Source organism: Rhipicephalus sanguineus, chromosome 6 (genome assembly GCF_013339695.2).
Source record: "Rhipicephalus sanguineus isolate Rsan-2018 chromosome 6, BIME_Rsan_1.4, whole genome shotgun sequence".
Classification (NCBI taxonomy): domain Eukaryota; kingdom Metazoa; phylum Arthropoda; class Arachnida; order Ixodida; family Ixodidae; genus Rhipicephalus; species Rhipicephalus sanguineus.
The window spans coordinates 58,413,429-58,557,607 of NC_051181.1; the positions used below are offsets into that span (position 1 = coordinate 58,413,429).

The following is a 144,179-nucleotide window of genomic DNA, read 5'->3' on the forward strand; positions in this document are numbered from 1 at the left end:
TTTAGGAATGGTACTACGTCTGCCACCAGCATCAGGATTTTGACATCGGCATCATCGTAATTTATGATAGTATTTTCATCCCTCCTTTGTTAGCTATTGATAGCTTTTTACAGAGCTGTGTATGCGAGAGAAAGAGAGAGAGAAATGTTTTAATGAAATGCTGGAAATGTCAGCCTGGCTATTCGCCTGACATGCTTTTAATTTTTAATATGCGTAATGTTCACATTAGCAGCGAAAAAGTGCTTACGGTTATAACGGAAACCATCTTGTACGACTCTCTTGCACAGATGAATGGCAGGTACGCCGCACTTCTGGGGGGCGGAGCTTGTGCTTATTCTTAGGTAGTAACCGACTATAGTGTAGTCGTTGCCATCCTTTGCCAACCAAACACACGCGCTCACGCGTGCGAACTTCCTATATACGCTTCGCTCTATTCAATATCCGTTCAGCTCCTTCAACTCCCTGGGCACTCTGAATCGTGGCAAGGCCACTCAACGTGTGTTCTTATTGATCGTTCGTGATCATGGTGCGTACCTAAGCGAGATTTGAGACATGCTCGAAAAAAAAGAACAAAGTGGGAAGCACTGGGAGATTCGATCCTTCCTGTCACAGGTTGCACCCCTTCTTCCCAGTTCCTTCCTTCTCGCAGAAGCCTTTTACGATCCGATGGCCATAAATCGCGACGCACAGAAGCATCTCACACCTACGTAGTCACATACAGCTGGTATTGGAGGAGAAGCATCGAGGATGGATGAACCGCAGTACCCGCTTGTTGCGAGTGGATGCACCGCACATAAGCAGTGGTCGGCACAGACCATTACATAGCCTGCTTGTGGCAGAGGCACGTATACCGCGTCTGTCATATAGTTGTATGCAGTGTTGCCGATTAAAATGGGTTTGAAAGCAGATGCTGAGTTTTTCGAAACACTGGCGAGTGTTCGCCGTATTGACGGCCTTGAATAGTACAAATCAAATACGCTATGTCGGGCTAGCTGGTGCATAGCTACTTGCAAGGCGTGGCTTGTTTGTAACCTTGCACCAAGTCTTTCAAGTAGTTTGAATAGCACCTCAGGTGTCCGGCGATAAGTGACTCCAAACTTTCGGATCCCGTGTTCATGAAAACCTTACACACTGGAACTCCTCGCATAAAGCAAGTGTCAGCCAGTCATGATAACGGGCATCTTATCAGTGAATACGGCTAGGCCGTTGGCAAAGGGCACTTCGAAACGAAACGCATCATTAATTCACCTTCGGTACTTGAATTCTGCTACTGCACTAGTTTGAGATTTTTTTCAATGCACAGCTTAGCAAAGAAGGATGGGCTGTCCTTCCATGTGTTCCTAAATTCCGCCCTTTAACTACTAAGCGGAGTGCAATAGCGCTTTAAAATAACTAGAAGATTTCGTACGAAGTGTACAAAAGCAACCATACTCTCTCAATGACGCTCAAAAGCAAATGCGGCTTTTTTCCGCGCAGTCATGAGTCTACATTGACCCCCGACGCCTACAGGGATTGATGCTTGACGTCACGCGTGCGCACAAGGCGCGCAGCTATGTATGACAAATATTTTGAATAAGAAATGAATCGCTTATCGCAACAGGCAACCGAGAACTCTAGGGTCGAGTTCAAAAACATTTCGCTTACGTACGAGGTTCTTCCCAACGAGGTCTCGTATTGAGGAAAAAGTACAATAGCAGATGTGTACATTTCACTTTCTTGACCCAATCGAGGGCAAGGAGAAACCACGAAAGGCGATTAATGCACAAGGAAAGAAGGTGTAGTATAGGATAGCAAGGCAGCTTACACCGCGTCTCAAATCCTGATTAGCCTAATACATCTAGCATTTCAAACCAAACTACGTGCGTGCGTACGCGTGCAATGCTGGTATACGTCATCAGAAACAAGAAAAAAATGCTCGATCAAGAAGATGAAGGCGACGAATACAATGAGGCTCGAGTAGTTAGCTCGCACCTCCACCAAAATGTCACGGGATGAGAGTATCAGTTATTTTATTTCCTCTAGATAAATTCGTACCGCAGTAGGATTAGTACGATTATCCTGTGAAGTTTTCCGCCGTAAACGGCTCGCTCGGACAACCAGTTCTAGCGTTGGTTGAACAACGTACCAGCTTGCATTCGTCAATACTTTTTCGAAGCGTATCCATTCGTCACTAATAAGATGTCACGCCGCTCAACGCAGCGAGCAGTCAAGCCTTCTAAACGTATTCGCGAGCAGATTGCAAGTGACATTTCTATTACGTCAGACTTTGGTATAAATTCAGTGCTAGATGATACAACCTTTCTACGACGTCTTCAAGAGTTTGTGAGCTACATGAGTCAATATTGACACAAGCGCTTCTTTTTGTATTATACGTCTGTTAGACGTATAACCACTAACTTGTACAAATGGCGCCCGAATGTCAAGGAACCTTCCGTTAAAACTGTGCGCCGTACGCGAACGGCAGAGTTTCTTCTGAAAATAACTCGGCCACTAACAATAACGCTGGAAGCGTCGATGCCACTTGTATAAAAGGCCCATGCGCTTTACTGCACATTAGAATACTCGACGGCTGACGACTGCTCTCGCCGCTATAAGAGTACAGCGTGAAATGCTTGAACCTTGAATTTTCAGTTTCGGGGCACAAGTTTGACCAAACAAACCGTTCCATATTTCACAGTCTTGCCGCAGTCTTCTTCACCCGCACAACCACATGACAACTGGTGGAGGTGCTCATTCCTTAATGTTCGGACGCTGTCAAAAAGCAGCGATCCAATCACAAGCCAACAAGACACCAAAGGCATGGTGCATTATCGAGCTGGCCTCAGACAACAAATAATGCCACCAGAGTACGGACATCTACCCAACAAAACCAGGAATACCCCAACAATGAACCCGAACAATGAACAATGAACATCAGCGACGATGACAGCTCGCATTACAACTGCATCTATTCTGCTACAACAACCAAGGGAGCCACCAACTTTTAGTAGATCACCATGTGAAGACCTGGAAAGTTTTTGGAAGGGTCACCACGTTCACCACGGTCACCACAGGGTCACCACGTTCAACAGGTGGGATTGTGATGAAACGTTGCGCCACGTCTATTTTTTCCTTCAAGGCTCTGCCACGACGTGGTTTGAGAATGAAGAGGCCACGCTGACGGCTTGGGACCATTTTCGTGCTGCGTTCCTCGACACCTTTACGAGTACAAGTGTCGTTCGGAACGAAAGGGCCGGAAATCCAGCTGAAAACTCGCATACAGCTTCCGAACGAAAACATCAGCATGTAAGCCAAAGAAATGACTCGCCTATTCCGTTACGCCGACCCAGCTATGTCCGAGGAAGAGAAGGCTTGCTTTCTGCTGCGGAGAGTGAAGGAAGCACTTTTTGCCGAGCTTGCGCTCAACCCGCCTTACACGGTCTTGCAATTCGTTTCTGAGGCCACAACAATAAAAAAGGCGCTAGAAATCCGCACTAGGCCACACAACTGCCCCATGCCCACGACGAGCTACGGGGATGTTCAAGCGCTGATAGCTGACGACATTTGCGAGACCATCAGAGTCATCGTGCAGGAGCAGCTGTGAAAATCCTTACCTTCATCGCAGCGTGAAGTTGACTGCAATAATGAAGTCGTGCGCCAAGGGATCCAGCAACCAGTGAGTGCTACCCAATCGGCATAGCCGCCGCCTCAAGCTATGCGCAATGCTGCTGCAGTCCGCCGTCACACTCCTCCTACACGCCCACGTCAAGACGCCGCACCGCCACAGTACCATCACCAGACACCGCCGCCACCACCGACACCACACCTTCCGCCTTTTGGCCAGCACTCCCGGCCAACGAAAACCGGTGTTTGGCACACCCTTGACAATCGCCCGCTCTGCTACCACTGTGGGGAAGCCGGTCACACCTACCACTGCCGCCAGTTCGGCCAGAGGGGACTACGCGGCTTCGCCGTCAACGCACCACGGCCGCAGAGCGGTGAGCGGCAGCGCGACATTGCCTGCTACCTGGCCGACACTGAATAGACACCTCGACATCCGTCGCGTTCACCGTCGCCAGGGCACTACCGGTCTCCTCAGCGACGCCCGCAGTACCGCGGCCTTACCGGGGCCGTTCCGCGAGCCCATATTCGGAAAACTAAGGGCAGCAACCGATGGAGGTGGGGTTGCTGTACGGCGAAATAGCTTAGTTACTCCGCCGCCGATGACGATGCCGCGACGAAATTTTAAGAACACGTTGCAAGCCGAACGGAGCCCTTGTCGAGACGCTCTGCTGGCAAGGGCAATGCCTTAGAACGCGCCGTCAGCGCAGCACTTCGCAAGAGACACCATATGCACGAGAGTCTTAAAAAAAGCCCCACTTCATAATCCACCACTCCTAACATACGCATGAGGGCGCGATCAGTCAGTTATTATTTTCTACGCGCCCTCTACATCCCCCCTTCCGGAGCATGAATGTATTATGTTTGAGAACACCCCACAGTCAGAACAAAAACATGCACACAACAAGGTCACAACCTCAGTCTGCGTGGATTTATCAGACGTCTTCCATAACGTGAATATCGAGCACTGGGAAACCCAGGAACTCGTCCACTTTAATTTTGCAGGTTGTCCGTCACCGACTGGCCAGTTGCACCATCCTGGCTACAGTCACCGTCTACTGGAGTATCCGACTCCAGGCCTGGAGGTTCAGTAGTATGTTCATGAACATTCGCACCGTCTGTAGACTGTTGCAAGACCTGGATGAATTTCTCGAAGAAGTATATGGTAGAGTGCATAAAGTAGACGGGGAACTGAGGCTTGGGACAAGATGACGACGATTCCTGACGAGGACACTGTTGGGTGTCTGGATCACATAACACCGCGGCCTTTGAGCAGGACTCAGACCTGTAGCCCACACTTTAACGTCTTGCACCCACACTTCTTCCCCATCTTTCAGGACAGAGAGTTCATTAGAAGCCTGGTAGGCGTCGTAACTTCTTGCCTTATCTTGTCGTTGCCTTCTGTCCCTGTCTTTGGAGTCTTCAGTCCACGGACAGTCAGGCCTGAGCTTCGATCATGGAACTAGGATACGCGTCCGAAGGGAGTGTCCTGTGAGCAGCCCAGATGTACGATTACCGGATATGCCTGGGGCGTTGCGCCGGGACCAACTTCGTTGACGCCGATAGTGAATGACGCCGAGACCAACCAACGCCTCTTAACCAAGTGAGATGTGTCGATGCCATCCACGACGTAGAGTTTCTGTTGTATGGAGCGCGTACGTCAGGTCAAAGTTGCGGAAAGCGTACCGATGAGGTTTAGTGTGTTGCGTCCCGGCCCAAGAAGTTGCTCGCCCTTTAACGGGTCAAGCGAAGCTGGGGACAACAGACACATCGGCACCCGAGTCCACTTTGAAGCGAAGAGCACGTCCATTGACATCCACGCTGACGAAACGGCCACATTCGCAGGAGGCGTTTAGCACGAGCAGCTGAATATGACTGAGATGCTTCTTCCTAGAACGGCAAACTGCAGCGAAGTGTCCTCTCTTGTGGCAGAAGTTGCATGTAGCATTCTTCGCCGGGCAATAATGGCGAGAGTGCGCCGAGTAACCACAGTAGTCGCACGAAGCGTTCGATGAGGTGCGATGCTGGTTATCCGCTGGACTATAGCAGCGTTGAGACGCGTCTGAGCTGCCGGCACATGCTTGCTTCTTTCCAAGAGAGTCTTTGTTGAAGGGATCTGCTTGGGAATTTCGAGCTTGTTTCTCCTTTTCAGCGCCTTCGTGCTGGCAAACTTGAGTCAGCGCATCTTGAAGAGTGAGCTTCGACACGCGGCAAAGATGGTCCGAGAGGCGAGAATACAGTAGACCCACAACAATGCGGTCGCGCACGAGACGATCTTCTACTGTGAGAGGGTAGTTGTGGTAGTTGCAAGAAAGAACGCGCGGAGCGCTCGACGGCGACGGACGCGCTCCGCATCTGCTCCGTCATTGATCACCGATTATTGCGGTCCTTAACCCCTCTGGCACAAACTCCTACTCATCGTCACCGCTACGTTTTCTGCTTCAACCAGATACCACCCGCGTCCAGGTGGGCCCACTTTTCGGCCACGCCGCGCTAGACCTCGTACCGTTAGGCCTAGCCCCGCAATGCCCGGGTTTTCCCGGTGCGATGACGGTTGCCACCACGACCCGTCCTCACTTCAAGTTGTGACCATGGAGACCACCTCCTCGGACCAAGCAATGGCCTCGGAGAACGAGTATTTTGCTGACATGGTGAAACTCTGAGAACAGAAGCAATCCCCGGCCGCGGCTCCGCCCAAGGGGAAAAGGTCGCGCGCCGTCGTCCAGCAAAAGGCGCCTGCCTCCGGCTTGTCCTCGCGGCCCTCTACAGATGGTGCGCGCACTGCAGCTCTCTCCTCGCCAATGCGTGAAGTCAAGAGGTGAACCCGCCATACACCTCGTCTCTCCCGCGATGACAACATCGTCGAGCTCAAGCCTCGCGCTCCTTTCGAGCTCAAATCCGTCCTCCCGTGCGATCGTGCCGGCGGCGCGACTCGTACATACCTGGGAGAACACTCGCCTAGAACTCTCTACGTGTGGCCAGTGTGGGACCAAAACGTTCTCGTGTGCAGTATCACCTCGTTATCTATGGCGCAGCACCTACTTAGGGATTCAAAGTTGTAGGTGGGAGACCAGCAGGGCCATGCCAAAGCGTCCGGGGAAATCTGCCTGGGTGTCATCACCGTCAATCCGGCTGAAACCCCACAGCGCATCAAATCGGAACTCGAATGGTGGCAAGGCACTATCCTGGCGGTCCTCAAACTCGCAGACTCTACTGCAGCGGTGGTGACCTTCGAGGGCACGAAGCTCCCCCGCTTCATCATCTACCACAGTGTCGTGGCCTACGTGCGGCATACAAGAAGACGATCCCGGCCTGGTCTCTCTGCGGCACCATTGGGCATCGACCCTCGGTCTGCCCGCGACCCACTCCCGGACGCTGTACCCGCTGTTGAAAATAGAAGAAAACGACGGCCGCATCTGGGGCATACATATCACCATCATGGGATTAGGGTGTTCCATTAAAGGGGAAGAAGACGGGGCAGCCATGGCGTCAGTCTCATTTCTTTACACCCGCTGTGGCACTCAAGTCCAAGTGACTCCGGAAGGCCTAGCTCAACATGAATGTAATCCGACATGCCTCCTCTGATCCGGCCCGCATAAAACCGGTGCTCGGGCATGCCCAGGGAAATACCGGAAACCTACACCACCATCGGTCCCAAAGCCGACTGCACCCTCGTCGACGGGCGTGCAAGCGGCTTCCCAAGCGAAGCCTGGATCACCTCTCAACACCCCGGCAACCACACCGCCGGTTCCCCAGTGCACTACTCGCCGCTTGTCTGGGCATCACCTCGGGTAAGCAGCTGGGCAGGGATGACTGCTCCTCAGCCTCTCCTTCCCTACCCTCCTCCTCCTTCCCCAGAGCTCTCCGCTCTACGAAAACAGAACGCTCTTCTTCAGCGGCAAATCGCAGCTCTCACTAAGCAGGTCGCAGCACTCGAACTCCAACAACAGAAACGGGCAGGACCTCCCCTGCTACCCCATCAGTTGAACCCGCCGCCCTTAATCTTAGCCCTCCTGCTACGCCCGACCCGCGCACTCATCCCGCTACCCCGATCACAGCGCCGGCTGCTCCTACAGCTCAGGGGGCACCTCAGAACCTTCCTCCTATAGACCAAACCCTACCGTTGTAGGACCGCATAAGTCACCTTGAAAATGCTGTCCTCTGCCACATGTGTACCATTAATGTACAACACATTGTAGCTGAGGTGGTTCAGGCGGTTAAGGCATGGGCTCTCACCCAGTTTCGCACCAAATCAACTCGCTCGCGCTCGGCCTCTACGGCCAGCAGTTCTGCCCCGCGTCGACGCAAGGTTGCCGGTTCCTCTTCCCCGGCCCTCAACCCGGCTTCCGTCCCCCTTCCCGCTCCGCCAGGCCAGGGGCAGGGCATGGAGGATGACCCATAAAACTTTTGATTTTGGCGACTTCATCATCGACACCTTTACAATCATCTCAATTCGAAATCATACAGTGGAACTCCAGGGGCTTCGGGAACAGGCGAAAGCACGCACATCTTCTCCTCTTTCTTCAATCTCGGGGCTCACTTCCGGCCGTCATTGCCCTCCAGGAATCCGGTCCAAACCCTACCCTTTCGAGCTATTGCTCCTATATTGGCGGCACCACCACCAGTGCACTTGTTCATAAATCATATACGGCTGTTCAGGTCGATCTAGACCTTAACCTTCCTTACGATTACTGCATGATCTCCGTTCTTCCCCAGAAGCACTGGGCTCCATCAATTCATATTCTTAACGTGTACTGCCCCCCGCATCTTCTGCGGGTGACTTTCGCGGAACTTTTCTATCGGGCTCTCCAGGCGGCGGCTCGCCAACCTATAGTGGTGGTTGGAGATTTCAACACTCCTAGCCCGCACTGGGGATACCACTTTGAAGAGCCTCGGGGCCGCAAGCTTAAGGAACTTATCTCCACTCTTGGTTTCACATTTCTCACCGGCCCAGCGCATCCCACACATCTGGGCAATTCGGTGACACGCGATACATGCACAGATCTCGCACTCACACGTAACATTCGACAGACCACGTGGGAGAACCTCGAATTATTTTCTGCTTAAGATCGCCTTCCCGACGCGGAAAATGCGCCAAATCTGGGGCCCATCCCGCATCACGGACTGGTCAGCTTTCCGCACTAAGCCTTTTCCACTGATCTCATCACCGCAAGACTACCGGGCATGGGCATCATACGCCCTCCATACACTGCAATTGTTCACCCGAAGAATTTCCACCTCCACATCAGCCCCTGCAGTGGATCCCCACCTTCTCCACCTTTGGGAGGCACGCCATAGCCTTACCCGCCGGTGGCGACGATCCAAGCTAAATGGTAAGCTTCGCTCCCGTATAGACGTGCTTACCACAGAAGCAGCTGCCTATTCAGCCCATCTTGCGGACACAAATTTGGTCGATACCTGCATGAAGGCTGCAGGCCAGATGAGCTCTGAGAATACGTGGCGACTCTTCCGGAGCCTTCTGGATCCCTCCACTACCCGTGGAGAAACCCAACGTCAGCTTCGCCGCGCCTACTATGCCTACCAGGGCCCGACGAGCCAACTCGCGAACGACCTATGCGACCGCTATCTTAGTCGTATCGTCGACCCCATGGGCCCTGAGTGCATCTACTAGGGGCTCCCCAACACCGAACTCGACGCCCCCTTCACGCTTCCCGATCTTAGGGCGGCGTTAGGTAAAATGAAGCGTGGTACTGCACCAGGCAGGGATGGCATTTCAGTCACTCTCTTGGCCAACCTTCCTGACTCAGCACACCTCTCGCTCTTAGACTTGATCAACGCACTATGGAAGGGCGCACCCCTACACACGGAATGAACCACTTCGGTGGTCATATTCATTCCCAAACCCGGTAAGCCCATCAGCATAGAGGCGTTGCGCCCCATATCGCTCACCTCTTGCACGGGCAAACTCATAGAGACCATGGTCCGACCATCGGACCAGGCGTCTTTGCTGACTCAATGTTCGTGTTTCGCCTCCATCTCTCCGCACAGGACGTCCTTCTCCAAGTCGAGCACGACGTCATTGTACCTAACACTACGCGCCACAATGACAAAGCCATCCTGGCCCTCGATCTCCGAGGTGCCTTCAACAACGTGAAACACAGCAGTAATCTTACTAATCTTAGCACCACGAACTCCGCCTCCAGGGCTTTCGGGTTTTAACACCACACCGCTTTCATCCGCATCGACTGTGCCGAACACGGTCCGTATACATTAGGCACCCGCGCTACATCCCAGGGCGCGGTGCTCTCACCGCTCATCTTCAATCTAGCCATGCTCCAACTTCCTACTCTCCTCGCCCAGGTCGAGGGCATACACTGCGCTCTATACGCGGATGACATTACCATCTGGACCAGTTCAGGCTCGCCCGCGGAAATTGATGACCGCATAAAGCGTGCGGCGCTTATTGTGGACACCTACGCCTCATTATGCGGCCTGGAGTGTTCCCCTACCAAATCATCCTTGCTCTCGGTCTCATCTCTACGGCCACGTCAGATATATCTGCCATCTGGCGCGATATAGGTTGTTCCAGAGCTCCGCGTATTGGGATGCCACATCTTCTCTACTCTCAACCCTGGCTCCGCCATTGCGCGTCTTCGGCGCACTGTGGGCAGGTTAGCCGTATGATTCGCAGGTCTCCACCAAACGTGGCGGCCTTCGCGGTCAGCATTGCCTCCGCTTGGCTCACGCGTTTGTGGCCAACCGAGTCCTCTCGCGTTTGTGACCAACGAGAACCAGCTGGACGCAGTGCTCCGTTCGGTTTAGAAGCGACCATTGGACCTTCCTATTGCTACCTCTAATCGCCGCTTTGGGGCCTTGGGAGTGTACAACTTGTTTGCCGAGTTGAGGGAGGCCCATCGCATGAATCAAACAAATCGCCTGTCCCAGACGGCTCCTGGGTGCCGCCTTCTGGATAAGCTCTCACTGAACTCGATCTCTACCCCACCTCCCCCTGCCTCCGTTCCGGAGCTGTGGCGGCAGAAACTTTGGGTCGAGCCTCTTCCTCGCATCAAGGATACCAGTCAACACACAGGCAGGCGCCTAGCCTGAACACACTTTCTTCGCACTCGGTACTCGAACACTTCAGGCGTCTTCTATGTAGATGTCGCACGACCAGCTCCCTCCGGAAACTTTACGGCTGCAGTGATTACCGAGGGTCACCACATTGATGGCCTCTCTTTCTATTCGACTGACGCAATTCAGGCTGAAGAGGTGGTCATCGCTTTAACCGCCTCTCATCGCACAGCAAGGGTCGTCATCACGGACTCGCGCTTCGCCTTTCCCGATACCTGAATGGTACCATAGCCGCTCTGGCCGCCCACCTCCTAGGCGGCCTCATGGCGCTTTCAACCTCACTTCATCCGCAACATCTGTTCTCCTGGCCACGCGGGTCTCCCCGGTAACGAAGTGGCTCATGCCGCTGCCTGCGTCTCTCTCTCCCGGGCCGTTACCCTCTCCGACTCCGCGTCTCCCCCAGGCACCTCAGCCTTTACGCAGTGAACAAAGTATTTGTTGAACTTTTCTTTCACTGCGACGTATGAGGCGTAAGCTTCTATGTCAGTCATGAGAGACGACAAAATAACACGAGCATGAGGACCAATGCAGTAGAGCAAGGTACGGACTTTTTTTCTTCGGCAGCAGACGCTAGGCCTGACGCGAACGAGAAGTCTGCGAACTGTTGAATGCATTTGCATTTTCGAAGGAGGCGAAAATGCTTGAAGCCCGTGTACATAGAATTAGGTGCATGTTAAAGAACCCCGGGTGGTCGAAATTTCCGGAGCCCTCCACTACCGCGTCCCTCATAATAATGTCACGTAGTCGTGACGTCGACGAAGGCAGCAATCCGCACGTCAGAGATGAAACTCTTTATTTGGACGAAATTATGGCCGGGAAACCGGAAGTCAAACTACGGTAATACACTGATAGCGGCGAACAGAGCGTCGACCGTCGATCAACTGACAAGCGGTCAAGCGCGTCGGCTTTTATACAGGCGCTATCAAAATTTCCATCAATATCGCTGGTGGCAGCGTTATCTCTAGACAAAGCTGGAACATTCGCGTGCGGGGCGCAATCTTGACAAAACGATCTACTACAATCGCGAAGTCTCTCGAACACTGCTTCGCGGGCAGAGTCAAGCGTTGATAACCGTCCCTGCCGGTCAAACCCGATTGCATCAAAACAAGACAAGAAGTGGGCGTGGCAATAATATCCTTGTTTTGGGATGTAAACCCCAGATTTTATTATTACATCGGTCACGGAGGGCGGTGTCCCATGCTTCTCGCGTGGGGGGATGGGCAAGGGGGAAGAGAGGGGTTTTGGGTGCATGCCCACACATGTGAAAGACGTCTGATGTCTACCCACAGTGCGGGCATTTCCCGTCTGAGTTAGAGTCCCAGAAACGAATTATTGAGGGGCAGAGCAGAGTGTTGTTCTGTAGCCTGCGGAGATTCCGCTGATCTGCTCCACTCAGATATCACCACGTTAAACATGCGGTCCCATGCAGCAGCGAGGGCGATGTATACTCGCTAGCGGCCTACTGCTGCGGCAAATCTGTCAGGCAGGCTCGGTATGTACTACCTCGGAGTGCTGTTCAGTTCATACGTCAATTTTAGTTCATGCGGTTTTCTGTAGGACGCGCATGATTTCGCAAAGCATTGTTGATGCACGGTAACGTACAGCGCTGAAATATAACCTTTCGCACCGCAGCAAATAATAGGTGGCGAGCACTTAGCACTTTTCATGGTTCGGGAAAGTATTTTGGTCTCATGTCCATTTCATTGCAGTTCATGACTTCATCCGGTGAAAGTGGCACGGGCCGTATGTCCGCACGTTCTAACTTCTCCTATGCTAACAAACGTGTTGACCCTCCTCCTGGCGCCATCTTGAACCGCACGGCGCGCCACCTATAGTTCTTGGGCATTGCGAATAATGCACTTTCGGAGGACAAGAAGAAGGCCCTGCAGGAATTATTATTGAAATTCAGGGCTTGCTTTGCTCGACCATCTAGAGTCACACATCAATGTCGCAGCACACGATAGTCACTTATAACAACGCAAGGCCTATCAGCAGCCATATTGTGTCTCGCAGAAAAAACGTGAATCAATAACGCGCAAGTGAAGGAGACAATTCTTAATGGCGTTATCTAGCATTTAAACAGTCCGTGGTCATCACCGGTCGTTCTGGTCAAGAAAGTGGATTGAGCGCTTCGCTTCTGCATTGGTTACAAAAAACTTAATGGCGGCAAAAAAGACGTTTATTCGTAGCCACTCATGGGTAGCCCTCTTGACCAGCTATGGTGAGGAAATTATTTTTCCACCCTTGATTTGACGCGTGGCTATTGGGAGGTCGAAGTTGATGAGCATGACCATGAGAAAACAGCCTTTGTCAAACCTTATGGTCTTTACGAGCTTCCAGTGCTTCCGTTTGGTCTCCCCTCTGCCCCCGCTACCTTCCAACGCATGCGGAAACCGTATTCGCCAACCTAAAGAGGCAAAACTACGTTGTCTAATTAGATGATTTGGTTGTATTTTCAGCTAGCTTTCAAACGTGACAATATGTATGTCCGGATAACTGTGGAAGGTATTTCTTCTTTGTAACACGGAAGCGCACGTAGTAAGTTCAATTACGATGTTGTACAGCAAGCGGACGTTTGGTTCTGTGCGCACATAAGCGATTACATCACTAGATTCGCTTCATGACGACAAATAGAAGGCTTCGAATGTCAAGAGTTACATCGCTTTTGTAAAGTTTGTTTGACCTATCGCTAATACCAGAAATAGATTGCAAAAGCCGTCTAGAGAAAAGACGAGATCCGTCACCTAGGTCCTTGGGATGTCACTGCGAAAATTTCGTAACACGCACTTTACGACGGAGTGAAAGCAATGAACGAGGCATTGCGCCTACGGAAGGTTTGGGGGCAACCAATACTTGCAGTTCACGTGCAGCTGTATGTAGTACTTTTATTACGGCACCATGCTGTGGCGCCGTGTCATAAACGCGCCACACCAAAGGGTACGTAGCTCTTGTTTAACAGATCAGTATTATCAAGATTGGACTCTTAGGATACAAGGAAAATGACACGCTGTGAGGACGCGCTAACAGGTACCCCATCTACATCGAGTCTGGCCGCATTGGAACGCCTCAGTACGTCCCCCTACCCCCCACCCCCACCGAAAAAAAAACAGATCAAAAAGACTTCCTCAGCGTCTCCTTCAACAGTGGAACGCGATGGCCTTTCGGGCCACGTTCGCATCGCCTTTTAATCCATTTCCCATGTTTCGCTCCACGGTGGACTCCTCAACCGTGCCTCAAGGAAACGAACGTCTTAGCGCGTGAGATTAGTTGTCATAAACACTTCAGGGTGAGTACTACAAGTACAGTTGGAGGGCTGTTTCAAGCATTAACATGGCTCTTTGGTAAAACACGTCACTCAACGAGCAACACCTGAGTTCGATTGTGCCTTCAACCCCCGAATTTTGTAATTTGCATTAATCGCGGTTTTTCGCTCATGCACATCGTCGCCCACGCCGATGCCGGAATTTCAGTGGTTAAAGATGCCGGATGGGTGTTCCCCACCTGCCATGTGGCTATGGTCTCTCCAAATCATGCACGATCTGTGACCTCTGCGACGTCGCGGAGGCCCCATGCGGTCTATAGTCTATTTCACAACCTTGTTGCAGCAGGGTGGAAGCCAAGACATGTAAGCGAGCTAGTTGATTGCACAGCAAAAGATCAGGGATAGTTCCGTTTTTAGTTCCGTTTGCAATTTTATTGTAACTAGCAAGGCTAAGACAACTGCGCTAGTTTGGCACGTGCTATGTCTAAGTGATGCGTGATATGCCAATCACGATGTGTATGTGCTACGTCATACGCCTTGAATTATTATATTGGTAACCGCCGCTAATTGTGGTGACGAAGCATCATGGCTGCGCCCACGCAGACGCGACCGCGCAGTTCGAGACGAACTCGCGCTTGCTGCTTGCCCACTGCCATGACAGCAGCATATGAAAGGTGGAATCGACCATCGCTTTGTGTCATCTCACGTTGAGGAAAAATTATCAAGTATGTTCTTGTCACTATAACTGAGATCAGCTTTACATCGATGTTTAGCCATGTCTGTTAAGCTCTATACCGAAGCATTTCAGATGGAATGTTAAAAACAGTGCAAAATAGTCTCTAATACGTTGCTGTTGAAACGCCAGCGCGAAAAAATAACGCAAACACAAGCGTAGGTTGAGAACTAATGGTCCAACCTGCACACGATGTCGACTATAAATTCGAGGTGGAAGGAACCAACTTATACTCGTGCCGCCATGTACTTTTTAGATGCGAAGCATCTTATAACGGAGTTAAAACCGGTGGTGGTGGTGGTGGTGGTGTGCGGCGTGACCACCCTTACTGCGCATGCGCATACCCTCTCCACACACACCTCTCCACTCTCCCTCACCGCTTCTACTCTCCACCTCCCCTCTCCCGTCCTCCTCTCCACTTCACCTCCCCTCTCCAATTTCTCTCTCCAATTTTTCCTCTCCACCTTCTCACTCCCCTCCCCCTCTCCCCTACACCACTCCACTCTTCCTCTGAAACGCGGGCTAGACATGCCGAAATTCTCTCCTGCGCAACGCCGCGGTGAGCTCGAGCGCAAGCGCGTCCCCTCCCCATCTCTCTCTTCTACGCTGCCCCCCTCTCGCGCGCCTGTCGACCGCGTTCCCCGCTCGCCCTGTGAGAATTAACGGCCAGGCTAGAGGGAAGACAAGACGCGCGTAGCGTTCCTCTTCGCGTTCCACGACGCGAGGTCGGTAGCATGCCCAACGAGCGCTGACGGAACGCGATCGTGCAAGTGCTCCGGTTTCGCATCGCCTCATGGTCCCCTTTAGCGGGAAATGGTGTAAGTTTTACCATCACTGCCTTTGCGGCCCATCGCTAAAGCGTTGGTTGCTGCAGCCTGCTCGATTTATTCACCCTACAGGGGAGCGGCGACGATATGGGCACGCTAACATTGCTAACAGACGTGGCGCATACATTGCGAGGGATCTTCGATCTTCCTTTTTATTAGGCATCCCCAGAGTCTCAACAGTGTTGCAACCAGCTTGCGAGATAGACTGTAGAAAATTGGCCGCGTATCTGCGTGCTTCGCTGCAAATGTCGTCTAAAGACGATAAAAGAGGCGCGGCGTGAGATATGGACGCCATCTGGCAATACGTCGGGAAACATGAGTGCTGTGTTGCGGGCTGGTAGTCCCGGCGTAGCAGCAGGCGAAGACCGGCGGTGACCAACGCGACCGGCGGGGACGCCAGCCAGCCCGAACACGCGGTTTGGCGCGAAGCGCCGAAGCAGAAGAAACGTCCGCACTCAACGAGAACTCTCCACACACTTTTATTTACATGTCGCCTGGGTAAAACAGGAATGCGAGAGCGGCGCCCCATGGCATTCGTACAGTGCAATACTGAACCGAAACCGAAACACGACAATGAGCTCGTGCAGAGGGCATGGAGGAAGGCAAGTTTCAGCGCAGTCACATTTTCAGCGCAGCTTAAGAAACTGGGCTCTCTAGAATTACGTATCTATGTATTTTCTATAAAAGGAACACACCACCTAATACTTACCTAGTGATGTTGCGCCTCAGATATGCGTAATGTTTGCTTTTTGATCAATAATGTACACAAGTATGAACCTAGTCGGCCGTTCAAGATGGCTGGCCCTTGGGCAAGTGGTTCAACTTTGGCCGGGTGGCTGAATCGAGTGACGTGCCGACAAACAGAAAGACAGACCAAAATTTCTGCGTTTAAGTTCCCCAAGAAAGACTATCGTTTTTAATAATGTTAGATGCCCATCCCGTTTCTTACGAAGGTGTCTTTTCCTCACCACAACCTCAGCTCCGGGCCCTATACTACTATCGCTGTTTCAGTTCACCATCCTATGGGTTCTGACGCTGCTCTCGCATCTGGAAAAATCGATCCATTGCAGGTCACCCAATGCTCCTTGTTTTTAATCTCATTGGCGGCTTTTGTAATTAGTTTCCTCTAAATGAGTATCACCATCGTCTGTTTCTATGTGTTATCGTAAGCCTCATATGTGCGACCAGACAAAGAGTGTGAACGAAGGGTATTTAAAGCATAACGACATCTGTTTAAAAAACCCCTGTTGTTGAAATTGTAGATGATTGGTTCAGCTACATGGTGCCATTTTGCCTTTCTTGAGCATAGTAATCTTTGCTGCATTGTGAAAAAGAACAACAACCCAGAACAGTCGAGAGTTTTAATTCAGACGGAGCTTCGCAATAAATAAATTAAGTTGATCTTTATGTTAAACCGATAGAAATGTGGGTCATCCCTACTCGAATCCCATTGGCAGGTTTTTGCCTTCCTCAAAACACATATATATGGGCGGATCAACTCTATTCAAAACGCGGCAACGGCAGTTCGGCGAGCACCAGCCGCCCGGGTTGTTTTCGCCGCACTGAAAAAAAAAAGAAAATGAGTGCAGAAATGCAGAACGAACGTTATTGTTCACCACACAAGCCAAATCAACATACGATCACAAAATACAAATCGATATTACTCAGCTCTATTTTCCTCTGTAAGATACATGATATTATTAATCACTCATAATAAATACGCACATAGCGAAGCATTTGCGCGGTCAACTTTAGTCTTATTTTTTACCAAACTCCTTGTTGAATGTGGCGGTTTTACATAAATGTGTTTTATGCCTTAGTACTCTAGTTTTAACTGACGTCATTTCCGTCACGGATAGGACTTCAGTGAAAATACACGCGAACATATCACAGAAATCAAACGAACACTTTTGCTGAGGTTCATGGTCGCACAACCGAACGTCCAAAATCTAGGTCCCTGAAGATAGGTGCCGGGCACTCCAATCTCTGTGCTGCCAACACAAGCGCCCACATAGGCACGAACGCGCCTAATGTGCTGTCTTAATGACACTGTTTTCTAAGTACACTATAGGTAAGAGTGCTACCGCCATCCATGAACCGTGAAGCGAAATATGGCATCATCACGTGATTGAGCGCCGACATTTGAGTTGTCTCTGTGCAGCCGAAGCTTCCAGTGCAACGCCACGTAATCCTTCTTTTCTGTATAGCTGCGTAAACACAACGCGTAACACTACCGATACGCTTTCTCATCGAGGTTAGTCGAGAGACTCCAATATTCATAATACACATGAGGGGAGTTCTACTCTGGCAAGAGTGTTCTCTACTCTAGATATGATACAAATGTGCGTCTGTAAGAAACATTTTCATTCATCATGTGAGTTAAAAAGGTAGAAATATCAGTTAAGTACTGTTCTGCCTCATTTCATTTTCTCTCAGCATTGCGACGTCCCCCTTTCTAAGTGTAACTGTGGAGTCTTCGGCCAAATTTAAATCCGCATGAATGACGTGCTTTGCGTCGATCCGAAGTGCGTCAATTTATGGCAGCAAAAGTGTTCCGCCCATAGCGCTCCTACACATAATTTTTCAAACAGCGCTCTGCGAAAAAATATGTGTACGTAGCAGGGCTGGGCAGTATCGCGATAGGATTTCACAGATACTTTTGTGTATCTGTATTTCTGTATCGAGATACATTTGAAAAATGTATTTGTATCTCAGTAGTGATATACATTTACAATGTATCATTTGTATCGCGATACTATGCAGGACAGGAGCATCTCGTTACATTTTTTTTGTCGGAAATGAGTTGAGGCGTGTTTGAAAGAGGGTATTTTTTGTTTGTTTCTGTGCCAAGACAAGCAAAGGCGCGCCGCCGGTCGCCGACAGAAAGGGCGGCGATGGTTTCCCCTCATGCAGAGGATTGCCTATGTGATAAAGCGCGCGACGCCACAGACGGCAGAATCGCGGAGGCAGTGTTGTCGGCCTCTGCCGACGAAAGTCGCTGTCTCTCAAGGCCAGTGCAGAACACCTAATTTTTTTCGCGTGGCAAGCCATTACTTCGAGACCCCCCGCGCGGATACCACCTTGGAACAGAGGCTTTGCAATGCTTCGCGTGCGTTCTGTTCTTAAAGCGGCGGCACTTCAAAAAGCAGTTCACATAGTCGCGGCGAAAGTGACTAGAAGATGGCTATTGTTGTCGCGCTTTCAGCCACCTCTCCAGCGTGTCGGGGTACGTTCCTAATTGATCACAAGCGTGAAACGGTCTTTTCTGGTACCAGGCCCCCCACCGCCGGAGCCGAGTTCGCATGTTGCGGCTTGCTGAAATGGGTGCTTGTAGCGTCGGTGGCCGTGACAGCTTTATCGAAGAGTGACCCTTTGGACCCAGGCGACGAGTGCTTCCTGTAATTTGTGATGGGGCGCTCTGAGCAGCTGTCTCTGTTTCCACGCCTCTTTAGAGAGGTGGCAGGAGCGACTTGGGAGGACTTGAACCCTCTCACCCCCAAACAACGTGATTTTAGGAAGCCAATGTTTGAATTGTGCAGTTTTGACGTATTCGGTTTCATTGCGTGTAGGTAATTATGGCCGGCCTATATGGGCAGCGGAATCGTCAGCCGTGACGGCTGAGGATTCCGAAGATGGGGACCGACTTCAGCTCCTGAACGGTGAGAACAACCCACATGAGGGCGAACGTGTTTCGTTATCTAGATGACCCGAGAAGAGATATCGCCACGCTGCACGGCTGCCCGGCTGTGATGCGGTATTGATTCACTATAACACGAATTTGTGCTCATCTGCAGGGGTATAGAGAGACTTTTTTTCTTTCGCAAGTCTTGTGCTGAGGCCGAACCGACACTGCCTAGAAGGCAGCCTATTTGAGATGCTCACACAGCAATCTTCTCAGCAACGAAGATCTTATGTGGAAAAGAAATTTATACTGTTTTCCAATTCACTGGTGTTCATTGGTGTTTCCGGTGATTTGCTTAAACTGTGCTGCTATTAGCATAGCTCATTTTGTTGTCACCAAGTATGTCGATTTCGGTGTCTAATGCTTGTTACTCTGGCTGTGAAATAGTGCACTTTTTATAGCAGCTAATACGTGTAATTATGTCATTATTACTCATTATGTACTTTGCAACCCCCCCCCCGTTTAATGTCCTAATGGCACTGAGGGTACTGTAATCAATAAATAAATGAACTGAAAGTATCACTGCGCTGCAACTTTACTGACATCAATATGCTGTACTTATAAATGCCTTTACAGAGTACGAGCATCTTTGAATTAAAAAAGAAGTATTCTAGTATCTGTATTGCAGTATCCGTATTCCGGAATACTTTTTTAGTCTTATTGCGAAAGTACCCCCGAAATATCCCGTTACGTTAAAGGAAAATGTATCTCAGTATCTGTATTTTAGGCGTCCAGTCCATGTAATTCGATATCTGTATTCCGGAATACTTTTCGGAGTATCTCTGCCCAGCCCTGGTACGTACCAACAAGCGCGCTTAACCACCATTTCGAAGCTCCTACACCTGCTCAAAACTCGTTGCAGCGGCTTGCCGGTGGTGGCGCCGAGCAGACGCAACGCGCTCCGGCGTTCCACTTAACAGTGACCCGCAGTAGGCGTCAGCTTGCATTCTATACGCGTTTTCACTGATGTTCTTCATGATTAGACCGCTATGAAAGCGTGGTACAAATTGGAAATCTCGTGCCTGCGGGCTATAGCACCTGCTATGCTGTTACAACAGTCTTTTAACCAACTGTGCTTCATGGCGATAATATCTTGCTTTACTGCCTCACCTCGCACCATGGTGCACTAGTCAACTGTTCATTTATGTCGGATGAGGCACTGTTTTCAATGTAATTCAGCAGTACCTTCAGTCAGGTGGAACTCGTCGGATGCTTCCGAAAGCCAAACGTCTCCAAACTATTTGTCTAACTGAAAGCCTTAACTGGACAATAGCTGATGCGTTTGCAATATGCGGGTCATGTGATCATGATATCACCGATATCATCGTGCGATCATGGATACATTTGTGAGCTTACTCTAGAGTTTCTTGCGAAACACATAGCTGGCTTCTCAGCCTCCTACCTTTTATCTGGCCCTAAGCCCACCCAGTTTTTTCAGACGTGGTCACCTGCTGAATCGGATCTGCCCGCGGAATGCGTTGGCGACGTCTCAGCCCCAGCGGCCAAACGACGCCAGACTTGCCACCTCAGTCGGTCCGCTTCGCAGATACGCCAAACGTAGTGGAGGCAGTGCCACGAAGGCGTGCATTAGGAGCCCGACGCACTTATTTTCGTGTGCTACACCACGTCGCATTCTAATTTTCGCGACATTGGTGTTGTCATCATAGGCAAGCCCAGGGTTCCCCTTCAGGGGAGGCGGAGGTTCATCGCGGTGCCCCGCCTCCCTATTAAGTCCACGTATGGGGCAGACTCTGCGCCCCACTCTGCTTAGGTGACTAGGGGGGCGCCCGCCCCCCTCCCCCCCCTCTGCGCACGCCTATGGTTGTCATACGCCGGCCGCTACAGAAGCACCTTCTGGCGACTCTTGTCGCTAGTGAAAAGTCTCATTCCATTGTTGCTGCACCCTCATCTTCAGCTCACGTCGGTCACGTTAAATGCCTGAAATGATACTTTTACAAGATTACGAATCACCCTCTCTGCCGAAGGTAATTTTCAAGTGCGTGTTTTATGGACTTATGGCACACTACTCATTGCTTAAGACAGGTGACGAAGGTATAGAGATTGTCTGATATAACTGCTTAAGTAGCCTTTAAAACATGCCGTGAATAATTCTACCCTTTTTCCATCATATTCGTTAACAAGCCACAAACAAAAAAAAAACAAAAATTGTAAAAGAAGAACGGCTCCAATTTGCAGCTAAAACAATCGAAGAGTACACTAGAGAAAGGGGACTTCAGTGCTCAGCAGACAAATCGGAACTCATTCGATTCTCCAAAAGTAAAAAACAAAGGACAGACCCGAGCCTTCGCCTTGAGGTCAAGTTAGAAGGCAATATTATTCCAGAGAAAACGACCGTTCGAATCCTAGGGATGTGGCTACAGTCCAATCAGCGATGTCTCCACACACTGAACATGATTAAACGAACAGCTCAACAAATTGTTCGTATGATAGTCCGAATAACGAACAATCGTGCTGGACTGAAAGAGCAAGACGCGCTTCGTTTGGTAAAGAGCTTAGTCATCAGCAGACTAACGTACTCGCTACCCTACCACAACATGAACAAAGAGGAGAAAGAAAAAGCCGACAAAATAATAAGGATGGCGTATAAAGCGGCTCTGCGACTACCACAAAGCACTTCAACTGCGAAGCTGTTAGCGCTTGGACTCCACAATACCTTTGATGAGTTGGCTGAAGCGCAAGTGACCACACAGATTAACCGCCTGCTACAGACGCCAACCGGCAGAGAACTTCTTCAGAGGATCGGTCTCGGTGGACAAGTACAGGCACATGGAAGAGCTAAGGAATTGTCATGCTTAGTTAGAGCCTGGTACAAGATATGTCCCCTACCGAAGAACATGGATCCAATTCTACATGCTGGAAGGCGTAAAGCAAGAGCAGCTTACATAGATAAAAAGACAAAATATTTGAATACGGCAAGATTTACAGACGCAGCACCATATCAGACTAATGCAAAAAATATGGTGGCTGTGGTCACAGACCGAAAAGGAAACATTACAAGTTGTGCCTCCATAGCCCAAGCCTCCATTACAGAAGCGGAGGAGATAGCGCTAGCACTGGCAATCAAGGAGGGCAGGGAGCGAAAAGCCCCACTGACAATAATCACGGATTCGAAGGCTGCATGTAGGAACTACGAAAGGGGTAGAATATGTACGAAGGCCTTCCAAATTCTAACCAAAGCTCCTAGAGATTTTCCAATTGAATACACCCAAACGATTATCTGGGCGCCAGGGCATGCGGGCGTCACCGGGAACCAGTTTGCGGATGAGGCGGCTCGAGGCTTCACAAATCACCGAGCTTCCTTGCACACTGCAATAGAGGACCCAACGCCCCTAGACCCTAATTTTGCTACAATTCTTCAGTATTACAGGGAGAATAGAAAACTCTATCCAGCACCGCATAAGAACCTCACAGCAATGGAATCTGCGGCGTTACGCAGACTCCAGACAAACACATACACGAACTTACACAGGCTACATGTATTCTACCCCACAGCATACAGAGATATATGTCCGTGGTGCGGGGCCCCACCAACTCTGTTTCACATTACATGGGAGTGTACACTTCACAACGAAGAACACCACAACATGAATAACACAGAGGAAAAATGGGAGGCACTGCTGTCCAGCTCGGCCTTTGATGATCAGCTTTGTCTGATCCAACGGGCAGAGAAGATGGCAAGGGCCAGCGGAGCCCTGGAATAGGGGCCCGACCATTTGCTTTGCTCCGCGTTATACGCAAATAAAGTTTCTCTCTCTCTCTCTCTCTCTGTACTTACGTAACCAGGGCAAGGTTCCGCAAAATGTACAGGGCGGGGCCCTGGTTTCGACATCGCAAGCCTAAAAAAGGTGGAAAAGGCAACTAAATTGAGTGAAAATTATTAACAATAGTGTAATACATGCCACCTTGAAGCAAAATGCTGTACAAACAGGTTTCGTCAGTAAGCGCTCTACCTAAAGGTTGCAAAGGAAGAAACACGCAATTGAATACAGAGACAAACCTATTCTCTCCAATTTCGAGCATGTGGCATACATTTTTTTTTCAGACTGCAATGTGGCGCGATAAACACTAGTGATTCTTAATGTGTAAGGTAGCATCTTACTTGTTGCCGTCCGAAAGTGTAGGCAGCAAGTATTCGAAGGCGACTTAAGATGGTGGCAACTTATGCCGGGGCTCTCGATAGCCGTGCCACCTAGCGGGGCTATGACAACGTTTCCAAGGCCTTTGAACTGACAAGTACCCGCTTACACAAACAAGGCTCCAGTAAAATATTTTGTAAGAGAATTTTCTGCGAATCTCAATGCGGGACATAACATAGCAAAGCCGACTCAACAATAGGAAAACGCACTTACGAAAGAAAAGTTTTCTGAAATCGGCTCTAGCTCAGTGTAACGTACTCATAGCTCACTCTAACGTACTCATATTATGTTCTATAGGGTCTGACGGCGCATTTTTGGACGCTCTCATGTCATTCAGAATCGGCCAGGCGTGTGTCTATGTCTGTACTGACTCGCAATAAAATGATGCGGTTTTTTTTTTTTGCTGAGAGAGCATTGTGTATATTACAGCATAAAACAATCACCTTGGATATTTGTTTTTGTTATAATTCTGCCTTTTCGAAAAACGCGCTCAAAATTTGTCACATTTTTTAGCGAGTGTGTTCTGCTTTGCTGTTTAGCACGGCGTAGTGTAACTTATCACTACAATGTTGCGACGTACCCTCCCCGTAGGTGCGCTTGACTGGGGTACTACACAGTAAGCAAACATCAACCGAGATGGGAGTTTCATCAGCTTCTCAGCGCGTCAAAATCCCATAGCCGAATGATTTACTCCATTATAGCGGAGTGAGCACGCCATGTGGCCTCATTCTGCTCCCGTTGCTAATTGACGGAGCATATAAACGGCACAATCTTACTATACTTCCCAAGGGGTCTCTAGTTACGTGATTACAAACTGCCCATGGGAGATCCGGAAACCACTTTTGGCACCGATGCGCGTGCGTCTCTCTGCGTGCCTGCAGTCGTTTAGCGCTTCCGTGCGAAGCTCCAGTTCACCGAGCTGCTGAAGCGCATGGTAAATTAGAGTTTTGTGGGTACCTGTAGAGTTATTTGCAATGCTGAACCGCGCTAGACGCAGGCAAGTTCAACTCGTGCCAGCGTCCGACCGTGAGCACATCGAGCTGGCTCTCCCGTTTTTATTCTACCATAGCGAGCTGTGATGCGCCCAATATATTGCTACCTGAGTACAGGTGTTCCTTTCCGAGAGGAAATAATTTTTTTGTCACGAGGGGACTACGTCTGACTAATATAAGCAATCAAGAGGTGTTCCTGAAGGATTGGTTCCTTCCCCGCTTTTATTTATTATTTTATTATCATTCATCCCAGTTTCGACATAATAGGAAGCGATAAGGATGCTGGACAACAACACCCAGCAAATCATTAGACTGATTCCAAGAATCCACAAGAACTACGGCATGAAAGAACACAACTCATTGGAGTTCATGCAAGCCTTCGCCGTCAGCCGCAGTGTATGTGATCCCGTACGTTACGTTGCAAGTGGAGAAAAAAACAGAAGATAGAATGCATCATCAAAAAGGCATATAAGAAAGTCCTTAGATTACCGATCACCACGTCTAACGAAAAGTTCGAAGCGTTAGGAATGCACGACACGTTAGACTAACATATTGAGACTCTTATCATAGCGCAATATGAACGACTCGCGTAAAGGAACAGGGGTAGACACATTCTGCACAAACTTGCAATAATGTTCGCTGCCCAAAGCGGCAATAAATACCATATCCCAAAAGAAACCAGAGAGCGCATTATAATACCCTTGTTATCCAGAAACATGCACCCCGAACATCACCGGAAGCCGAGGAATGCAAGAGCGAGGGCACTACACAAGACATTTTAACACGGCGCGGACGTGGTCTATCTTGATTCAGCCGAATATGCAGACGGCCGACACATGGAAATAGTCGCTTCAAATCCAGTGGGCCACTTGCTTGGCAGCAGCATCATTAAAGCAGAAAATTCGAAAATATTTGAGGAAGCGGCCATAGCGCTGACGTTTGTGTCCACAACGGCCAGCGTCATAATCAGCGACTCTAAAACCCCGATTCATAACGTCGCTAACGAAAGAGCCTCGAAAGAGGCATTAAAGGGGTGGTGCCACCAAACTTGTGGCTCGCGCATTCTTTGCTGTAAGCGTTTCCTATAGCTCCAGGAAGCATGATGCACACACCAAGATTCATGTATTCTCGCTAAATAACTTAATATCACCTTTTGATTTGGACAACTTTCGGTTTCCGTTTCTGGGCACCGAGGTTGGGCAGTGACGTAGAAGTGTAGGAGGCGTGGTCACGTGACCACACAAGGCTGTTACGCACATAGCCAGGAAGCGATCGAAACTCGGGGAGTGATGTAGCAACCGATGCTTTGCCGGTACTACAGTGAACTAGAATGTATTCTAGTTCATTACAGCCGGTACGTACGTTGCGGAAGTGGCGGAGGTCCGAAGGTCACTCACGGTACTACAGCAGATTTGAAGTGACGTCACTGCAACTTTCGTTGCCCATCCTACAGATCTACGTCACGTTTGGCGCGCTAGCGATGGGTTTCGATCGGGAGAATGGGCATTTATGTACACTTTGGAAGTGAATGAAAAAATATATTCTAAAACCCCCGCCACGGTGGTCTAGTGGTTACGGCGCTCGACTGCTGACCCGAAGGTCGCGGGATCGGCGGCTGCATTTTCGATGGAGGCGAAAATGTTTGAGGCCCATGTACTTAGATTAAGGTGCACGTTAAAGAACCCCAGGGGGTCGAAATTTCCGGAGCCCTCCACTACGGCGTCTCTCATAATCATATCGCGGTTTTGGGACGTTAAACCCCAGATATTATTATTATTAAAATATATTCTAAACGTTTGCTGTGTGCGACCCTTCGTGTGGAATGTCCTTGCATACGGAGGAAACCCACAACAGCCTTGTTATAGCCTCGAAATTTGAATGCACCACCCCTTTAAGCATCTTGACTACTCTACTAACTTTCGCGGAGAGCGCAACGTTTATGCTATATATGCACGCCCTCCCAGTCCTCCCTCCCGGGCAATAGAACCATACACACCCTAGCTCGAGTTAGCGAGCCGAACAGGGGCAGAAATGACACGGGGCCCGCATTGTCAGATACAACGAAATCACCAAGCACTACTGATTAGGGAGAAAGCATCACCCGTCACCACACTCAAAATGTTTGCGGACGGTACACCACGTGCACACGATTTATGGCTGCATTTCAAGCATACGGTCCATAAGTGTATAATGCCATATATTCCTCTTAAACCTAGGGAAGTGAGCAACCATAATCCATGGATTACCCGCGAGATTTTTCAACTAAAACGTCGCGTCAAAAGCTTGTCAATCGCCCGTAAAAAGCAGAACTTGCAGCATCTTCGAGAAGAATTGCGCGAAAAGATCAGGTCATTAAAATATCAGTTTTTAACTATCCGAATACACAACTTCCTTATAAGCGATCCACAAAAGTTCTGGAGGTATCTAACAGATCAGAAAGACCCTGTGAGCAAACTTTGCCTGAACGACTCTGATGTTACGACTACAAGTATAATAGCGCAAGCTTTTAGTCACCAATTTTCCAGCGTATTTCTACGGAGAACAGGTGCGGCTGCCGAATTCAGTTGCAAATGTCTAGATATACCTTACCTTGTTTTAAGCGAACAGGGCATTTTTTTCAGCACTTCTTAGCCTCGACACAAAGAAGTCATCTGGACCGGATGATATTCCAAACTGCTTTCTCTACAGATACCCTGAATGGTGCGCGAAATATGTTTTCATTATCTTCAGTGCAAGTCTCGATAAAAGTGAAGTTCCGAAAGATTGGAAAACGACACGGCTGATACCAATCCACAAGTCTGGTGATAAGCATTCTGTGATAAACTATAGGTTGATTTCTCTTTTATGTACTACCAGCAAGGTTATTGAACACTTTATTTTTGGGCACGTGAGCTCGTTTTTGGATAAGGAGAACTTTTTTGCGAGTAGCCAGCCTGGTTTTCGGCGGGGCCTCTCGATGGTGACGCAACTACTTCATATTACGAAAGAATTTATCGCAACGCTGGACAAAAGTGGTCAAACAGTTGTAATCTTTCTCGACTTCCAAAAAGCCTTCGACTGTGTGTCCCATTCTAGCTTAATGACAAAACTTAGGAGCCTTTCAAACAACCATCAACTAGTAAAGTGGCTTGCCTTTTATCTCTCTCACCGCCATCAATACGTCCAAATAGCAAAATAGAAGTCTAAAACAGCACCAGTGCTTTCTGGGGGGGGGGGGTTACTCAAGGTTCGGTCCTTGGGCCACTTCTTTTTCCTATTTCTCTGAATGATTCGGCCATCGACTCTCTCGTCCAGAGCCGTTTTTTCGCAGACGACTGCATTGTCTATCACGATATTGAGACAATCGAGGATCAAGCCGTACTAAACAACTATTTAATGGCTATAACTAATTGGTTTCGTACGTGAGACATGACCTTGAACTCTGCAAAATGCGCTCAGATGTTATTAACACCTCAAAAAACACCACTTCTCTATGCATACAATGTGAACAATACCTAATCACACGTGTTGATCAGTTTAAGTACTTGGGGTTAACTATTGACTGTATATTAAGCTGGAACACGCATATTAAAAATATTCTCTCTTCAGCCTCAACACGGCTATGGTTGCTCAGGCACCACTTAAAACACTGCAACAGCAGTACAAAATTTGTTGCATATACATCCCTCATACGACCATTACTTGTGTACGCAGATGTAGTTTGGGATCCATACGCTAAAACAGCGATTAATCGCATAGAACGTATACAGAGAAAAGAGCTTCGTTTTGTTTAAAATATGTATAGTAGGCACGCGTCAGTATCAGGTCTTTATATGCAGTCTGTGTTTTCACACTTGAATCTCGGCAGAAATTGCACCGTCTGATGACGTTCAACATCATTAACAGTTAGAGTAAGCTAGACTTCTAGGCATACCTGTAATTTAACAGTTCACAACCTACCCGGACGAAACACAAGGCCATCATGGTACCTCAATGCAGGACAAATGCGTACAAGGGTTCGTTTTTTCCGAGGACCATAGTAGAGTGGAACAGGCTGCCAAACAAGTTGGTGAACATGTCAACGCCTGATTCTTTTTTATTGGCAACTGTTTGCTACTTGTGATTACTGGGTGTGCTTTGATACTTGAAAGCGATTTGCTTGTAATTGATTGTTAATTGTATTGTTCTTGTAATACGACAGGTGTGCTTTGCTTTTTGACAACAGTAACTAAGGATTGATTATTCATTGCATTACTGTTGTTTGTGTTTATGTATTTCAGTGTTATTTTGTCGTTGTACACGACATTAACTTGAAACAAGGGTAACCTTCTGCAATGTAACCACTCCTGCCTTGGCAACCAAAAGATCGCTTACCAACAATCGAGAAGGGCTGCGAAGGGTGTCATGACCCACGTAACGGCTGCAAGTCTCACAGTACTGCGCACCGAAGAGACAGCAAATCGTTCTTTTTGTTCACAGGCCGACAGTATCCGTCGGGTATGTAGGTGACTGCTTCTGCACCATGAAGTAGGCGCTGAACAGTTTTGTTTCAAATCTCAACTCCACCTTTGATGCTGCAGAGTTTATGGTGGAACAAGGATAAGACGAGACGCTTGCGGTCTTGGATGCTTCAACAGAGTCCCACGAAATGGACATTATTTGCGACTCCAAGCCAGCACTTAAACTGATCAGCAATTACATGAAGCAAGAAACCACATACAGTCATCTGGTATGCGACATAATGTATATGTTAACTGGGGCGTCTCAATACAGGCACTGTGGCATAGCTGGGAACGAGCAAGCTGACGCAGAATCAAAAATGGCGCACACTAACGGCGAAGTCATGGTATTTCAATTTTCCCGATATGACATCAACGGCTTGCTGTCTGAGTCTATGAAAAGATCTATGACACGCTTATGGAATGACCCTAATTATCACCAAGAGCGTCTTTACAGACTTGACTCTGGTCGTGCTTTTCGGCTTCCATTCCGGTTAAGAAGGGACCAAAAAACATTGCTACATAGATTGCGGCTGGGTGTTGCATATAAACGAAGATACCTTTAGAAGATTGGGCAGGAGCGAAACCCTAACTGCAATGTGTTACACTTCTGAGACTATTCGGCACATTCTGTGCGTGTGCCCTCAATACGCGACCAAAAGGCAATCACTTAAGTGCGTCGTAGGTCATCTGGACTCCCGATCTTTTTCGGAGGAGAAGTTTTTGGGCGCTTGGGAACATGCAGACAAGGCCCAACGAAGTTTAAAGTGCGTCTTGAGATTTCTCAGCGATACAGCTTTAGATGGTCATCTTTGGAGCACGTGCGCTCTAAAGACTTTCGCGCGTGTCCTGTCCCCGTGCAAGACAGTGTGCACAGTGAGTCATTGTGCCATACCATAGTCACCATCTTCATACCTCCCTCTTTTTCCCCTTTCCCCTTACCCCCGTGAGGAGTATCAGGCTAGAAACTCGCTTTCCAGGCCGACCTCCCCTCCTTCTTGTCAATAAACATCTTCTGCTTCAGTGGAAAGGCAAGGGGTGCGCAATACCTCACTCGTGTAGAAAACTCCATGGTCACCGGTAGAATTTTACTATCCAGTTTAGTTGACTGTAGTTTGGAATGTTGCGAACTGTATGCACGGGGTATTCCGGATGCAACGGCAAGGGGAAACCGAGATGTTGAGGGAGGGGGAATTTCGCTTTCATGGCCAAGCAGTCCACTCATCACAAAGGGACCGAGCAGGTCGCAAGCCACACGGCTATTTAAGACTCCGCAGTTTCTTGTGTTGCATTACTTCACCGCGCTTACATGTGAAAAAATTGTCGCTTTGCATCACGAGGACAACACCCAATGGAGATACTGTGTGGAATTGGCGTCATATTTTAGTTCGTTTATACCATGTGTACGCTACAGAACACTCCACACGTTGTCTGCTTAAGTGGGGTTATTTATAAGTTGAGCAAAACAATAAGCGTAGCTGTGGGTCATAAATCTTTCTTCCATCTGTTCAAAATTTCTCATGTGTGGCAGCAATGACACTCACCTTTAGCGAAGCTATACGACAGCCTCAAGGCAGTTCTTCGAGTGCATCTAGACGTTATTTTCTTTCTTGCTATAACCCAATATAGACGCGTGAGGGCATAACAGTGCCATAGAAAACGCAATTGTGAAATTTTACAATAACTCACCTGATTGATGCGTTGTGAAGTTCCATGATAAGTTTTGAAAGTGATCTACTGTCGTGCTGCAAAAATGAAGGACCGTTGTGAGAAATGGCACTGCCCTGTATAGCAAAATTTTTATTACGCACTTCAAGGCCACGGCGTTTTGTTCCGCTGTAGGGGCATTCCAGAACGATCGATACAATTTTGCGTGGCTACGCACATGCTGCAGAGATGTTACGATCGGGGTTTGCCGTGTGCCATAGACAGAAAATGATCATCATCGCGAACAGGTACACGCTCTCTTCATCATCACCTTCCTCTTCTGCTTCACTCCTCGAACACGTGCTCCAATTTTGTCTGGCGTGGTGTGCATAACTCTGATCGGCGAGAGAACGAGTACAGCTAGATAGAGCAAGAAAGAGATAAAGAGAAAAGGAGAGAGAAAGAAGGGGATACGAAGAAAGAAATTCTTGGCGAAAAATGTTTCTTGGCGTGGCGAGATTCGAACCCACGTACCCACGATTCGAAGGCGAGCGTCGTACCTACTCGGCTATTCAGGCACGCTAGCAGATCGTAGCATAGCCTTGTATAGTACAGTATACCAAGGGGATGGGAAAGGGGATTCAGGGTGAGGAGGAGAGATGCGAGGAGGAGGATGAAGGAACGGAGGGGGCAATGAGCAAAGCATTGCACATAAAGACTGAGAAAGAAATGGAAGAAAGATGAAAAGAAATGGAAGAGAAACAGAGAGCGAGAAAACGAAAGAAATAGATTGAGAGAGAAACAAAGAAACAGAAATAAACAGAGACAAAACATGGCGAACCTTGCACTGAGTCGCGCAAGGCTTGAAAGAGAGAAGCTGGACTATTCTGAAGTAGGTCTGCTTGCAGGTTGTTGCTAGGCTTTAGCTAGCTAATGCTAGGCAGTTTCTATTTTGCTTCTAGGTTGCTGCTAGCCTTTAGCTGGGATTTGTTAGGTTGTTTCTAGGTTGCTCCTAGGTGCTGCTAGGCTTTAGCTAGGTGATGCTGGGTTGTTTCTATGTTGCTTCTACGTTGTTGCTCGGCTTTTGTTTGGTATGCTAACTTGTTTGTAGGCTTTAGCTAGATGTTTAAACTTGGCAAAAAATAGCGCAAAATCGAGACAGAACACAAGACGAAGGCATGACAACAGCGCTGACTTTGTTTAACTGTTAAGGTATATCAAATATGTATATATCAAAAAGGTATATAAACTAAGGCATATAAAATAGGTATATCAAATATCAAATGTGGTATGTATATATATATATATATATATATATATATATATATATATATATATATATATATATATATATATATATATATATATATATATATATGCGCACATGTCAAAATAACATCAGTTGTAAATCAGCGCTGTTGTCGTGCCTTCTTTGTCTTGTGTCCTGTCTCAATTTTGCGCTGTGTTTTACGAAGTTTAACCATGAACCAACTAGCCCAAGCCTCGACCATAGTAAGCTACATGATGCTAGGTTGTTTCTATGTTGATTCCAGGCTTTAGCTAGGTGTTGCTAGGTTGCTGCTAGCCTCTACCTAGGTGATGTCAGATGGTTTCTAGGATTTAGCTAGGTGATGCTTGGTTGTTTCAAGGATACTTCTAGATTTTTTCCAGGCTGTAGCTATGTGATGCTTGGTTGCTTCTATGTAGATGCTAGGCTCTTATCTATGTTGTTCTCTAGGTTCGCTTTATGTCGTCGCTAGGCCTCAGGTAGCTGTTGTTAGGTTGTTTTTAGGTTATTCGCTGTTTTTTTAAACTTAACAATTGTGCAGCTTCGCTGTTGAAAGTCTTGCGCAAATTTGTGCAAGCTTCGTCATTTTTGCTCTTTCTCTTTCCTTCTATCACTTTCTCTCTCTCTCTTTATTTTGTCCCTCTCTCTTTATTTCTAACACTTTCTTTCTCTCTCAGGATATTCAGGTGACCCACTTCACGGGGCAGAATTTTTCTTTACGCTCTCACCTGCTGCCTAATTCTTATGGCGCATACGCAAAACTTAAGAATATCTGAAGTACAACTTAACGACATCTTAAGCAGTGTTGCTGTTAAGAGAATGAAGAGAGTGCGTGCCGGTTCATGATGATGATAGTTTATGTACACATTTTAGCCATCAATGCTTTTACGGCTGGCTCAACCAGCTTAGCTGTTAAGAAAAAAAAAGAGAGAAGGCACAGCTATATATTGCTGAAGGTGAGGAGGTCGGAAAGGGAGAGGATCGAGGGTAAAGCAAAGCCCAGCTATCTAGGGCTTTACGCAGGCAAAGCCGTGCCTAGCATAGACATGTAGAGCCGCGCCATATTATAGTATACTTTGCAGAAGTGTAGATAGCTGGGCCAGTTGGTATGGATCCATGGAAGTAACCAGCGCTTGCTCTTGTCATTCCTCCCAGTGTGCGTTGTTTTGCCTTTCGCGGTGCTTATTTTCACATATATATTATAGCAAGGGGATGGGAGAGGGAAGCGAGGGTGAGGAGAAGAGAAAGGGGAGCATAACACATAGCACAGCCGTGCACGGTATAATATGGTGGTGGAAATGGAAGTGAAGGTAAGGAGGAAGGAAACAAGGACGGGGAGTGTAAAGAATAACATAGCCGTGCGTAGTATAGTATATCAAGAGGTTGAAACAGGGAAGTGATGATGACGAGGCAATATGTGAGCGGGAGGGGAAGGAAATGAAGGAAGTGTCATATCAGTGTATAGTACATCAGGGGGTGCGAAAATGAAGTGAAGATCAGGAAGAATAATGTGAGGAGGAGGAAATTCAGGATGGGAGAGGGTGCCACTGCATCACGAGTGGAGTTTTCTTTTGCCGCCATGGACTCCGAGCAGACTGCTCCTTTGGAACTCCAGCGCGCTTGCCCGTGAACGTCAGCGTCGCCGAAGGGCGCGTGAATCACTGCTCCGCACTTCTTACAGTTGTCACGTTGTGTCGAACTGAATACATTTTTTGATATGAGGAATACTTCGTTTTCTTCCACATCTTTGATGCACAAAAATTGAGCGTACCTTATTATTTTTCAAATATGGGTGCTTTCAAATTAATGGTTGGAATGTGTCTTGATGCATGCACGACCAACAAAATTGGGTGGTTCTCCAACTCCGGTTTGCCCAGATGGCCGAAGACGCTGGCAGTTCAGAAGTCCTGACAGCCGCCTGAGGCAGAGGATGGCCCCTCCAGCTCCCAACCTCTAAGTACCTTATTTTGAAAAAAAATAACGTTTACTGCTTGGTCTACTACTGCAGTAAAGCCGAACTGTCATAGTTGCAACGACAACTTATGCGTATATTCAGTTTTATTACTACTAATGTAATACAGTCCAACCAGTATATATCAAACTCAGGTAAATCGACATATACGCTATGGAATTATTTTCGAACAGGACAAGGCTTCAACATCAACACATATGAACATTTACAGCTCCATCGAACTAAAATAGCCCAAACACTTCATATATTGAACATTGGGCAGTGTATGAAGTGTCCCAAGCTAGCTTTCCATCACGAGACCATGACTTTTTCTCGCAGAAAGGGGCTTTCTGCCATGCCTTTGAGAGGGCTGGGCAGCGTGGAGCGAATAGAAACCACCGCTTGCTATCGCGTGCTTTCTCTCAGGATTCCTCGTCGTTGCACACGGCCGTCAGCCTGTAGCACGCAGTCACCGATCGCGTCGCGAAAAAACCATGTGATCGAAGACTATTTTCCGTTCTGATATATTGATACATGCCCGTGGTGCATGCATTTAGAAAATGATCAACAGTGTATTATTATGCGCGCTGGTTAAATTGCTAGTGCATTTTACCAGGTATAAGCATTCCCTCAACAGGACACCGCGACTACAAACCGTGCAAGAAAAGTTACAAAAAATTATCTCCGCCTGCTACTGTGAAGCCTAAACCAGTGGCGTGAGGTTGCATTGCGCGCCGAAGACACGGCAACTTCTTTCAACAGATTTACATCGAATTATGAGATATAGAAATCATTCTTCTTTTGTTTTGGCGAGTTCGATATATGCGGGTTTGACTGTACTTCAAATACAGCTTCGACTACATTTTCTCGTAGTAATCCAACATATCCGCGGTTGCAGAGGGCTGCTCCTTTCCTACCCTACGAAACAACGGCAGCAAAACAACCTCTGTTCCGTGATTTCTCTCAAAGCTTCAAACATTTCTTATGTTCGCAGCATCACACCGGCGGTCACTCCTTACTGATGGGGGGTACAATTTCTGCCGGAGCTTGGAAAATGTAGAGGTTTGATGTATAGCCCACAATTTCACACAAAGGAAAAATATCTCCCTACATCTATATAATGTGTCCTCACCACGCAATTGCCTCTTCGTAGCGATACATCCGCTACGAATGTTCTCAGCTGGCAGAGTCCGTCGAAAGATCTTATAAGCTCTGAATATAATTGCTCAATGGCAATGTCACACCTTCAAGTGACGTTTTTGCACCTTGACAACATCGCTTGATACCTAGCTTTCGTACCAGACGAACTGTAAGTGGAGGTTCAAAAGCACGCGTGGATATCTGGGAAAGCTTGTCATCGCAAATGCATGTAGATTGCCCTGTATACGAGATCACTAAGTGGCGCCGAAGGAAGAAATAAGCTGAATCATCTTTGTCTGAGACACTTTGGCGTTCACTGCCATGTTACCGAGTAGCTATTCAGCTTCTTAAAATGTAAGCTCCTGTAACGCGATCGTTACAACATCCATTGCCTGCCGGAACTGAACCAAGCAAATCAATGGTAGTTTTGGTAATCAGTCACCTACCGAGAGAGCCACGCTAATGTTTGATACTGCGCAGAAAAAAATATCCTATAATGGTGCCATGTCGAATGAGCACTCAAGTTAGCAGTTATCCAAGCATTGTTCGTCGAAAGTGTAGGATATCACTAAACACCATCCAGTCTCAATCGCGTAACGAGTGGGTGATTAAAGCCGGCAACATATTACAAAGGGCTCGGCCATAACGACCAGCCTAGACTACGCACAGCATAAATAAAGTGCGCAGCAACGTAGATGCCCCGCATCACCTTGCAGACGAGTCGTGGGTACTTCAAAAAAATAATGTTTAGGTATGGCATAGTAGATTCTATGCAACAGCACCTGCACTTGCAGGAGGAAAAGCCGCCTTGTGCACTTTGAGGAGGCAGCCTAAAAGCGAGTTCACAGGTGGCTCGAAAAAGCCCTCTATTCCATCTTACGCTGCTGCCGTTCCGCGCAACTCTGGTACTTTTTCCTTTTTCTAATGTTGCGTAGAATGCGAAATTGCGCAACTTGCGACAAGTGACGGAGCGCAATGGAAAAGCACAGCAATTTGGGCTGTTGGTATAGTGGTATGGTGCAACATTTGAGAACACTTATTGGAACATTTAAGAAACACGTGGTTCTCATTGCAAATCTCATTATTCACGATGCACCTGCAAAGCTTGAAATCTGCCACGATTAACTAGTCTGAGAATTTGTAGCAGCTGACGTCTTGAGCAGCAACGGCCGAAAAAAAAAACAGCGAAACATATGACGGCCCAAGACACTTCAGCCACATGAACTCTTACTGAAGATGACGTTGAGCTTACTTGCCTAAATGGTAGTTGTAGTACTTGTGATGGCTACCACCATGTTTTCCGACTAGATTACCCCACGAAAAGATATAAACCATTATTCCACTGTCACTTCTACATTCACTTACCTCGCAATAACTGGCATAAACGTTCCGGCTGGGGAAATCTCCAGACCACAGACTCCTGTAACCAAAAATTATCTTGACTACACCTGCTAGCAGTCCATTTTCTTATCAGATGGAAACTACAATAAGTAATCACCATTTTACCGCAAGGACGAAGCAATTAATGCAATAGTGACATATTGAGATGTTATCCGATGTAGGGCTAGGAGCTAATTCTTTTAGATCTGATCTGGCGTAACTAGACAAAGCGCTGGTTTAAAAGAATATGACCGGTGCCAGTAACGAAGCTGTTTATGTACTGTCAGTCCTCTAAACGCGTTGAGAGCCCAGCAAGTTTACGAGCCGTCCCTGATGTCTGTCGATATGTAAACTACATAAACATGTGAGCAAAATGCACAGTTGCTCCTCGAGTGATGCAGCTCCCACCCTCCCACGCCGACGCTACTGCGCGCGACGAGAGAAAGTCGGGTCATTTGCTCTCTGCTGGAGGAGCAATCGAGTGCAGTCCTCGCAGACGGGGCGATGCTATCGCATACACCCTTCGTGTGAAAAAGATGGCCGGCTCGTTTCGTCTCTTCTTCAGCCGCGTGCGCTCGCAGCTCGCGCGTAGTGCACACGATGCGCAAGGCGATGTTATAGATTTGGACTTTATACGGAACATGACGGCATCGGCGATAGATTCACTTATACAGAATGCCAACAATAATCTCGTCTTTCAAAAGAAAGGAGTTTTAATTTTAGAGATTGCCGCATATTTTGTTTAGACTGGACCTTTCGTGGTGGCGGCTCAGCAGTATGTGAGCCGCCACCACGAACCCATGTGAGTGGCAAGAGCTTGCGGGTTTGGGCTGCCAAGCGTTGTTTGTCATATATAAACATAAGAACAGCCGCCCCACTTTTCTTTGTAACCAGTCTCTTTCCGCGATTGACATGCCTTTCTGTTGCCCTAGCCTCTATCTCTCTACATGGTATAATTTAGCTCGGGTACAAGTAATGAACATTTTACATATTGTTTGAAACTGTATGCTTGTCGAATGTAGTAAGCAGACACTCGATGACTCATGCAAAGTTTAGTAGATTTGAGAAGCTCTTAAGTGTGGCTTTGACGAACTGGATTGATGAAAATGAACATCTAGATGCCATGAATATACCATAATATAAAGGCTCGTTTAGTCAATCTAAGTTTGCCGTAAAGGGAAATAAAGAATATTGTAACGAGCAAATACAGCGCCTGCTGCTAAAATAACTATTTATTTAGGGCGAACCTGTGCCCGTCAACTCAAGACACACAACTTTTTGCAGAGATGTCCGCCGCTACCTAGTCCGAACCTCGTCTACTTCTTCTTCACACATGTAGTCGCGTGCCGCTCATTCCATCAGCCGCCAGTCTTCTTCAGCCCGTGGTGTCGTGGCACGCGCAATCCGGCGTTGTATCGCGCGCTTTGCGCGCCAGTTCTGTGGCGGAGTTTATAAAAGGAGGAAGCGCCGTGCTTCTTCAAAGGGTGTCGAATAACTTGTGGCAATAATCCCCCTCCTGAAACGCAACGTCCTGATGCCTGCAGACTGCCAACAGCCTTGCTAGTATACATTTGATCTGGTGTTTGAGCACACGTACCAGTTTCGCTCAGTACCTTTCGTAGTACGGTTTCATTCGTGCTACATGTACGACTTCTTGGTGATTCCTTCTGGGTGATTCCTTCTGGGTAGAATGATGCGGTGCCTTGCCAACTGTCGTGCCTCTTCTGCCCTTTCTATGTATTCGCTGATGTCAGGGTCATCCTCATTCGAACTGTTGACATGTAACATCGCGTCTAAGGTCGTTGTTACCGTCCGACCGTAGACAAGTTGAAATGGTGTGAAGTGTGTCGTCTCTTGTAGCACGGTATTGTATGCAAATGTAGCATACGGCAAAATACTGTCCCATGTCCGATGTTCGATGTCCACATACATGGCAATCATGTCAGCGAGCGTTCTATTGAGTCTTTCAGTTAAGCCGTTTGTTTGCGGATGGTATGCCGTAGTTCTTCTGTGGTCGGTATGCGTTAGTTTCATTACAGACTGCATCAAGCGGGCAGTAAACGCTGTTCCTTTGTCAGTTACGACAACCTTAGGTGCGCCATGTCGTAGTACTATCTGAGTGACGAAAAACTGCGCTACCTCATTCGCGGTTCCTTTTGCGAGAGTCGACGTCTCAGCATATCGGGTCATGTAGTCTGTTGCTACAATGATCCATCGCTTTCCCGAATTTATTCAAACCTGCTCAAATGGCCCTTTCGGTGGCTCTATCGGTTTCAACAGACCAGCCGGTTTCAGTGGTGGTATTTTGCGTCTTTGGCAATCTCGGCATGACTTGACATAACGCTGTACAGAATCTATTAATTTCGGCCAATAATATCTTTGGCGGATTCTTGCCAAAGTCCGACTTATACCCAAATGGCCAGCCGATGGGTCATCATGAGACGCTTCTAAGATTTCTGCTCGCAGTAATTATGGTACAAGAAGCAGAAACGTCTCACCGCTGTGTTCGAAGTTTCTCTTGTAGAGGACGCTATCCCGGAGAACATAGGAACACAATCCACGGACGAAAACTCGCGGTTCCTGAATTTGCTGACCCTCCAAGTAATGGATAAGCTGGAGTAGTTCCGGGTCCTTTCGCTGATGACGAGCCATCTCGGACACGTTCAGAGCTCCAAGAAATGGGAAATCTTGTTCTTGATCGGAGGATGAAGACTCTACTGGTACACGTGACAGGCAATCCGCGTCGTTGTGCTTGTGACCAGACTTGTAGACGACGGTGATGTCATATTCCTGCAGACGCAGGCTCCATCTAGCAAGTCTTCCTGAAGGGTCCTTGATTATTCGCCAGCCAACACAATGAATAATGATCGCTGATCGCTCGAAATGGTCTGCCGTATAGGTATGGGCGGAACTTACTGATGGCCCATATAACTGCGAGACATTCTTTCTCTGTCGGTGAGTAATTGGACTCAGCATTCGATATAGTGTGGCTTGCGTAAGCAATAACTTTTTCTTCTCCATTCTGCCACTGTATTAGGATGGCGCCGAGACCAACGTTGCTCGCGTCGGTATGAATGTCTGTTTCGGCGTCTTCATCAAAATGAGCAAGTATAGGAGGTGAATGCAAACGTCGCCGCAACTCTGCGAAAGCATCTTCTTGTTCTTCTTGCTAAACGAATGGTACACTCTCTTTTGTAAGGCGCGTCAATGGTTCAGCGATTTTGGCAAAGTTTTCAACAAAGCGTCTGTAGTAGGCAGAGTCCCAGGAATCGTCTCATGGCCTTTTTGTCTCGTGGCTTCGGAAAGTTTTCGACTGCAGTAATCTTGTCAGGATCTGGACGGACACTTTCAGCACTCACAATGTGCCCGAGGAACCGAAGCTCACGAAATCCGAAGTGGCATATTTCCGGTTTGATAGTCAGTGCTGCCGCTCGAATGGCATCCAGTACTGTTCTCACTCGGTGCACGTGCTGCTCGAAGGCAGAAGAAAAAACTACTACATCATCGAGATAGACGAGGCACGATTGCCATTTTAGCCCGGAGAGGACAGTGGCCCGAGGCACGATTGCCATTTTAGCCCTCCCTTGGCTACGCCCCTGAAAAGGGAGTACTTTGAACTCATAGAGTCCGTCGCGTGTCACAAATGCCGTCTTATCGCGATCTCGTTCGTCCACTTCGATTTGCCAGTATCCGCTCTTTAAATCCAATGATTATCAACTGGCCAGGCGTAGCTTTCCACTCCCGCACCCGCAACTCTCGAGCACCCAGTCAGTCACATTAAGAATGCTGCAAACGGGTACTTACCCGTCGCCTTTAGTGTACAGCAAATTTATTGACAGCATAAAGCCGCACTGCCCTCATTGCGATGAGAGACGATGCACGTTAGCCCACATGCTCTGGCAATGCACGGCGCTGCGCGATTGCGAGAATCTCAGCACAGAGGACGCCTGGAGGACGGCAATCACCAGCTCGGACCGGGAGGTCCAAATCTGGGCTGTCCAGAGGGCCTGCAATTTGGCGGAGGGGCTCGCTCTTCCTGTCCCCACGTGGGCGCGGCCCGCAGCCGACCCTCCCTCTTGAGGGGAATCGGCTCCTCAGGACAATTTATAAATAAAGTTCATTGACTGACTGACTGACGAAAAGAAGTGCGCGTTCCGTAACTTATCCAAGGTGTCGTCAATTCGTGGTAGTGGATGAACATCCCGCTTCGTTACGAGGTTCAGTTTTATGTAGTCAACACAAAACCACAGTGTGTTGTCCTTCTTTTTGACCAGTACCACCGGTGATGCCCACGGACTATTGGATGGCTGTATTACGTCGTCCTTCAACATTTCTTCTACTTGTTTGTTTATGGCTTCCCGTTCCTTTGGAGCCACTTGGTATGGACGTTCATGCACTGGTCTAACATTTTCTTCAACTACGATGCGGTGCTTTGCTACGGGAGTGCGTCCCACTTTCGAAGAAATGGAAAAACACTCCGCGAATTCTTTGATCAAATTCACAAGCTGCTCTTTCTGTGGTGATGAGAGCTCTCTGTCGATTTCTATTGATTGAAGGACGCTGTCCACTGACGCTGAAGCTGGCGGAGCTTTCTCAAGAGTGCAAACATCCGCGACTTGCACATATTCATGCAGGGATGCTATGGCTGTTCCCCTCGCCACATGCTGCACCTCATTGCCAAAGTTGGTCAATAGGACATCCGCACATCCATCCCGAATGTTCACTAGCCCTCTTGCGACGCATATTCCCTTTTCGATTAACAGTCCGATGTTTCTATCCACTAGTCCATCATAATCACTGAAAACGTCACTTCTCAAAAGAACTGTAACACTGCAACATGACGGCACGGTCACATCTTCGTCTACAATACGGAGAGGTGAGGCGACTAGTTGCTCCGTATGACACATGGCAACAGCGTTCTCCGTAGAAAAAGAAACTTTAGATTCTTGCAAGTCGATGATTGCGCTGTTTTCTTGCAAGAAGTCCATACCTCTAATGAGCTCACGGGAACACTCGGAGAGAACAATAATGCTGCCGGCGTACACGAATCCTCTTATCCCTATTCTCGCTGTGCACACTCCCACGGGGCTGACTAAGTGCCCTCCGGCCGTACGTATCTGAGGTCCGGTCCATTGAGTCAGCACCTTTTTCAACTTCTTTGCAAGGACGCTACTGACCACGGAGTAGTCCGCCCCAGTGTCCATTAGCGCACTAGCCTCAAGGTCGTCGATGGTGACTGGCAGTTCGGATGTAACGTCACCATTACTCCACTTGTCCGTCGTTGCGTAACTGCCGTCGTCCGGATGTCGTTCACCTTGCCCGCGGGCAAGGTGAACGACGTCTCGGGAGCATTGACGATGGACGAGGACTCGGCGACCGATAGCGCATTGGTGCTGTTGACCGCGACTCCCGTTGCTGGGTGTCCTGAAGCGTATGGCGCGAAGACAAAACTCTTCGATTTCGTACGGGCGCTCACCGTTCCGAGGGCAGGATGCATTGACTAGGAAACCACGCAGTCCCACTCGACGATATTGACAAGCCCGGTAAAGGTGACCTGGCTCTCCACAGTGGTAGCAGAGAGGCCGCCGGTCTGCAGTGCGCCATACGTCGCTCTTACATGGTCTTACTTCCGGCATGGGTGGTGGTGTACTCGGAGGAAACGTCGGGGGCATAACGGCTGCCGGTGCTGTCCGGATGGTGCATCCGAGGTCCTGTCGTACAACTTGTGCGTACGATAACTGAGGCTGAGGTTCTGGTTGTACACGGTGCAGTGCCTGAGGCTGCGGTTGAGGGATTGCTTGACGCACGTCTTCACGTACAACGTCCGCAAGCGAAGGCATCGATGGAGTACCTTGAGCCAGTTGCATTTTCTGTAGCTTTTCTCTCACGACAGCGCTCACCACTTCCCGCAAGAGGTCGATGTTGCTCGTGAGGGTTGTTGACACCGTGCTAACTGATGAGACGCCTACGTCCCTGTTGTACTGGCGCGCGCGCTGCTGCAGTGTCTTCTCTATCATCGTTGCCTCTGATCTAAACTCAGCCACAGAGAGGGGCGGATTACGCACTAGGGCTGCGAAAAGCTCCTCCTTCACTCCACGCATCAGGTGCCGCAACTTCTTCTCCTCAGCCATGTTTGGGTCGGCTCGGCGGAAGAGTCGGGACATGCCTTCAATGTACATGGCCACGCTCTCGTTTTAGGGGCGAAGCTCCTTAAGGCGGCACCCGTTCGTCCCTCGTAGTCGTAGTCGTAGTAGTCGTAGTGCGTAACCAGTCTTAAGCTTTGACCTCCAAGGTGGTGCCGGTGGGAGATTTTTCTTGTGCGTTGTTGAACAATAAAAAATTCGCAGCGTGCGTGTTAACTAAAAGCCGAATTCTTCTGTCTCTCATTCCCCATTAGCAGCCATTGGCATGTTCCAGTAGGAAACGTTAGTAGAAGTAGAAGTGTAAGTGTTAGCTAAAAGCCGACTTCTTCTGTCTCTCATTCCCATTAGGAGCCATTGTTTACCTCGAAGGTAGTACCTGGTGAGATTTCTCCTGTGCGTGATTAAACAATAAAAATTTTGTTCAAAACGCCGTTGATTGATGAAATAAACCAACGAAAGACGCCAGATGTTTTCTAAAAGCAAAACGAAAGAACGCCAGATGTTTCTAAAGCAAAACGAAAAGACGCCAGCTGCTTAACGAAAGACGCCAGATGTTTTCTAAAGCAATGGTTTTCTAAACAATGAAAATTCACAGCGTACATGTATAATTAAAGTGAGCTGCAAGTCGTCATAACTCATCGAACCTTTAGTATAAACGCGCCCGATCTCACGTCGGTGATGATGTACTGGGCAGAAGTCATGGAAGATTCACGGTTTACCGATGAACCTCCGCAGCTTCGCCCACACATCATCATTCACTCCGTGGATATGCTGTGATTTTTTTCGTTGGTTTCTCATCTGAAGAGCGGCCTCTGCCTTCTCTCTGCGGTCCGTGTTTGGGTATTGTCCCAGCACCTCCACCAGTTTGTAACGAACAAATACAGCGCCTGCTGCTAAAATAACTATTTATTTAGGGCGAACCTGTGCCCGTCAACTCAAGACACACAACTTTTTGCAGAGATGTCCGCCGCTAGCTAGTCCGAACCTCGTCTACTTCTTCTTCACACATGTAGTCGCGTGCCGCTCATTCCATCAGCCGCCAGTCTTCTTCAGCCCATGGTGTCGTGGCACGCGCAATCCGGCATTGTATTGCGCGCTTTGCGCGCCAGTTCTGTGGCGGAGTTTATAAAAGGAGGAAGCGGCGTGCTTCTTCAAAGGGTGTCAAATAACTTGTGGCAATATTCTTTTAATCATTATTGGAACTCGGGTAGCTCACGCGATTATTGGCTAAGAAAAGCTGCGCGGCGAAAACTACTCTACAAACAATGCCCTGGAATTCGGAGTGATTATAATATGCGGCTGTCACCACTGCAAAGGGCAGTTATGGTAGTCAATGTTCTGATTTCATTTCAAAATCTGGCAAGAGGAAACTGCATTTTAATTTCCTGAGAACAACAAGAACATTCCCTTACTCTACACGTCGAATCAGAGGTTTCAATGCCAGGATAACTATCCAGTTTTCTCGAAAAATTGTTAAGGGCTTGAAAGTCGCTTGATGACTGTCTTCCCATTAAAGAGGTCACAGTTTCAGAACTAGCACAAGTCGTAAGAATGTCGCCCAATTCTGCGCCGGGTCCCAATGGCATAACACATCGGCAATAAAAACTATACATAAGGTTCCGGGCCATGACCTACTTGGTTAGTGACATCTTTTAGCCGCGAAAGAGCACATACACAAAGCAAAGAAACACACAACGACAGGACGGGCGGCACTTCCAACTGAATTAGACTCAGCGCAAACCCAAAAATAAATATACAACATACACACATGCGCAGTCTCAACACAACCTTAGGCTATCCAGCTATCAAACAATCTCTTTTCTGATCCATACAACGTCACCCACGTATCACTGATACACCTTTCTGCTTTCTTTCTTATGTAATAGGCTTCCATCAACTCACGCGCATTTTGATTCTTGCTTCTGCCTATAATCTTGATCTCTTTAAAGCGTGGTTGACACTTGCAGGTTTTGCAATGCATAGGCAAATGCGCCACGCCGTCCTTCATTAAATTCAGTTCATGCTCCCTGGCTCGTTCTGGCAGCGCCCGAAGCGTCTCCGAAGCGCTTTTACGGAAAGCTAAGAGTGAAGCTACCAGAGCTGCCATGGGGGAACAAGGAACCGAAACCGTACGACCTGCTGTGATTCCTTATGCTCATAAGGTCTCCCATAACCTGAAAACGGTAGCAGGCCGGTATGGGGTGCCCGTTGCCTTTTCCGCGCCCGCTAAACCGGCTCAGTTGTGTCCGAGAACTGCTCGGGAGGAGGCGAGCCGAAAGGGATGCGGCAAGAAACATGGCGCGACGTACGGAAAATGTGCCAAAGGCATGGTGTATGAAATTCCCCTTTCTTGTGGAAACTCCTACATCGGACAGACCGGGCGCTGTATTAATGAACGAGCCAGGGAGCATGAACTGAATTTATTGAAGGACGGCCTGGCGCATTTGCCTATGCATTGCAATACCTGCAAGTGTCAACCACATTTTAAAGAGATCAAGATTATAGACAGAAGCAAGAACGAAACTGCGCGTGAGTTGATGACAATTACATAAGAAAGAAAGCAGAAAGGTGTATCAGTGTTACGTCGGTGACGTTGTATGGATCCGAAAAGAGATTGTTTGATAGCTGGATAGCCTAAGGTTGTGTTGAGACTGGGCATGTGTGTATGTTGTATATTTATTTCTGGGTTTGCGCTCAGTCTAATTCAGTTGGAAGTGCCGCCCGTCCTGTCGTTGTGTGTTTCTTTGCTTTGTGTATGTTATCTTTCGAGGCTAAAAGATGTCACTAAGCAAGTACCAACTAGGCCAACAAACAGTCTTGTTAAGACCTACTTGTCATCGTTAACCCCTCTATTAGAAATTAATCGATTCCACCTTCGGGGAGAATTGCGAAAATAACTGATTTATGAAAAAGCCAAGCGCTCGATATACATTAGATAACTTCAGGTCCACGTAGCTCTGATTTAATCTGGTAAAACTTATCAAATATACCTTGCAGATTCAGCTAGCTAATTGGCTGACACAAAACATGACCTTGGGCACGTGCCAAATTTGATTCAGGCGTGGCTGCTCAATTTGTGTCTTTATGTTGGCTTGGAAAGCACAGTGCAACTCGCTCGGTATTAGAAACAATTCTCCGCTGTAGTAACCTTAAGTATTACAAAAGCTTATGACCGCGTGGAGCATGGTAAACTGATAAATTCACTTACGAACGTAGTAATCGACATAACATATGAACTCGTATGACTCAGCAAGCTATAATCAATTGTTCCTCAGCCCCATTAGAATACGTAAACGAATGCTACGTTTGATATTCATATCACCGCACCATCGCGTGCACTTCCTTTCAATATAACTGACTTCTGGCTCTAATACGAGTGCTGAAGTTACGTCACGCCATAAGTTAACTGTTAAACGCCAGCGTGGTCGACGTGCTTGGTAAATGTATGATATGCACAAAGCTTCTCCATTGCCAAAAACACGTCGATCCACCTTGCATGACACAAACCCGCGATTCACATAATCAAAGCAATTCCCAGAATGTGTGGGATATGCAGATTTTTTGTATGGTGCCATGCGCTAATAAAAAAAAAGCATAAGCAGCCTAGTATATAGAACGGCATTTTTGTGTTTCTTCATGAAAAACCTATGGGTAAATACTTACTGCAAGGCGATACTTAAAAATGAGAAGCGCCATAGAGCATTCATGCTCACTACTTATAGTAGTTTCCACAGGGTTGGCAGTTACTGTGCCTTTCAGATGTCAGTTTAGTTTTACCACCTGCAAAAACATTTGTGGAATGCCACGGAACTGAGTTGGCAAATCTGTATAGTATACGTTTAACGTTTGCGACACAGAAGCTATCGCAGCTATGTTTGTACGAGTGTAAATAAATGAAAGTTGAAATTCGCACAATATATGGTTATTATATTGTGCGAAATGTCAATAAAGTATTATTATTATTATTATTGTTATTATTATTATTATTATTATTATTATTAATAAGCCAATAGAATGCTTGGTCATCTATCCAGTTTTCCCAACAATGCTACGTTTGTGCAACAAGAAGTTGGCTTACGACAAAAAAAAACAGTCGCAAATTAAGCACACATTCGCTAACGTTTTGGGAAACTATCCACTCCTACGTTGCTACAAAAATGATCCACAAATGCAAGAAACCCATTTTTGTGTATTGTGGAGACCACAAGAAAGTCTCGCACAATGTGGGAATCTGCAACGGAAGCACCCTAGCAACGCTGGCAGAACGAAGGCACGACGCGCGGACCATAGCAAAATGAAGCTTGGTTTACACGAGTTATTAGCATCAGCACGAGTTTATGACAATGTCGATACTTCTCGTCTCATAAGGCACGCATAGAACGCGTACAGTTGGCCGTCGAATATCAATATGCATCATTTCAGTTAATTTTCACGTTTCATTGTTCATGCTTTCTAGAGGTAACTGAACTTTCAAACCAGTTAGTCTTTCACTGGAACAACGCTAGCTCGCTCTCCCACATGTGCGCCAGCGAGCGCTTCCGAATTTAATAAGACTCAAAGAGAGTGCGTCCTCTTGATGGAGAAAAACGATAATAAACAATGTATTGAATAGTAACGCTGCTTAGTCTACCCCGCCATAGCCACGAGCGCAATTGGAGGAGTGGGCGCTACAAAATACATCGACTGCAATGACGTACAAATGATCAGTCAAAGAATCCATGAAATGCTGAAACCATGAAATATATTTAGCTCCCATTGTAGGCGCCATTCAAGCGACCTTGAGCTGAAAGCGAAAGCCCTTATCCGGGCATCGTAGCGAGAACGTCCGGACATACAGCCATTCTCTGGTCCCCAACGTGCTGTACAGGAACTCAGTATTTACGCTAGTTACTGCGAAACCATATCACGAAAATACTGCTTCAGAGTTCTAGCACCGAAGCTGCTAAGGCTATCGGTAACTTGGTTCCGCCTCAAAAACGTCACGTGTGGGTATGCGCCACAGGAATTGGGCAAGCCCCACTGCCGAGTCCAGCAGATAGGAGCGTTAAACTCAAGAAAGAGAAAGAAAGAAGCAGAAATAAAGAGACTAAACACAAGAAAAATAGTACAATAAAATAAAGGAAATAAATACATAAAGAGATCGAAAGACATAGAAAACAAAATATACGAAAGGGGACAGTAAAAACAGAGAGCGGCCCCGCCACGGTAGTCTAGTGGTTATGGCGCTCGACTGCTGACCCGAAGGTCGCGGGATCGAATCCCGGCCGCGTCTATATAACGCCAGAGTTTCTGTCGAAACGAACAGCACAGTTAAACACAGGAGTGCAAACCGCAACTGTGCGATAATTGGTACTCTTGTGGGTACTTATTACTGTCCTAACAATTCACGTGCTAATCAGAACCCAAATTGAGCCTAATGGGCATGATGTCATTGGCTCAACGACGAGGACAACTACATATCCCACTATATCAGCACACATTCACAAGCCTGGAGTTCTGACCAGCAAAAATTAAATGGGGCGCACGCAGCACATTGTATCCACGTATTTGGGGGGATCAAGCAAAATGTTGCAACGTGAGCCGTGGGCGTTACCGCAGACCATAGAGTTTCTTACAATAATACCTAGAGGGGAATCTGGCGCTAGTGTCTACGCGGGCTCCTTGAGACGCGCTTCAACCACCATGGGAATGATGGGAAGTACAGGCTTCGGATTTGCTTCGGATGGATTAGGTTCTTGAGATTCGCAACGCTTGTTTGCCGAGTGTAAAACAAAGGGATATGAAGTTAATTCCAATTAAAACTTGCTTCATTCTTTTGTATGTCAAACTTATTGCAAAAAGTTTGCGTGACCGTGAGATGGAACTGAAACCTGGACAAATTTAACCACCAGGGTATGCATTGCTCTGCGATTGTGTTCCAGATTTGGCATCACCAAATAATGAATTATTTTTGTACAACACTTGAAAGGAAACACGCTTGTTTTTCCCTCGAAAGTTTGCATTATCTATTTATGGAAATAACAGTACTGTATTGAGTGAGAAAAACTTAACGTATCGTCTGCTGCGATGCCAGGTGCGTCTGTTCAAGTGGTCTGCCTCCAACGCATCTCTCGTTTTGTTGTGAAGTCGAGTCAAAGGAGCGCGACGGTGCGTCTACTTAGCTTCGCCGTGGTTTTGCAACTGGTTTGAACGAGTTTTGGTAAGACGCGCTTATCAAACAAACGTGAACTCGATGCAGTTTGCTGCACTGACATGGGACGCTACATCTTTGCGCAGCGGTGAGTGCACGACACTTTGCTAAAACTGTCAAATACAACCTGTAAAGCTGCAGCGTCGCAGCAAACCAAGAGATCTAGCGGTCTTCAGCCTCTTTGAACAACAAAGGCGCTGCTTGAATGCTTTGAAACGCACCCCGATACCCACGCCTCGCGAAGAACGAAACTGAAACTGTAGAAAAAGATCTGTAGACAGTTCGCTAGCTAACGCTATCCAATCCGAAGCCTGTAGTTCCCATCATTCCCGTGGTGGTTGAACGATCGCAGCGCCAGTTTCTTCTCTAGGGTATTGTATGGAACTCTATGCCGCAGACAGTGCATGACATGAAGCGAACCATCTCGGCTGGCTGAAGGTTTGGAACAGCCGCGAATTTTTTTTATCACGATATAAGGCACGCGCGCAGCTTTGCGCGAAATATACGCGTCGGGCTCCGAGCAGGTGGCGCTGCGAAAAAAGAAACGCCACCAGTGCGCTCATCGCAGCTCTGGCGCTAACTGGGTAGTGCAAAGCGATCCGCTAGCAAACGAATTACGTAGGCCACAACAGACACCATACTTTCGTTTATGTTAAGGCATGGTCTCCTGAAAATCAAGGACCTGAAAAGCTTCAATCACCTATCCACACTTAAGAAAGCTAGACAGCTCATCAAAGCGAACCACGGGTACGATGCAAAATAAAGTACGATTATTCCAGTGCGCTGCAACTCGCAAGCACAAGCGAGCGTCGCGAGACAACGAGTTGAAGGCAAGCCCTCTGATGTGTGTTCTGTAGCACCTAAATGCGTTATATTTGCTTCTATACATAATGTCGAAACGATGGCGATGACGGCCCAGGCGACTGCATAAATGGGACCCAGAGATCAAGTTTTGTATGCCTCACAAACAAAACAGAAACACCAAATGCACGATTCACCAGATTCGTCTTGGTGTGGCCTTCACAACACTTTATGCCCACTTGATTGGCTGCAGTGACACATGTCCCGATTGTGGTAATTGTCAGTTACCTGAAACTCTTGAACACATATTTTGGGCCTGTGCAGCGAACGCATGAGGAAGTCAGAAATCTAATATCCTTCATTTCACAAATTCAAAGTAGATCTTTAACTCATGAGGTTGTGTTAGGCCCTTGACCTGACGTCAGGAGCACAATTGTGGTTATACGAGCAGTCGTAGCCTTCGTGGAAACAACTGCACTGAATGCACGTCTTTCGGTTTGCCCCAGCGTAGCGGGACTTTATACTCACCTCCATGAATTATAGTCATCATTCATTACTCTTCCCCTCCCCTGTCCCCCTTCCCAAGTGTAGAGCAGCTGGCCAGAGCAAATTATAGCTCAGGCCGACCTCTCCGCTCTTCTGTAAATAAGTTCTCTCTCTCTAGTTAGCGATGAAGGAAAGAAGTGTTAATTTGAAGGGCTCGTTTTCTTTGTTATACATAATATTAATGAGAACTAACATACAATGATGCCAAGGAAAGTATAGGGGATGTTTTTAGTAATAAATGTAAGGTAATTATGAAGAAAGAAAAGTGGACGAAAAGATGGCTTGCCGCGGGCAGGGACCGAACCTGCGACCTTCGAATAACGCGTCCGATGCTCTACCAACTGAGCTACCGCGGCGTCCATCCCCCCGTCCACTTTATGGGGTATATGGAAGAAAGAAAAGTGGACGAAAAGATGGCTTGCCGCGGGCAGGGATCTTTTGCCGCGGGAAGCCATCTTTTCGTCCACTTTTCTTTCTTCACAATTACCTTACATTTATTACTAAAAACATCCCCTATACTTTCCTTGGCATTATTGTCTAGTTAGCGATGTATGTTACGATCAGTGGCACAAAGCTCGCTTTGCCAGGGATGATTGGCCCCGAGGATTTGTGCCTTTTCAGCTGCATTCTCCGTTCAGCTCTCGCCTTCTATGCATTCGGCTGTTTCATTACGCATCCTCAAATGTTCTGCTGATGGTTGCCTTCAGTTTGTATCTACTGCTAACGGGAAAACCCGCGTGTCCGCTTTCGCTGGGTACAACCGAAGGCAAAACAAACCTCAAGGTGGTGACGATCAACATTTTGCTATTTACTTGTATGACGTACGTATTAGCACCCGCTTGTTGAAAGCAGAACACTGAGCCCTGAAAACTTACGGTCGAAATGCTGCGTGGTAAAGTCCAATTCGAACATAAGAGGTCGCGGTGTGCGTGGTGTTTACCGCGAGTGTCCTCAGTGTGTCTATAGCTGCTCGCTCCGTGTTACGCAGCGCGCAGCAGGTCAGAGACTCTCCTGAGCTTCATAGTCAAGGTTGCCACGGGTGTCTTTCCGGGCTAAGCAAAGCTATAAAAGCAGAGTAGCTATTATGGCGAATTGGTAGAACTTCATCACAAAACAGCGCGCACACGCGAAGACAAAAGAAGATGGAAACGAAGAAGGAAATGACCGACGACACGAGCGTTGTTTTTTTCTTCTTATTTCTTTAGCGGCTTCGTGAGCTTTGGCCTATAAAGCCTGGAAACATTGTTTCCTCCAAACTTTATTCGCAGGTCCAAGAATTGCAATTTGTTCTCACTATGAACCTCCGTCGTGAACTTTAACCTCTATCCACATTCTTGGAACACTTTCAGAACTAAACCAGCATTTGTGTAAAAAGTTCACATCTTTTCGTCACTAAGAAGCCATATCTACAAATTAAACCAGCCACATCTCTCAACTTCTCTCGTAGAGCTCCGTCCACAAAGGTAAGAAATGTTTCAACTAATACAAACGCGATAGCCATGAAGAAACAATTTGTTATCTTACCCAACTACCCAACTCGTGTCGTCGGTGCTTTCCATCTTCTTTCGTCTTCGTCTGTGTGCGCTGTTTTACGACGAATAGTAGCAGATCCATGTTACCGCAATTTATCTTGACGCCAGCTGTGGAGAATGCGAGTAATTCGCTTACAAAACAAGTTCAACGGCCCATATCCAGCGCTCTCGCATTTCTGTCTCGTACGACAGCTATGGAAGTCATCAAACTGAACATTGTCATTCTGTCCTTTACGCCCATGACAATTCAGAACACAGCAGTAGCGGGCACTGAGGCGTTTCTTCGTAGCTCGCGGATCTGTCACGTAAGGTTTTGTTTACGCCATCGTTCTGGCGAATGATCCAGCAAGCACTTTATGGCGGTTCGGTGGCGCGTCCGACTAGCAATGAAATTCATAGCTCTTGTTCTGGTTGTTAAAAGCGCAAAACACACGCAAGATTAAGTTAAACAGTTCTTGCGCACTCGCCAGTTGCACCTGGTTCCACAGCAATATTTGCGAGGTAGTCAGACTTTGCACAAACACGGCCGGAGAAGCGCGCGGGCCTTCCTTCTTAAGGCCTTCGCAATGCGGCTGTTTTCACCTCCCGCCGCATCGCCGTGGTGTAGCTGCGACCCTACTGCTGCTGAAGCACCTTGACCTTGAAAGTAGCGGCACTCTCCTGCGCGCGCGCGCTTTTTCCTCGCTGCAGCCGCATTAGAATCATTGCGCGCGCTTGTTTATTCGGCCCCTTGAAGCATTATATAAGAGTCTGTCCCTTAAGAAACAGTCGTGACGAAAGCAGGCTTACGGTAGAACACATTGACAGATATATTTTTTAAGACGCTTCGATAAGCACAAGCGGAAGCGCTTCAAAAAAATGAGTACCAACTAGCGGCTGAGTGGTACACCTCTCCGTCGCCGCTCGGGCTGTCCGAAACGCGGAGGAGTATTACGCGCATATAATGTAGTTGCATATATGATAGGCAAAAATTTCCTTCTTAATTGTGGTCTTGACGAGCTCAACGAATGTAGCGAAGAAGGAATGATGTATTTTAAGTAAAGTGAACTGGCGAAATGAGTGGCCCGAAGCCTTTTTGTACCAATGGCGCTCTGCAAAATTTATGTTGCGTTGGCGAAAAGCCAGCATAGACGTTCACGCACGTGCCTGCATTCCATCACGATGAAAGGACGAGGAATTGTATTCTATTACCTCTGGCACTTACCCCAATCTCTTAAAAAAGCAAAAGCTGACAGCTCACATGCAAGTTTCTATACCAATGGTACATTACAATTAACTTACAGAATTCATAATTTACAATTTATCACATGAAGCGAGATTACGAAAAGCACGTGGATCATCCTTCATGAACATCCACGCATAATACATATACCATACACGTAACTACATACTAGATACCTGATACAACTTGCCGTGTCTAAGAGGACACCGGAAATTGCCATGTCTGCTAGGACACCGGAGACAACCACGAATACTCGCTTCACGGCCAGCTTCAAAGACGCGCCGGCCGGCCTCCCCCGGCCCCTCTCTCGCTTTGTGTAGACAGCCGTCGCTTTGCTCTTCTCCCCCTGTCAGGCTCGGATTGGACTTCGCCGCGCGCGCTCGCGCTGCGCGACGAAACAGCGCCTTCTGTGCAAGCAATAAACCCGTTCTTCTTGTCACGTATGGCTGTATTCCGGTTACCCTAGACATAACAGTGGCGACGAGGCAGTGGAATTCAAGCTCACGGTGATCTTCACCGGTGCTACGTAATGACAACGCATGCATCAGGCAGAATACCGGAGTTTAATGGCTCATCCTGGACATCGTGGTTCGGACGCCTCCAGTTCTACTTCGAGGCCAACAGCATCACGGACTCCAGCAAGAAGAGGGCACACCAGCTGACGCTGTACGGTGAGCAGACGTACGACACTGTCTGAGCATTGGTTCAGCCAAGCAACCCGGCTCAATTGGCCTACGACGACATCGTTACGGCACTTCAGAAGCACTATGACCCCAGGTCATCCGAGGTCTTCAGCCAAGCCCGCTTCCAACGATACAACCAGTTAGAGGGGGAAACGGTAAGCGCCTACGTCGAGGCGCTAAAGACGCTGGCAGCCGACTACAACTTCGGGACGCTGCGCCCAATACAGGCAGCAGAAGCAGAAGCTACCGAACAGCAGTCGACAAGAACGCCACCGTCCAACGCAACGATGCTACCCTTGGACATTATGTTGCGCGATAGGTTCGTGTGTGGACTACGGGACGATCTCCTGCAACAAAGACTCTTTGCTGAGAGTGACCTACCGTTCACGAAAGCTTACGATATCGCTGTTCGAGCAGAAAGCGGTAGCCAACAGCAACGAGACATTCGAGGGACCATCGAGCCGGTTCACCATGCAGCGGCTCACAGAGGTCATCACGACCAGGCAGGTGCAGGAAAATTGTGTAAACCGCAACGCTGCTGGCGTTGCGATGAGCAACACAGCCCACAGACGTGCAAATTCCAAGCAGCTACGTGGAATTTCTGCAAGAAACGCGGTCACATTGACAAGGCATGCATCTCAAAGAAGAATGTCGCGAAGGGGCTACATCAACGACACAAAAGCGGGAATACCACTAGATCGATAACGCAAGTTGAAACGCAGCACAGCCTACCCGTACCAACATCGCTCTACGACGTGCACAACGTCAACCTCGGTACGCGACCAAAGATAATGGTCACCCTTGCTGTGAACCGCCAGCCCATAGAATTTGAGGTTGGCTCGGGAGCAACAGCTGGCTACGCAACGCTCCAACCTTTTTCAATGACGGCTCACACCTGAGAACACGGTCAGGACAAGACCTGCCAATTCTGGGCAGCGCCAACGTAGAAGTAGCATACAACGGCATGTTGCGCCCACACAGCACACAGACTGGGCTACACCTCTGGTTGCAGTGAGGAAGAAGAACGGAAGCCTACGCTTCTGTGGGGACTACCGGTTCACCGTGACCTTGGCGACAAAATCGTCTTCATACCCTCTGCCAACAGCGCAGGAGGTGTTCAGCAGGCTACGGGGCGGGAAAATATTCAGCACCCTGGACCTCACGCAGGCATATCAACAGCTGAAGGTGAGGGACAAAGCTTAATACAACAAGAGGACTGTACAGGGTAAAGCGACTTCCATTCGGGATAGCGGCAGCCCCAGCCATATTTCAAAGGTATATGGAATCGCAGCTTCAAAGAATTTCTGGTGTGTGCGTCTACTTAGACGACGTAATCATAACTGGCGCAAGCAGTGAGGACCATGCTACATGCCTACAACTCGTACTGAAACGGCTCGCAAGTGCAAACCTTCGCTTGGGCATCGATAAGTGCTGCTGCGGTAACTAAAGTGAAGTTTTAAGTCATCTGATCGATGCTGAGGGCAATCGCCCCACCAGCGATAAGGTGCGTGTGCCATCATGGAGGCACGCGCTCCAACCAGAAAGCAAGAGCTCCAATCATTCCTGGGTCTCCGAATGTTCTATGACCGTTTCTATGACCGAGCAACGGTGGCCAACGACCTCTACAACCTGCTCAAAAACGACGTTCCCTGGAGTTGGTCGCCAAGCCAACAGGAAGCACTTGAAGCCCTTAAGGAGCTGCTCTGTGACAGTGTGGTGCTCAGGCACTATGAGGAGACAAAGCCTTTGCTCCTGGCATGTGACGCTTCGCCCTACGGCGTCGGTGCAGTGTTTTCACAAATTGACAATCAAGGCAGAGAAGCAGCGATCACCTTCGCTTCCCGTACGCTATCACCTCCGGAAGGCAATTATTCTCAGCTTGATCGTGAAGGAGTCGCCGTCGTCTATGGTGCCACGTAAATTCATCAGTACATCGCGGGCAGACATGTGACTGTTCTGACAGATCACAGACCACTTCTGGGTATCCTGGAACCCCAAAAGCAGATGCCAGAGACACTCTCACCTCGTATGATCCGATGGTGTATTAATATATCAGCATGTGACTAGGACCTTGTGTACCGTCCCGGAAACAAGCACCAAAACGCCGTTCTTCTTGCGATCTATGCCTGTATTCCGGTCACCGTACACATAACACAATTTATATACGATTTACCAGGTACGTAAAGCACACACATACGTACACGCACGCACATACATGCACATGTGCATAAACAGGCGCAAATACAGATATACAAAAACGCATGCTGGCGCACACCTTCGCAGGTGGACATACGTGCGCACACACGCACACACAGGGGCGGATGCAGACAACACAAACGCACGCAGGTGCACACATACACACATACACATACACACACATACGTTGGCACACGGGTACATATCAGCGTGATTACACACACGCGCACACACACCAGCGCACACATACACAAACGCGCTCACGCTCGCAGATAGACACACACACACAGGTGTGCGCAAACGCACATACACATACACGCGTCAACCCGCAAACACCACAGACGCGCGCACAGTTAAAAAATAGAAGGTGCACATGTTCACTTACAAATTACATACATTTGAGAACTAATGCACGCGCGAAAACACCAACAACGCTTTCTCAAGGCACACAAAATCAACAAAAAATAAATAATAAAAAAATCGGCGACTCATTAGAAAAGACCGCAATCCACATTTAAAAGTGCTCGATCGCTAATATACTGAACGGAGAGTCCGGCTTTGAAAAGATCATTAAAATCTCCACACAACTTCATACAGAAAGATAAGGAAATCTGTAACATCTCACGATACTTACCATATGATCTGGGCCTGCCAACTGAGCCCCAAATTAACCCCAATCCCCAACCTCACGAAACAGAACTGCGAGGCGACCCTGCTCAATAGCTCGGGACTAGAAGAACAGCGAACCCCGGTCCAGCGGGCTCGGGCGGCGGCTTCGACTAATGACGTCCCGGACTAGGAATTTCGACCAGCCCGGCGGCATAAGAGGCATCACCTGCTTCAATAAAGGTTCTCGTCGGGGCACATAAAATAACTTTAGCCTTTTCTCTGGCCTGCTGCTTCACTGACACGCGCAGCAGCAATACATTGCCAGGTAGAACGAAGCTCAGATTCCTACTCAAAGACGGAAACGCTTAGGAAACACGTTCGGAGCGCCACGGTTTGGCTCGCCTGGAAGTCTCATGACGTGCGCGAGGAACTAAAAGCGCACGATGTGGCCGTCGAATTCGGTAAGAGCCAGGTGAGGTTACCCTGCCTCGCAGCAGCCTGGTTGCAGTGGTTTATGCTCTGCTTTCGACGGCAGAACGGGACTGACACGCAGAACAATCCCCAGGTTCCTCATCGCCATTTTGCTCAGGAGTCACTAGTAAGCGGTCACTACGCATAAACACCCAGCTTCATTGACGGCGTCGACGGCATTTGGGAAACGGGCAACGAAGAAAGGAAGATCTCCCGGCAACTATTTTTAAGTTTTCGACAACTATAGAATACCGTGGAAAATCTGGCGACGGACACAACGCACACAACGGACCAGGATCTGACTTGGGTGCCAAGCCGGACGAGCAAGAACGTTCTCTTACGGCACAGCGACAATGTGCCGTGTGGCCAATGTGGATGGACTGCTTCGACGTTTAACAACAGCACGTAACACGAAAGTTGAGCTTGTAATCTAGTGTTAGCATGTTAGGTGAACGGGCTTACTGTGTGTATAGTAGCGTTTTTTGCATGAGTTTTTATAGCTTGAATTTCTGTGCGATATTTGTTTTATGCGATTATCATTGCGCTACTGCCATCTCACGTCTCAGAACCACCAAACGCGAACACTCTCGGCATGCGTGACACATTGAAAGGTAAAAACAGAGCGATAGGCCGAATAAAAAAATAACTGGCAAGAACCAGTGGTCTGCTGTAGTCTTTAGAGGGCCTCGTGCCACCGGTTTTCGGCATTGTTCGTCGTGCATCGCGTCCCTTGTATAAAGCTCAAAGCCGCAGCGCACGATGTGTATTGTTGCTGTGCTTTTCACAGATCACCTCGTGTGCTTGAAGTGCTTCTCTTATTGCAATCGCTATGTAAAAAAAGTCAAACAGGCCGGCACAGATATACCTACAGCCGTAGGACTCGTTGACAACAGACGTCAGTTCTTACATTGTCGCGGTAAGGATGTAGGCGTCAGCGTTCTTTCTTGCTACGCTTTTCCACTACCTTCGCAAAAGAAAGGCATATAACGCAGTTGACGCTCCTTTGATTTGCCAAATTTCAAACAGTTTTAGTCATTAGCCTTTACAAGAGTTGACTGTTGGGCGAGTTGGTGTTTTGACACAAAAGCCATGGTAAGTAGCGCCACTAGGCGGGACACACAGCAAGGAACAGGCGAGCACAGGTGCCTGTGCCCGTCTGTTTCTTGCTGTGGTTCCTGTCTAGTTGCGTTACTTACGATGGTTTCTTAGTCAGCAGTCACGATTTGATGGCCAATTTACTGCTAGTGTCAATATGCCAATTATGTTAATGGAAATTTGTGATTATGGTCGTGGCCTCTATAATGAAATTAAAAGTAAACCTACCTGTCTAGTTACTTGAAGCTGACTTCAATATCACACAAAGAGATGAGCAACCTTTATATTCTCACATCGAAGGCGGAGCTGCTACCTACTTCTGGATATTTGCAGGGCTTCAATTCTGAGAATATCACTAACGCATGAAAGCAGAATTCACAAGCAGAAAAATAATTTATCATTGCCTGCGTCACGTGTAAGTCTACTCTGGTATTTCTGATAGAATGCTATTAAAGTAACAGTCATTGACCTACCGTTGGCAGGCCCCGGCAGATGTGTTTCGACTCGCAACAAAACAACTGCACAAAACTAAAAACAGCATACGTTTCATGATTGATATCTGTGTCGCCCCGACAACCCTCACTACACTCACATAAAGCTGCATGCGTACTGCGTGTCTTTCACGTGTTTACCGCTCCGTGCCTTGAACTTCCAGAAAAACAGGGTGTGCACGTGTCGAGTTCTCAGTAATGAAAAGGCCAGCGAAAACGATTTCGATTATTTTTTTTTTAAAGAGAATGCATTGGAAACGCAGTAAACTCTCGTGAGTGAAATGTACTGTTAGAACAGTTTGACGCCCTACTTTGCGAGTAGTCATTGTCGCCCCGCTCCTCCTCTTCCACTTACGCAAGGAAGAAAAAGGCTAAAAATGTGACCCGCCAAAACGTAGAAGGCGCCTTGCTGCGCTGCCAGTGCTGGCAAGCGATCTTTATCACATCGAAAGCCTGTTATGTGCTGTTATATTTTACTACTGTTCAGCTGTAATCGATAGCGGCATCGAAGATTCCGCACATCTGTTGCAGCGGAGCTATTATACGCTAGGTTCTAGCGGATCCCTCCATCCGCAGCCGGGAATCCCGTAGCGACATAAAGGAACGAGTAGTCATTATTGAAGCATTAAAGAAGAACACCTTGCGCCCTGTATGGAGCGGCTGAAAACACCGATTCATTAGAGAAGAACACCAGCGCAATAAAGAAATGAACACATAAAACAAAAGAAACTTTTTGGGCAGCGCTGCATCAGAACCCTGTCCCCAACGCTCCCAAAGCGAGTGTTAACCACAGGATCAAACACACCTGCGTACAGCAATTCAAAACAAATGAACGAGGCGAATACGTTATACCCGTGGCCCCCCGAAAATGTAAATGTGGGCAGTTTGCACTAAGTTGCGCAAAGCATGATGCAGGAAAGCACGGGCCCGTCGCCGCTCGTACTCCGTGTCGACCGGCACGTCTAGCTTCGAGATGCGCGGCGTCCTTCTCGGGATTGCGCAGCCAGGCTATGCACTATAAGTGCATGTTGCGCGCGATGTCTCTTTCGGTGGACGTGGTTTAGCTACTGTGCATGCGCGGCTTGACCAGGTGGTGCGCTATCTCGCCGCTAGAAGGCACGATGCTTGCTTCCACTTTTTTTCTATATATTTTTAGATGCGAAACATCTTATGGCGGAGTTCAAACGGTGTGCGGCGTGACCACACTTACTGCGCATGCGCACACCCTCTCCACTCACCCTCGTCGTTTAGATAAAAGGCTCGCGTTAGGTTGTACAGACGCTCAGTCACTGCGTCGCTGCGCCGGTGTCATGAGTTCCAACGTCAACGTCGGCGGCAGTTGCAGTATAACCTTAACGCCTGCCGAGATCGCGGAGAAGCGGGTGGAGCAGCGGAAGGCTCGACGCGCCGAAGCGCAAAGTAAACGTCGGCAAGCGGACCCCGAGCTCCGGGCTAGGGAAGCCCAGCGCAAACGGCAACGTCGGCGGGAAACTGCTACGGGTGAAACGCGGGCTCTACAAGGCGATACGCAACGGCAGCGTCGGCAAGCGAACCCCGCCGTACGCAACGCCGACGTCGATGCCAAGCGTCGAACCAATGCGACGGCTGCGAACAGACGACGCGAGTCCAACGCCCGTGCACAATGCCTCGCTCGTTGAAACTTGAACGCCCGGGCTTCGACGGTGCTGACCATCAGGGGCGTAGCCAGAAATTTTTTTCGGGGGGGGGGGGGGGGGGTTCAACCATACATTATGTATGTTCGTGCGTGTGTTTGTATGTGTACATGTATATATATGTAAGCAAAATTGAAAAATTTCGGGGGGAGTTGCACCCCCCCAACCCCCCCCCCCTTGGCTACGCCCCTGCTGACCATAGGCGTGCGCACAGGGGAGGCAGGGGGGGCGGCCGCCCCCCCTAATCACCTAAGAGGGGGGCGCAAAATCTGCCCCGTACATTGACCCTTCTAGTCACCTAAGAGGGGGGGACGCGCAAAATCTGCCCCATACATTGACTTAGTTGGATGGGGGTGCGCTGCGATGAACCTTTGCCCCCCTGATGGGGAACCCTGCGTAAGCCTATGGCGCTGACGCCCGGTTTCAGCGCGAATTCCCCGACCGGAGCTTCGGGCACAGATGCAACGTGCGCGACCGAATTTGGTTTGATAACAATGTGAGCGAGGTCGGTAGCATGCGCAACGAACGCCAACAGAACGCGATCGTGCAAGCGCTGCTGCTTTGCATCGCCTCATAGTCCCCTTTAGTGGGAGATGGTGTAATATTCTCTGCCTGTCTCTCTCTTTTATATGCGAAGCATTTCTCAGCGAACCAAAGGCACTTAAGGCGTTTCTATCTACGTATCTATCCATCTATCTAGCATCCTATGTCTGGGTGCCCTCGTGATCTCCTCCTTAACACAGTGTAGGCCAGAAATGGTATAGGAGGGTAAGATGGTGTAACAAATAAGGCCGTCTGTTCATGGCATGAATAACGTGAAAATCCTGTCATGTACAGTACGTCGCCAAACCCTTTTCTCCAGACTCGTGTGGGTCATACCCTCATACCATGGTCCGTTGTATGCGAAGTTTTTCTTAGCGAACATCAGGCGCTTTGGCCGTTTCTATCTACGTATCCATCTATCTAGCCGCCTACATCTGGGTGCTTTACAGGTCGTCTCCATAACTTGTTATATGCCAAAATTGGCATAGCAGGGGATCAGCGTATAACGAACAGGATCCACTGCCATGACATGAATAACGCAAAATACATGTCACGTACGTCATGAAACCCTTTCTCGCAGTCACGTGTGGCAGATACCCTCATATCAGAGTTCACGTGTTGCGGGTATGTGCCACAGGTGGTACAAAGTCTCCACCAACACATTAAACGCGAACACACACACACACATTGACACTCAAGGAATGTGATAATATTAATTATTGTTGGGTTTTATGTCCCAAAACCACGATATGATTACGAGAGACACCGCAAAAAGGGCTCCGGAAATTTTGACTATCTGGTATTCTTTAACGTGTACCGAGATCGCACTGTACACGGGCATCTAGCATTTTGTCTCCATCAAAATTCGACCACCGCGGCCGGGATCGAACCCACGACCTTCGGGTTAGCAGCACAGCACCTTAACCGCTACACCACCGTGGTGCACGCAATGAAAGTGAGGAAGCGGAAGATAGAACAGCCCTGGAAGGCGCTAAACTACCATCCACTCCTCCACGTGGTCCGCAACCTGGACCACGTGGGTTACGCAAAAACCGGGATCAATGCTTCCTACGATAAGTCTGCCGGGAGAACCAGGCCTCTCATCATTACCGCTGACTTCATTGATTTATCAGGGCCCAACAACGCCTGGTCATTATGCTGCGTGAAAGACAGCTTGGATGTGGACAGTGCATCAAAAGACCTCGCTGCCACGTCCACGACAGGAGGCATCATAGATCATTTCATCGTAAGAGGCATCCAGCATTTCCACCATCTGTACTGTATACCTCGCACTTTACTGCATTTAGACCCCTCGTAGCCGCGATCATGAATGGATCCGAATAGGAAGTCCGGTCCAGCTGCTGGGGATCGCTGATCACAGAGACGATTACCTTGTTCAAGAACTGTCAAGAACCCTTTCCACACATGCACACTAAAGCCCCTTCATCTAGAAAGTAGCGACACTCTCCTCCGCGCCCGCGTTTTCCTCCTCAATTCTCCTCGGATTTCTCCCCTCCTCTGGCCAGCGCGCTGTGCACGGCACGCTGCATCCTCCACTGGCTCGCCGCAGCCGCATTAGAATCACTGCGCGCGCATGTTTAATCGGCCCCTTGAAGCATTAAATGAGAACCTGTCTTTTAGGCGATAGTCATGAAGCAAGTGGGCTTCCGATAGAACAAATTTAGTGACAAATATATTTTTTAAGACGCTTCGATAAATACAAGTGAGCGCTTCGAAAAAAATGAGTATACCAACTGGCGGCTGAGCGGTTTACCTCTCCGTTGCGGCCTCGGTTGTGCGTAACGCGGAGGTGTATTAAGCGCATATAATGTAACCAGCATAAAGGATAGGCGAGAATGTTTTTCATAATTGTGGTCTTGATTAGCCCCAAGGAGGCAGCCAAGAAGGAGTGTGGTGGTTTACATAAATTGAATTGGGCCAAATGAGTGGGCCCGAAGGCTTTTTGTGTTAATGCCGCTATGAGACACGCACGCACGCGCACGATACAAGCACGCAGGCACACAAACACGCTCATACACACGTGACAAAGACACGCACATAGCTACACACGCAATACAGACACACACGCATATAGATACAATCATAGCAGTACGTTACGTTGGGCTAGTTGGTGCATCGTTACTTGAAATAATGGCGCAAGGTTGCAAGTGAGAGACAAAAAGTTGTCAGCTGTGAGACAGAGAGACAGAAAGTTGTGAGCTGGCGTTCTTTCTGTCTCTTCTTGTTTCTTCTCAGTTGCAACCTCGCGCCACGTATTTCAAGGTACAATCATACGCAGGCACATACACACGCGATGTAGATACGCACATACATACACACGCGCGTACACACAGACACACGTGCGTGTACATGCGAACAGCCACGCAGCATTTACGTACACATGCGCATACACACGCGATATAGACACGCACGCACATACATACATATACACGCGCATACAGAAGCGATACAGACGGCCACATAAATAAACACGCGACACGGACACGCAGGCACATACATGCACATGCCATACAGACACACACGCACATACACAGCGATACAGACACGCACACACATACACATGCGATACATGCACACACAGACACACACACACATATATACACAATACAGGCAGGCACGCACATACACGCGCGCGAAAACACGCAAACGCGCGCACGCGCATACATGCACACACATACGTGCGTACACGCACAAACACGAGGGAAGACACCTACACAAACGCACGCAGATGCACTCACACGTTAACACGCGCGCACACGCACATACAGACGCAGGCGCACATATGCACACATACAAGCACGCGTACACCTGCACACACCCGCACACACACGCCTGGAGGGTTGACGCCTGGAGGGTTCATGGCGTGCGTCAGCAACTGAAAGCGCGCGAAGTTTGCTTGCGCTCGCTTCCCGTGACGTCAGGGTCACCTGAGTAGGAGGCATCGTGCGTCGCAGCCATTCAGCGTTGCGGATGCGCCGGCTCCGCGAAAGAGAGGGTGAATAAAGAGGAGGTTGACGGCCCGGTGAGGGTGAGGCGGTGTGGATAAAGGAGCGCCGCTACTTTCCAAAATCAAGGGGCTTTACTGCACATGGGTTCGCGCGTGCGTGCGTGCGTGCGTTCTCCTTCATAACGGACAAGTATAAGCATAATAACTGTAACGACTGCAACTGTGACTGTAACGTACGTGCAGTGCGTCTGCGCTTGCAACTCGGCTGTGTATATATCTAGAGAAACTTTCCTAAATGAAGCTTAGTTGCGAGTAACGCCTGTACTGCGCATTTGTGTTCCCTCTTTGTCTTGTTCGGATTCGCGCTATCCAGTATTGAAGAATATAAGCACTAAAAATCAGCTTACCTCCACTGGTGTTGGTAACACCCATGTTGGCATCGTTACGCAATTGTAAACAACTGGTTATAAAATGCATATGCGACTCTTCAACATATGAAATAAGAGCAGCATTCAACATATGAGTGTACGTATAGCACCCCCCACATTTCTCTAGCCTCATTCCGTAACGTTTCGCTCAATGTGAAAAATTACCCCTCAGTCACTATCCCGCCCATGCCTCGCATAACATCGATTCCCACGGTACGTTGCACCTGCCGAATTTTTTTGTATTGTACACAACTTATCAAACCGAGAGACAATGAAGACAATTAAAAATGCAGTTAAGATGATAAACAGACATTGTTCATTTAAATCCGAGAGCATTAGGAAAAAACGGCATTGGCAGCGCTTACCCGACTAATGCAAAGAATAAAAACCAAGATCCCAGCAAGAATCTTACCCTAGCATTCTGCGTGGCAGTCAGGTATTCTACCACAGAGCCACGCAAGGCCTCGAAACAGCTTTGGAAAAAGACCCTATGCAAGCGTAATTTCATTTCAACATCAATTGTGGCTGCGGTGCTACCTATCTAACTAAACATTCCATATGTAATCCTATGGTACAGGCTTCATGTCGGGTTAACGTCAATCGTGGTTGTAGTGTTGGGTACGATTTTATAGCAGTCTGATAAACATTACATTTGAATTCCGATGAATCAGCAAGCTATATTCAGGCGTTGCTTGACCACGGAGGAATACGCTAACGAAAGTTGCGTAAGATATTGCCACGTACGTTTCTTATCACTTTTGCTGCATTCGCCCACAATGGCTGTCGGCAACGCTCAGCGCAAACCGCGCCTCATTCTTCGAGAAGCTTCACGATTGTTGTAGATGATTTTGTTAAGATTGCGCGCAAGACGCGAACGCTCGAGCTCATTCTAGAGATTGCGCAACCACCAGCGATATCGCTGGAAAGTTCGATAGCGCCGGTATAAAAGCCGACGCGCTTGACCGCTTGTCAGTTGATCGACGGACGACGCCCTGTTCGCCGCTATCATTGTACAGCGTGTATTGCTCTAGTGCTAGTTCTCATTTTCCGGCCACAAGTTCGGCCAAATAAACAGTTTCATCCTTTAAACGCCGACTGCTGTCTTCGTCGACGTCACGACCACGTGACATCTGGTGGAGGTGCTGCTTCTTCCATGATCCGGACGCCCCCGCGAAGCGCTGACCCAAGCCCAAGCCGCGAAGAGGACGGCAGCAAAGAAAACCCGGATCGTCGAACAAGCCGCAGGCAGAAGGGACTGCAGCCAAAACACGGGCTCCTTCCCGAACAAACCAGGCAGCCCCAGGTCACAACACCCACCGCAGCGACAATGACCGACCCCGTGCAGCCTGCGCCGATCCTGCTCCGGCAGCCCAAGGAGCCGCCAACCTTCCGCGGGTCGTCATTCGAAGACCCGGACACCTGGCTCGAGACTTTCGAAAGGGTCTCAACATTCAACACCTGGGACTCCGAGGACAAGCTGCGTCACGTTTACTTTTACCTTGAAGACGCAGCAAGGACCTGGTTCGAGAATCGGGAGTCCACTCTTCAAACTTGGGACGCTTTTCGAAGCGCTTTCCTGCAGACGTTTGCAAGCGTCGTTCGAAAGGAAAGGGCCGCAACCTTGCTGGAGACACGGGTTCAGCTCGCGAACGAAAGCGTGACCATCTTCGCGGAAGAAATGACCCGGCTGTTCCGCCACGCTGACCCCAATATGCCTGAAGAGAAGAAGGTTCGTTTCCTCATGCGAGGAGTAAAGGAACAGCTCTTCGCTGGACTTATGAGGAATCCACCGAATACCGTCCAGGAATTCGTCTCAGAAGCCACGACCATCGAGAAGACGCTAGAAATGCGCACCCGCCAATATAATCGCCGATCAATCCAAGACAGCCCCGCTGTTCATGCGCTCGGCTCCGACGATCGTGCGAGAGGAACTGCGCAAGCTGTTGCCCTCACCCCAGCCTCAAGTGGACTCCATCGCAGACGTCGTTCGAGAAGAAATCCAGCAATCGCTGGGCACCCTTGAACCGCCACAGCCTCAGCCGCAAGCCTTGAGCTACGCCGCTGCCGCCCGACGCTACGCTCCCCCGCCGCGCCCGCGTCAAGACACCGCATCGACGCAGTTCCGTCGCCAGACACCGCCGCAATCATCGACGCCCTACCGCCCACCTGGCGGCCAGCACTACACCCCGAGGAAGACCGACGTTTGGCGCGCCCCTGACAACCGCCCGCTCTGCTACCACTGCGGGGAGGCCGGCCACACGTGCCGCCGCTGCCAGTACCGACAGATGGGACTACGCGGATTCGCTATCAACGCGCCGCGCCCGCAGCCAGGCGAACGGCCGCGCGACATCAACGACTACCTCACCGGAACACAGTGGCAAGAACGACGACCTTCCCGCTCGCCGTCGCCCGGCCGCTACATGTCACCGCACCGCCGGCAGTACACTGGCCCAAACCGGGGTCGGTCGCCTAGCCCGTATCCGGAAAACTAAGGGCAGCAACCGATGGAGGTGCGGTTGCTGAACGACGAAACGTTGAAGATCCTCCGCCGTCGACGACGACGCCGCGATGATGTTCTGAGCCCCCGCCGCACGCCGAACGACGTCCTGAAGACGAAACTTTGCGACCGGAAGCAGACCTGACAACGCAGCGCGGAAGCAGCGGTGCAAACCGACGTAGCCGTGACCCGACGCCGCGACATAACCGCAACGCAAGACGGCGGACTAGCGACCTCGACATTCTGATCAACGGCCACAACGTCACCGCTCTCGTCGATACTGAAGCCAACTATTCCACAACAGAAAAGGAATGCCTTGCCATCATCTGGGCTACGTCAAAGTTTCGCCCCTACCTCTATGGCAGGCCCTTCAAATTTGTCAGTGACCATCACGCCTTATGTTGGCTAGCTAACTTGAAGGACCCTTCAGGTCGTCTCGCACGATGGAGTTTGAGGCTTCAAGAATTCGACATAACCGTCGTGTACAAGTCCGGACTAAAACACTCCGACGCCGACTGCCTGTCTCGTGCCCCCGTCGACGCGCCGCCGCAAGACGACGACGATGACTGTTTCCTCGGAACTATAAGTACCGATGACTTCGCCGAAAGGCAACGAGCCGACGCGGAACTGGGGGGCCTTATGGAGTACCTCGAGTGCAAGACCGCCGTTGTTCCGAAGGTATTCAAGCGAGGACTGCCGTCGTTTTTCTTACGGAACGGCGTTCTCCTGAAGAAGAACTTCTCGCCACTTCGAACCGACTACCTTCTTGTCGTGCCCTCGTCATTGCGACCAGAAGTCCTCCAGGCCCTACACGACGACCCGACGGCTGGACACCTTGGTGTTTCCCGCACACTCGCCAGAATACAGGAAAAATACTACTGGCCACGCCTTGCTGCCGACGTCGCCCACTACGTTAAGACTTGCCGAGACTGCCAGCGACGGAAGACACCGCCGACTAGGCCAGCGGGACTTCTGCAGCCAATCGAACCACCTCACCGGCCGTTCCAGCAAATCGGGATGGACCTACTGGGGCCGTTCCCGACGTCGACTTCCGGCAATAAGTGGATCGTCGTAGCAACTGACTACCTCACCCGCTACGCCGAGACAAAGGCCTTGCCCAAAGGCAGCGCCGCCGAGGTAGCCAAATTCTTCGTGGAGAACATCGTCTTGGGACACGGCGCCCCAGAGGTCCTCATCACAGACAGAGGTACCGCCTTTACTGCGGACCTAACTCAGGCGATTTTCAAATACAGCGAGACGAGCCACCGCCGCACCACCGCCTACCACCCGCAGACCAATGGCCTCACCGAGCGTCTAAATAAGACAATCGCCGACGTGCTGGCCATGTACGTCGACGTTGAGCACAAGACGTGGGATGCCGTCCTTCCGTACGTGACCTTCGCTTACAACACGGCCGTCCAAGAAACGACGCAGATGACGCCGCACAAGTTGGTCTACGGAAGGAGCCCGGCGACGACACTCGACGCCATGCTACCGAACGTCACCGACGAAGAAAACCTCGACGCCGCCGCTTACTTACAACGTGCCGAAGAAGCTCGACAGCTCGCCCGCCTGCGCATCAAGACCCAGCAGCACACCGACAGCCGTCGCTACAATCTTCGACGACGCTTCGTGGAGTACCAGCCCGGCGACCGTGTCTGGGTCTGGACGCCAATACGACGACGCGGACTGAGCGAGAAGCTTCTTCGACGATACTTCGGACCGTACAGGGTACTTCGACGTCTCGGCGCACTCGACTACGAGGTTGTCCCCGAAGGCATCACGAACTCTCAGAGGCGCCGAGCTCGACCCGAGGTCGTGCATGTGGTGCGCCTTAAACCGTACTATGCTCGTTAACGCACCTGAGGACTCTAATGTTTGTGTGCTTAGTTTTCTTTGGTATTGCATGTATTCATGTTCTGTTTTTAAGCATCGGGACGATGCTTTTTCAGAGGGGGGCATTGCCACGTACGTTTCTTATCACTTTTGCTGCATTCGCCCACAATGGCTGTCGGCAACGCTCAGCGCAAACCGCGCCTCATTCTTCGAGAAGCTTCACGATTGTTGTAGATGATTTTGTTAAGATTGCGCGCAAGACGCGAACGCTCGAGCTCATTCTAGAGATTGCGCAACCACCAGCGATATCGCTGGAAAGTTCGATAGCGCCGGTATAAAAGCCGACGCGCTTGACCGCTTGTCAGTTGATCGACGGACGACGCCCTGTTCGCCGCTATCATTGTACAGCGTGTATTGCTGTAGTGCTAGTTCTCATTTTCCGGCCACAAGTTCGGCCAAATAAACAGTTTCATCCTTTAAACGCCGACTGCTGTCTTCGTCGACGTCACGACCACGTGACAATATACACATCGCCGGACAGCAAAGTGCACTTCGTTTTGATAATTCTGACATCTCTGCTTTAGCGTGAGCGCTGACGTTACGCCAAACCATATGTTACCCTTTAAACGCCGGTGTGCTTGACGTTCCTAGTAAGCCCACGATCTGCACTCAGCTACTACACTTACGAAAACACGTCAACCCACCTCGAAAAGCTTGGTTCAATGCCAGAAAATGCAGTATATACTGGTACTCGCCAAGTGCTTCTCATGAAACCGTTTCCCACAGAGCGCGGGATCTGCCTTTCTCATTGGCTGCATGCGGTTCGAGGTAAAAGGACGTCACCCGGCACGGAATGCGCAATTGTATTTTTTTACAGCGAAAGCTGTTATCAGATCACAGCGGCAGTGGGATAGCTGTACGCCGCCATCGCCGTTGTCTGTTACCACTATCGCGCGAAATAAGAAAAAATAAATCAGAAAAAAAATATCCAGGATGGGATGAGATTTGAAACCGCGCCCTCTGCGCGGCACTCAAGTATTCTACCACAGAGCCACACTGGTGCTTGAAACTCCATTGCAAGAAGACCCTATACACGCATCATGTCGGTCAAGGAATCGCATTAACATGTCTTATATAGCGTGGCAGAAGAGTAAAATAGCAGCCAGTCGTCGCACAATGCTAATTCAAGCCTAGTGTGGGGTTTGAAGCTTCAAACCCACAACGAACAGCTCAACCATAATTCTTCATCGTCATCAGTCGCAACAACACCAAAAATGTGGACCTGATGCCTTACATGTACAGCGGGAATATCGGTCATCAGGAGCAAGACGAATCATGTCATAGTGGGTGCTTCCCTACCTCAAAAAATTACGATTTATGGCGCAGTGACTACGTTACAGCTGTAGGTGTATCATTTTCCCCAAGAGAGTTTCCAACAGGCTCCAGAAAGGTCGCTATTCCAGCTTTCGCTCTGACTGTGCTGCGTGCATGGCTGACATTTTCTTTTTTTCAAGCCACATATTTCGTCCAGTAAATATATTTCTCCCTACACCTTCCTTATTGAGCATATGCTATTCCAGCACATTCCAACGCTGTTGCTGCAGTGTTATGGTGCTCTCACACCGTATAGCGGAACAAGACGAGGTCTGAGACAATAACCATGTGGGAACACAAAGAGGCTGTGCATGTCAATGTCGCGTCACATGACCACTGGGAGCCGTGACGAAGCCACGGAAAAAAATGTTTCTTTATAGAGACTGTATGTAACGAGACTCCGCGCAGACCTTTTGCTTTAATGGACGACTAAAACTTCCAAGAACGTTTTGTGCTCTGCAGCTCTGTGATCGCATTTGCAATAATGAGTTATAAATAGAAATTAATTTATTACATTTAGTACTGTGATTCCAAGGTGTAGAATTATAACGAAATCATAAAAGCACATATTAGAGAGGTGTCAACTATGTAAGCGTCTAGTCTCTTTGCGTCACGGAGCTAGAAACATTTAGGAGGTGCAACTCCGCTGCTTGAGGTGACCAGATAACGTCACATTACGGGGAGCCACTTCATTCTGGCGGCGTCTGGCGGCACGCAAGATAATTGCCGCCGTTTCGGTTTCCGAGGTGTGATGATGGGTTCGTGGGCCCTCAGACACAGACAGAGTCAAGGACAAGAAAACATTTATACACAACGCTCATCAAAAGACAAATACATAACATACACTTGCTGGACACTAATGTACACAAGTATTCTTCCCTGAAGCCTCAATTCTTACAGTCCTATACGCCTACGCGAGTATCCGCGTGTTCTGCCTTGTGCGGAGTCTATTGTTCCGTTGACTTCACTCACGGTACCGAAGACCGCGTAGCTGAAGCACGCTCGCAGCAGGAGAGGCACGACGAGCCATCGACGTGTCAGACCCAGATTCCGAGCTGCTCGCTCAAGATCCACCGGACCACGATGCACCCGGAGTAGCACCGAGTCCACTCAGCATTCGGTAGTGCCGGACCGGAATACGTGGCGCCAAGACTACGCCCTCAGAAGTCGGAAGTGCCGGACCCCAGCAGCGTCAGCACCATGGCCCGACTCGGTAACTGGCTGGTCTCGGACACACCATCTGGCACACCATCAGTAGCTTGGCCTGGCCCGCTCGCACGTCCACCACAGGAACACGCCGCAAGACCTCGCCTGGGACACCCGTTCGCCACAGGAAACGCCAGGCTCGTCCCGGCTGGTCTGATGGCCCCCAGCTCGCGGATCGAGCGAACTGCTTCTTGCTCGATCGCTGGCCACGCACGCTCTGTCGTCGCCGTTCTGAAGCTCACGCGCTTCACGTTGGCCTCTCTCGCGCACACTCCGTCGTCTTCTTCACTTTCGTTTTCGCTTCTCAATAACACCTTCTTACTACATTCCCCCCAACTTTCAGTACGTTGTGCACACGTAACACACAAGTTCAATATAACAAACAAGTTCAAGCACAATGAAATGTCAACAAATGCAAGGACTACAGCATTATGATCACAATTCGTCATAAAAAGCGTGTACAACGGCAATCACTGGTCAGTAATAGCCGCACGACTCATATAGTCAGCACCAACGTTTTCCACACCACGAATGTGTTGTACGTGAAAGTCGTACTCCATATAAGAACGAGACTCCACCATAGAATTCACTCATTTCGGTGTTTCACTGACTGACTTCACGTCAGTGCTTACCGGTCGCAGCGTAGAGTGAAAGGCAGGTCATACAGAAACATGCTACTTGTGGATTGAAGCCACTATCGTGAAGGCTTTTCTCTGTGTTGTAGTACACGCGGCTTCGCGTGGTAGCCCATGTGGTCATTTGTTGATTTAATGGTTTACGCTCTTCACACTTCTTCAACATGTTATTGTGGAAGAGCATAACTTTATCTCCAAGGTTGACAAGGTAGTCCCGCATGCTGCGCTTCTCGACAACTGGGAAGGGACCCTGCCAGGAAAGCACCAGCTTGTTAGTATCGGCTGGTAATAACACTAGCACCTGGTCACCAGGGACAAGTTTGCGCTTTCTTACTTTTTGGCCGTAGTAGCCTTTCTGCGGCTTCTTCGCCTTCTCCAGTTCTTTGTTAGGTTCGGGACTTTCTTCCAATGCGTTGCCATGTAGGAACTCACTCGATTTCTTTCCCTTGGAACTTGCTTGAAATGCGTCCAAATCACCGAGTACTTTCTGCATACCGCTGATAAAATTCCCTTTGCCGGAGTCCGTGTACTGCTCGGTTTTCACATGGGCATGGTCATACTCCGGTGCTGATGCATTTGAAGGTAACGTATCCGGCAATGCCGCGCCCTTAATGTTGCCCAAAATGACGTCATATAATGGTTCTGCCATGCATTTAACGAGTACCTCTCCAGTAAACAATGCACATTGCAAAAAGACTTTTGCCTCTGGGAGGTATCGCACAGTGCGGTCCAGTAAGTACACTGGGCTCGTTCTTCCCGTGAACTTCTCCTTCGGAACCAAGGATTGCCGCACGACGACCGTGTTGCAACCAGTGTCTCGAAGTACATGCACTGGTCTGTTCTTTAAGAACCCCTTCACAACAGGCATGTCAGTGACTCCAACGGTCTGAGATCGCCGACTTAATGTGGCATTGACGATGGGTATGGTTTCGCCGTCTTGGAGAACAACGTAGCCCCTCCCCTGCTGTTCAGGTGTCAAAGTTTCCTGTTTCTCGGACAGCATACATGATGCCTGGTCTTTGCCAAATTTCTTACTGGCGCATCTGTCACTGCTGTGACCGCTTTTTTCACATACTCCACATCGGCTGGAACTATTCCCTTTCGTGCGGGACCAGCAGTCAGCTGCGCTATGGCCTGCCTTGTCACACAGGTAACAGCGACTTGCGGGCTTCTCCATCTTCTTCACAGACTCTGACTTCGACACCGACGGTCCTAGTTTCTTGGGAGTGCGTTCTTTTCCTAAGTTTGTGAGCGCCTGCGCTTCCATGAAGTTGTCCGCAGTCTCGCACAGCGAACTCAGTGTCTTGCAACTTCTTTCCTTGAGAAAGATCCTGAGTGCCGGAGAACAACCCTTCATGAATTGCTCACAAATCATAAGTTCTCTCAAGCTAGCAAAGCTTGTCTCCGTTTTGCCTATCTCCAGCCAACGGTCAAAGTAACCGGAGAGTCTTGCAGCATACTGCCGACCAATCTCGTTCTCTTCGGGCTTGGCTTTGCAAAACTTTTCACGGTAACCTTCCGCAGTATAGCGGAACCTCTGGAGAAGCGCTGCTCTTAGCTGATCGTAATTCAGCGCGCCTGTTGGATCTAACCGGCCTATGACGGTTAGTGCTTCTCCTGTCATACATAGGCTAAGCGAAAGAGCCCACTTTTCACGCGGCCACCCTTGACATGTTGCAACCCGTTGAAACCGCTGCAGGTACGCGTCGAGGTCGTCCCGTGTTTCATTGAAGGGAGGTATCAGCTTATGAGGACTGCAGACCTCCGTTATCCCTCTAGTGTTCGTGCCAGATCCTCCTTGCTCATCAGTCCCAGTTGACTGTAGCCTCCCTGTACTCTCTTGAAGTCGAAGCTTCAAGTCTAGGATCTTCAGCTCCTGTTCGTGCACTTTCTGCTGCTGCTCTAGTGGCTTTTGTTGTCTCTGTATTTTCTTTTGCGACCTCGCGTTCTTTAGCGCGTTCATCGCGAGCTTGAGCGCACTCTCGTTCTACCCACTCTCTCAGCTCAGCATTCTCCAATCATAGCTCTCGGCCAAGTGCAATAAATCTTTCCTTCTCCATGACACAGGCTGTATCTGAGTAAAGGCTTCAGATTTTAATAAGCCATCCTGGCACAGGCTCGCCAAAGTGTGATGATGGGTTCGTGGGCCCTCAGACAGAGACAGAGTCAAGGACAAGAAAACATTTATACACAACACTCATCAAAAGACAAATACATAACATACACTTGCTGGACACTAATGTACACAGGTATTGTTCCCTAAAGCCTCAATCCTTACAGTCCTATACGCCTACGCGAGTATCCGCGCGTTCTGCCTAGTGCGGAGTCTATTGTTCCGTTGACGTCACTCACGGTACCGAAGACCGCGTAGCTGACGCACGCTCGCAGCAGGAGAGGCACGACGAGCCGTCGACGTGTCAGACCCAGATCCCGAGCTGCTCGCTCAATATCCACCGGACCACGATGCACCCGGAGTAGCACCGAGTCCACTCAGCATTCGGTAGTGCCGGACCGGAATACGTGGCGCCAAGACCACGCCCTCAGAAGTCGGAAGTGCCGGACCCCAGCAGCGTCAGCACCATGGCCCGACTCGGTAACTGGCTGGTCTCGGACACACCATATGGCACACCATCAGTAGCTTGGCCTGGCCCGCTCGCACGTCCACCACAGGAACACGCCGCAAGGCCTCGCCTGGGACACCCGTTCGCCACAGGAAACGCCAGGCTCGTTTCCTCGCTACGTTATTATATGAAACTCTATGCTGAGAAGGCAATCCACACACAAAAAAAAATGTGCCTGCCCGCTGAAGCAGCCTCTGTCGTCTGCTCACGAACGCTGCTAAAGAGAGCGCGCGCGGGCGTGATCGTCCGGCTGGGCCCGGCCACTAGCGCTTTTTTTTTCTTCTTTTTTTTTGTGGTTTCGGCTTCGTGCCGCAAGGCGCCGTCAGTTGAAGTGCCTCTGTCGGCGCATGTTACTTTTGTGTTTTTTTGTTATCTGGACGCCCGCCGGTGCCCGTTCTAACGGGAGTTCCGCCTCCTAGATATTTCTTCCACCGTGATTTACTTTTAGCTCGCCCCTTTCACATGAATCAAATAGCTCCGTGCAATAAGCAAACGAAGTTCAGTAGTTGTCCCTCATACAACTTCTCTAAATAGCGTGGCACACATAAAACTTTTTCTTAAGGCAAAATAACAACTGAGCCACGTCCAAGCCCGGCCCGACCCAAGCCCACCTCCTGAAACCCGGGCCCGGCCCTAAGCCCGGACCTTCAGCCCCGAGCCCGTGCAGTGCTCTAATGAGGACCTCTTGGGCGCCATGTCGAAAGACGATGGTCTCAACGAGCTTGGCACTACGCTCTTGGCATCCAAAGGCTCATACGGCAATCGAAAAGATAGACTTCAACGGGCCATCAACACCACTGAAACTTACACGAGGCGAGCTGGCATGAAGTGCGCTGCAGCCAAATCGGCGCACATCCACATCAGACCCAGGCATACCCGCGCAACCAGGGCTCCTGAGCGGCAGCTCAACTTGGAAGGAGAGCTTATCAAGCGGGTATCCCACCTGCACGTACTTGGAATGCGCATACAACCGGCAGCGTAAGCACAGCGCTCTCTAATCACAGACGCACGGTCCGGAGCATAACGGGGTTATTCGCAGAGTTGGCCGTAGCCGAGAGGATACGACTGAAGCAGACACTATGCAATTAGTACAGGCATTTGTTATTAGTCTCATTACATATGCCCTGCCTTCCCAAACTACGCGGCGTCACGAAATCGAACAAGTAGGCAAGCTACTCAGGATCGCCTGGAAAGCGGCACTCGACCTGTCTGAGAACACAAGCACAGCCCGACTGCATGAATTGGGCATGGCAAATACGTACGAAGATTCAGTGGCCACGCTAATGGCTCACCGTGAACGAAATAACAAGGCTCCTTAGGGCCGTTCGGTCTTACAGAAATTACACTACCTGCTCTCGCCATAGTTCTGCGGTGATGAAACCACGCTACTGCTATCTGAACTCCGAGAGAGGATCCGCGTGGCCCCGATCCCCCATCACATGCACCCAATCCATCACGCTACACGGAGACGCTCCCAGGCGGTCACCTTACAAAAGCGGCGGCACGTTCCTAATACGTACTTTAATGGCGGGAGCCCCTACCATCGAAGCGAAAATATGGTCCCTGCTTTCGCTGGAGTTGTAACTAACCACGGGCGAACAATCACTGCAGCGTCCATTCCCACGAGATCAACTGCAACGGCCGAAGACCGGCCATAGCTTTGGCCATACGCGCAGCGCAGGCCAAGAGCGAACCGGCATTTATTCTGACGGACTCGCAGGACGCCTACGTCTTTTCCTTGGCGGGGTCATACCGGACTGCGTATTACGCATACTGGTGATGGCTCTCACAATGGATCAGGGTGCGACTATGTGCCCTGCGCAGTCAGCAGTTGAGGGGAACCAACGGGTGGACCGTTTGGCTCGAGGCATGACAGGCCGAGCCGCGGACCACATCACCCGGGAGGACACTTCGACACCTGGTTCCCGAAGAGAAATCCTCGAATTTCAAATACTAGTTAGGCGAACTAAAGCTCCCCCTCATCCTAACCTAAACAGGAGACAAGCACGCGACTGGCGTAGCCTCCAAAATAACATTTTCCCACATTTACACAGGTTACACAGAATGTGCTCTCACAGATACAGAACCAATGTGCATGCTGCGAAGCAACACCGACATTGTGCACATTACATGTAAGTGTACACAACGTCCGGAGGCTGCCTTCTCGCCTCTATTGAACAACCATTCCCTGAAATGGTCGTGGGAGGCGCGGCTCGCGGAACTGGAAATGGGAAGCCAACTGGCGACCCTTGACCAGGCCCGGCGAGCAGCTGTAGCCAATGGGGCCCTGGAAGAAGGCACTTCTCAACCTAACAATTCCAAGCCCTAATATAAATAAATCTTTCTTCTTCTTCTTCTGGATACCTCGGCGGCACTGCCTTTGGGCGGGGCTCTTGTTATGGCGTAGCGGGTGAGGTAGTCGGTGGCGACGACAATTAACTTATTGCCGCAACTTGACGAGAATGGCCTCAGTAGGTCCATCCCGATTTGCTGGAACGGTGGTCGAGATGGCTCATTAGGCTGTCGAAAGCACCGAGGCGATCGGAGTCTTTTCGCGTTCGTTCAGTGTTCAGCACACGCAATTCAATCCAGCCGGAACAACCACGTGACATAAGAGGGCGTAGCCATCTCTTTTTTATTTGCTCGGACTTTTCTTTTTTGGTGACGTCATACCGTGTCATAACGAGGGTGTCGTCAGCTACAAACGAACGCAGCGCGCGCGCGAGAGAGAGAGCGCCACGAAGGAAGGAATACGAAAGCTTTGGGGAATACTAAGGAGAGGCCCTGACGTCACATTCGTGAGGCCTGCACATTGAAAACATCCGCATCGCCTGCTAGCGCAGAAGCAGCTAAACATTTCTCGATTTCCGTTGCGTCGTCTGCAAGCGCATGCGAGCATCGAGCGAGTCGCGAAATTTCGCAGTCCTTTTTTTTCGCCGTCCAAGCGGCGCAGTCTATTCACGCATGCTGCTCCTTCTGTGTGTTCTTTAGGAAAGCCACGCAATGCCCAGCTGTTGATAATAATAATATCTGGGGTTTAACGTCCCAAAACCACGATATGATTATGAGAGACGCCGTAGTGGAGGGCTCCGGAAGTTTCGACCACATGGGGTTCTTTAACGTACACCTAAATCTAAGTACACGGGCCTCAAACATTTTCGCCTCCATCGAAAATGCAGCCGCCGCGGATGGGATTCGATCCCGTGACCTTCGGATCAGCAGTCGAGCGCCATAACCACTAGACCACCGTGGCGGGGTGCCCAGCTGTTGCGTATACCCGGTGCAAAGAGCGTGTACTGCGCAAAATACAGGGTGTCACTTTTCATGGGCACTCTAAGAAAAAAAAAGAGTATGCGTGACTTTTCGGAGAGTTCTGACTTACCATTTATAGGACTTCCTTTAAATAGACACGGTGACTCTCTTGGTGGGTCAGGGTCGGCTCGCTCTAGGTGAGTCCCCTGACCCTCTAGGAAGAGTGGAAAGCCTCTCATCCGAAGGATCAGGTACCACTTATAGGGAGTCAGACGACTCTTGCCGGTAACACTCTTACGGGGGTCGATTGAACCACACCGAAGCGTCAAGCGACTCCACAAGTATTTTAAGCTGCTCATGTGACCCTTGCTCTACTTTTGCGCGACTACTGTTGAAAATTGTGGAGTATTCATTTTAAGCAAGTCCAATAATACTTGCCGTTTTGCCCAGCGACTGCAAAAAAAGAATAGTTCAATTTTAGCATTATTTTAATAAAACTCGTCAAAACAACACACATTTTCCAGCAAACTTATATAGAAAGCGCGAAAAGACGGTCAGTGATTTCCAATTAAGCAGTTAAGGTATTCCTCATTGACATGCTTGTGTGACTATAGCTAACTAAAATGTTTGACTGCGATGTACACAGTGTCATATGGTGCTAAATAAACAGCAGAAATCCTCATCATGTTTCCATATTAATCCCTCATGATTAAGAATAAATGAAAAAGTGGTGACGGCTGGAGGCATGAGATTTGTGGCTTGCTAGGTTGTCGCTCCTGCTCAGCGTGAACACCATGAAAAACGGTGTTTGAACAGCATAACGTGATATTATGAGAAAATGAAATTGCAGTAAAGGTTTGCAAAACCTACACAATAAGTGGTTCGCGCAAACATAATAAATGCTAACAACAAAACAACAAATGCAAACAGGCATGGTAAGGAACCAAGTTTTTTGCCGTTATCGTGTAAAACACAACTTGCAAGTAGTAGCTTTTGTAACACGTCACTTGGCGACAAACTTGCAGCACAAGATGATGTGAGAATGTTTTAAACAACAAAAGAAATTGGTTTAGGCTCCTTTGCGTGGGTGCCACTCACCTCTTTTCCTACGTCGTCTTGTCCAACCAAACGAAGTGTAGGACCGACTGCGTTGACAGGGCGAACGCCTTTGTTGATTTTCCCCATCACGAGTGGTGAGGCGCCAGACCAAAGCGGCACCTTTGTTTCCCCGAGTGTGGCGGTCAACTAGAGTGACGAGGCGGAAGAAGTGATCCGGGATTCTGGGAATAACCAAAACACACACATTGATTATTTGTATTTAAAACCACCCTTGGTTCAACACACCGTTACTGTACACACATCTGTCACGAGTGTTTCGTTCAAATTTCGCAACAAAAACAAATTTTCACGTAAAACGCAGCGGGAACCTTGTCTCGCAATAGGCACTGGCGATGCACGAATGATAGCACTTCTTTTCTGACAAATCGCTTCAAACTTTGGCTCCAGAATAAACACGGTTTTGTGCCGGCATATCCGGACACCAAAGCACATCCTCCGGCAGTCAGGGGCGGATACTGACTGCATGTTTTACAAACGTAACCCAACCTTAAATGCTCAGATAAATATATGCGAGTACGATGGCCCGAACGACACCCAGCACCTGCGTACGCCGTCTACGTCGAGATCAGACATGTCATATGCTAGAATTACCGCACGCAGCTCCCACAATCACGTACACTCACTCGATTCTGTTATAACGCCCAGCGTCAGCGCACTGTATGCAAACCACGAAAACAGCAAACAGAAACGAGGGAAAAGAGTGCACGGCGGCGGCCGCAACAACGCGCGCCGTCGAAAGCCTAAAGTTTTTCACTTTAACGGCGAGGCGTGTCCAACTTGAATGACTACCGCGTACGTTCTGGAAACACCGTACTATATCTGCACCTCAAACTACTGTCTTTAAGCGAACAAAAACCATCATTTATATAGTGCGTCTGAGCGTTCTGTACACAGACATATTTTACAGCGAAAGCTGTTATGATATCATTTCACCGGCCGTTCTTGGCGCCGTAGTTGTCCGCCGCCGTTGCCGCCGCCGGTGTCCATAACCAGTATCGCTCGAAATAAGAAAAAAATTCCAGGATGGAACGAGGTTCGAACCTGGGCCCTCTGCGTGGGAGCCCAGTATTCAACCTCTGGGCCATGCCGGTGCTTGAAACTGCTTTGCAAAAAGGTCCTATAGAGGCTTAATTTCGGCAAGGAACCACATTAGCATATGTAATATAGCGTGGTAGAAGAGTAAAATAAGCACCAAGCGTCGCACAACGCGAATTCTGTAACCACGCGTCACACAATGCGAAATACGCAACGAGTAGGTTGTTGAATGCTTCCAACCCATTACAAAGGGCTCTGCCATAATTCTTCGTCGTCATCAGGCACAGCATCAACAAAGTGCTCATAATGCCTTACATGCGTTTAGCAGGTACCACGGCTCTCCGTAGAATGACGAAAAATGGCAAAGTGCCTGCTGCCCTACTCTCAAAAATTACAATGATATATAGCGTAATGGGTTCCTCGCGAGTGCACTTGTATTGGTTGCCAAGGAAGCCCATAAGCGCATGATCCATTTCCTCGGGGTCTCAGTAAAATTACAATGATTTTTAGCGTAGTGGGTTCCTCGCAAGTGCACTTGTATTGGTGGCCAAGGAAGCCCATAAGCGCATGTTCCATTTCATCGGGGTCTGAGTAAAGTTCTTCGCCCCCCCCTTCTCTCTCCACCTCGACGTATGTTACACAGCATGACGGGAGAGGGAAATAGCGACCGGGCGTCACCCAATGCAAATTACATAACTGGTGGGCCGTTTAAAGCTTCCAACCCATTACAAAGGGCTGAGCCATAATTCTTCATCGTCATCAGTCGTCGCCTCAACAAAGTGCACATAATGCCTTACAGACGTGCAGCTGGTGCCTCGCTTCTCCGCAGAATGACGAATAATGGCTTAGTAGGTGCTTCTCAACTTCACAAAAAATGTGATTTATGGCGTAGTGGGTACCTTTCTAGTGTACTTGTAGCCCCAAGAGAGCTTACGACGGGCTCTAGAAACGCCGCTCTTCCAGCTTTCGCTGTGACTGTGCTGCGGTATCAGCGCAGGCCTGGCATTTTTTTTCACGTTCCCACGCGCGGAAGCACGCCGCACACTCAAGATCGATGGAAATGTTATTCTGAAGTAGACTAAAGCGCATCTCTAAACGACATCTTGCACATTCAGTAGTGCAGGTACAACGTGCGATCAGCAAAAAATGACCCTTGATAATTGTTTGCGTCGCTCACTATAAGAGAGCTTGCACAGCAACGCGCATAACGGTGAGAACTTGTTAACTGACAGCTTTAGTTGGGCATCCGCAACAGCCCTGCGGACAGACACTGCTTTTGAAATTGCTGGCAGATAACTTCCGCAGAGCTGCTGCAGACGCCCAGCTAAAGCTGTTTAATTAGTGCCTACGAAAGCAGTACACTCACCGTTAACTGGCGCCCGTTGTCCTTATCCGCAGCTCCATGAATATTCCGCCCTCCAAGCGTCACTTCTTGCAAGGAGCCAGCGTCAACACCACCGAAGACGCGCATGAACAGACACGCAGCCCGCGCAACCAACGCAACCACGCAACGCATTCCAATAGGCGGAGAGACTGAGAGAGGAGGCAGAAGCGGCGTGCCACCCCGGCTCCGTCGGCTCGCCAACGCGCCACAACGGCGCCAAAGAGCAAGCTCGTGACATGTATGGCGTATACGGCGGCGCCTTCATCACGGAAGCCAATCGAAACGCGCTTCAGGAGAGTCCCGTGACTCCAGCCAAAATGCTAACTCTCTTTCTCTGCCTCTACCTTCCAAAAGAGGTCAAATGGACACCCGAAGACAGTCAGGCGGCTGTGACCCTCTTTTGACTTTTTTTTCCTAGAGTGTGTACGTAGTAATTTCGCGTCAATGCTGATCACTAACGCATGTATTTGCATGCGAAGATCTCAGATGGGCGCTCTTTTGGTCATTGTGTTAACTCATTGTGACAACACAGAGCACACTTCAACTTTTGTTTCTTGGCGTCTGACGCGCCGTACATAACATGCCCCATAGGCATCGTATCTCGTTTTTAGAGGCTGTGTCGTTGATACGGAAGGGCAATAAAATTTTGTTGTTATTATCGGACTACGTGCTGCATGTACACTCTAAGCACGGTAACGTTTACTAAAGGTGCACATTTTCACAAATTTGTGTACTTATAAAATAGAGGTTATCTAGTAACCTTTAGTACCCGTTCATAGTATCGAGCATTCTCACGTAAAAATAGAGGTTACGTTGTACAGTACACGGCATACTGTTTACACAAAACGGCTTGCAGGAGATTTTATACGGCTACATCACGTAAAAATATAGGTTACGTTGTACAGTACACGGTATAGTGTTCACACAAAACGGCTTCCAGGAGATTTTATACGGCCACCGCTCTGCGCCTAGCTCTTCTTTCCTTCGCTCTTCTTTCTTCGACGCATTCCAGGAGGTTACGCTCATCACATGCTTGGATCAGCCAGTTGTGCCACAGCAACGGAAGCACAGCCTTCCACTCTTTCGCACTTCGTGCTGCGCATGCCTCGTGTTTTTTCCGCGCTTCCCTGTACGGTTTTAATACACCATCCATATACGTACGCTAAGAAACGCGAACCTTTGCGGAAGGTGTCACATGCAAGGTGCTTCTCGGAACACACGCGATGGCGCAGTGTAATCATTCAAGTGCATGACTGCTTATAGAACGTGACAATTGCGGTGACCGAGGCCAAACGCGTCGCCTTCGCTCATTAGAAAGAGGCAGCTAACAAAACATTCGCATATTCGAGGCGACTTGGAGTTAGCATGCACTACAGTAATGATGAACCGCGATTATTATTAAAATGTGGTCGACCCGTCAATATCAGTGAAGACCAGAGATTTTATAACAGTATCATGATATACGTGTCAGGCCATCCTCTCTTGGTCCAACTTCTATGCAGTTTAAGCATAGGCTGTCGTGATTATAACACTTCAATTATTTTTCATTGACTGCACTTTCATTGCACTTTCATTGACTGAATTGCAATTTCATTGACTGTGTTATTCGTGCTTATCAAACTATGTGTTATCCGATAATAAATACCAGCCGTCTATTTGTTACAGGACTATTTGCGATTTTGTTCACCTTCAAATGTGGGATCAGCAATGGAAACGTGGATACTGACAAAATGTGAGGTTGACAAAGCAGGGAAGCTGCTGAAGGCCGTAAAGAAGTGCGCTGAGAATTAACACTGCTCCTCACGGCGTAGAGCATATTCAAAATTGATATACAAACCGTTCGCCATACGCCACGTTTAGTCAGTTTTACGTACTTCTCGCAAAACCCAAAGAACTGCCTGAAATCATCGCTTAATAAGTAGCTGGCTGGTACAGATATGCACATTATATACGAATGCTGAATGATATAAAGACGCAGTAAAAGTAAATGTATGCATACGCAAAAATACAATAATACCAAGACCGCATACAAAGAGCCGCAACGCGGTTTTCTCGAGAGATAGAAATTGTAATGCTTAAACATCTACTTAATTGGATCAAGAGAGGATACTTGTCTGATACACATGGCACAACTCATGATTAGGAATGATCACCTGCCCTTCTGTCAATCACCTGCCCTTCTTAATTATCGTTTTAGTGGCAGACCACATTTGAACAACACGATAATTGTGGGTGAAGGTGTGACGTTATGATGCATGCAAGCTCTAAGCCAACTCCAAAGGAAATTGTTTTGTGCTATTCCTTGCGATGAGGGAAGCGTACATCTCTTGCCACGGACAACGCAACTGTCGTGATCTATGCAGACATGTACCAGAATTATTCCAAAGCTCCAGCGTGTGTATTCAGGACAGGGCAGGCCATATGACACCGCCGTGAAAGTTCTCATTACTCTGTGTACATATTTGTACGCTGCATAATAAAGCCGCAGAAAGAAGTACAAAAGATTAGGCGTGCACAGAAAGAGGCCCTAAAGGAAGAGCCACGCTTCTCTTGCTAGACACTTGGCTGGGCCGATCATATGCGTAGCGAGTGGTCCGAAATGTGTCGCAGAAAGAAGATCGAAAGAAAAAAGAGGCACATACCCTTTGTTAGGCGACACCTGGGTCGGTGGGCCACGGATAGAGCGGTCATACTGAGTGGAGCCCCCTGCAAATAATACGTGATCAGCGTCGTGCTTTTCCTTAAGTACACTAATGTGTGCGGCATACCATAACTGCTGGTACTTTGCACATAAGCAGGACAGATGAAACCCAGCGGGCAGCCAAAAAGAGGGTGATTGTCAGTCCTTTACTTTTGTTGCTCGGGTTGTGCGTGCTCCCAAGAAATTTTCTGAAGAAAAAAAAACATCAACCATTCGAAAAGAATTCATATTTCATTGCTTTATACCTCCAAAGCAGAATACATCAGTTTATTGATTTATAGCTTCAGGGACTTGTCTAGCTGATAGAAGACCGCAGGTATTCAAAGTGTTTCCCCTTGTTTTCGCCTGTAGTTGGTACAAATTTACAAGAGCAGGTGGTCAGGATCTGCAGTCAAACCCTCTCTTGCTGCACGCACCATCATGTTTCATCAGTCAATATGTCAGCTGCTGATTCCGCAATCTCCACGCTGGACAGTCGATCCTAAAAGAGAGGACCGTTATTTTACACTATTTCAACGGTTACTGCCACTTTGCACACAACTGCCGATAACATGTAATGTGAGACACATACTGCACCCCTCCCCCCCCCCCCCCCAAAAAAAAGGGGTGTTACTTTACTTTACCACTACATAAGCGTTCCTCAAATCTACTATCCTGTGCAATACGTTTATCGGAAAACAAACATCTTATTTAAATCGCACGTTAATACCAAATGCAATTGACATCTGTTTAGCACAAAAGTCAGCAATCAAATAATGTAAGTGACAGTTTAGTAGCAGAAACACGACAGCAGGTGATTAAAAACAGAAATATTACAATTTACAATTTTCAGTGACCATACTCGGCATTTCACGTAGAGCTTGAATATGCTCGTACCTAATTGTTTTCCTCAAGGGGCATATTCCACTTGACAGTTCATAACCTCGGCTGCACCGAACGTAAGGCATATCGGCGTCTGGAAGCTTCCAAGCTGCCTGATAGTAGATCATCCCAGCATGCCTTGGGCGGGATGTATGCTGTAAACAGTTCCAACGCAACACATTTATTATGGCGGGAAAAAATCATTTGCGTTGTCTACGTACCTTTAAACATTCCGGCTTTGACAGTTAAATCACATGTATACTGATTCATTTTTTCTAACCACAATGACATGTTGCTTGCACCCTAGAACAGAACGAGAACACAAAAAAAAGTTATCTCGGTGCCGGAGAACAAATTTTTATCGCCAAGGAACTAAGGACATCGAAAGACATACCAACCACACTGACCATGTCTCCCTTTGAACTCCTACGTTGCACGATTGCTGGCATTCGTGCTATCTGAAAATCGTTAAGCCACTGCGTATCGCTTATCGCGTAACATATTCTCAGCTGCCCCGTTTCGATAGCGACGCATTTAGACGTAATCGAGCGACGCAGAGCAATACTGCCGGCAACAATGCGTAAAAGCATGACAACTTATTTTTCTGACTCGACCCAACTCTTACAGCAGCGAAGCATGAGCATGAATTATCTGAATTTTGAATGCCGTACATTGTGATCTGTATGAGTGCAACTATGGAATGAAGATGACTTCAGCATATATTTGTGGTAAGGTTTCAAGTTAGGTCAACACGCAGAAGTTTGAAGTCTGAAGGAAGCCCGTCTGGTTGGGTTGATACGTGGTGACGTTGAAAACCCGAGGCACTGAGCCGACTAAAGCAAAAAGCACACGCACACATACACACGCACACGCACGCGCACGCACACACATACACACAAGCGCATACACACACGCACGCGCGCGCACACACGCGAGCACACGCGCACGAGCACACACGCACGCGCGCGCACTCACATACACACACGCACGCGCGAGCGCGCACACACACACGCGAGCACACACGCACACGAGCACACACGCAAGCGCGAGCACACACATACACGCGAGCAAACACACGCGCACGACCACACACACGCGCGCGCGCACACACACACGCACGAATGCGCGAGCAAACACACACACACACACACACACACACACGCACGCGCGAGCACACACACACGCGCGCACGAGCACACACGCGAGCAAACACGCGCGCACGAGCACTCACGCGCGCGCGCACACACACACGCACGCGCGAGCACACACACACGCGCGCACGAGCACACACGCGAGCAAACACACACGCGCAGACGCACACGCGCGCTCGCGCGAGCACACAAACACGCACGCACGCGCGAGCACGTACACACACGCGAGCACACACACACGCGCGCACGAACACACGCGAGCGAACACACGCGCGCACACGCACACACGCACGCGCGAGCACACACACACGCGCGCACGAGCACACACACACACACACACACGCACGAGCACACACACACACGTACGCACGCACACGGAGTGGCCGGTATCAAGAGCGACTCGAGATAAAGACGTCGTGACAGTCATTTTTCTCTAGCGCGAGCACGTGCCTTCCCCCAGTCGATTGCGTGTCCCCTGAAACGTGCTCACCAAAGCACTGGATTTAGCGATTTATTTTTTCACGTCATAAACGTGCTTTTGTGTGTGTGTGTGTGTGTGTGTGTGTGTGTGTGTGTGTGTGTGTGTGTGTGTGTGTGTGTGTGTGTGTGTGTGTGTGTGTGTGTGTGTGTGTGTGTGTGTGTGTGTGTGTGTGTGTGTGTGTGTGTGTGTGTGTGTGTGTGTGTGTGTGTGTGTGTGTGTGTGTGTGCGCGCGCGATAAATGTTTACTTCGGTCGGCTCAGTGCCTCGGGTTTGCTACATTCAGCTACACACGGAAGGATAGTGTGATTTCCTTTAAGACACTTAAAACTACACTTAAAACGCACTCTTAACGCCATTTCATTGTCTTTTGTGTACTTAAAGCTTTATTCATTTCGGTAGCGCAAAACAATTAAAGACAAGAGAGGACACGTAGACAGGACGGGCGCTAGACATCAACTGACTTTACTGCAAGGAAACACACAAAAACCCGTTGCACAGGCGCGACGCGCTACATCACTCTACGAGGGGTTTTTTTTTTCTTTTAATGTGTCTAATTTTCTTTGCGCTACCGAAATGAACACCAGTGATCACAACCAACTATCCCGCATTACCGCCTTAAACCCTCACTCGTTCACCTAAAACTACCGCAGCAGAGTTTGAAGAACCAAAAAGACGCGTACCATCAAGGAAAAAAGTAAGACAGGACAGAAAGGGCGTCACTCGCAACTAACTTTATTCCCAGAACATCAGCATCATATATAACCACAGCGACCCTGCGCGCGCACATCGCCTCACAAGCTCGTCAAAAACCCGCGATAACAAGATTAACTAATCGAAAAATGAATCGATGAAACTAAATTCAGCCACACGCAGAGCAACAGATGTGTCACTAACACAGCATTCTTTCTTCTTTCTAATATAGTATGCTTCCATAATTTCACGCGCTAAGACATCGTTACTCTTTCCAAGAACGGAAACACTGGCAAACCCAGGCTCACACTTGCAGGAACAACAATGCACAGGCAAATGTGCTGAAAGTTTATTTTTCACCGAAAGTTCGTGCTCCCTCATCCTGTCGTTTATGCACCGGCCTGTTTGGCCGATATATACCCTACCGCAACTAAGCGGGATCTCGTACACCACGCCAACCGAGCAGGCGACAAAGGGCCTTGCGTGCCTCTTCCCACACGGGGAGGGCCTCGGTGCAGAAGAAATGCGTGGGCACAGGCTAGCCAACTTGCGGGGCGCCGAGAACACCAAGGGTACTTTGTACCTGTTGGCCACATTCTTAAGGTTGTGAGCAACCTTGTGCACATATGGCATAACCATGGGCCTTTTTTCCATCGGCTGCCTATTTCTTCTCGATCCCTTCAGTTTCTGAAGGAGGGTTTCCGAGACTGCAACAACGACAGAACCAGGGTAGCCGGCTGAATACAGCCTCGTGACCTGATTATTGAAACTTTCCTGCATTAGATGAGGACAAGATTTCACCAGCGCTCCTTCCAGGCACATGGAAGCAACGGCATGGAAGCAACAGACTGGTGAACGTTTGCCTGCTACATTCTACTGCATCTGAACCACACAATGCGTGCTAAGTTTACGCCGACAACACAAAGCTGCCCCAAAGCCAGGCAGCGCTGAGGGGACGCCGCGTGGCGTCTGCCGTTTTGTTTGCCCCATGCCGGTTTGTTTACCCCATAAATTTCACGTCCCCACCTCCACCAAAATTTCAGAGGGGTGAGAGTATCAGTTCTTTCATTTTCTCTAGAACCATCGATGGAACCATCGATGCCGCTGGTATAAAAAGCCGACGCACTTTACTGCAGATTAGGTTACTCAACGGACGACGGATGTCTGACCGCTTTCAGACAATGCAGCGTGAATGGCTTGTACCTTGAGAAGAGCTTTGAGTTGGGCTAGTTGGTGTTGATTCATCTTCAAAAGTGCGCTTGGTCACGCTGCCTTACGTCCGGTACTTTTTTGTTTGTGTCTGTGTTCACTAAGAGCACTTTTGAAGATGAATTGCACCTTGACTTTTCCATTTCCGAGCACAAGTTCGTCCAAACAAAGAGTTCCGTATTTCACAGTCTTGCTGCATCCTTCTTCACCGTCACAACAACGTGATATCTGATGGAGGTGCTGATTCCTTGATGTTCCGGACGCCGCGGAAAAGCCGTGATCTAAGCCTAAGTCAAGAAAACATCAAAGACATCGTGCACCAATGAGCTAGCCTCAGACAGAATCAGAATCAGAATTTTATTGTTAAAAGTTGAGTGAAATTACAAGCGTTTGGTACACAGGAGGGGGTCCCATAGTCAAGAAACTGTATCGGGACCTCCTGTATAAAATGAAATAAGGTAATAAGCACGTCATAGTAGCAACAGTAGCGCGGTCAATCATTCAAGCAAAAAAAAATAACATTCACAGAAAAATTATACGTCATTACATAAACTAATACGCTTTTAAAATATCACAACAAAACAAAAACGATGAGCAAAGAGGAAAAGAAAAAAAAAACAATACAATAGCCAGATAATCTGTATCCAAAATATACTGAACAACTACGCACACGTACCTTAAATGAAAGACACAATCACTCGTTATTCAGAATGAAGGAAGTGCATTTTTAGTTCTTTCTTAAAAGGGTGTAACGGTCTTGTGGTTTTCATGATAAGCGCAAGAGTGTTCCAAAGGGAAATAGAGGTGAGTGCTACAGTTTGCTTCCTATAATTAGTCCGAATTCTGGGTAAAAGAAAATTGTTGTTCATCGCGAATAGAGTAGTGCTATAGATCGTAAGATTAGATGATGGAAAAATGGCTGGCGGAAGTTCATTATTTATAAGACTGTAGAAAAAAATACCTAAGTTGTATTTAGTGAGTCCATTGATGGTGAGAATGGTATGCTCGCGTAGTAGTGATTTGGCATTGCAAAGGCGAGGGCTGCATGTAATTATTCTTGTAGCATGGTTCTGGACAATCTGGAGGGACGCAATATAAGTATTGTAAGTATTTCCCCAGCATGTTATGCCATAAGTGAAATGGGAAAGGACGATGGAGTGATAGAGAGACAGTAATGTGGTGCGTGAGAAGTAAGGGCGCGTTTTAATTAGGACGCGTATACAATATGCTATTTTCTTTTTTATGCCAGCAATACGACTCTGATATCTTAAGTTACTATCCAGAAGAATACCTACAAAAGCAGCTTGAGCTATGCGAGAGAGAGTGGGGACCAAAAATGATATGTGGTATTGATGATACGTTTCGCTGATGTGAACTGAATACAACAAATTTGGTTTTAGTAGCATTAATGGATGACATGTTGGTATTACACCAATTTAAAATATTATTTAAATCAGCATTCAAAATATTTACGAGAGATGGGATATCTTTATGAGAGGCGAATACAGTCGTATCGTCGGCATACAAAATGCACTGGGATGAGAAAAGAAAATTTGGTGAATCATTAATATAAATCAAAAATAAAAGTGGCCCCAGAATAGAGCCTTGGAGCACACCGATGTTGGTGTGCCCAACAAGGACTGCGACTAGAGTACGGCCCTCAACCCCACAGGGCCAGGAATAACACCGGCCATGACCACCACATCAGCGACGATGACAACTCACATTGCAACTACATCTATGCTGTTACAACAACATAAGGGAGCCACCAACTTTCCATGGATCACCATTTAAAACCTGGAAAGTTGGCTGGAAGGATGCGACCGGATAGCCAAGTTCAACAGGTGCGACTGTGATGAAAAGTTCCGGCACGTCTACTTTTTGCTTCAAAACTGTGCCAGAACGTGGTTTGGGAATCGAGAGGCTAAGCTGACGACCTAGGACCACTTTCGTGCCGCGTTCCCGAACACCTTTACGAGTGTCGTTGGGATGGCAAGGACCGACATCCAGCTGGAAGCACGCATGCAGCTTCCGAACGAAAACATCGGCGGGTACGCCAGAGAAATGACTCGCCTATTCCGTTATGCCGACCCCGCCATGTCTAAGGAAAAGGAGGCTCGCTTCCTGCTGCGGAGAGTGAAAGAAGAGCATTTCACCCGAGCTTGCGTTCAACCCGCCTAAGACTGTCTCGAAATTCGTTTCTGAGGCCACAACAATACAACCTCCGCATACAACCAATACAACCAATACAACCGCCGCATACAACCAATACAACCAATACAACCGCCGCATGCCCACGACAAGCTACGGGGATGTTCAAGCGATGAGAGCGGACGACCTGCTCGAGACCGTATCAGAGTCATTGTAAGGGAGGAAGTCTAGAATAAGCACAACGAGGTGCTGTGCCAGTGTCATACTAGAGAATATGCAGATTAATTTGCACAGCCATCATTGGAGTATATTGCAGAGGTTGTCACGGGTGAGGGCCGCACCGTGTTCATGAGTGAACACAAAATCCCTGTAAGTGAAAATGCTTCACAGCAGAAGACACGGTTGAAGGTCATAGTGACATCAGTGAGATGATATGTCATTGGGATGCTAGAAAAGCAGGTGAACATACTGTGGACGATTCCGTAGAATTATCAGCTGAGTAGAGTAGCCTATGTTACGGAAACACGTATGAGAGCGGACATAATGTGGCAGAACAGCGCAAAAAACAGGATAAAGACCACATAGGAAACAGCGCTGGGACAGCTTGAGAGATGAAGGTGTAAAAGGGAGCGATGTAGAAGAAATGTAATGCACAAGCGTTATATGGTAGACTAGATTTCGTGCTAATAAATACAAATGTGCGGTCAGACAAGTGCACTGATGAAGAATGCAGGGTACACGACGCATTCAATACAGGTCTGACGTACGCGAATCGCGTAGCTCAGAAGTAAAAAGCTCCGTTTTTTCTAAGCGAACCAAGCTGCCCCTCAGTACAGAGTACAAAGAACTAGGAGCGTTCCGTGCGAATCGTGCAGTCTTCGCAGGCAAGACATGAAGACAATGAAATTTCAGAAGAACAAGAGTCGCCAGCGGATTGCTAGAAGGAAAAACCGAGTACCGTACCAAAAGGCGAAACTGACGTAGAGAGTGAAGTGCGCCAAAGAGCGCCACGCCTTTGAAGGAATGCTCCAGACGCTTAGGCTAAAGAGCAAAAAAGGGGGCTCTGTCATCTGTGACAAGATTGATGTGAATGCGCATGAGCCACAAAGCAAAAGCGACGAGAAAAGCGAACTCTCCACGATGTTTTACAGATAGAGAGTGTCAGTGACCTTCCAGATGTTCTTTTTACAGCTACTCAGATCGGTCACGGGAGTGCCAGGGTCGTTGGTCTTGGGAAATCACCTCAAAAAGGCACAAAAACAGTTTGCCAGGAATACTCCTAGCGGAGCTTCGCAGTGAGGCGAATGGCTTTTACGCCTTTTGTATAATCTACTTCATAAATAAAAACCTCTTCATTAGGGCTACGGCGAGTACTACTCAAGCTGGGAGTTGGTCAGCGCTAATGGGAGCTAACATTACCAGACTTAGAAGTTATGACATTGTAGTACAGGCAAACGAGGTTGATCGGGGCAGGGGAGTCGGCCTAGGCCAAATTGAGGACAGCGGGAAAGAAAACCCTGTTCTTATGCGAGTTTAAACACGAATAGTTGAAAAGAAGCGCGCAGTGCTATCGAAAAACATTTCGCGTGTTTCTTATAGGCTGTTGATAAATTGTCCTGCTGCCTTGCGGGCAAACAAGGATTGTCAACGAAATGCATCTTGTCCTCTCAACAGCCGCAGACAAACTTTTCCAAAACGGGTCGCCTCCTCCGCTGGAGTCCCAACTTGCAGCAATGTTCTTTGGAGATACGGTGCAAAAAGGAGGAGTCTAAAGAGGAGTACCGGCGGCTTAAGTCAAAACGCCTAGATCAAAACTCAGCCATGAATTTTGGACATATATTGTTCTGCCGGAAAGAGTCATCATGCAGAAGGAAGTATAGAGTAAGCAAAACGAGGTGCTGTGCTAATGTTATACAAGAGAATATATAGATGAATTGGCAAAGCAATCAATGGAGTGTATTGCAGAGGTTATCATGAGTGAGAGCCGCACCGCCTTCATGACTGGACACATACTCTCTGCAACTGAAAGTGTTTCACTAGCAGACGACGTTTTTGAAGGCCATAGTGACCACGATGAGATTACGTGCCAGTGGGATGCTAGAAAAGCAGGTGAGCCTGCTGTGTACGATTCGGTAGAGTTATCAGCTGAGTATGTTGCGGAAACAGCTACGAGAACAAAGATTAGCACAAAGGTTGTTAGCTGGGCTAGTTGGTTTATGAATAATGTGGCAGAACAGCGCAATAAACAGGACAAAAACACACAGGACACAGCGCTGGGAAAGCTTGAGAGATGAAAAGTGCAAAAGGGTCCGACGTAGAAGAAATGTAAAGCACGAGGATTATATGGTTTATATGGTAGGCTAGTTGGTTGATGAACATTGTAGCAGAAGAGCGCAAAAACGGGACGCAGGAGACAAAGGACACAACAATGTGTCCTTTGTATTCATAGGCGTGCGCAGGGTTGCCCATCAGGGGGGGGCGAAGGTTCATCGCAGCCCCCCCCCCCCCACACTCACACTACTAAGTCAATGTATGGGGCAGAGTTTGCTACCCCCTCCTTTTAGGTGACTAGAAGGGTCAATGTTCGGGGCAGATTTTGCGCTCCCCTCTCAGGTGATTAGGGGGGGGGGCGGCCGCCACCCCTGCCCCCCCCCCCCCCTGTGCGCACGCCTATGTTTGTATTATTCGTCCCGTTTACTGCGCTGTTCTTCCACTGTGAGATTAGCTGCATGTGCGCAAGTGAACTAAGAGAGTTAGCTCTTCTTAGTGACGCAGTGATACTTGGGACTCTGACAAAAGGCACTGCGCGAATTCGTCCACAACCTGTACAGGTTGTGGACGAATGTTTTTTTTTTAGCTCGTTCTAATGTACACCAGTGTTCGGTCAGAAAACTGCACTGATGAACAATGTAGGGTACACGATGCATTCAATACAGGTCTGACGTATGCGAATCGCGTAGCTCGGAAGCTTTTTCTAAGCAAGTTAAGCTGTCCCTCAGTCGAGAGTGCAAAGAACTAGGAGCGTTCTATGTGAATCCTGTAGTATGCGCAGGCAAGACGTGAAGACAATGGCATTTCAACTGATCATGAGATGCGAGCGGAATGCTCGAAAGAATGCGCGAGTGGCGCGACACAAGGTGAAATTGTCAGAGAGAGCGGAGTGAAAAATGGGGCTTTGTCATCTGTGACAAGATTGGTTTCAATGCGTCAGAGCCACAGAACAAAAACGACAAGAAAAGCGAACTCTCCACGATTTTTTGACGTACATAAAGTGTCAGTGACCTTCCAGACGTTCTATTTACAGCTCATCAGATCAGTCACGGGAGTGCCAGGTACGTTGCCGTTTTAGAAATCGCCTCGCAAGCGCACGAAAACAGTTTGCCAGCGACAATTCTAGCGGAGCTTCGCAGTGAGGCGAATGACTTTTACGCCTATTCCTATTCTATTGTCACGGGGTCGTGACGTCGACGAAGATAACAGTCGGCGTGTTCAAGATGAAAGTGTTTATTTGGCCGAACTTATGGCCGCGAAATGAGAACTCAAACTACAGCAATACACGCTGTACACTGATAGCGGCGAACAGGGCGTCGGCCATACACTCTAATAACGGTAACATTTACGACAGCATAAAAAGACATGTGACCTATAATTTATCAGTTACATGGCTGTTACAGCAATTTTATCTTTGTGTTTTCTTCATTTCCCTCTCTCATAAAGGTTACATCGACAGTAGCGTGCCAAGTTAAAAGCTAAAGCACCGCGATGAGCATTGTAACCTTTAGATTGTAACTTATAAGAGCGCAATGACTCATCCGTCAGGGGACCTACACTATGGAGTGGAAGTTTATTGATCAATGTGTCACATCGCGATCTGTCTTGTTCAAGGCTGGCTTTATGAATTGAACAGCGGATGATGTACACACAGAACGGGTCTTGACAGCAGAAAAGCAAATCACAGAAGCAGCGATTTTACATTGCGGCGTACTGAGGCAAGCGATGGTGGGGTATGAACTAAAACTGGAGTTCAATAAGGTGAGCCGGCTTCCAAAACCCGTAATTTATGAAGTGACATAATCTGCACAGATATCGGCAGAAGCACAAGAACGAAAAACTATCGTATGTTGGTCAAATGTTCGTGCTAAATAATTTATTAAGTAGCTCTTATATCTATTTTGCTTTTAAGCCGTAGAAGTAATTAATTTGCCTCCGGGAACCTTCGCATATGGCGACAAGATAAAGTACTGTGAGCACACGACAACCGACCAAATTAAACTGACGATGCGATCGAAGAACCATCCCGTGGCGCGAGAAAAATATTTTCCAAGACTCGCAATACAATTTATTAGAATTTCGCTGTCGTGTTGTCTAGTTTGTTTGTTTGTTTCGCGTTAAAATTAACGGATCGTAAAGTGCAGCAAACGTCACGGGACAACATAGCACCAAACACGCTTAACCGTCATCAATTCGCCAACACGGGAGAAAAAGATGCCGCTGAGTTGACAAAACAGCGTGGGACGGCCGCTCCAGTAAAGAGGCCGAGTAGAGAGATGTACGAGCTCGCGGTGAGTAACAAATGTGGCGTCCTCGAGGCGCCGCTTCAACTTTATCGAACCAGGGACGGCGTCATCTCTCCTAGGCTTTGCACAGCTTGAGGTGTATTGCGGGAAGAGCATTCGAATGCGAGGCGGTTGGTGCTGTTGTTGAAGTCGCGTTTGTGCAGTGCTGCTCTTTGTTTCATCGATTTAACCAGGTTTTACGCTCCGCGCTTTGTTCACGTGCGTGGTCGAATCGTGTTATGTACGTGAGTGGCGTGCAACTAGAGATACAGCACGCAAGGACAGTCATTAACTTTCGCGATCCGCCGCAAATCAGCCACGAGGCATTTCAACGGGCACGTTCAGTGGGCTGCACGGCCGTTTTGACGAGCTGCATTGCTGATTCTTCGCTTGCCTGAGACTGGCAGTTGTCGAGCGGGTTGCATCCGTTGTTACGTTGCCGAAGACAGTAGTAAATATGATTTGCAGGTAAGCAATATTCTCTCTTCAGTGCGTTATTTGCTTGTGTATATGTACTTATGTCGCGTGTTTGCCTGAATTTATGCTCATGCTTACGCTACTGTACGAGATGAGTCGTGTCATACTTTTATGTAATCGTGTCATACTTATATGTTTTAAATAAATCGTGTCATACTTTTATGTAACGCATTGTTATTGGCAGTATTTGCTCTGCGTTTTACATTACAAGATGAGTGTTTGGGCGTATATTATGAAACATCCGACTAAGTTCATTCGTTATCATACACGTTTATGTGAGAAGAGATGAAGGACAGAAGTTTAACCCTTCTTGCTGTCGCCGTCTGGGTACCTTCAACGCGCTCGATGAAGGCTGCAATCACGGTGTGAAATACTGTAGGCGGCATAAACAAAGTGCCCCAGATCAGCTTTGCCCAGACGAGCTCTTCGTGCGCAGTAACTCGCTCCTGTCCATGGCAGTCTGGGCTGTTTGTCATGTGCTTGTCACCGGTACATGAAATTTCGTGGCGTCTATACGCGACATGTCAGCTAATTCAACTTTTCGCCATGCTTCAAACTCTGCTGCGGTTGTTTTAGGTGGACGAGTGAGGGTTTAAGGCGGTAATGCGGGCTAGTTGGTTGTGATCACTGGTGTTCATTTCGGTAGCGCAAAGAAAATTAGACATATTAAAAAAAAAAGCCCTCGTAGAGTGATGTAGCGCGTCGCGCCTGTGCAACGGGTTTTTGTGTGTTTCCTTGCAGTAAAGTCAGTTGATGTCTAGCGCCCGTCCTGTCTACGTGTCCATTCTTGTCTTTGTTTTGCCTTACCGAAATGAATAAAGCTTTAAGTACACGAAAGACAATGAAATGGCGTTAAGAGTGCGTTTTAAGTGTAGTTTTAAGTATCTTAAAGGAAACCACAGCATCCTTCCGTGTGTAGCTGAATGTAGCAAACCCGAGGCACTGCGCCGACCGAAGTAAACATTTAATACACACACACAAAAGGACGTTTATGACGTGAAAAAATGAATTGGTAAATTCAGTGCTTTGGCTGAGCACGTTTCAGGGGACACGCAATCGACTGGGGGAAGGCACGTGCTCGCGCTCGAGAAAAATGACTTTCACGACGTCTTGATCTCGCTTTTGATACGTTTTAGTCGCTTTTGATACCGATCACTCCGTGTGTGTGCGTGCGTACGTGTGTGTGTGCTCGCGCGTGCGTGTGTGCGTGTGCACGCGTGTGTTTGCTCGCGTGTGTGTGTGCTCGCGTGCGTGTGTGTGCTCGCGTGTGATTGTTTGCGCTCGCGCTTGTGTGTGTGTTTGCTCGCGTGTGATTGTTTGCGCTCGCGCTTGTGTGTGTGTTTGCTCGCGTGTGTGCTCGCGCGTGCGTGTGTGTGTGCGCGTGTGCGTGCGTGTGTGTGTATGTGTGTGTGTGCTTTTTGCTTTAGTCGGCTCAGTACCTCGGATTTTCAACGTCACCACGTATCAACCCAACCAGACGGGCTTCCCTCAGACTTCAAACTTCTGCGTCTTGACCTAACTTGAAACCTTACCACAAATATATGCTGAAGTCATCTTCATTCCATAGTGGCACTCATGTAGATCACAATGTACGGCATTCAAAATTCAGACAATTCATGCTCATGCTTACGCTGCTGTAAGAGTTGGGTCGAGTCAGAAAAATAGTGATGCTTTTACGCATTGTTGCCGGCAGTATTTGCTCTGCGTCGCTCGATTACGTCTAACTGCTTCGCTATCGAAGCGGGGCAGCTGAGAATATGTTACGCGATAAGCGATACGCTGTGGCTTAACGATTTTTCAGATAGCACGAATGCCAGCAATCGTTCAAAGGGGGACATGGTCAGTGTGGTTGGTATGTCTTTCGATGTCCTTAGTTCCTTGGCGATAAAAATTTGTTCTCTGGCACTGAGATAACTTTTTTTGTGTTCTCGTTCTGTTCTAGGGTGCATGCAACGTGCCATTTTGGTTAGAAAAGATGAATAAGTATACATGTGATTTAACTGTCAAAGCCGGAATGTTTGAAGGTACGTAGGCAACACAAATGAATTTTTTTCCGCCATATTAAATGTGTTGCGTAGGAACTGTTTACAGCATACATCCCGCCCAAGGAATGCTGGGATGATCTCCTATCAGGCAGCTTGGAAGCTTCCAGACGCCGATATGCCTTACGTTTGGTGCAGCCGAGGTTATGAACTGTCAAGTGGAATATCCCCCTTGAGGAAAACAATTAGGTACGAGCATATTGAAGCTCCACGTGAAATGCCAAGTATGGTCACTGAAAAATGTAAATTGTAATGTTTCTGTTTCTAATCACCGGCTGTCGTGTTTCTACTACTAAACTGTCACTTACATTATTGTATTGCTGACTCTTGTGCTAAACAGATGTAAATTGCATTTGGGCTTAACGTCCGTTTTCAAATAAGATTTTTGTTTTCCAATAAACGTATTGCACAGGATAGTAGATTTGAGGAACGCTTATGGATTGGTCAAGTAACACCCTTTTTTTGGGAGGTCGGGGGGGTTGGGGTATGTGTCTCACATTACATTACATCATGGCGAGGGTCTCGTCCTGGCAGACTTAATGCCTTCAGGTAGTATGCGAGGGATTATTGGTCAGCTGCCAGCTCGTAAAAAGATCACGTGCTACGTGACGCCACCAGGCAAAAAGTGTTCTACACTCGCTGCCATGGCTGCGATTGGCGCTGACTAACACTCCTACGGTTAAATCAACATATATATACCCCAAAAAGTGGACGGGAGGATGACCGCCGCCGTAGCTCAGTGGTAGAGCATCGGACGCGTTATTCGAAGGTCGCAGGTTCGGTCCCTGCCGGCGGCAAGTCATCTTTTCGTCCACTTTACTTTCTTCACATTTATGTTCTAAATACTACAGATAACACCCCCTATACTTTCCTTGGCGTTATTGTCTGTTAGTTCTCATTAATATTACATGTTATCGGCAGTTGTGGGCAAAGTGGCAGTAACCGTTAAAATAGTGTAAAATAACGGTCCTCTCCTTTTAGGATCGACTGTCCAGCGAGGAGATTGCGGAATGAGCAACTGACCTATTGACTGATGAAATATGATGGTGCGTGCAGCAAGAGAGGGTTTGACTGCAGATCCTGACCACCTGCTCCTGTAAATTTGTACCAACCACACGCGAAAACAAGGAGAAACGCTTTGAATACCTGCGGTCTTCTATCAGCTAGACAAGTATCTGAAGCTATAAATCAATAAACTTTGATATATTCTGCTTTGGAGGTATAAAGCAATGAAGTATGAATTCTTTCCGAATGGTGCATGTTTTTTTTTTTCTTCAGAAAATTTCTTGTGAGCACGCACAACCCGAGCAACAAAAGTAAAGGACTGACAATCACCCTCTTTTTGGCTGCCGTCTGGGTTTCAGCTGTCCTGCTTATGTGCAAAGTACCAGCACTTATGGTATGCCGCACACATTAGTGTACTTACTGAGAAGCACGACGCTGATCACGTATTATTTGCAGCGGGCTCCACTCAGTATGACCGCTCTACCCGTGGCCGACCGACCCAGGTGTCGCCTCACAAAGGGTATGTGCGTCTTTTTTCTTTCGATCTTCTTTCTGCGACACATTTCGGACCACTCGCTACGCGCATGATCGGCCCAGCCAAGTGTCGTCTAGCAAGAGAAGCATGTCTCTTCCTTTAGGGCACCTTTCTGTGCACGCTTATTCTTTTGTACTTCTTTCTGCGGCTTTATTATGCAGCGTACAAATATGTACACAGAGTAATGAGAACTTTCACGGCGGTGACATATGGCCTGCCCTGTCCTGAATGCACACGCTGGAGCTTTGGAATAATTCTGGTAGATGTCTGCTTGGAGCACGACAGTTGTGGTGTCCGTGGCAAGAGATGTACGTTTCCCTCATCGCAAGGAAAAGCACAAAACAATTTCCTTTGGAGTTGGCTTAGAGGTTGCATGCATCATAAGATCACACCTTCGCCCACAAGCATCGTGTCGTTCAAATGTGGTCTGCCACTAAAACGATAATTAAGAAGAGCAGGTGATTGACAGATATTCCTAATCGTGAGTTGTGTCATGTGTATCAGACAAGTATCCTCTCTTGATCCAATTAAGTAGGTGCTTAAACATTGCAATTTGCATCTCTCGAGAAAACCGCGTTGCGGCTCTTGATATGCGCTCTTGGTACTATTGTATTTTTGCGTATGCATAGATTTACTGTTACTGCGTCTTTATATCATTCAGCATTCGTATATAATGTGCACATATGTACCAGCCAGCTACTTATTAAGCGATGATTTTAGACATTTCTTTGGGTTTTGCGAGAAGTACGTAAAACTGACTCAAGGTGGCGTATTGCGAGCGGCTTGTATATCAATTTTGAATATGCTCTACGTCGTGAGGAGCAGTGTTAATTCTCCGCGCACTTCTTTACGGCCTTCAGCAGTTTCCCTGCTTTGTCAACCTCACTTTTTGTCGGTATCCACGTTTCCATTGCTGAACCCACATTTGAACACAATGTTGGACGTCGTGTTCACATTTGACCTGTTGCAAATCGTAGATAAACCCACAAGAGTGCAGAGAACGGTAGGATCAATTTTAGACTTATTTTTTGTAAGTGGTGCCATTCAAAATCAGATAACCTGTGATGTCACTAACGGCATTTCTGACCACAAAGCTGTCCTGTTGTGTTTGTCGAACGTCTGTTTTTACCGCCAGAACATTACACATTCATTTCCGAATTTTTCCCGTGCTGATGACGAATCTATTATAGATATGCTCGATTTCTACTTCGATGATTTTAAAAACAGTACTTGTCCTGTGAATGACTTATGGCTTTCATTTAAAGATATTGTCTCTGAGTGTACACAGCGTTTTGTGCCCAATATTGTGAAAAAATCCGTGCAACGTAGCCCATGGATTTGCAGGGAGGCGTTACGATTGAAACGACGGCTCAAAAGGTTAAAAACGAAATCCAGAACAAATACAGCTTTAAAATCTCTCGATGAAGAAACTTCCGAACAACTAAAGAAGAAAATAATTTTTGACAAAGAAAAATATTTTGGAACACTCTTACCTTCGTTCATTCAAACGTCTCCAGAGAGATTCTGGCGCCAAATAACGCCTAAATCTTCTGCCACTACTGAGTTCATGATAGGTGGCGAGTGTGTAAAAAATGAGACTGTCATCTGTTCTGCTTTTAACAGTTTTTTTCAGTCGGTATTCACAAAGGACAATGGTTGCATTCCCAATTTTTCTGTATCGCTTCCTGGTATATCGGATGTTGTTATTTCTGAGAGTGGTGTGTGTAATTTGCTCTTAAACCTTGATATTAAGAAGTCACCGGGACCCGATGGCGTTCCAAACGCGTTTTTGAAGCGCTATGCGGAATGGTGTGCTAAATACTTGTATGTTGTGTTCACCAGATCATTAAGCGACGGTTCCTTACCAGATGACTGGAGGACAGCCGAAATCAAACCTCTGCATAAATCAGGCAAAAAATCATACATAGAGAACTACCGACCCGTATCACTAACTTCTACGTCATGTAAAATTTTGGAACACATACTTCATAAACATATAGTAAGTTTCTTAGAGGAGCACAAAGTACTCGTGGATGTGCAACATGGTTTTAGGCGTGGATTTTCTACATGTACCCAATTAGTTGAAACCGTGCATGATTTCGCAGAGTCGATTAATGAAGGAAAACAAACAGACGCTATATTCATGGATTTCCGCAAGGCATTTGACAAGGTATCGCATAATAAATTAATTCATAAATTAAGCTATTATATAAAAAACGACCAGATACTTGCTTGGATTACGGCCTACCTTTCTAACAGACGCCAATTCGTCACCTTAAACAATGCTTCTTCTAAAAGTGCTGAGGTTGTTTCTGGTGTCCCCCAGGGGTCAGTTTTAGGACCACTTTTATTTTTATTATTTATTAACGACATTGCGGCAGAACTTTCTGTTCATGTGAAACTTTATGCAGATGACTGTATTCTATATGAAAAAGTATCTTCAGTTGATGATCAGATGCGTCTAAATAATGACCTGGCAAAGGTCATTGCATGGTGCGAAAAATGGCAAATGGTAATTAATTATGATAAAACTGTTTATATGCGAATTACGAACAAAAAAAGACCTCTTCATTATGCATATGGTGTAAATAGTGTATCTCTATTAGAGGTAACAGAGTACAAATATTTAGGCCTGTGGATCACTAATAATCTTTCTTGGAATAAGCACATAGATACTGTTGTTTCTAGTTCCCTGCGCAAATTGTTTTTCTTGAGACGCACATTGAAGTCATCTACACCTACTGTTCGTTTGTTAACATACAATTCATACATTCGACCGTTGTTGGAATATGCAGTGATTCTCTGGGACCCATTTACTTTAACCAATGTGAAAAAACTTGAACGCATACAACATAAGGTTGTTCGATTCATTTTCAATTCCTACGGCCGCACATCTGTGAGTGAGCTAATTAAACGCAGTGGACTACCCCCGGTGACGGAGCGCAACCGTGTCTGCCGATTAAAGTTTTTATTTCAACTTGTAAATGGACATTATAACGTCAAAACTTCAAATTATTTTTCTTACTCAACAGGTTATCAAACCAGGCAAAGGCATGCTTTAACCATAGTTCCCTTTAACACAAGGAGTAACTGTTTTAAATATTCTTTTTTTCCCAGGACTATAGCAGACTGGAATAATCTTAATACCGAAACTGTTTCTCAAAAGTCCTTAGCAATGTTTCAAAAATATCTGAATATGTTATGAGTTTGTGTTTGTGTAATTTTATTTGCTCGTTACGTATGTTTATAGAATTCTTACAAATGTTTGAACAAAGCCTGCAATTTGTATGTGCTGAACTGTTTGTGCTTTTTCATGTATATCCACCCTGCTAAGATCTGGTACCAGATCGCAGTATTTATAAATAAATAAATAAATAAATAAAGGTGAACAAAATCGCAAATAGCCCTGTAACAAATAGACGGCTGGTATTTATTATCGGATAACACAGTTTGATAAGCACGAATAACACAGTCAATGAAAGTGCACGAGCAGCAAACAAATAGTTAAGTGTTATAATCACGCCAGCCTATGCTTAAACTGCATTGAAGTTGGACCACGAGACGATGGACTGACACGTATGTCATAATACTGTTATAAAATCACTGGTCTTCACTGATATTGACGGGTCGACCATATTATAATAATAATCGCAGTTCATCATTACTGCAGTGCATGCTAACTCCAAGTCGCCTCTAATATGCGAATATTTTGTTAGCTGCCTCTTCTAATAAGCGAAGGCGACGCGTTTGGCCTCGGTCACCGCAATTGTCACGTTCTATAAGCAGTCATGCACTTGATTTATTACAATTCGCCATCACGTGTGTTCCGAGAAGCACCTTCCATGTGATACCCTCCGCAAAGGTTCGCATTTCTTAGCGTACGTATGTAGACGGTGTATTAAAACCACACAAGGAAGCGCGGAAAAAACACGAGGCATGCGCAGCACGAAGTGCGAAAGAGCGGAAGGCTGTGCTTCCGTTGCTGTGGCACACCTGGCTGATCCAAGCATGCGATGAGCGTAACCTCCTGGAATGCGTCGAAGAAAGAAAAGCGCAGGAAAGTGGAGGCGCAGAGCGGTGGCTGTATAAAATCTCCTGCAAGCCGTTTTGTGTAAACAGTATACCGTGTACTCTACAACGTAACCTCTATTTTTACGTGAGAACGCTCGATGTTGTGAATGGCTACTAAAGGTTATTTCCGTAACTATTATTTTAAAAGTAAATTAGTGCATTTTTAATACAGGTTAATTTTGCAAAGGTTACTAGATAACTTATATTTTATAGGTACACAAATTTGTGAAAATGTGCACATTTAGTAAACATTACCGGTGCTTATAGTGTAGATAAAAGTGCTCATGGCTGGGACGCGCCGTCTTTTATACATCACGCGTCGAAGTATTATCACTGGTGGTCACGCTAGCTCTGGAATAATCTAGACTATTCGCGCCTTGCGCGCAATCTTAACGAAGTGATCCGCTACAATCGCGAAGCCTCTCGGACACTGCGGAGCGTTCAGCGTCGAGTGTTGCTAACCGTCCTTGCTAGTCAAACCCGAATACATCAAAATAAAACAAGAGGGCGTAGCACTATGCTTCATAATTAAAAGCCTCCTCGTGAGGACCACAGCGAGCACTACACAAGCTGGGAGTTGGTCAGCGCTTACGGCGCTAAGATTGAACGACTTAGCAGTTAGGACTTCGTAGTACAGGGTAATGCAATTGAGGGGGGCAGGGGCGTCGCCGTATGCCCAAAGGGGGGCAGCGGGAAAGAAAACTGTGCTCTTATGAAAGTTTAAAACTGAATAGTCGAGAAGAAGGGTGCACCGCTACCTAAAAATATTTCGCGTGTTTCGTAAGGGCTGTGAAATTGTCGTGCTGTTATGCAGGGCTAACAAGCATCGTCAGCGAAATGAATCCTGTCCTCTCGAAGAGCCGCAGGCAACCTTTTCCAAAACTGGAGGCCTCGAGCGCTGGAGTCCCGCCTTGCAGCAATATTCTTTGGAGATACGCTGCAAAAAGGGGAGTCGAAAGGGGAGTGCCGGCGGCTTAACTCGAAAAGTCTAGATCAAAACTCACCCGTGAAAGTTTGGACATATATTGTCCTTCCGTAAACAGTTTTGAATTGTTTCATTTGCTCTACGCGGTTGATACGCGTATAAAAGCCTTGATACGCGTATAAAATTTCGTGGATATGCGTTGAGTGCTAGTATAAAATAAGTAAAGCAGTCACGTGTGTTTTGCTGATAAACCTAGTGGAGCTCAGTGTGAATTTGTGTAGCGCTTACTGAGTAAGCGACTGAGCGTCAGTGCGATTCAAGCAGACTGTTGCTGGCAACGAGAGGCTGCTGCTGAACCTTCTGAGGCATCTGGGCTCCGACCATGGTGTGCAATAGCGTTGGAGATCACCCATACTGTTCCCTGCTCAAGAGTACGAGATGATGACAAACAACGATTTAAAGCACTGACTACTCTCATTCTCTGGGCACCGGATGTCATCGCCTGCCCATCCGGATCTGCTTCCACGGCGAGGCAGTCTGTTACAATAGGGAAAACGACAGCAAAACGGGGACCGCAGCTAGTGCTCTGAATCAGCACAACAACGTGAACGAACGTGCCGGCCGCACGCACCCATTGTGTGTCTTACCAGTATTAGCGAAAATAAATCACACCATCTCCCGCTAAAGGCGACCTGAGGCGATGCGAAGCAGCGTTTCGGCATGTAGAGCCCGCGTTTCAGTGGGGGAGGGGAGAGAGGGAAAGGGGTGATGGGAAGTGGAGAGTGGCGTGGAAAAGGGGAGAGGGGGGAGAGAGTGAAAGGAGAGGGTAGGAGAGGAAATGGGAGTGGGAGCGTGGAGAGAGGGAATGTGGAGAGGGGGAGGAGGTGTGTGGAGAGGGCTTACGCATGTGCAGTAACGGTGGTCACGCCGCACACCAGCACCACCGGATTGAACTCCGCTATAAGATGCTTCACATCTAATATTAGCGTTTTGTGATAGGTAGCGCGACACTGGAAGGGGCAGAGGAATACGTTTACTTAGGACAGGTAGGGGCCACGAAGCCGACGATGAGACTGAAGTAATAAGAAGAAAAAGAATGGGGTGGAGCACATTGGGCAGGCCTTCCTAAATCATGAATGGTAGTTTACCACTATCTCTTAAGAGGAAGGTATATAACAGCTGATTATCATCAGCACTTACATATGCAGCAGAAACCTGGAGGCTTACAAAAAGAGTTCAGCTGAAACTGTGGACGACGCAGCGAGCAATGAAAAGAAAAATGATAGGTATAACTTTAAGGCACAAGAAGAGAGCAAAGCGGGTAAGGGAATAAACGGGTGTTAAGGACATCCTAGTCGAAATCAAGAAGATATGGGCATGGGCAGGGCATGCAGCGTAGGCAAGATAACCGCTCGTCATTGAGAGTAACAGACTGAATTCCAAGATAAGCCAAACGCGTAAGGGGGGGACAGAACGATGGGTAGATGAGATTAAAACGTTTGCTGGCATAACGCGGCCGCAACACCCACCACAGGTCCAGGTTGATTGGCGGAGTATGGGAGGGGCATTTGCCCTACAGTGGACGGATTCAGGGCGATGATGTTGATTTATGATGATAATTCGTGAAAGTTCGAGCCCGCGCTCCTCTTCCGACTCTCACGCCTCGTCGTCTGATGACTTGCGCGGAAGGCGCCTTTCGCCAGTGAGACATTGGGAAAGAGTCCTAGCGAGCGTCGCTGCCACGGCTGCTGGAAAGAAAGACGCTGTGGACGTGGCTTAGAAGGCATCAAATGAAGTGAGAGAACCGCCATGCAATTTCGATCTCGTTACCTTAGCTCACAGTAGTAAGCTTCTGCGTCCTGGTAATATTCTTTGGAACGCGCCGCTTACCCCAAGCGATGCATTAAACTTTACTTTGTTTTTACGTAGCCTCGACTTCGGTGTCGGAACCTCCAATCATCAACCTGGTTCGAGCGCCAAGCGGACGCTTCTAATGTTCGCTTCCAGATGTTGTGATGCGCGCGTGGCTGCCGCCAAAGTTACACCCACAACATCTCCCAAGCTTTCTCATTTGATTCCCTAGTGTCTTTAGCAACTCGATAAGTTGCGTCGCGCTCAGGTTCATGAATGCATGAAGTGCAGATTGTGGTGTGCGCCTATCAGCCGTGAAATTGTTTTGCGTCCTGCTCGCGCGTGCCTCACTGACCCTACTAATTCGTGCCTGCACCTCACTGCGCCGAGACGCTCACAAAGGTTTATCGCTGTACTTACCTTTACCGTTCTCTTTCGAGGCATGGTCTTGGTCGTAGTGGGAAGCATATATTGGGTCTTGCTTCTGAGATTCATGTGGGGTTGTGGCGCTGCGCAGAGCGCATCTTGCTCATTTGCTCGACATCTCGGAGTCTATGTTTCACACTGAAGTTTTAGAACGCAACTCTTAGGCGCCCGTTTCTGCGTTGAGCGGCGTCGCCGTCGGTGGCGTAACTGATAGACAAGAAAAAGTAACCGATAGACATGAAAAAACAAAATGAGAAAAAAATACTCATAATCGAATGGGATTTGTGGAGCTTGAAAGTGACTTGCAAAAAGACCCTATACATGCGTCATGTGGAACAAGTAATCGCGTTAACCTATTTAATATAGCGTCGCAGAAGATTAGTGAAACAATCAGTTATTACACAATGGTAATTGCGCAACGCGTGTGTGGTTTAAGGCTTTCTACCCACTGCAAAGTGCTCAGCCTTAATTCTCCATCCTCATCAGCCACCTGCAGCATCAACAAAGTGCACATTGCATAATACCTTTCTGATGTGTAGCGGATACCTCGCTTATTGGCAGAAAGACAGATAATGGCGTAGTGGGTGCTGTGTTGCTACACAAAAATATGGTTTATGGCGAAGTCGATACTTTGCGTAATGCTAAATTTCAAACACAGTTGGCCTTTGCCCAACACGAAACTGCGCTCGGCATTCGCATTAGGCAGTATCATAATGGTCGGTAAATTCTTTTTTTTCTCACTTTCGTTCCCAGCTACTGTTGTGCGATTTTATTGACGTAATATCTGCGACGCGAAAAAAATGCCCCCACCTCCCCGAAGGGAATCGTGAGGAAATGCGAATACATTTCTTGCACCGAGAGAGGGTACCGTTGCCGTCAGACATTCGCCTTCACCGACTCCTGCCATCGCCTTGAGAAGCGCCCAGCCAGCGAACGGTCGAGAGTGAGGCGCGAGCGGACGGGAGAGTGGGGCGCCAGCGTTCTCGGCTCGGCGTTGGCGTTTCACAGCGGCGTCTCGAGCACACATTTCCGGATGTTCTTGAGAGGCTCCCAGCCAGCGAACGGTCGAGAGTGAGGCGCGAGCGTACGGGAGAGTGGGGCGTAGGGAGGAGAGAGAGCGAACGGCGAGAGGAGTGGCGAAGCACTGCACCTACCCTCTCCTACACACTCTCGCACCACATGCTCCGGTTGCTAGGGGCGAGGATAAGCGCGCGCGCCCGCAGCTGTTGCTATGAGACAGGGCGCCACGGACAACGCCGGACGCCTGACATAGCCCGACTAAGAAATGCATTCGCATTTAAAACATGCTTCATCTCGAGGTGGACAATAGCATAAAATGCTTTCGCGTTAAAACTATCAAGCTTCACTCTTGAGGGTGAAATTATATTGCGTTATCGGGATCTGTTTCTATCGCCTTCTCATTCGCTTGCTATGCTTCGCTTATCTCTGGATACCTCAAACATGCGGGCACGAAATAGATGTCTTTGAGCAGTGTAAACTCTCCCGGGGTGTCCACTGCTCATTTTACGAAGCAGCGAAGTACCTATTACGCGAGTGTAAAGCAATGCGCAAATTTCATGCCTGCGCGCTTTGTTCGTGCTCTTGCTAATGGTTATTATGAAATATAGCTTAGCCCTTCTGTAATGTGTTGCAAGCTTTACAGCGCTCACGCGCTCACCACTACACATGCAGTCACAGATATTGGGAGTCTGCACTTCTGTCACGAAATGTTACATCCGTTAACGTTTCTCCTAGTGCAATATGACACCTCTGCAGCGCTTTCGTAGGATTTTATTTCAAGCAGGGGTGTGGATGTGTGATAAATAATTGATTTCAACGCAATGGATTGGTTCGATTCTCAGGTTTGGCAACTTGTTGCTCCTTTATGCCCCTATATGGTGCTCCTTATGCCCCTAACACACGGGCAAAAGTAAAGTGCTTGGAAGTAAACCACTGTCGTCGCCCAAAGAGACCATTTACAGAAGGTAGATGCGCCGATGACACATGGTACCGGACTAGTGCTTTGGGTGGTTCCTCAGAAGAACGCTGCAAACAAATTGCGCTTCTTGTGCGAGCAGCAAAACACAATATATTTTGAGAACCTGCGCATGTAGATCACACTTACAGACGCCAGAACTCGAAAACGTTTGTCTTTAATGTTTGACGGCTTATATTGCTCACATTTGTATAATAATACGAAAGTATTTTATGCGGGGTTCACCAAGATTCCAGTGATGTATTCCCGTCACGGAAATAATGCAAGAAAATGCATACGAGGAGATGGCAAAGACAAAAAACATGGCTGATCCCTCCGTCATAGGAATCGGTATAACAAGAAAGTAAAGCGTGTCTTCACACAAGTAGTGCTTATTGTGCAGTGATATATGAGAACTTTTACAATGTGTATTCGTGTTTGGCAGCTATAACACAGTTTGACGTGAATGCACCTATGTTGACGCCTAGTGGCATGTCTCCATCGCTGCGACAAACGACTATGACCGTTGTGGTAAATGATGTTATCAACATATATGATGTTATCAACATATCGTGAATCCCGAGTAAAGATGGCATCAACAACCTCATAATCAACCCGATATGGTACCCGATATGCACTTCTACAAAACGTCGTCAATTAAGGAGAGAAACGGCACGGTGTGCGCTTTTTAGTAATGGGTAACCAATGCCTGTGCTCACGCAACCACACTGCGCTTCAGCAACACGGGAGGCAGAGGTTCGTAGCTTGAGCCGCAAACGCGTGCATCCCGCTTGCCTATGTCTCGCTTCAACAAGGCACCACATTCGCCCGTCAAAATCGTCTCGTTTCTCCTACGCGTATTGCAGCAGTTTTGTAAGTCGGTGCTCTCGCAATCCAAGCAGCAGGCGGCGGAGAAATCCCGTTGGTGCATGTGGAAGCTGCACTACTCCGATCAGCCGGCGCACGCTAACACGAAGTGAAAGGCATAGAACGTAACTGCGTCAAGGGCGCCTCGGCGACGCCAGCGCGGCCAGTGTCCCTCGCTGGTATCGAGACGCTTTAACCATGACCTCAGAGATCGCACGCAATCACGGAGTAAGCGCTAGTTAGCGTCGATCGTGACGCATTACTTCCTTTCCCCTCACAGACGGCGGCACCACCCCGCTCCACCCCGCCTATACCTACACCGCCAAGAGAGACCACCGTGCGAGAGAGAATGTGTGAAAGATATAAAGCGCCTTCGTGATGAGTTCAGCTCTGCCTAGGTAGCTTAGTCGGTTGAGCGTCTGGCGCTTACCGTCGCGGCTGCAAGGTGGTGGGCTCGATTCCCTGCGGCGGTTCTTCTTTCTTGGTTTTTTTTCTTTCTCACCCGTTGGCATCCATTTTATCAATGTCATATCCGTATGAATGTACTTGGTGGACCCTAGCATCAAACAATTTCGTGCTAAAAATTTCCGTCACCGGGAGTCGAACCCGCGACATCTCGGTCCGCGACAACAGATTCCTGGAACGCTAGCCACTGCTCCACGGTCACATACTCTGTAGGATTTACAAAGGCGCCTTTTATATACCACGCTTTCCTCACGTAGCGCACTTGGTCGACGGACTGGTGCCGGCGTCTGGGAGCGGTAAAATGAAGTAATGCATCATGAACGTGGCCTCCGGCATTAACTCCTGCAACGCGTAGTACCTACGCGTCCGTCCCATTCTTGCCACGCGACCGTCCCATCCGGCGCATTTCCAATAGAAGTGTAATTTTGTCACCGCATTAACACACCGCGCGCTGACGACCTTGGGCCCAAGCCTCGGCCTCACTTATAGCATCCATTCATATGAAAGATAGCTCTGCGACGCACGCCTGGCTCTAATGCCGCGTTCCCCGCTTACGCTCGCCCCGAGAAAAATCGCGGCCGGGCTAGAGGGGAGACGCGACGGGCGTTGCGTTTGACTAGTCTGGTCGTGATGTTCAATAGGGATGGCGACCTGAGCCCAAGTTCTGCGTCCAACCAGCGATGCTCTTCTGGCTGCCACACTGCTTGCTATGATTACGCTCTCACCGTTAACTAATACAGTTACCACAAAGGTTTGTTTCATCACGGACGCTTGTCGTCGGGGTGGAGATGTGCCGCCAAGCGTCAACTTCTTTGCATCCGCTGTTGATGCCACACAAGAGCAGACATTGTGCAATCCCTTAATGTACAGTAAACATTCAACTACTTCTATAAGGACAGGTTTTACTTTCGTGTTATACCGATTCCTATGACGGAGGGATCAACCGTGTTTTTCATTGTTTTTCTTGCATTTTTAGCAGCGACCTCCACTGGTCTTGCAACTATGAACAGTCGGTGTTTTGGTACCCACGGTTTGGCACCCACGCTTTGGTACCCACGATCATAACAACACTCACTGGAGTCACAAGCGTGGCGCGCACGACAACACGCAACGTGTGGGTGTGACAACCGGCGACAGCGCGCACCAAATCATGGCCAACACCAACATGGTCGCGCCAGTAACATGATGCGGGCATGCGAGAGTACAGCTATTGTAAACGTCTACTCGTCAAGAAATAACATCACTACTGAAAATAACAACATTTTCTCTGGGGAAATAATAATCATTGGGTACGCTAGTGTTGTAACACGCTTCCTTCTATTGATCAATTCTGCATGCAGTCTGCGAGAGTACTTCCTTACTGCTCGAAAATTACATCCGGGATATGTGTTTCGGAAAAGAACCTTTGCCGGAAAGGAGTTTCCCCTTTGTCGTGTGTCACTGCTCCTGAACGCCTTTCCGGAAGATGTCCCCTTGTCTTAAGGAGTTTAGAGTGCCCCTGTGTCATTGGTATTATGGACACACTCCATGATACTGATTTGACAGATGGGACATGTACGCTTCTGCGTAAACGCTGTGATCTAATGATAGCGTTACAGCATATGACATAATGACAGAGACACAAGAATGAGCACCCGATATCAGGATTCGGTACTCAAATCGAGTTTATTCTTGAAGTCATGGCATTATGGACTCGAGGCCTGCCGCAGGAGGCATGCGCGCTGCAATGTTGTGATGTTCTAAATTAGATAACGTGATTGCAGTTAGCTGTGGCGCCGAGAGAGGAAAGAATACGTTACATAAGTCTTAGATACTCTGGAGAAAGTGAAAATAGCTTAGAGAAGATTTTTGTGTCTAAGGTTGTTTTTTTTTAACACGAAAATGTTTTATGCCGGGGTTCACCAATATTTCGCTGACGCACTTCTTTCACGAACATGACGTTGTAAAATACACACTAACAAAGAAAGAACTAGTAGAAAAAGTAGAAAACTTTCGTGTCTAAGGTGGTCTTTTTTTAACACGAAAGTGTTTTATGCCGGGGTTCACCAATACTTCGCTAAGGTACTTCTGTCACGAACATGACGTTGTAAAATACAGACTAACAAAGAAAGAACTAGTAGAAAAAGTTCCGACGCCGGGCATTGAACCCAAGACCTGTCGCTCCGAAGCGCGAAACGACTCGGCCACAAGAGCGAACGTTCATCAGTATAGTAACGGTGAGCTATTTATATGCACCATTTGCTGCCGGCGGTAGGCAGAGCTCGCAGGCACTGTTCTCGTTATCAACAGCGAGATGGCACGAACGGCGCGCATGGCACGCTTTTTTAAGCTTCGTCGCCCCGCTCGCAGGCGTGGTCGCCTGCGCACGTGCTTACCTCGTGATAGGGGCGGTTGATGCGTCTTGTGCTTTCACCGCAAGCTTGCGTTCAAGTTACAGTGCACGGACGTCACTTCGCTCGCTGCAGCACCGCGTTGACGAAAGGAGCGCGCTGCTCAAACAAGAAAGAAGTAAAAACTGTGACATTTCTTTGTTCGCGCTCATCCCTGTGTATACTTGTGCGTTCATTTCACGCGTTATTCTTTGCGCTTGAGTAGCGCGCTTAAGCTGTAGATCTGTGAAAGCTCTCACACCTCGTTGGTAGTTTTGAGCTGCTGGCCGTTGGTGGCGTGATATTCCAATTTGTTGCTGTCGCATTCATTGCATCGCCCTTGCGGTGAAACAATGCACGATAAACGCTCAACTACCTCTGTGAGGAGAAGTTTCACATCTTATACCGATTGCTATGACCGAGGGATCAGCCATGTTTTTCTTTATATTGAGGCACTACCAAAGTGAAGGGTATGTGTTTATCCACTTAGTAAAGTAAAAATCACATCGAGATCAATAATGCTTTAGCACACCCAGGATTGCTGTCATGAAATATTGACGAGATTATTTTCATATGCCCAAGAAAAGGAGCGGGGTCTACCAACTACCAACTCATGGAAATCAAGATATGTTTTTTTCTTAAAGTTGTTTGAGTGAAATTGCACGCAGAGCCACCAGTCATCGGGTTGGCGCTTCTCAAGTTTAAGAATAGATGAGTGAATAGGGTACTTATTTTGAGCCAAAAAACAAAAATGTACTTAGAGCCACCTCATGAATTCTGAACAAAACGTTAACGGATCCAATTAAGGCATTCTAAACTTTCAGCGACTCTAGGGGGTGCCACAAAAGGTCCAATATTGCTGGTGATGCGGTGATCATTGCGTGCTCTGTTGTGACTGGTTCCTTCCGCTTGCCGGTTAAGTTATATCTTAATGGCACTGAACTTGCTATCGAGTAAGCAGCTCACGCTTGGGTGTATAAAGCGCTAGACGAACGGTACGATTTTGCGTCCGATCTGATGTCCGATACGCCGGCGCTGCAGTCCGAACGGTGATGTTTTCTAGTACCGGACGGCCAGATCGGACGTCCGGCGCGCGTCAAACTGGGCATAATCTTTTCGTTTTTTTTTCCTTTCTCATCAGTCCGGTTCTCGGTGCTATACCATAAACATTGACACCACGGGAAATCGGTGACGTGGCGCCGATACTGCTGCCCCTCGGTTCCTCCCCGCTCCGATTTCCTTGGCCGAAGCATTTTCTAGTATGGCTGCTATCCGCAACATGAAAAAAAGTGGTTACAACCAGGGTGTCGGAACGAAATGTTTTTCGTTCCGGCTATAGTTTCGTTCCACCGCAAAACGTACCGTTCGGTTGCTGTTCCGGACGAAAAAAATGTTCCGTAATGGTTCGTAACGGTCGTTACTTGTATTAACTATTTTGGAGTGAAGCTAATCACAAAAACAATCACAAAAAACATCGGTTGTGTTTAGCATAGCTGCCGGTGGCTGAATGACACCGGCAGTTGCGTGAATTTTTCGCGTCTATGTTGTAGCTCTCACATTGATATGTCTTGATTGTGCAAACTTTAGCCTGTCTTGTCATAGCGCATTTCTATTTCAACTTTCTGTTCTGTCATCTTTACGCGATATTGTTATTCTTTAAAATTTCTGTACTCTCAGTAAACCTTCAGGTTTACAGTATGCTGTTCTTTTTTTTGATCTGGCAATTGCAGTACCTTTTCGTATTAAAAAGTTGTTCGTGCTGTAGTAAACGTTTAAATGCAAATTTTACTGTGACTCTCTGTATGCTATTTCTATTGCTTGATGTAATCCTAAATGCAACTCTTACAGTATCACTCATGTATGTTTAAGTATGATCTTACATGCCCATTTGTACTGTAAACGTCGTATGCTGTCAATGTAAGGGTCTTCAGAGACCAAGTCAAGCTGCCTAGAGCAGATTTTAGCCCTCAAGACTATCCAGAATTTTCTGGTGAAATAAACTTTGACTTTGACTTTTAGTAAGACTTGGGTGTGGTAAAATGGAAGACATGTTATTGGTCGTTTTTGGGAACAGTGTAGGAATTTGAGGGAAAGCTGCGGAGGCTTTCTTCATGTGCACTGCAGGAAGCACGAATTTTTAGGTGCGGAGCACTTTCAGGGCCCGGGCTGTCGCATGCTGTCATTGATTGGCGCAACGAAATCAAAACCCCGCATAGCATAGCCATCTGTCGCATATTTTGGACGCGCCAAGGAGAGGTCTTCTTCCTCTCGTCCTTCGAGCGCCTTGATGGTGATATCAACTGCGGAGCACTTTTGGGGTAGAACCTGGTTAACCTCCCTGCCTTTCCTTTTGCCCTTTTTTCTCTCTTTCTTTTACTGTTCCTGGTCTTACTGAAAGTACAGATTGCTCTGTAAAATCCGACGACTCCCTTGCCAACTCCAATGAAAAATACGAATCTTCTGAATAGATAGGCACGCATGCATCAAAACGATTTCATAAAATTCTAAATTTTTTTTAGGGCATTAAGAGTTGCTTATCCTATTACCTTGTCATACGCGCATCTCACATTGAGAGGCGCTTATAGCAAGGTAATACAATATTATCGCAAACGACGTACGTGTGAAGTATATCTACTGTAGCGCAGACGTCACGATGTTGATGACGTTGTAATTTGAGAAGGAGCTTTTTATAAAGCCAGCAATGACTTCGGCATGCATATCGTCAAGTGGTCGTGACATTCACGAAGGCAGCACTTGCCATGTTCCAGATGAAACTCTTTCATTGGGCGAACTTGTGCCCGGGAAACGATAAGGAAAACTGCAAGGAATACACCCTGTAATTTGACATTAATATATGGGGTTTAACGTCCCAAAACCACGATATGATTATGAGAGACGCCGTAGTGGAGGGCTCCGGAAATTTCGACCACCTGGGGTTCTTTAACGTGCACCTAAATCGAATTAAACGGGCCTCAAACATTTTCGCCTCCATCGAAAATGCAGCAGCCGCGGCCGGGATTCGATCCCGCGACCGTCGCGTCAGCAGTCCAGTGCCATAACCACTAGACCACCGTGGCGGGGCCTGTAAACTGATAGGGGAGAGCAGAGCGTCGGCCGCCGATAATCAGAACACCAGTGGCCCCGTCGTCTTTCATAAAGCCGTCATCGAACATTCCAATATGTTCGCTGGTGCTCGCGAAAGCTCTCGTATAAACTTCACTATTCGCGCCCAGCGCGTAATCTTAAGAGATTGATCTGAAACAATTGAGGAGCTTCCCAAGCATCGCGGCGCGGCCTGCGCCGAGCGTTGCTAACAGTTTTTTGTGTCTGATACTCGAATACATCAAAGTAAAATTTATAAACGCGTTCGGCAATACTGTGGTTATCTACAGACCACGCTAATCGTGTGCAGATCACTCTTTCCATTTTTCTTCACGCTGCTAAACAGCGCATTTGGTCGGTATGATGCTTGATCTAGCGGCTACTTTCCACCTTGTAGGAACACTGTTTGACAGCTGTACAGCAGGATTTCAAGACTGTTGTCATCATTCTATAATTTATTGTAGTATTTCGTAGTTGATCGCCAATCTAATATTAGGTATAACACCACCCGACTAACACCATCCGACCCAGCGGAGAATCAACGCCTGCAGGTGGCCCGTACCGCGGCCGCTACATAAAAAAACAGGTGTGGCCTGCCGCGTGGCGCCGAAAAGGTATCTGGGGCTTGGTTCTCCTTGCGTCCGCTCTGGCGCCACCACACCGGTACAGCTCTGCACGGAGAAGCACTTCGACAGTCGCGTTTGTACGCGCGACACTTGCTCTAATCAGGCCGTAGATAACGCGTTTTATAGTTGCGCATTACAGGTTGAATATTGAAGTCGTTATTAGAAGTGCCAATTGGCTCATATGTGTGAACAGTTTGCCCTAGGAGTACCAATGTTTTGTAGAGTGGGCCTCAATGCTCTCCACGAATCCTGCCCGCTTGACTCACCTGAAATGAAAAGTATCACTGAATCACTGATCCCGTTAATGGTTAGGCCGTCGCCGGGCAGATTCCAAAGGCTGACATATCGGCTCACCAAAACGCACCGTGTTAAGCGCGCACAGTTTAAATTTAGGTCATTTTACTGCGCCAACGAACGCCGGTTGTGTTCCGAAGACCGAGTTAGAGCCAAAAGTTGATAACAGAGACAATATGTATTCTCAGTTAAGGCAGTACAAGCATCACACAAACTTTCACACTCGGCAGGTATCAATCACAACTCACAACGTCACTTAGATGGTGTTTAAAACAGCGGGAACAAACTTACCGTGCTACAAATGCACTCTCATCCATTCGAAACTATCCAAGAACACTTAATGCCTTGAGTATTCACCAAACGTGTGCAGCCCACAATTCTTGGAAAGTTTCTCGAGTATTTCTCTTCCAGGAAACACTCAAACGACCTACAGCTCTGATCACCGTCATTCAGCGACACTCTTCAAAACAGTGCTCCCACGGCGTCATCACTCGATTCTCCAAGATCGACTGACCGCACTATACGACTCACTCGAACAACATAACTCTTCGCCGACTTCCCCATCCTGTGCTACCCTCCGTCGTCTCTCGTTTGGATCCTTCCGTTTTCGCGAACATTCCAAGTGATTTTTCGGCGCGTAGCACGTAGCACAGCGACAGCTAGAGGAAAGGGATTTGTCTCGCCGGTTCCGCTGCGGAAACGGTCGGTTGCACTTTGATTTCTTGAATTCTCCCGATCGGCGCGGGCGTTAGGCTGTCGCGGCGGCGTCTTCGGTGGAGAGGGTGAAGGCACGCCTTGGGCAACTTTTGATGCTTGTTTTTTTTCTTTTTTTTCCGTTGCGCACGCCTGTTGGAGGGAACAATCGGCCGGTGACGTGATGCTGCCGTCAGGATGCGGCGGCGCGCGCATGTTTTAGCGCTAGTTTGTGACAAAAAGAAGTGCTCTGTTACGAATATTACACTTCCCGACACTGTAGATCGCATGGGAATACGTGGTACTTCACAGAAGCGTCTTTACACGCGTTCGAGTTGCACAGCGGCACACAACAGCTTCGCGGCATCACACCGCTAGAAAAAACCGTCTGCCACACACGCGCGCACCAAAAAACCATACTCAGGCCCAGAAAACATGAAGCAAGCTGCCCACACGTGCGGTCTCACACAAGAAAGAGACGAGAAAGTACACGAAAAAGCACGTGGACACGCATAAATCCTGAGGTGACCACACAGTAACACGAACCGGCGTCTGCCTTGCGTACCTTACTAGTGGCGCCCTCACCCAAACAGCTGCCGCTCAGCCGACACGCGCTCGCCCATTGACGGCGACGCGACGCAGCAGGCCGCACCTGTTTTTCATGTCGCGGCCATGCCCGTACTCAGTTCATCGAACTAGAAATACACATTCACTGAAGGGACATCGCCCGCAACTTTGTCGCTCAAGGTCACCACATCGCCCGCAAATTGGGAAATCATCCTCAAAATCAATATTTCTTGATGGAGGAAGAGTGATAAATATGTGTCGTTGCAGAGTCGATCAATGGCCACACACCGCCCTCCTTATGAGAATCAGCTGCTTGCGAGGATGCAGTGATTCGCATTGCGTCTTCGAACGTTGGTGCTCCAGGTTGTACATATGAGTCTAATTTGTTGTATACTTCGAGTGTTTCCGAGGTTAGGTTAGGTTAGGTAGTTCCACGTCATATTCCATAAGTTTGCGTGGATACGTACATGTGAGATCAGCAGTTTCCACCAGATTTGCAATGATCTCGTGAAGGTGCTACGCGATGGCTTCTTATCATGCCTCTTCTAGTTTCGTCTTCTGCATTGATCACTTGCCTAAAGTATAAGTGCTGCCGAAACCTGTGAGTTTCACTATTGTTGGAATAAGGTCATTGACGTAAGTCTTAACAGTACAGAACGATCACTCTTGTTCTGCGAATCGCCGTGACACTGATGCCAGGTCTAAGCATCCGCTATAAATAAAATTGTGCGTGTATGTCATATTACCCACGTTCACATTGTTGACTTCGCGGTATGAAGCCAATTACATACGTTTTCGGCCTTGGCATCAATTTAAAATTTACACCGAAGCATCTAGTCACATCAAAATCACCAGTTGTAATCCGAGTTAAGGAGTGAAGACGCTGGGCATTCTATCACCGCGGGACCGACCAGATGGTAAGTTATGGGTACCGACAAGTGTTGAGGACACTTTCTTCTTCAAAACTCAAAACGCGCAATAAGTTCCAGTATGGGGTTGTAATGGACGCGAAAGAGAGGTTAGTTCTAGCGATCATACCTAGTTACATCACTTGATTCTCTTCTCTTCACGACGATCAAGTGAAGAATTGTATCCGAAGAGTAAAATGAGTGTAGGAATTGTATCTTAAGAGCAAAGAGTAAATTGTATCCACTTTTGTGAACCTCAATTCGCATATCACGAGGGTAGGAAATGAGCTGCAAAAAAAAAATCACAGCATATCCACGGGGTGAATGATGATGAGTGGGGCGAAGCTACGGAGGGAATCATCTGTAAACCGTGAAACTCTTCCGTGAAATGCGCCCAGTACATAATATAAAGAGTGTGAAACATCGTGTATATATTAAACATCAAACTTTTATTGTACTGTTGGTTTACGTGGTCCCTTCATTATCACTTGTGATCGGTGAAATGCAAGGAAGAAGTCCGCTCCCGAGCGAAAGAGCGCCAAGAGCGACCGCATTCCCCGCTCGCCCTGTGCGAACTAAAGGCAAGGCTAGAGGGAAGACAGGACGCGCGTTCCACGACGCGAGGTCGGTAGTATGCCCAACGAAAGCCAACGGAACGCGATCGTGCAAGTGCTCCGGCTTCGCATCGCCTCATGGTTCCATTTAGCGTCCCAAAACCAAACATATTGCTCAAGGTGTGCCTTGCGTTTTTCGTAGAAATAATTTCTTTATCATGTACATTAAGACGAAAAGTTGAAAGCTCACTAGAGTGTATCGCCCGCAAAGTATGTCTTTTAGTGTGATTTAAATCTCGTACGGCAGGGTCCTCGCGCCGTTGCCGGTCCACCTCGCCCGTTGACGATCGGGCGAGGTGGCTACATGCAACTACTACTACTACACTTTAAGAAAAACATCTGGCGTTCTTTCGTTCTGCTTTTACAAAACATCTGACGTTTCCGCTGGTTTATTTCATCAATCAACGGCGTTTTGAACAAAATTTTTATTGTTTAATCACGCACAGGAGAAATCTCACCAGGCACTACCTTGGAGGTAAACAATGGCTGCTAATGGCAATGAGAGACAGAAGAAGTCGGCTTTTAGCTAACACTTACACTTCTACTTCTACTAACGTTTCCTACTGGAACATGCCAATGGCTGCTAATGGGGAATGAGAGACAGAAGAATTCGGCTTTTAGTTAACGCGCACGCTGCGAATTTTTTATTGTTCAACAACGCACAGGAGAAATCTCCCACCGGCACCACCTTGGAGGTCAAAGCGTAAGACTTGTTACTCACTACTACGACCACAACGACTACGAGGGACGAACGGGTGTCGCCTTAAGGAGCTTCGCCCCTAAAACAAACCGAAGAAAATATGAAATCCGCCGCCAAATTTTCCGTGATTTCACTCGAAAGTGGCAGCACCAAGCAATTTTACCATGGAATGAAGGCAGCGGAGCGCATGAGCTACTGTGTCCACTCATGGTTTGCAAGCGCTGGTTTCAGGGCGTGCAGTGCTTGCACTGCGCATCATGCTGTGAACATAATCGTGGCGACACCACGTACTAGCCACATGGTACTGCGTTACAATTACTTAACGTTTCAGTGTCGCCGACATAGGCGTCTAGGGATACACTGAAAATGCAACCCTCGTAGGAGGCGAAGACGCACATACGTATCCTCCTTCCGCTCCGGGTCACGCCGCACAGAAGAAACCCCCCCCCTCCCGAAAAAAAAAGGACAGGTGAGTGCTCCACACCAGCCATAAGGCCATGGTGCTCCCAACCATATACGCTTCATAGGAGTGTGGTTTGCGTATCCAACACCACCTAGACTTCTTCCGGCCTCCGCACTCCGTCGGCCCACTCGCTGACGCCATCGAACCTAGCCCGACCCCAGCAAACCAAACGTTTTCATGCGTGCGCTGTAGATGGCGCTAGTCGTCGCTTGCCACTCAATGCACGGTCAAACGGTGCGCGCTGCATGACTGAACATGTTAGTGCACCACGTGGATTATCTCTTGTGCACAGCGCTGCTCTCGCCGTCGTTTGCGTCATTGTGCTCTTCGCGGGCCTTTATGTGTATATATGCCGTGACTTTTGTGTTTCGCGTGTGTGTAGAACCATTGGCCGGTGCTGTGTTACGATGTGCAGAGGCAACAATGACGGAGGTCCAAAAGTTCGGTTGTTTTCTTTTCCAAGTGACCCGAAGCGAAGAGCCGAATGGCAACGTGCGGTGCGGCGCGATGACGTGGATGTCGCACAGTTGAAAGACCCCAAGGTAAGCGAAATCGTACATGTTTATTAGTTTTCATGGGTGCAGGGTGTACACTATACAAGCTGCGATTAAAAGGAGAATCACCCCTCATGCGTTTGTAGCAGAAAGCTACAAACGGGTGGGAGGCAGGAAGATGAAACCACAGGTTTTCATACGTTTCCTCCATTAATGCGGGTCCGCTTGCTTGCTGCGTGCGATTATCTGATGTATCGGCTTCAGAGTAGTTCAGTTATTTGCGTGCACCATTTTCGTCGTACGCAGGTATGCGAACGCCACTTCAAGCCACAGTATTTGAGGAAAGCGTCTTCATACAGAGAAGTTGATGGGAGGACCATCGAAGCACCCATGAAACTCACGAGGCTGACGCTAGACGCATTGCCAACAATTTTTCCTGACCATCCAGCATACGTGTCTGACAGGCGGAAAATACGTGAAGGTCCTGACGAAAAGAAAACACGGCTGAACATAAATTGTTTCAGCATGCCATTCGGCAGCCTAAGGTCACATACGAAACCGAGTCACTGGAAAACAACGTTCACAACCTTGTTGACATTACGTTTTGCCTGGAACGTATACGGTACAATGTGTTTTGGTCTCCGACCATATGTGATTTATGCGTGGTGTTCGCTCACGTGGAGATCACTACGCAAGCACCGGAGCTAGTCGTCTCTGTGGTGGTGACCGCAGATTTATGCGCTCGTGTTTCTTTAAGGACTGCTCAGTTGTCTTCTTGCAAACAGCTGAGCATTCCTTCTTCTAATATTTGTGATTTTGGTGTGCTGGTTGATCTCCTTGACACTGTGGAAAACTAGAGCACCAAAAAAACAGCCTAGAGACAGGACAAAGTGCAAGAAACAGCCTCGTCATTTTCCTTCTTGATGACCGGTCCCTGCCGGCGGCAAGTTATCTTTTCGTCCACTTTACTTTCTTCACATTTATATCCTAATTGCTACAAATACCATCACCTATACTTTCCCTAGCATTATTGTCTGTTAGTGCTCATTAATATTGTGTTTAACAAACAAAAACGAGCCCTTAAGAGTCATCCCCTTTCCTTCATTTATAGCGAGGGTCTTGCTTTGGCAGACTTGATGCCTTCAGGTAGTATGCGAGGGATTATTGGTCAGCTGCCAGTTCGTAAAAAGATAACGTGCTACGTGACACCAACAGGCACAAAAAAGAGTGTTCCACACTCGCCGCCGATTAACACTCCAGGTTTAAATGCACATATATACTCCGTAAAGTGGACGGGAGGATGACCGCTGCCGTAGCTCAGTGGTAGAGCATCGGACGCGTTATTCGAAGGTCACAGGTTCGTCCCTGCCGGTGGCAATTTATCTTTTCGTCCACTCTAGTTTCTGCACATTTATATCCTAATTACTACAAATAACATCCCCTATAGATTCCCTGGCATTATTGTCTGTTAGTTCTCATTATTCAAAGAAACGTGTCGCTTATGCTAGATGAAATACACCTGCAGCAGTTTCTCAAGTTCAAAGGTGGCTGTTTATCAGGCTCTGCTGCTCATTGTGCCGAGCCAGCTAAAATACCCCACGTGTTCATGGTGCAGTCGCTTTTGTCGTCATATAAGGATATAGGCATATAAACAAAGACCACGCCTCATGTGTGCATTTGTTTTGCCATGAAGCGTTTGCGTTATTTTTGATCGAAAAGTGACGTGCAAACCAAACCAGTCATATGCTCTAGCAGAGCTTTTGTGCGTGCAAATGAAGTTGTGAGTTTATGTTACACGTGCAATGAACAAGTGCATAAGCTCTGTATTTAAAAATAAATATTTTGTTTTTGTTGCCATCTAACTCCTTTCGTAAAGTTTTTTTGAGTGTAATACCTTGCCACAACATGCGTGTGTAGAAACATGCGAAAAAAAGCGCCGATATGCGCCGACTGAAGCTAGCTGTGTCGGGCCAGGGCCGTGACGTCATGCGGGTAGTGCGGAGCCCTGAAGAAGATTAGGTGGTGTTGGCGTATCCCGTTTGCTTCTAGTCGGGGCGTCTTTTCTACATACCATCATTACGGTGCCCCACCCAATTTTGCTGCGTCTGCTGGCTAGACTGTGAGTTTTCATTTCATAGAAACACAGCTCCCACATTCGATGCAGACCTCCAAATCTGCTGTTTTAATTACTGATTTTTCCCATGATATTTTTTGCATGTATCCCCTTACATTGTTCCCTTTGATCGTTTCTGTGTGTTATCTTAAGCCACAATTTTACTTATCCGAAAGGCACCGGGAACCAAAGTTTTTGAAAGCATAACGGCGGAGGTTTCGATGACTGCAGAGTTGAAAATTCTGCAAGATTAAATCAGCTGCTCGGTGCCATTTGTGAACATTTTTGCACATTTAGTTGTGAAGCAAAGTATATGCAGCCCGCATTCGGCGAAATGTTTTTCTTTAGGTTACAGCTTCTTAATAAAGATGCTTGACAAAGAGAACGATTCGTCAGAAGTCCTTGAATCCCATCGGCAGTGCTTTGCCATTCTCAAAACACATATATATGTGCGGAGTAACTACGTCCAAAACGTGACAACGGCAGTTAGGCGAGCACATGCTGCCTAGGTTGTTTTCACTGCACTGGAAAAAATAAATGGACAAAAAGTGAACGAATATTAGCGTTCACCAAACGAGTCAAGTAACCAAACGATCATAAATTTTACATCTACAATTACTCAACTTCACTTCTCTATGTAAACCATGCTACATTGTTAGCACATAGCAAGTAGTTATGTAAGCAGATGCGCTATGTTAGCACATAGAACATAAATTAGCACATAGCGATGTAATCGCGCGGAAATATTCGAGGCTGCATATTCACACTCCTGGGTGAATGTGACTTTTTCAAAAGAAATGCGTTTAATAGCTGGGTCCACAGATTTAGCTGACATTATTTCCATGACTTCAGCGAAAATACATCCGAGTAGATTGATACATGCGAAAATTTTGCCGAGGCGCTTGCTCTGACAATGGAAACTCCATCATCCCGGTCGTCGAAGAGAGGCACGGGATACTCTAACATATGCGTTACCAACGCAAGCGCCCACATAGGCACGAATGCGTCTTATAATATATCTTCGCGGCACTCCCCTTTCACTCCAATCTAGGTTGCAGTGCTGCCGCCACCTATGAGCTGCAAAACGAAATATGGCGCGATCACACAAACGAGCGCCGACACAAGTTGTCTCAGCTGAGCGGAGGCTTACGGTACAACGCCATGTCGGCCTTCTTAAGCATCTGCAGATGAGGATGAACAACACTTTATATACACCGACGCATTTCCCCATCGATCTTACCGTTCTGAATGGCACTGAATTCTCTGTAAAGGTGCTCGCATGTTCTTTCTTTAGCGCATGCGTCACGCGACTCGAATATTCATTGCGCACATGAGGTACGCACTACACACGAAAAAATATTCTCTGAATAGCAACGCCACAAATAGACATCCGTAAAAACGTTGGTATGTTTCTCTTGTAAGGTAAACGGCAGAAATATCTACGAAGTAAAACTTTGCCTCTTTTCCTCTATATCTCTTTGCTTTGCGACAGAGCCCCATCTGAGTGTGAATGTCTTCGGCCGGACTTCAAAGCGCGTGAATTCCATAGTTCACTTCAATTTGAAGTGCGACAGCGGAAGGTGGCAGATCAGAAAGAAGTACCACGGAGCAGTGACTGCATCTGTGCAAGACTCGTTGCAGCAGCACGCCAGCGGTGTCGCCGAGTAGACGCAACGACCACCGGTATTCTTAAACAGTGGCCTGCTCTACGTATCTAGTTGCCCTTTTTACACTATTCGATTGAGGTTATCCGTCCTTAAAACGCCATGAAAAACAAAGGCAGCTTGGCACTACGGCTGCCAAGCCTGAAGGAAGTGCGGAATTGGGTGGCCTTCTTTATTTCTCTTGATTTCCTCCTCTCTTTCTTCCTTCCTTCCTTTGTTTCTTTGTTTTGCTCTTATCTCTCTGTTTTTTCTGTCTTCTTTGTATCTGTTTACTTCTATTTCTTCTTTTCTCTCTCTCTTGTTTCCTTCTATTTCGTTCTCTTTCATGCCTGTCCTTGTCTTTCTCTATTTCTCGCTTGCTTCCTCTTTGTTTCTATCTTTTTTTTCTCTCTCGGTCTCTATTTTTTAGGGGCGAAGCTCCTTAAGGCGGCACCCGTTCGTCCCTCGTAGTCGTAGTGGTAGTGCGTAACCAGTCTTACTCTTTGACCTCCAAGGTGGTGCCGGTGGGAGATTTTTCCTGTGCGTTGTTTAACAATAAAAAATTCGCAGCGTTAGGTAAAAGCCGACTTCTTCTGTCTCTCATTCCCATTAGCAGCCATTCTTTACCTCCAAGGTAGTGCCTGGTGAGATTTCTCCTGTGCGTGATTAAACAATAAAAATTTTGTTCAAAACGCCGTTGATTGATGAAATAAACCAACGAAAGACGCCAGATGTTTTCTAAAGCAATGGTTTTCTAAACAATGAAAATTCACAGCGTACATGTAAAATTAAAGTGAGCTGCAAGTCGTCATAACTCATCGAACCTTTAGTAGAAACGCACCCGATCTCACGTCGGTGATGATGTACTGGGCAGAATTCACGGAAGATTCACGGTTTGCCGATGAACCTCCGCAGCTTCGCCCACTCATCATCATTCACTCCGTGGATATGCTGTGATTTTTTTCTCTTCCTTTGATTCTCTTTCTTTCTTTCTCTTTCTGCATTTCTTTCTTTCCTATTCTTTATATGCTACGCTTTACTCTCTCCCGTCCTCCTTTCTCTCCTCATCAGGGCTGGGCAGAGATACTCAGAATAGTATTCCAGAATACCGATATCGAAATACACATGCTGTAAGCCTAAATGCAGATATTGAGTTACATTTGTAAACTGCTTAACGGGCTATTTCCAAGACACTTTTGCAATAGGACGAAAAAGGTATCCCGGAATGCAAATACAAGAATACAGGTAAGAATACAGATATTTAAACATTTTAAGGTACGTGAATGCTGATGTTCTGCAAATGCATTTTAAGTGCAGCATAATATTTTGAATAATGTGGTAGCGGACTAAAATAAAGTACGCCATATTGCTCGTGTCACTATAATGAACGCCAGTGAACTCGGAAAAAGTATAGTATACCTTTCATTACACATACCATCTGCTTTGCTGAGGAGGTTGTTGCGTTAATTGCACTCCAGTCGCAGTACCTTCTCGAAATGGATGCCTTCTAAACAGCGCCGATTCGATTTCAACACAAGACTCGTAAAATAGAAGTCTGTGTCCCAGTTTAGGTGAGCACAACTTCGTGTTTTAACTGATTAATACCGAACTGCCACCCGAAAAAAAATTGGGGGTTCCCCACTGGCCTTGATAAACCTACGTTCGTGAGCACTGCCTACTCGATTCTACGGTCAGTGACGTCGGACATTTTACCACATGTGCCATTCTGTGCGTGTGGGGAACCCTTCGCCGATCTCCATGTGTCGCCGACCCACAGGGCGCCATTCTTCGTCTTAGCACAAAAATGTCGTCGTTTCCCTCTTCAAAACATACCAGCTCAATTCCGACGGAAAAGTAGCGAGATACTTGCCTTTTGCAAAGTATCACGATACATTCGATACATAGTAAAGCATTTCACTACTGAGATGCAAATACATTTATCAAATGGATCTCGATACAGAAATACAGATACTCAAAAGTATCTCTAAGGTACTATCGCGATACTGCCCAGCCCTGCTCATCAGCCTTACTTCCCTTTTCTAACCGCTCGCTATACGATCATATAAAACCCTATGGGGTGTTCTGTCAGCGTGCCTGGATAGCCGAGTGGTTAAAGCGCTTGCCTTTGGATCGTGGGTAAGCGGGTTGGAATCCCGCAGGGCTATGAGGAAATTTTTTCGTCGAGACTTTCCCTTTCTTAATATCTTGGGTTATTGCTTTCCCTGTGTTTCTATCTTTATTTTTATCTCTCTGTACGCGTTCTCTCCTCTCACCCATCGGCGTTCTTACAGGCCACGCCGGAGAAATCGGCGCACGAGATGTGGGAGCGAAGCAGAAGACGAAGACGAAGACGTAGAGGAAGATGAGGAAGAGAGCGCGTGCAGATTCGTAATGATGATATTTTCTGTTCGCACTACCCGGCGCAACGAAAACCTTTAGGAGCTCCGCTCTTGAAACCAGGCACGTATTAAAGATATGTTACAACACCCCTTCTAAACAGCTGTGTTACAGACATCCCTAGCATCCTGCTTGGCTGCGTCAACTCACACCACGGTGCACCAGTCAGCTTTCCGCTAATGTAGGATAAGGCGTTCTTTATAAACTAATTAATGACTTGCTTCTGCCATATGAAACTCTACACAAGCTTACTGAAACCAAACCTGACCGAGCTATTCGTCTCGCCGAACGCCTCAACCAGAAAGCAGCTGAGATGCTTTCACTTTCAACATGCGTCTCCTGCGATAATAAGTACTACAAGAGCGTTGCGCCACTTGTGAGCTTACCCTAAAGCTCCTTGCGCAGGAAGCCGCTGGCTACTCACGTTTCGCCATGAATCCACGTTTGGCCTCACATGGCCATGAATTCACTCTCTCTTTGAGACGCTGGTGTACGCTGAACCGGACATGCCTGAAAAGTGCGCTCTCGGCACTTTAGCAAGAGCTGCCAAATAATAGCGAGTTTTAGTATAGCGGAAAACAGCAAACGCTAGGATTTAGCGTTAGCGTTGCGTGCTCCTAACCACGCATGAGCAGAATGTAAAGTAGCCCGAGCTCTTACGTACAATCGCGATTTCTGGAATATAGAGTTAAACGCTAACGCACGCAAGAGATCCCGTACGTAGGGCAAGATGGCGGTGCCTGTTGAAGTGAGAGCCATGCGCTTTGAATGTTTTTAGTCGTTGTCCTGCATTATTAAACTTATTCATTCCCAAATAATGTTCGTATTTCATTTAGATTTGAGTATTGAGGCTTCGCCAACCATGTACCGCCGATAAACTAGCTCTGTTTTTGAGATTCAAAGTGGATTTGCAGTGCAGCAGGCTTAATATTTACCAGGTCCGCTCATGTTTTCTGTAGCCGCGCAGAGATGGCGTCGCTGTCTTCAGTCGCCTCTTTCCAAGACAAGTCAAGCCGAGACATGTCAATATTCGTTTCCCTTCATGCTTTTCGCGGCAGTGCATGAATCTGATTCGTGATGCGTGTGCGTTTCACTTCTGCAAAACACTTCTGCAAACACGACATGTAGGCGCAACAACGGTGACTTTGGATCAGCTAGAGTTAGTGGCGCTTTTGTGGATTCTACTTGGAATTTAGCATTTTTATGTCTAGATGGCGCCGTATGTGCCTGCGTTAGCGTTAGCGAGAATGCCTTCCGCTGTACTAAAGGACCACCAGTTGGCACGCAGCGCGTTCCGTTTTAGCGTTAGCGTTGAGACGCACGCTAACGTAAGCGTTTCCCGCTATAATAAAACTCGCTAATTCCAGTGCTGGCGCGTCAGTCTGTCGTTGCTCGTCGTGGGATTGCGACCTGCACTAAAACGCGTGCGCAACGAACCCGGCAACCGGGGAACCCGCCTCTCGTGTGATCTACATCTCTACCCTTCAGATTTTTAATGAAGTTGCTTTGAGGATAGGGCGGCCTCTGACCCAGCACCCTCCATCGACCCCTGTTACACTTGAAAAATCTGACTCCATTACCAATGCATCACATCACCATCCGATGTCTATCACTTCGCCTGCCTCAAATGATACATTCAGAAGCTACTGAAGAGCGGCAACAATGTTTCTCTCTCTGCCGCAGCCTCTGTTTTACGGACCCATAAAATACTACACATGGCTTAAGACAGGTCATGAATATAGCCCTTTCTGTCACGAATTATGATGCACTGTCTGCAAATGCATCAAATTTCCATGGCATGCTTTGATGACACTCAGTATTACATTCCAAGAAATAAAATGAAGGAATGTGTTGTTTTGTGTGAGTTACAGTAATTAATGCTAATTAGCATGTAATTAAATATCTAATTATTCTGGAATCAGTCAGCTTCAATCCTTGCATAAAAGGAATCAACTATTAGGCCCAAAATGCATGCACAGTTTGTTTTTTGGTCGGATGCTTTTCGAGCGAAGAAAAAAATTACTCTTGACATTGGTCCTGGAACGTCGCGCGTCGAACGATCGTCGAACATGGTAGTGTCTCTAGCAAAGTGATCATCTGCAGCAACATACACCATGATGAAGTTAAATAAATGCTAGTTCTCCACTCAGTAAGCCTGCACGAATGTGGACAACAAGTTTCAGGTCACTTGAAGAAACACGCGCGGCGTGATGCGACTTCGAAGTTGATGTGTACAATTGTACACACCGTGACTGAAAGGGATAGAACTCGTCTGATAAAACCGCTTTCGTAGTCCTGAATGGCTTCCGAAAATACTTCTGCTATTTCTTTAATTATATTCCTTAATACGCTATGAGCAAAAAACAAAAATTAAACTTGCATAACCAGGGCAAGGTTCGGCAAAATGTACTGGGCGCTGCCCTCCTTTCTTCATCGCGAGTCTAAAAGAAACGTGAAAAAATTCACTGAAGTAAATAACAATGTCGTACAACCACTCGTCATCACTGCGGAATATGCTGTGTATTCCAGTGTCCCCGGCAAACCATCTAGCCGAGTATTCGAAGGGAAGAAATGCGCAAGGGAATACACGAACAGACTCTGCCACTTCAAGCCATGTGTGCACTCTCTGAAATTATATTTCACCGCGGAGAAATGCAGTGATTTCTGATGTGTATTATTGCATCTCACTGGATGCCATCTCAAAGCATACGAGGCAAGTATTCGATGAGCCCTGAAACGGTGGTGACATGTCGTGAAGGTCGCGATAATCCTGATACTTAGCGAGGTTAGTGAACCATTTTGAAATCATTTGAACTAACCAGGGCTCGTAGTGGCAAAAAAAACGCCAGGCCTGCGCGCAAAGCGCAGCACTGTCACAGCGAAAGCTGGAAGAGCGGCATTTCTAGAGCCTTTATAAACTCTCTTGTGGCTACTAATACAAATAAATGAGCAACGTACCCACTACACCACAAATCATTTTTTGTGAAGTTGGGAAGCACCCACCACGACATTATTCGTTATTCTGCGGAGAAGCGGGGTACCATCTGTAAGGCATTATGTGCATTTTGTTGATGCGACGATTGATGACTATGAAGAATTATGGCTGAGCCCCTTGTAATGGGTTGGATCCTTTAAACGACCCACAAGTTACGTAATTCATATTGTGTGACGCGCGGTTGTTATTTACCTGTCCCACCACGCTTTTTAACATACGTTAACCGGAGAAACGGAGAGCGAGAGACAGAGAGAGAGAGAGGGAATTAACTTTATTGAGACCCTGAGGAAATGGATCATGGGAGCCTTATGGGCTTCCTTGGCAACCAAAATAGAAGTGCACTTGCGAAGAAGCAAACCAATCAAAACTGGTAAAATTTAAGTTTTGTGAATTCGGCCCAGCTCAGTTCTTCAGTTTAGGAAGTATCCGAGTCTTTTAACTGATATTCGCTTGTGTATAAATTCTGCAGCTGAAGACATGTATTCATGAGCTAAGGGTCGTTTGCCGCGACATATTAAGGTAAATACTGGTAATAAAATGATAAGATGGCCATGCAGTGATGATTTAAGGTATGATGAATAAAGTGATGATTTAAGGTATAGCCATTTTTTTAGAAATCACAAAAAGCACACGTAATTTCAGATAATAATCATCAAAAGTAGGCGCCGATCAACGCGATATCGCAAATGCGCGGGGGGCACGTACGAGGGGTGTTCAATAAAGATTTTCCCTGACCTACTTCCTGTGGACGGAGAGCAACGAAACTTTGCAGATTTATTAGTCCTTCTCTACATAGGTGACACCCTGAGACACACACTTCTCTAATCTTTTTATGCAACTGTAAACACATCGGTTGTAGAAGTCGACAGCTTGCTGCAAAATCTATGTTGTAACATAAGAAATCAGAGTCTCATGATCTGTAAAATGCTTGCTCTTCAAATATGACTTCAATGTTGGAACGAGGTGGAAGTCCGCTGGTGCGAGGTCGGGTGAATAAAAGGAATGCGGTAGAATTTCAAAGCCACAGGAGCGTGCTTCCGTCTGGGCAACATGTGATTTGTGAACTGGGGTATTGTCTCGCAGAAGGCGGACGCCTTTGGTGAGCATGCCACGTCTTTTGTTTTTGATGGTCTCTCGCAATTTCTGCAGCAGTGAAGCATAGTATGCCCCAGTAATCGTGGCACCCTTTGCTAGGAAATCCATCAAGACCACTCCGTGCTGGTCCCAAAAGACTGTGAGCATGACCGTGCCCGACGAGGGCTGGGTGCGTGCCTCCTTTGGAGGCGGTGAGTCCAAGTGGTTCAATTGCATCGACTGGACTTTAGTCTCTGGATCATAGTGATGGACCCAGCATTCATCCTGTGTAATCAGTCTGTTGAAAAAGTCCTGCTGGTTTCCATGGCACATGGTCAAAAGAACCTGGAAGCATTCGACTCGTTCCTGCTTTTGGAAAGGTGTGAGCAGCCGGTGAACCCAGCGATCAATACCTTACGCATATGAAGATGGTCCTGAATGATTTTTTCCATGGACCCCACACTAATCTTGACATGTTGGGCTAGGTCTCGAACGCTAACGCGGCGATTTTCCAAAATGGCGACCTCCACTTGCTGGATGGTGTGTTCATCGACAGCGGAGTGGGGTCGCCCTGCAATCGGAGCCGCTTCCACGGATACCAGACCGTATTTGAATTGGCGATGCCAGTTATTCACTACATCATATGATAGGGAATCCTACCCATCAACCTCTTTTATCTCATCGAACGTCTCCCTTGGAGTGCGGCCTTTCAAGTACGGGAACTTGACGGCTGCTCTGTCTTCCACTGCATCCATTATCACACCTCACACCACTTCAGCACATCTAAAAGAAAGACCGTTATTAGTTTAGAGTTGCAAATTGGCACGTGACCTACAGTGACTTTTGTCATTACACATGCGCAGTTTCAGCATCCTGTAATAAATGGAAGTAAGTCAGGGGAAATCTTTATTGAACGCCCCTCGTAGGAAGTGCCCTGGTTGTAGTAGTATTTCAGACCGGATCTTCACGCTATAATCACTGAAAAAAGGCATGTTGCAGCAAAATATGGCAAGGAATAACGCCAAGTTACCTCAAATACACAAGGGGACCGCTTATTCTGTCTAAAATTGCAATCCCTCTCAAGAGGTACTATGATTAACGTCGAGCCTCCATGCGGAGACTCAGCGTTAGTCATAGTTGGAAAGCGATGTGACGTCCGCTGCGCAGCTCTGTTGCCTGTTTTGGTTCCCAGCCCCTCCACCAATATGTTACGGGATTGTTTGAGTATCTACAGTGTGTCTTTACAGGAAACAACCGTAACAAGAGTCAAGATGGATGACCAGCACACTCGCGCGTCTGTCAGCCTCTCCAGCTCTTCGTGTACCTTCACTTCATCTACCGTAACATCACATCACATCACATCACTTTATTTCCTTAAAGAATGAATGGCATAACAAGTGTATGGTATAATGCCTCCGACCCAACAAAAAATTGCACCATCTCCCGCTAAAGGGGACCATGAGGCGATGCGAAGCCGGAGAACTTGCACGATCGCGTTCCGTTGGCGTTCGTTGGGCATGCTACCGACCTCGCGTCGTGGAACGCGAAGAGGGACGCTACGCGTGTCGTATCTTCCATCTAGCCTGGCCGTTAATTCTCACAGGGCGAGCAGGGAACGCGGTCGACAGGCAGGCGAGAGGGGGGCAGCGTAGGAGAGAAGAGAGAAGGGGAGGGGACGCGCATGCGCTCGAGCTCATCGCGGCGTTGCGCAGGAGAGAATTTCGGCATGTCTAGCCCGCGTTTCAGACGAAGAGTGGAAAGGGGTAGGGGAGAGGGGTATGGGAGAGGGTGAGGGGAGAGGGAAAGTGGAGAGGGTAAATGGGAGATGGTGAGTGGGGAGGGTATGCGCAAGCGCAGTAAGGGTAGTCACGCCGCACACCACCACCACGGGATTGAGCTCCGCCTTAAGATACTTCGCATCTAAAAGGGTTAGCCATAATCACTTACCACCATCAGAGTGTGCAGCTGCGTCGGCGCGCGTAGCACATTACGGACGCGTAGAGGGCACTTCGCTACATCGAAAAATCGTAATAAATTGGGGCGTAGCTGGTGTTTCGCAACTACACTTGACATAACAGAAGAAGAGATAGAAACATGGCTGTGTCTGGAGTGTGGCAAGCTACACAAGTGGACCGTATCCGTGGCTTCTTCTCTTCGAAAATCTGGCTATCATCGCCGCAGGATTCGCAGGCTCAGACGTGCGTGTCCATGCCAATGCCCGCACCGTATATTCAATGAGGTTTAGCAGGCCCCAATGCCGTCAGGGGACCGCATATGAAGATGTCTCGCGCTTCCAGAGTCCCTATATAAGCTGACGTCTCTCGCTCCGGGCACGACAAGCTCTTGGGTAAACGTGCGATGGGTGCCGTCTACGAGATACTGTTGACGTGGGCCAGTTTTTGTAGGCCAAACAGGCCTCCATAAACTATCGGTAACCGCGAAGAACATGACCTTTAGGTAAAGAAAGAAAGAGGATTATATTGGCCGTCAAAATGGGAGATTATTGCTTAAGAAGAGAGCACACAGCGCTAAACACGGGACGGAGAAGAAGAACGACAGACACAAGCGCTGAACTAACAACCACTGGTTTATTGCTTGGATATGCAATTTATACGGAAGCACTGCGCAGAAGAACAACAAAAACACAGTAACTGTGCATTGACAAAGAGGGGTGAGAAGTCATCATAATAGATGCGTGGGCGGAACAGGCTGTCATGCAGAAGAACGTGTTGTTGGCCGAGTTGGTGCTTGCTGAATGGCATAATGCAGCGCTAAAAATACACACACCGTTGGTTTGTGTTCCTTACTTTGTGTGTGTGTGTGTGTTTTTTTAGCGCGGCATTATGTCATTCAGGCTGTCATGTTTTGGACAAGTAATTGAGTTCGCAGTTATGTAGATAAATTGAAGGAACATTGACGCACGCATTTCTGTGTGTGCATGGATATGGCGCGCTTCACTAATCTCTCTTGCTCTTTGTTGATTGTACGCTTCCAAAACGGTGCACCGCTCAAGAAATGGCTGACAGCCACATGCTCTGCGTGCTGGGCTAAATAGCTGGGCACTGATCCGTTAAGCGATTACGCGTGCTCTCGTAACCGGTCGTTCAAACATCGGCCGGTTTGGCCGATGTAGCATCTTCCGCACTTAAATGCGACCTTGTATACTGCAGCTTTCCTACATTCGACAAATTGCTTTCTGTGCTTTTTCTCACACATATCTATCTTCCTCCCTTTGTTAACTTTTCGGCACAGCACTGCAAGTTTGTTTTTTGCACTAAATACAACTCGTACACCAATCTTACCAACAAGCTTTTTCAGCATGTACGATACCTCGTGAACATAAGATATAACCGCCGTACCTCCACGAGGCCTTTGATCATCTTTGTCGCGTGCTGCCCCTACCCTTGTCACGCTCACCAAAAGCCTCTCGGCAACAGACACCAGCAGCGCCTGGGAATAACCAGCATGGCTGAGACATTGCCGCTGGTGTTCGAACCTACCCGCCACCTGGTGGCACGAGCGGGTCAGAGACGCTTTTAGGCAGGCGACCGCACTACCCCTCTTAACAAGTTTAGAGTGCACTGACATGAAGGGTAGGATTGCTTTCTTCGAGCGGGGTTTATATTGCCAGCACACATGGTCAGGGTTAAACGACAGCTCAAGGTCTAAACATCTTATCTTTTTCTCGGAGGGTGCTGAACCGTAAGAATTAGTGGCTTCATTTCACTCTGAAATAGTCAAAAATATCCTGTTTGACGACCCACTCGTGTGAAGCACAAGGATGTCGTCTACGAACCGGAAAACCTTGGCCACACTGGTCAGCGCAAGGTGGGCCATGAGGCTTCTGTCAAATCGTGCTAGCAAAAGATTGCTAAGTACAGGGACATTACTAGAACCTATGCACACGCCATCCCGCTGGATGAAAATGGAGTCATTAAGGCTGATGAAGGTCGAATGAAGGTAAAAGGTAAGAAGTTCAAGAAACTTGTCGACATGAATTCCGCAGACATTTTGAAATTTTGTGTTCCCATACCTATCAATACATTTGCTCACTGCATTGCAGAAAGGTTATGGGACAAGGAATAAAACAACTCTTTCACGTCAACCGAGAATCCACCTACTTGCTTCGGGCACTCGGTCTGAAGGTATTCAGACACACTGTTCGGGCTGGCGATGACACACGGATCATCGACGGGGAGGGCCTCTAGGGACGACTCCAGGTAAGAAGCCACGCTCCGTTGCCAAGTTCCACGTTCATAGACGGTGGCTCTGAATGGGCTACCGTCTTTGTGGGTCTTCACAGAAAAGAACACGTCAAGGTATAGGTTCCGTGCGGCCTTCACGGACTTGGCCAAGACAAGAATACACACCTCTTCACAGAACTTGGCTGCCTCCGTTCTAGCTTTTGTCGGGTTGACGCCAAAGATCCCTTTGAAGTTCATTGAGAAGGCCTCCTTAGCTTTGCAGTCATACTCGTCCTTCGTCATAAGCACGAAACTTTTCCTTTGTCAGCCTGATGGAGCCTGGCATTGGCTTTACGCAACGTAGAAACCACATATCGTGAGCGTTGTCCCGTCTTCGTTATCTCCTGTGGGAGGCAGTCGACTCTTTCCTGAACAAGCCGCCCAACTTCATCTTCGCACGTCCCACGGTGTCTCTAACCAGGCCGAGCAATTCCACCTTGTCAAGTTTTGGGTGCTCGCAGTGTTTTGGTCCCTTTCCTAACAGGTTTTCCACGTCGTTCAGCAGCGGCAGGTTTCCAATGTCGATCACGTCTTCACCAGGCCGCACGCGTCTGCGGCTTCTCTTTGGCAACCAGGGCAAGCGCTGGAGCCAAAGGAACTCAACCGACTGATGCGCCATCCGAAGGTCCTTGTGGAAGAGCTTTTCGCTAGATTCGCGGGGTGCTTGTTTCAAGTTGGCACAGCGCAAACATCCCGTAAAGAAGCGGATTTGTCGCCAGGCCTCGGAGCGCAAAATGCAACAGAGTATCTTCGAATGGCCCTCTGAAGGTGTGAGCCCTTCGAACAGGCGGAGCACTTCAGGTGGCACGTAGCAATTCTGCAGTGAAAAGGTATACAGCCGTGCCTTACAAGTCGCGGCGGCGAGCAAGCTCACACAACAGATGACTTCACAAGGTGGGCAAACAGAAAACAGCCCGATGGACTAGAAATGAACTGCAGGAGTGCGCTTTACTGGGCTGGTTAGTACATGATTAAGAAGAGAGCAAACACCGCTAAACACGGGACGGAAAAGAAGAACGACAGGCACAAGCGCTGAACTAACAACCACTAGTTTATTGCTTGGATATGCAATTTATACGGAAACACTGCGCAGAAGAGCAACAAAAACACAGTAACTGCGCAATGCGCAAAGACGGGTGGGAAGTCATCATAATAGATGCGTCGGCAGAAATGGCTATGGTGTTTTGGACAAGTAATTCAGTTCGCCGTTATGTCGATAAATTGAAGGAACACTGACGCACACATTTCCGTGTGCATGGACATGGTGCGCTTCACTAATCTCTCGTGCTCTTTGTTGATTGTACGCTTCCGAAACGGTGCACCGCTCAAGAATTGGCTGGCAGCCACATGCTTTGCAGTGCTGGGCTAAATGATCGCCAGCCCGAACAGTGTGTCTGAATACCTTCAGACCAAGTGCCCGAAGCAAGTAGGTGGATTCTCAGTTGACGTGAAAGAGTTGGTTTATTCCTTGCCCCATAACCTTTCTGTAATGAAGTGAGCAAATGTATTCGTAGGTATGGGAACACAAAATTTCGAAATGTCTGCGGAATTCATGTCGACAAGTTTCTTGAACTTCTTACCTTTTACCTTCATTCGACCTTGATCAGCTCAAATGACTCCATTTTCATTCAGCGGGATGGCGTGTGCATAGGTTCTAGTAATGCCCCTGTCCTTAGCAACCTTTTGTTAGCAAGATTTGACAGAAGCCTCATGCCCCACCTTGCGCTCACCAGTGTGGCCAAGGTTTTCCGGTTCGTGGACGACTTCCTTGTGCTGCACACGAGTGGGTCGTCAACACAGGATATTTTTGATATAATTGAGAGTGAAATGAAGCCACTTATTCTTACGGTCGAGCACCCCTCCGACAAAAAGATAAGATTTTTAGACCTTGAGCTGTCGTTTAACATTGACCATGTGTACTGGCAATATAAACCCCGCTCGAAGAAAGCAATCTTACCCATCACGTCAGCGCACTCTAAATTTTTTGAGAGTGGAATTGCCGTCGTCTGTCTAAAAGCGTCTCAGACCCGCTCGTGCCAGCACCAGGTGGCGGGTAGCTTCGAGCAGCAGCTGCAACGTCTCAGTCATGCTGGTTATCCCCAGTCGCTGCTGGCGTCTGTTGCCGAGGGGCTTTCGGTGAGCTTGACAAGGCGGCCGGCAGCACGCGACAAAGAGGATCAAAGGCCTCGTGGAGGTACGGCGGTTATACCTTATGTTCACGAGGTATCGCACAGGTTGAAAAAGGTTGCTCGTAAGTTTGGTGTACGCTTTGTACTTAGTGCAAAAAACAAACTTGCAGCGCTGTGCCGAATAGTGAACAAAGGGGGCAAGAAAGATATGTGTGAGAAAAAGCACAGAAAGCAATTTGTCGAATGTAGGAAAGCTGCCGTATACGCGATTTCATTTACGTCCGGAAGATGCTACATCGGCCAACCGGCCGATGTTTGAACGATCGGTTACGAGAGCACGCGTACTCGCTTAACGGATCAGTGCCCAGTCATTTAGCCCAGCACTGCAAAGGATGTGGCTGTCAGCCAATTCTTGAGCGGTGCACCGTTTTCGTAGCGTACAATCAACAAGGATCACGAGAGATTAGTGAAGCGCACCATGTCCATGCACACGGAAATGCGTGCGTCAGTGTTCCTTCAGTTTATCTACGTAACTGCGAACTGAAATACTTGTCTAAAACATGACAGCGTGTTCTCCCGACGCATCTATTATGATGACTTCTCATCCCTCTTTGCGCATTGCTAAGTTACTGTGTTTTGTTCTTCTTCTGCGCAGTGCTTCCGTATATATTGCATATCCAAGCAATAAACCAGTGGTTGTTAGTTCAGCGCTTGTGTCTCTCGTTCTTCTCCGTCCCGTGTTTAGCGCTGTTTGCTCTCGTCTTAATCATGTACGAACCAGCCCATTTAAGCGCACTCCTGCGGAGATTATTGGTTAATCCGAATTGTGAAAACTTAATTAAGCGAAGAGTGTTTTTCGAATTTATCCGAAGACACCGGTCTCAAGGTATATTTTAATGAGTTGGTGCACACGCGTAGTGTATACAGGGGTGTGCACTACATGAAGGAGTCGTCACAGCATAGCACATGCTGTAGAAGCGAGCATCTACGCCTGTTTAGGTCAGAATATTCGAGGGGGATTAATAGTAGCTTTGGACATGGCTCAGCATCCTTCCATCTGCCGAAACGTTTCTCCTCGGAAAATGGCCAAGAATCCAAACAATCTACTCTGCGACTAAGTGTCCTTCATCTAGCCGTATATTGAGGGAACACACTGATGGTGTGACGTATAGCCTCCAATGTGTGACACACGCAGAGGGCACGTTTTCCTTTTTTGCCTGATCTTAAGAACGGATCGTTTGGTTTACCTGCTCTTGTCTAGTTTTATGGGCCGACTTTCCTTTTCACATGCTGTTGTGTGGCAACACAAAAGCACTCGGGAAGGTAATCCCAACCCTCGAGCTACACAAGAGCAGGGAGAACGAAAAGACAACTTTTTGAAAATTAAAACAAAGAAATCTCGCGCTTGTACCGGACACTCACGCTTGGTCGCACGGACCGATCAACGTAGTCAGTGGATACGGAATGAAAGTCGTTTTTTTTCTGTACCAAATAAAGTAGGCGAAATTTGCAAACGTCTATGCAGACAAGTAGACGCAAAGAAACCAAGAGAGACGGTAGGCTGCGGCGTCGACAGCACATCTGTGCTACAAGTGTGTTGTACAATCTTCCGTCGTCAGGCGATTCTGTGTATGACCAGACTGAAGGGTGTATAAATGTCAACTTAGAGAAACATGAGGTTGGCTTATGGTGTGACTGACGGCTTATCACACAGTTCAACCTAACAAGTACAATTTCTAGACAGCTTGACAACACCTCTCAGAAGGTAATCCAGGTATGGTATCTTAAATATAAGAAAGATTCATCTATCAGTTTGCCTTCAGTTGCGTTGAACCGTATAGAAACCTAGTATTTAAATAATTTTTTTTTGTTTTGGCCGCCTGAGTGTATATATTTCTTCATGCACTTTTGAATACACTTCAGTTGTGAGTCGGTGCTTGTGTTCGTGTGGTAAATGTGCTTAGGTTTTTCTGTCGCGCCGTTTTCTAAATAATCAACGGTGACGTTTACCAGAAAGCGAGAAGGGTCCAAGGATGTCCTGAATCACCTTACACCTGCAATTTTTACAATAAGGCGCGCCGAACAGACCACAAAGCGTTGTTTTTGATCACAGGCCGACAGTATTCGTGAAGTATGTAGGCGACTGGACCTGCACCATGCAGAAGTAGGCGCTGGACAGATTAGTTAAAAATGTCAAATCCATCTATAATGCGAACATTGTTCATTGTGAATCAAGGGTAGGACGGGGACGCTCCTCCTCATGGACGTTTCAGCGGAAAGGCAAGCTGTGCGCAATAGCTTAACAGCGTAATATTATAATTATACCTGGGGTTTAACGTCCCAAAGTATAGCTTAACAGTGTAGAAAAACCCATTGCCACCAGTAGATTTTTACTATCGATGTTGATTGGTCCTTAGGAACGCTCGGCGCTGTGTGTGCAAACGGTCTTCCAAATGCAGTGGAAACGGGAAACCGAGGTGGTTGGAGGAAGAAAGTCACTTTCATGACCAAGCAGTCGACCCCTGGCATGGGGACCGAATAGGTCTCAAGGCATCCGTATATTCGAGACTGTGCAGTTTCATATCTTACATCATTTCGCCGTATTTACATTAAAACAATTAGTTTCGCTTCGCATCACAAGAACAACACCTAAAACAGATGTTAAGAAAGGGAATATAGACAACCACCCGTTGTCTATTAACATATGTTGCATGAAATTGTGCGTCTTATATTGGTTTCTTTATACCACGTGTATGGTACTGAGCGTTCCACATGTTGTCTGTTTACGTGGCGTTATATCTGAATTGACCAAGTCTTTAAACGCAGTTTGCGGGTAAAAAAGTTGTCTGGTCTATTCAATGTTCATTGACGCGCGACGGCGGTACCATTCACTTTTAGCATAACTTCAGGATAACCACACGGCAATTCTGTGGGTGTATCAAACGATTTTTTTCTGTAACCGAACAGGCGCATGAAGGCGAAACAGTGCCATATAAAATGCGACTGTCATTAGAGAACTAGAACTCACGTCATTGATAAGTTGTGAAGTTGTGGCAGCATTTTTGTAAAAGACTTCCCGTCGTGCTGCAAAACGGGAGGATCTTTGTTAGAGACAGCGCTGAACCGTGTATAGCGAAAATTTCAACATTCACTTCAGGACCAAGGGCGTTTCGCTACACTGTCGGGCACTCCAAAGCGATCGATACAATTTTTTGCTGGCAACTCACATGCTGCGGAGGGGTTTTTTTTTTCGGCCTTTAAAGAAAGCCCGCGAACACCACGTGACTGCACTCGCGCGCTACCATTGTTGCAACCGTAATATTGGACAGTAACATCGCTAGATGGAAGCGTCATAAAAATACTTCACCGTTTCCTTCCAAGAACGTCACGCGCTTCAATGACATCCAGGGTTTATGACTTTGTACGATTTCGTCCATTGCTACATACGCGGATTGAAGAGCATTAACATTAGTTCGGTTACTTACGTCACGACGATGGCCGACATACTGCTCAGGGATTCACCGACAGATATCGTTGCCGGATACCACCAGTACCTTGCCAGTGGTACATCACCTTCCAACGAGACACCTTATAGCTGCCGCGACATTTGCGCCGACGATGATTTGCAAGGTTTACCAAAGTACAATGCTGTGGACAGAGCTAATTGCCGAGGCCACGTGTATAATCATCATTGTCGGCCTGTACATTCTAGTCCGTTGCTCGGCCGGTGCGCGCCCTCTACTTCCTCATCGTCATCGTCTGCTCGCGCCGCGAGCACGTGCGCCCGGCTGATTAGCTAATTGGCTGGGCGGTAAACCTAGCTAAATATGTGAGGGCATGATATGATCAAGCTATTTAAGCCATATCAAGCGAATACCGAGTTATTTAAGCTACACCTTACTAAGAACATGCTAATGCAGCCTTGTAAAGCTATGACCGAGCGAATTAAGATCATGCTAAGTAACACGCCGCAAATTAGGAGCCAGCGCCTAACGCCAGCGAGTGGCGTGATTCATTTCTGAGCTGGAATCGCACATAATGTGCATACAAGCTCGTAGAAATAAAGGTTATATCATCACGTGGCTGCGATGTCTCGCATTCAGTTTCTTCACTTCACTTTTATTTCTTTAAAGGCCCCCTCAAGGGGAATATTACATAAGGGGTGGGTTTACAATTGGGTGACATATATACATAATAATAATATATACACATTTAAACATACACAAAAATTATACATAAACAATAATATATACATTCATAAAATATACACAATAACGACATATGCATATAACTAGTAGCCACATATAAACATACCCTTATGAAAATGAGTCTTGAGTGTCTAGTGTCGACTAGGTGCGCTCCTAATGAGCCACTAGACAGACATTAGACATGCAAAGCCTAATGTCGTTTAACATTAAGTGTACATCGGAGAGTCAAATGACCATGTGCACTTTAATTTCTGGTGACTGAAGTGTTCAGACTTTCAATTGCCGTTCCTAATGTCAAAACGCGCATCACAACAAAGAAGTTAAATAGCCTTAATCGCCACCGTAAAATCAGTTTATCACACTAGACAAGTTCGTCTTTCAGAGACTACACGCAATAAACAATTTGTGTTGAAATGTACACAAATATCGTGTTTCAGTAGAATGCGTAAATATTTTACATATATCGCCCATGCACCGGCGATCGAAGAATTGCTGACGACCGCAGCAAGGTTCATTATATTACCTGCCGTATATATAGAAGTAAGCATTTCCTTATTTTTAAAAGGCATGAGTCGATCACATATGCCAATATGAACAGATATGATCAAGTGACATTGCGAACACTCGCTCAGGGGTCCGTGTTGCCCATTTGTCCAGTAGAAATTAACGGAGGAGAGTGGGGATTACCCGCACGGCGTCGCAAAGGATTTTGGGGGCCGGAGAAGAATTGAAACTGTGGACAATGGGTAACGTACAGAAAAAAAAGTTCGTTATTGTTGTGATAAAAATTAGGGACTGTTCTTATGCATGGTGCACTTACATATATGTCCAAAACAGAATGTTGTTGGTTGCAAAGATACGCGGACAAGCGTTTTTCCCAACCTCAAACTACTGTATCTCTCCTCGCTGTTGCAACGCTGGTCAGAAGCAGCGGACAAGCAAAGTTCGATTTGGCCCAACGTCGCCTACATCCTTCTCCCGCCCCGCCCCCCTCGTAATGTGATTGTGTGATTAGAGGAAGAATAAAACGCCTAATTTCTGCAGCCCTATAGGGAGCACGGCGCAGCGTCTATCGTAATGTCGTCTCCACGCGACTCTCTTCCGTTCTCCACGGCGTCAACTCCTCTCTCCCTTCACTCCTTCCTTGTCCCATTCACCTCCTCTGTGTGCAACGTTGGGTGTCGCCTATCACACCCTACCCATTTCCTCCTCCCGTCATAATCCCTACCTCTTTCTATCCACGGGAGAGAGCAGTAATTTGAAACAAAAAAGCGTTTCTTTTGAGTAAGGACTCAGAGATGACCGTCGTCTGGGATGCCAGTTTGAAAACTGCCCATTTCTAACTTCTTTCATTTCCCCAAAACAAAATGTATAGTTGTATAACATAATCGAACAGCCATAACACATTCCCAACATGCACACACGGGTGTAAAAAAAGCCATAAATACAGTTTTTTATGTACAGTGACACGACACTACTGCCACTTATGGAGTTATCTTAGTGTAAGCAAGCAGTTGCAACAGGTCTTCTATACTCGCGGACAACTTTTCTTAGCAATGAGGGGAAGGCTAGAGAGCCGAACTGCGCGTGTGCTACCGTTGAAGATTATAGTCCCACAATTGCGCTGTGTTTTCTGCGTGAAAATAAAAACAACAACATTGCTTTATTTTCTACGGAGCGCTGTTTGAAGAGAGGGTCAGCGCGCACCAAGGAGACATTTATATTTGTTTTGATTTATGCAGCGTCATTTCGCGTTTTTGCACTTGTGAAAACGAGCACCTTTTACGTGCACCTCACAGTCAAAATAGCGCCTTCGTCTTCAAGTGAGCGCTCGTCACCCTCCAGCTTTCCCGACGACTCGCCGAGGGAGCTTCTGACGAATTTCACTAGCAAATGGCTGTATAAGTCTGAGACGGCCGCTCGAATAATGAAATGGCCGTCACAGGAGGTACGGAAGGTTCACAAACCAAAACTAAATTCGAAACGCGCGCCGAACCGGACTATTTCGCGGAGCAGTACATGTGCAGTAGCTCCGCCCCCGTAGCCTTCCCTTCATTGGCAAGAAAAGTTGTCCTTGGGGGCGCTTTAGTTGTTTGATGGGTGCGCGGTGCGCGAGGTTTGTGTGTGTGTGCCATGCTGTGTTCTACAATGCTTCGTTACCACGTTTATCGATTATGCACATTGGTTACGTGATTCAATATCAAGTGTACCTTCCAAGACGATCTAGGTCCTAGTCTCGTGACTGACGGCGAGTGTGGACGTACAGCAGCCTTTTTACAAGACTGTCGCCGAGTGTACGGTACATTGTGGACCGTAAAGCTGAATAGTGCACAGTGGATGCCTGATTTTCGTAAGTTCTAGAATATTTCTGAATTACACAGCTAGGTTACTTCATTACATGACGTCTTTTACGCAGGAACCGAGTGTGATCGTCTGGGCGGTGTGTTCACTCTGCGGGGATGATGGCCAGAGGAAGGATGTTAGGTATGTTTTACGCTATGCTCAATGCTTTCTGTGCACTTTATACGGTTGTATGAAGCATTCACCATGTGCGTTCACTACCTACAACTGCAACGGGTGGATGAAGGCGCGTTGCTTTGCGCGATACTCCGCTCGCTTCTGTAACGCAAGCGTTTCTTGTCATGGCGCTCTCCTTCCTTGGCTGTATTTCGATTCCAAGAATGCCTGTCGCTCGGCCCGCCCGCTGCCGCTTCTCTATCCGGGAGCTGGGTGACCTTGGGGACGCCTGCGCGAGGTATGTGTCGCAGGGAGGCCAACACTCGCGTTGCCCTTTTGGGCGCAGGGGACCGGAGGTGGGAGGTGAGGTAGGAGGGGAGGACTGAGAGCACGGCTCTTTCCCGCAGAGGGGACGGGGCCGCGACCGAGGAGAGAGAGAAAGTGGCCCGTTCTTGGCATTCCGCCGCTCAGAAGCGATCGTAAACCGAAGGAAGAATAGCGTCAAAGATTTTTTGTGGCCCAGTTGTGATTCTGTAAATAAACTTCTTAGCGTCGTCGAAAGTTACTGAAATCGACTACAGCTGTATACTGCACGAGATCATCGCCTGAAGCTACTTGTACGATGGCTTATCACTTCGGAAATAGAACTGCTTTAAACATAACGTTCATCGCCTAGCCTTCTCATGATGCAGGTACAAATGAAGTAACTCTTCAGGAAACTCAGTAATAATTGGCATGTAGTACGCGGGGAGGAAGATATAAAAACATGCTGCGGCTGCACATGCGCGCGCGGTGCTCTGCAGTGGCGTGTGTTTGTGGCTTTCTCCGCGACTACTGCACCGCGCTTGTTTTTGTTAGAAGTTAGTTGCAC

General features: G+C 47.8%; 1 protein-coding gene and 3 long non-coding RNA genes across 12 annotated transcripts; 1 reads left to right on the top strand and 3 right to left on the bottom strand.

Annotated features, from left to right (window-relative positions):
* Nucleotides 1-16,861: 16,861 nt before the first annotated feature.
* On the bottom strand, nucleotides 16,862-77,666 carry LOC119397282 (uncharacterized). 9 transcript variants are annotated; one of them, XR_007416512.1, is made up of 7 exons: nucleotides 57,946-58,121; nucleotides 46,036-46,152; nucleotides 36,215-36,269; nucleotides 30,635-30,865; nucleotides 30,513-30,568; nucleotides 22,993-23,053; nucleotides 16,862-17,076 (listed from the first exon to the last, which is right to left on the bottom strand). XR_007416512.1 is itself a non-coding variant. In XM_049416775.1 (6 exons), the coding sequence occupies exons 2-6, from the start codon at nucleotides 46,077-46,079 to the stop codon at nucleotides 16,951-16,953; spliced, it is 342 nt and encodes a 113-aa protein (XP_049272732.1). In that variant the 5' UTR covers nucleotides 46,080-46,152; nucleotides 57,946-58,055; the 3' UTR covers nucleotides 16,862-16,950. The 9 variants fall into 9 exon arrangements, 5 of the variants coding, with proteins under 5 accessions (XP_049272732.1, XP_049272733.1, XP_049272730.1 ...); XR_007416513.1 differs by lacking the exons at nucleotides 46,036-46,152; nucleotides 57,946-58,121 and adding an exon at nucleotides 77,372-77,666; XR_007416514.1 differs by lacking the exons at nucleotides 46,036-46,152; nucleotides 57,946-58,121 and adding an exon at nucleotides 51,434-51,708.
* An 8-nt stretch (nucleotides 77,667-77,674) lies between these two features.
* LOC125758974 (uncharacterized) lies at nucleotides 77,675-78,885 on the bottom strand. Its single transcript, XR_007416516.1, has 3 exons — nucleotides 78,586-78,885; nucleotides 78,340-78,521; nucleotides 77,675-77,694 (listed from the first exon to the last, which is right to left on the bottom strand). It is a non-coding gene; the product is annotated as an uncharacterized LOC125758974 (long non-coding RNA).
* A 4,969-nt stretch (nucleotides 78,886-83,854) lies between these two features.
* On the bottom strand, nucleotides 83,855-84,628 carry LOC125758975 (uncharacterized). Its single transcript, XR_007416517.1, has 3 exons — nucleotides 84,563-84,628; nucleotides 84,357-84,496; nucleotides 83,855-83,961 (listed from the first exon to the last, which is right to left on the bottom strand). It is a non-coding gene; the product is annotated as an uncharacterized LOC125758975 (long non-coding RNA).
* A 9,952-nt stretch (nucleotides 84,629-94,580) lies between these two features.
* LOC125758973 (uncharacterized) lies at nucleotides 94,581-97,288 on the top strand. The gene is made up of 3 exons (XR_007416515.1): nucleotides 94,581-95,047; nucleotides 96,999-97,080; nucleotides 97,148-97,288. It is a non-coding gene; the product is annotated as an uncharacterized LOC125758973 (long non-coding RNA).
* The last annotated feature ends 46,891 nt before the right edge of the window (nucleotides 97,289-144,179 follow it).

Excerpts from the sequence above, each read along its gene's own strand:
- LOC119397282 (XM_049416773.1), bottom strand. The coding sequence starts at position 77,600 with ATGAGCAGCTTAAAATACTTGTGGAGTCGCTTGACGCTTCGGTGTGGT. Across the intron at positions 36,270-77,371 it reads TAAAGGAAGTCCTATAAATG|GAGTCTGTGGTCTGGAGATT; the intron begins GTAAGTCAGAAC and ends TTTTGGTTACAG. Across the intron at positions 30,569-36,214 it reads TTTATGCCAGTTATTGCGAG|CACGACAGTAGATCACTTTC; the intron begins GTAAGTGAATGT and ends TCATTTTTGCAG.